Source organism: Phoca vitulina, unplaced genomic scaffold, assembly GCF_004348235.1.
Source record: "Phoca vitulina isolate PV1807 unplaced genomic scaffold, GSC_HSeal_1.0 scaffold80, whole genome shotgun sequence".
Taxonomy (NCBI): domain Eukaryota; kingdom Metazoa; phylum Chordata; class Mammalia; order Carnivora; family Phocidae; genus Phoca; species Phoca vitulina.
In genome coordinates, this window is record NW_022589783.1 from 5,281,530 (window position 1) to 5,425,708 (window position 144,179).

General features: G+C 41.9%; 2 protein-coding genes across 4 annotated transcripts in view; both read right to left on the minus strand.

Moving 5' to 3' along the window:
* Positions 1–10,282: 10,282 nt before the first annotated feature.
* GALNT11 (polypeptide N-acetylgalactosaminyltransferase 11) lies at positions 10,283–65,599 on the minus strand. 3 transcript variants are annotated; one of them, XM_032394278.1, is made up of 13 exons: positions 65,394–65,599; positions 40,677–41,009; positions 33,181–33,304; positions 31,503–31,669; positions 29,216–29,341; positions 25,561–25,810; positions 20,455–20,572; positions 18,764–18,916; positions 15,729–15,947; positions 14,362–14,466; positions 12,320–12,457; positions 11,911–12,064; positions 10,283–10,322 (listed from the first exon to the last, which is right to left on the minus strand). In XM_032394278.1, exons 2-12 carry the CDS (start codon positions 40,969–40,971, stop codon positions 11,933–11,935), a joined length of 1,827 nt encoding a protein of 608 aa, XP_032250169.1. In that variant the 5' UTR covers positions 40,972–41,009; positions 65,394–65,599; the 3' UTR covers positions 10,283–10,322; positions 11,911–11,932. The 3 variants fall into 3 exon arrangements, 2 of the variants coding, with proteins under 2 accessions (XP_032250169.1, XP_032250168.1); XM_032394277.1 differs by lacking the exon at positions 10,283–10,322 and having other exon boundaries at positions 10,855–12,064; XR_004298113.1 differs by lacking the exons at positions 10,283–10,322; positions 11,911–12,064; positions 12,320–12,457; positions 14,362–14,466 and having other exon boundaries at positions 15,812–15,947; positions 18,764–18,872.
* A 3,235-nt stretch (positions 65,600–68,834) lies between these two features.
* Positions 68,835–144,179, minus strand: part of GALNTL5 (polypeptide N-acetylgalactosaminyltransferase like 5) — a 109,873-nt gene continuing 34,528 nt past the window's right edge. Inside the window, exons 5-16 of the mRNA XM_032394375.1 lie at positions 133,053–133,133; positions 132,787–132,861; positions 121,958–122,027; positions 117,178–117,317; positions 112,170–112,470; positions 105,931–106,051; positions 99,152–99,318; positions 95,981–96,103; positions 86,460–86,709; positions 82,460–82,577; positions 72,991–73,140; positions 68,835–69,322 (exon numbers count right to left, since the gene is read on the minus strand). Coding sequence (XP_032250266.1) covers positions 69,167–69,322; positions 72,991–73,140; positions 82,460–82,577; positions 86,460–86,709; positions 95,981–96,103; positions 99,152–99,318; positions 105,931–106,051; positions 112,170–112,431 — 1,347 coding nt within the window. The 5' untranslated portion in view covers positions 112,432–112,470; positions 117,178–117,317; positions 121,958–122,027; positions 132,787–132,861; positions 133,053–133,133 and the 3' untranslated portion in view covers positions 68,835–69,166. The remainder of the gene's footprint in view (positions 69,323–72,990; positions 73,141–82,459; positions 82,578–86,459; positions 86,710–95,980; positions 96,104–99,151; positions 99,319–105,930; positions 106,052–112,169; positions 112,471–117,177; positions 117,318–121,957; positions 122,028–132,786; positions 132,862–133,052; positions 133,134–144,179) is intronic.

A 144,179-nucleotide genomic window follows, 5' to 3' on the forward strand; every position in this document is an offset into this window, starting at 1 on the left:
TACACGGACGGGAGGTGCGGAGCTCCGAGGCTGACCGCGTGGAGGAGGTGCGGGCAGTGTGGCGCCAGGCAGGACACGGAAGCTCGGGAACTTTCCCCACGCCTTGCCCAACGCATCTCTTCCATTGGGATGTTCGTCTACATCCTTTATCATATCCTTTCAGAATAAACCAAAACCTAAGTAGTGTATTCCTGAGTTCTGGGAGTCGCTCTAGCAAATAAATTGACGTGGAGGGTGGGGGGTGTCATGGGAACCTCCAATCTACAGCTGGTGGGTCAGAAGCACAGGTGACCTGGACTAGCGACCAAGCAGGCAAAGGGGGTGGGGCAGTCTTGTGGGACCGAGCCCTTACCAGTGGGTCTGACACTATCTCTGGGTAGTGTCAGAATTGACTTTAATTGTAGGACACCCAGCAGGTGTCGCAGAGAATTGCTCGCTGCCGCCAACCTCCACGTTTGGTGACCGAAGTGTGCAAAGTGTAGCAGGAAAGGGGGCTCACAGGACAGCGTCAGGGAAGAGCTGGTTTTCCCTACACAGGAGGTGGGCCACGAACAGGGTTTTTCCTCTACAGCGTTTTCCCCCCTTTCAGTAACTCTGTACGGGATTTGACAGTGATCCCCTTCCGGTGCTCCTCTGACGAGGGTTTAAGTTTTCCCGGACCTTGTAGGAGGTGTGGCTCAGAAGCTTCTCCACGGAGCGCCGGCTCCTGCAGCTGTGCTCCCACCACGCAGACTGCTCGGACCGGCTTCCCTCCTCCACGTACCCAAGCTTCATCCCTCCCCTCTCTCTATCACCCCTACCCTGCTCAGTCTTTATTCCCTCCCAGCGGTTCCTCCAGAGTCGGGGGCCCTGACCTCAAAGTCCTGGCAGAAGCGTCACGCATCCACAGGGGCTGCAAAGCCACTACGGGGCGGGCCAATCCTGCCAGGCTCCTTGCTGTGCGGATTCCGCCGCCGTGTCCCCGGTGGAAGCCTGCCGCCCGTTCCCGTTCTTACTCTAGGATCCGCTGGCTGCCCTGCTCTTTCCTCCTGCCGCGTCCACCCGGGCGCCGGTAACAGGTCTCACGGCCATCCGCCTTACCACGTTAGAGATCGTGAAGCTGCCTTGCCACTTGATTACTGTGAAAATGCCATCCTTGGGTTTGGTCTCTCATCATACATGGGCTGCGACCATCTTCCCTGTCACTTCCCCAGGCGGTCAGTATCACAGCCATTTTAATGGGTGGGAAGAGGTATCTGTGGTTTATTCTGCATTTCCCTCATGACTGCACTTAATAGCTTTGCATGTGCTGAGCCATTCATACATTTTTGGCCAATGGTCTATTCAAGTATTTTGCCCATTTTAAAAATTGGTTTTTTTTTTTTTTTTTTTAAAGATTTTATTTATTTTTTTGACAGAGAGAGACACAGCGAGAGAGGGAATACAAGCAGGGGGAGTGGGAGAGGGAGAAGCAGGCTTCCCGTGGAGCAGGGAGCCCGATGCGGGACTCGATCCCAGGACCCTGGGATCATGACCTGAGCCGAAGGCAGACGCTTAACGACTGAGCCACCCAGGCGCCCCAAAAATTGGGTTTTTTTAATTGAACTTCAAGCACTATTCATACACTCTGGATACAACTGTTGCTTACCTTTACGTTTTTCAATGTCTTGAGCAGCTTTTAATTTTGATGAAATCCAATGCATTAATCCTTTATGACTAGTTCTTTTAATGAGTTAAGAAATCTTTGCCTACCCTAAAGTCACGAAGATTATCTTCATTTTCCTCTAAAAGCATTATGCTTTTCTGTTTAGATCTATGACTCATTGTCAAGTAATTTTTGTGTATGGTGTAAAGCAGGGGTCATTATTTCATTTTTGTCCATAGGCATATATAATTCTTCCAGCACCATTTGTTGTATTTTTCTTTTTTTTAAAAGATTTTATTTATTTATTTGACAGAGAGATAGAACAAGTAGGCAGAGAGGCAGGCAGAGGGAGAGGGAGAAGCAGGCTCCCCGCCAAGCAGGGAGCCCGATGCGGGGCTCGATCCCAGGACCCTGGGATCATGACCTGAGCCGAAGGCAGCCGCTTAACAGACTGAGCCACCCAGGGGCCCACCATTTGTTGTATTTTTCTTTCCCCAATGAATTGTATGGCTGCTTTACAGAAAATTGCCCATATTCATATGGATCTTTTTTTAAGATTTTATTTTAGAGGACTTGGGGGAGAGACTCTCAAGCAGACTCCACACTGAGTGCGGGGCCCAATAAGGACCCCATCCCACAACCTTGAGATCAGGACCTGAGCTGAAACCGAGTCAGACATTCAACCGACTGAGCCACCCAGCCGCCCCTCACATGGATCTATTTTTGTTCCACCTGTCAACTCATTATCCATAAGCCAACATCACAGCAAGTCTTGAATTTGTGCAAGGCCTCCAATCTTAGTCTTTTCAAATTTATTCTTTCAAATTTATTTTGGCCACTCTTAGGTACATTTCCACGTAAATTTAAAATTAGATTGTGAACTTCTACAAAAAGCCTACTAGGACTGTAGGCATTTTGTAGATCAAACTGGGAGAATTAACGTCCTAATGATATTTTCTACTCCATGAATATAGTATAGCGCTCTAGTTAGGTTTTCTTTCAGCAACGTTTTGTACTTTCCATTGTACAAGTCTTATACTTTCATGTTTTGTTTTTTTTTTTTAAGATTTATTTGAGAGAGAGCAAGCATGAGCAGGGGGGAGGGGCAGAGTGAGAGGGAGAAGCAGACTCCCTGCTGAGCAAGGAGCTCAATGTGGGGCTCGATCCCAGGACCCTGAGACCATTACCTGAGCTGAAGGCAGACGCTTAACTGACTGAGCCACCCAGACGCCCTACTTTCATGTTTTTTATGCTATTGTAAATTGCAATTACAATACCATTATTTTCCATTCTAAACTGCTCATTGTATAGAAGTACAATCGATTTTTATATTTACCTTTTATTTTGTGGTCCTGATAAACTACCTTACTGTGTCTAGTAGTATTTTTGAAAACTCCCTAGGATTTTCTAATCTTGATTGTGGTCTGCAAATACACTTTTACTTTTCCAATGAATATACCTTTTATTTAATTGCCTACTGCACTGGCTGAGGCCTTCACCACAAATGTTGAATGGAAGTCTAAGTATAGGCATCCTTGCCTTGTTCCAAATCGTTTTTTTTTTTTTTTTTAATGAGACTACCTACAGTTTTTTCATAGATGCCCTTTATCAAGCTGAGGACTTTTCCTGCCATTCCTAGTTTGCTGAGTTCTTTTTGTAGATGGGTGTTGAATCCTGTCAAATATTTTTTTTCTGCATGATCATATGCCTTTTCCCCTATATTAACATCATAAACTACACTGATTGTCTAATGTTAAAGTAACCTTGTATTCCTGGGATAAAACCCACTTGTTCATAATGTATCATCCTTTTGTACATATTGCTGGATTTGATTTGCTAGTATTTTATAAGGAAATTTTGCTTCTATATTTATGGAGGATATTGGTCTGAAGTCTTCTGGTGTACTGCTTTTATTTTTTTTTAATTTTTTTAAAAAATATTTTACTTATTTATTCATGAGAGACAGAGAGAGAGGCAGAGGGAGAAGCAGGCTCCCTGCAGAGCAGGGAGCCTGATGTGGGACTCGATCCCAGTACCCTGGGATCATGACCTGAGCCGAAGGCAGACGCATAACTGACTGAGCCACCTAGGCGTCCCTGTACTGCTTTTAAATGAATAGTTAAGCCTTGCTCATAATATAAAAAATTGACACAAGTTTTCCAGAAGAGGTTGTGTATTGGTATAATTTTTTCTCCACTGTTTGATCAAATTCGTTCGTGAAACCATCTGTGCCTGGAGTTGTCTTTGTGGGAAGGTTTTTAAACTACAAATTCAATGTATTTAATAGCTGTAGGGCTATTGAGGTTGTCTATTTCTTCAGAGAAATTGGATAATTTGTTTCTAGTAATCTGTCCATTTTATTTCAGCCCATCAAATTTACTGGCATAAACTTGGTCATAATCATCCCATCTACAAAACTGAGCAGAAAGTACTGAACACACAGCCCACAATCAACCTTCCACATCAGAGTGGTACCTTTGTTACAACTGGTGAACCTATATCGTATCATTATCACCCAAAGTCCAGAGTTTACATTAAGGTTGTGTGTATTGTGTCCTGGTTTTGTGTATTCCATGGGTTTTGACTAACGTATCATGACTTGTATCTACCATTATAGTGTCATACATAATAGTTTTATTGCCCTAAAAATCCTCTGTGCTCTATTCATCTCTCCCTCCCCCAACCTGTGGTAACCACTGATCTTTTACTGTCTCCATAGTTTTGCCTTTTCCAGAATGTCATAGAGTTGGAATCATACAGTATGTAGCTTTTTCACATTAGCTTCTTTCATTGAATAACATGCATTTAAGTTTCTTCCATGCTTTTTTGTGGCTTGTTAGAGTTCATTTCTTTTTTGCAAGAATATACCACGGTTTACTTATCCACTCACCAACTGAAGGACATCTTGATTGCTTCCCTGTTTTGGCAATTAGGACTAAAGCTGCTATAAACATCCATGTGCAGGTTTTTGTATGGACATAAGTTTCAACTCTGTTGGGCAAATATCAAGAAATTTGATTGCTGGATCGTATGGTAAGAGTATGTTTGGTTTTGTAAGAAACTGCCAAACTGTCTTCAGAAGTGGCTGCACCATTTTGCATTCCTACCAGCAATGAATGACAGTTCCTATTGCTTCCTAATCCTTCTTTAACATTTGTAGAATCTCTAGTGAGGTTACCACTCTCATTCCTGATGTGGATAATTCATGTCTCTTTTTGTTGGTTTTTGATTAGAGGCTTGTAAGTTTTAGTGATACTTTTCTTTTTTAAATTGAAGTATAGTTAACACACAATGTTATGTTAGTTACAGGTACATAACACAGTGACAAGTCTATACATTATGCTCACCACACACATAGCTCCCATCTGTCACCATAAAACGCTATTACAATACCACTGGCTATATTCCCTATGCTGTGCCTTTCATCCTTGTGACTCACTCATTCCATAACTGAAAGCGTGTACCTCCCACACCCGTTCATCCATTTTGTCCCCCCCCCCCTCCAACGCCCTCCTCTCTGGCAACCACTGGTTCTATTTTTTTATGGGTCTGTTTCTGCTTTGTTCATTTTGTTTTAGATTCCACATAAAAGTGAAATCATATGGCATTTCTCTGATTTATTTCACTTAGCTTAATACCCTCTAGGACCATTCATGTTGTCACAAATGGAAAGATCTCATTCTTTTTTATGGCTGAATAATATTCTATTGTATATACATACACATCTTTATCCATTCATCTATCAATGGACACTTGGGTTGCTTCCATATCGGCTACTGTAAATAATACTGCAATAAACATAGGGGAGAATATATCTTTTTATTTTTTTTCTTTGGGTAAATACCCAGTAGTGGAATTACCATATCACATGGTATTTTTTTTTTTTTTTAAGATTTTATTTATTTGACAGAGACAGAGTGAGAGACGGAACACAAGCAGGGGGAGGGGAGAGAGAGAAGCAGGCTCCCCGCTAAGCAGGGAACCCGATGTGGGGCTCGATCCCAGGACCCTGGGATCATGACCTGAGCCGAAGGCAGACACTTAACGACTGAGCCACCCAGGCGCCCCTCACATGGTATTTCTAATTTTAATTTTTTGAGGAACCTCCATACTGTTTTCCACAGTGGCTGCACCAATTTACGTTCCCACCAACAGTGCATGAGGGGTCCTTTCTCTCCTTTTTCATCCCTACCAACACTATGTTGCCACAGTTGATGTCTAAGAGATTACTGCTGTGTTCTCTTCTAGGAGTTTTATGGCTTTAGGGCTCACAGTTAGGTCTTTAATCCACTTTGAGTTGATTTTTGTGTATGGTGGAAGTGTTTCATTCTTTGGTATGTAGCTGTCCAGTTTTCCCAGTAGGATTTATTTGAATGTACCATCTTCTCTCCATTGTATATTCTTGTCTTTGTTGTAGATTAATTGGCCACATAAACATGGGTTTATTTACGGGCTCTTTTATTCTGTTCCATTGATCTATATGTTTATTTTTGTGCCATAACCACACTGTTTTGATTATTACAGCTTTGCAATGCGTCTTGAAATCTGGGATTGTGATACCTTCAGTGTTGTTCTTTCTCAAAATTACTTTAGCTTTTTGGGGTCTTTCTGGTTCCATATAAATTTTGATATTCTAGTTCTGTAAAAAGTGCTACTGGTATTTTGATAAGGATTGCACTGAATCTATAGATTGCTTTGAGTAGTATGGACGGTTTAACAATATTCTTCTAATCCACGAGCATGGAGTATCTTTCCATTTGGTTCATTTCAATGATGTTCTTAATCCGGCTTTAATTTTTTTTTCCATTATTTTTGTTTTCTATTTCATTTGTGTTCTGACATTTAATATTTCTTCTGTTTCTTTGCTCTTCTAACTTTAGCTCTTTTTCTGTTTTCTTAAGGTGGAAGCTTAAGTCATTGATTTTAAGCTTTTATCCTTTTCTAATATAGGTGGCTTGTGCTATAAAATTTTCAAGTACTGCATTAGCTGCATCCTTCAGTCTTTGGTAGGTTGTATTTTCATTTTCAGTTCAAAACAGCTTTATAACTTCTTTGACCCACAGGATATTGGGAAGTGTGTTATTGGTAGATTTTCACATATCTGAAGATTTTCCACATATGTTACTTACTTATATTATTGTTGGTTTCTAATATAATTTGCACGAGTTGGATTTGTATAAATTTATTGAGACTTAATATCCCAGGACATGACCTATCTTGGTAGATGTTTCATGTTTAATTGAAAAGAAGGCATATTCTGTCTGGTGTTAGGTAGAATGTTCCATAATTGTTAATTGTGTCAAATTGGTAGATAGTATTATAAAGTCTTCTATATCCTACTGATTTTTTTTCTACTTATTTCCTCAATTATTGAGAGGTATGTTGAAATCTTACTATAGTTGTAGATTATGTCTTTCCTGGCAGTTCAATCGATTTTTGTGGCAAGTACTTTGAAGTTCTGTTATTAGGTATTATCGTAAGGTTGGGATTATTTCCTCTTAATTAACGGACTCCTTTATCACTAGGAAACAACCCTTTCCATCTCTAGTAATGTTCTTTGCTTTGAAATCTTCTTTGTGTAATATTAATACAGCTACCTCAGATGTCTTTCAATTAGTGTCCCACGTGCATATATTTTACTGTACTTATGCGTTCATATTTAAAGTGAGTTTCTTGGGGCACCTGGGTGGCTCAGTTGGTTAAGCATCTGCCTTCAGCTCAGGTCATGATCCCAGGGTCCTGGGATTGAGCCCCACATCAGGCTCAGCAGGGAGTCTGCTTCTCCCTCTACCTCTGTCCCCTCTGCCCCACTGCTTGTGCTCTCTCTCTCAAATAAATAGATAAAATCTTTAAATGCCATCTTGCTGCTTTCTGTATGTACCATCTGGTCTTTGAAGTTGAATGACAAAAAATATATAGAATATATTATTCTCCAACATGTTTCTAATATGGTGCTTTGTGGTTTAAGATAAAATAACTGAAAAGGACTCTATATAGACTGTCTCCCCTCTGAGATGCAACTTTGGTGGAAAAAACCTCCCACTATATTTGGACATCTGCAGTATGAAAAGATGATTCCTAAATTTCTATTTCTTTTTTCTGTTATGGTAAATGTACTCTTTAATCCTCGTCGTCCATCACCTATTTCAGCCATCCCCCCCCACCCACCTTCCCTCTGGTAACCACCAGTGTGTTCTCTGTATTAAGAGTCTGCTGCTTGGTTTGTCCTTTTTTTTTTTGCCTTTGCTCATTTGTTTTGTTTTTAAATTCAACATGAGTTAAGATCATATGGTATTTGTCTGACATTTCACTTAGCATTATATTCTCTGGCTCTGTATGTTGTTGCAAATGGCAAGATTTTCTTTTTTATGGATGAATATTATTTCATTGTGTGTGTGTGTGTACATATAAATTTTGGTATATACATACACACCATATCTTTATTCATCTATTGGTGGACACTTGGGCTGCTTCCATGGTTTGGCAATTGTAAATAATGATGCAATAAACATAGGGGTCCATGTATCCCTTTGAATTAGTGTTTTTACATTTTTCGTCAGTGCAATTACTGGATCACAGGGTAGTTTTATTTTTAATTTTCTGAGGAACCTCCATACAGTTTTCCACAGTTGCTGCACCAGTTTGCATTCCAACCAACAGTTCAAGAGCACATCTTCACCAACATTTGTTGTTTCTTGTGTTTTGGGTATTAGCTATTCTGACAGGTGTGAAGTGATATCTCATTGCAGTTTTGATTTGCATTTCCTTGATGATGAGTGATGTTGAGCATCTTTTCATGTGTCTGTTGGCCATCTAGATGTCTTCTTTGGAAGAATGTCTTCTACCCATTTTTTTTTTTTAAGATTTTATTTATTTGAGAGAGAGAAAGAGAGAGCACAAGAGGAGGAGAGCGGGAGAGGGAGAAGCAGACTCCCCACTGAGCAGGGAGCCTGATGTGGGACTCGATCCCGGGACTCCAGGATCATGAGCCGAAGGCAGTCGCCTAACCAACTGAGCCACCCAGGCACCCCTACCCATTTTTAATTGGATTGTTTTTTGGATGATGTTGAGTTGTGTTCTTTCTTTATATATTTTGGATACTAACCCTTTATCGGATATGTCATTTGCAAATATCTTCTCCCATCAGTAAGTTGCCTTTTAGTTTTATTTCTTTCACTGTGTAGAAACCTTTTGATGTACTCCCAATAATTTATTTTTACTTTTAATTCCCTTGCCTCAGGAGACTGTATCTACAAAAATGTTACTATGACCAGTGTCAGGGAAATTACTGCCTGTGCTTTCTTCCAAGGATTTTTATGGTTTTAGGTCTCACATTTAGGTCTTTAATCCAATATGACTTTATTTTTGTTTTATTGTGAAAGAAAGTGGTCTAGTTTCATTCTTTTGCCTGTAGCTGACCAGTTTTCCCAACCACATTTGTTGAAGAGACTTTTTCCCATTGTTGTATTTATTCCTTCTTTGTTGAAGATTAATTTACCATATAATTGTAGGTTTACGTCTGCATTTTCTATTCTATTCCACTGATCTATTTTTATGTCAGTATCATATTGTTTTAATTACTACCACTTTGTAATAGAACTTGAAATCTGGAATTGTGATACCTCCAGTTTTTTCTTTTTCAAGACTGCCTTGGCTATTTGGGGTCTTTTAGAATTCCATACAAATTTTAGGACTGTTCTAGTTTTGTGAAAAATGCTTTTGTTATTTTGATAGGGATTGCATTAAATCTGTAGATGGCTTTAGATAGTACAGACATTTTAACAATATTTGTTCTTCCAGTCCATAAACATGGGATGTCTTTCCACTTCTTTGGGTCATCTTGAATTTCTTTCTTTCATCAATATTTTATAATTTTCAGAGTACAGGTCTTTCACCTCTTTGGTTAAGTTTGTTACTAAGTAAGTATTTTATTGTTTTGGGTGCATTATAAATGGGATTTTCTTAATTTCACTTTTTGCTGCTTCATTATTAGTGTATAGGAATGCAACAGGTTTCTGTACATGGACTTTGTATCCTGTGACTTTACTGAATTCATTTATCAGTTCTAGTGGTTTTTTGGTGGTCTTTTGGGTGTCCTGTATATAGATAGTATCATGTCATCTGCAAATAGAGTTTTGCTTCTTCCTCACCAATTTGGATGCCTTTTATTTCTTTGTTGCCTAACTGCTGCGGCTAGGACTTCCAGTTGAATAATGTTGAATAGAAGTGGTGAGAGTAGACATCCTTGTCTTATTCCTGACCTTAGGGGAAAAGCTCTGTTTTTCGCCTCTGAATATAAGGTCTTTACTATGTTAAGGTATGTTCCCTCTAGGCTTACTCTGTTGAGGGTTTATATCATGAATGGATGCTGTACTTTGTCATATGCTGTTTTCTGCATCTATTGAAATGATCATATGATTTTTATCCTTTCTCTTACTGATGTGATGTATCATGTTGTTGTTTTGTGAATACTGAACCCCTTGCATCCCAGGAATAAATCCCACTTGATCCTGGTGTATGATTTTTCAGTGTATTGTTGGGTTGGGTTTGCTAATATTTTGTTGAGGAATTTTGCATCTATATTTATCAGAGATATTGGCTTGTAGTTCTCTTCTGTGGTGTCTTTATCTGGTTTTGGTATCACAGTGATACTGGCCTCAAAGAATGAATTTGGTAGTTTTCCTTCCTCTTCTATTTTCTGGAATAAAAGTTTGAGAATAGGTATTAACTCCTCTTTAAATGTTTGGTAGAATTTGCCTGTGAAGCTGTCTCATCTTGGACTTTTGTTTTTTGGGAGTTTTTTTGATTATAGGTTCAATTTCATGGAGGTTAATTCAAATACATGAAGGGTAAATAACATGCTACTAAAGAAATGAATGGGTCAACCAAGAAATCAAAGAATAAATAAAAAATTACATGGAAGCAAATGAACATGAAAACACAACAGTCCAAAATTTTGGGGATGCAGCAAAAGTGCTTCTAAGAGGGAAGTATATAGTAATGCAGGCCTACCTCAAGAGGCAAGAAAAATCTCAAATAAACCACCTAACCTTACACCTAAAGGAAATAGAACAAACAAAACCCAAACCCAGCAAAAGGAAGGAAATAATAAAGATCAGAGCAGAAATAAAGGATATGGAAACTAAAAAAACAACAGAACAGCTCAATGAAACCAGGAACTGGTTCTTTGGAAATATGAATAAAATTATCATTCTCTAGTCACACTCATTAAAAAAAAAAAGGACCCAAATTAACAAAGGCACTAAGGAGAGAGGAGAAATAACCACCAATACCACAGAAATACAACTGTAACAGATTATGAAAACCTCTGATATGCCAACACATTTGACATCTTAGAAGAAAGATAAATTCCTAGAAACATACCATACCAAAACTGAAGCAGGAATAGAAAATTTGAACAGACCAATTACCAGCAGTGAAACCGAATAAGTAATCTAAATTTGTATTTCTGGGATCTATGTTCTGGGATCCTGACCTCTATACCAAATGCCTATTTAACAACTCTACCTGGATGATTCATAGGCAGTAGAAACTATCCAAATTCACAGACTTTCAGCATCAAATTCACAAAGTCCAAGCTAAGGAATGGTGCTGTGACCTAGCTTATTGGCTCATTAGCTGAACCCAGGTATCCTGCTCACCATATGATATACACAGCGCAACAGAGATCAGAGTCCCACGTAAGTCATCAAAAGGACCCTTTATTTTAAATGTCGATAGTACCATAATTCATCAAAATAATTTATAATAGTTAACTGCCTCTTAAATATATAATCTTGTAAATGAGGCCTTCTGAAGTTAAAAGTAATGTGGATTCAGTTTGTTTAAAATTATTTAGGACATGATAATAGAAGTAAAAAAAATTGTTTCCTATGCAGTCCTTCTAAAAAAGGAAATCATGACAAGTTCCTGATCAGATAAATGCCATTCCATTATTAAAAGGATTAAAAAGCATAAATAAGTTTGAACAGAAATGTCAATTTCCTGGGTTTGTCCTTCTGTGCAAACCTGACCCTTTAGAGAGTTAAAATTGTATTCTAGTTTCTCACCATAAGCAAGAAATTCCTTAGCAGCTCAGAAATGATGTTAATGTCTTGGTAAAACAGATTCCCTCACTCTGATGATCACTCTGTGTTCCAGTCTCTAGGATATCTGCTGTCTCATCCTCTCAAAAGTGGTTCTACTTAATCAGGAAATCAGGGATTTTCTTGTACCAGCAACTTCTCAAGCCTCACACCTTACAGAGGCAAACACTGATGAATTACCATGTCAGCCACAGCGTCCACTTTAACCTTCCAGATGCCACTGTTGTGAGGAAGAGCCATCACAGATTGCCATTGCAACATAGCCTTTGTGACTCAGTGGATCGACCACTCTCAGGCACTGTCCAACTGACACCTGGTACAGCCGATTACTCTTCTGGAAAAAAGGTAGCAAGAAAAATACACCACCAGTTAATTGCTTTAACTTAAAAACCTTGCTGCCAGAATGTGGTAGAGAGGATACAGAAATCCAGAAGAGGTGTGGAATATCTCAGATGCTTTACTTACCTAAGGGATACTACAAACTCAGAACTACTTTCTACAAGGTAAACTAGGAGTGCATCTGCCATGCTCCACCCTTAGCCCTGCCTGCCTCCTCACATACTCCCATCCTCACTAGCAAGCTCCTCACCCCGAAGGTCCACTGCTGGGATCCTCCTGACCCGTGGCACTTCATGAGTCGTGGTGGGTCTGACGAGCGAGTTTCTGACATATCCAGGCAAAGGAGGTTATTTAAAACCAACTCGTGTTCTTCATTATAAATCCAAATCTAAGGAAGAAAATCAAAGATCAAAACTCCGAGGTCCGCTTTAGATTTTGGAATTCAGACTGCACCCCCGGTCACGTATCTGTGGAAGAAGAACGGGGTTATTCTAGGTGGCCTCAGAGCAGGGAAAGACCAATGAACCTGAGTCACACGCAGGCAGCATCAGCGCTGTTATCTGAAAATGGAGGGAACTGAACACAGGAAAATGAAGTGTGATCCCAGGAAGAAACCAAATCAGTGAACTTTTGTTCGCTGAATTTAACTTAACTGACTGAAGTAACTGAGCACATGACTGTAGACATTTCCCAATTCTAGGACTTCACAATCGCACAGTGCTCTCCATCCCCGGGGCCCATCCCTGGATGGCACAGCCCCAGAGGTGCCCCGCGGGCCTGCGGACAGAAGCACACAGGCGCTCACTCTCAGAGGTTCCTCTTCTGCTGGGCAGTGCTATGGGGGGGCTGCTATGTCACCTCATCCTGGGGAAAGTTCTACTCTAATCCGAGATCATGACAGCATTTGGGCTGAGATGATGATTTCATCGGAGGGCCCAGAAGCAGGGTTCTCTTTAGATGTGCAGATCTTTGAGGATAGTCTTCTCGATGGTCTCTCAGATTATTTTCAGGAACAAAGGCCTAAAATTGGCTGAACTGGACAAGTGCGAGGAATAACTTATTTTCCAAACTGCACCCTCACTGAATTTACAAGGAATACACTTTTGTCTCCAAATTATTTTACTCCTTAGTATTTCTACCCCCAGGCCCAAAATGTATGTGTGCTGTCTTCATTAACATGAAGAGTTCTATAAACAGAACTTTCTGCAACAATGCTGTTTTACAACCTATGTTGTCCAACATGGGACCCACATGTGGCTAGTATGACTGAGGAAAATAGTTAATTTATTTCATTGTAATTAAATGTAAAGAGCTCCAGGTGGCTGGTGGTTACAGTATTAGTACAAATCTATGTGATCCCAACAAACAGGAGTATAATTCCATCTCCTCAAATTTCTTCCATTTTCTGGAACAAATCTCAGCTATCTCATCCCACTGTGACCGAAACCACCAAAGCATCGCTAGAGTGTCCACGACCCTGATACCTCTCAGACCCAGACACAGCACAAAACCCCTTTTAGATCCTATTTTCTGGTGTGGACAACATCTTCCATCCTTTGCAAGCTGCCCTAGAAATAAAAGGTCTTCTATGAAATTTCAGAGGACACACGCGATCTATCCTTTTTAATCTTGAGTGACACCATCCCCAGCACTCAAGTAGAAATGAAAATCACCTCCTTGTGTATGTGCTGCCGAAGCGAGCACAAAATCGCCTCCTCATGACATGTGTTCAGCACCGCAGAGGCGTGAGGTTCTGCAACTAGGGGATTAGACTGCCATTATCAGATATGAGTCAGTCTGAAGTTACAGTTCCAAACTCACGTAAGTTTTTTGCTTATTTTTAGGTCTACTTTAACACCACTGAAAAGATTCTGTGAATGAAATGAACTGATATTTTGTTGTGGTTTCTTCTGATGGGACTACTAAAACTCAGAGAAGTGTGATTTCAGAGAAAACTCTACAGAAGATATTAATTCCTCTCTCGCAGAGCTAATGTGCTTGCCCAGAAGGATGGGGAACTTCCTCTGCCTCTTCTAACCTTCACGGAGCTTTCAGGCTTTCCGTGCACTTCTAACAAATAGTGAGCAAAGGGAGGAAAAATATACAAAGGAGACAAAAATAGTTGTATTGCATGATCTCTAAAGTCATTCCCAACTTAAACCAGATCATCTAAGGAAAGTCAGATTAAAATCTTCAGGGTCCCCTCCAGTCCCCTCCTCAGGGACTGCCAGCAAGTTCCCTTCACTGAAGGACACCTTCCAAGGACTGGCTGAGTCCAGAGACTTGACTCACCTGACTTGGGTCACTGTAGTCACATGCTTTAAGCACCACCAGGCCTCCTTTCTGACTTGGGCGGCCCTGGGCCACCAGACACTTGTTGGTCTGGAGGTGATAGAGCTGTAAAAGGAGAGATTGCTCTTGTCAGAAGACACCTTAGAATGCTAGATAATGTGAAAATATTACTCCAAAGCTATGAATTTCAAAGGTCATAAAAATATAAGCATTTTTTAATTCCTAAATTCTAGCTTCAGTACATAAGGGTATCACAACAGACTTCAAGGTTATAGGCAACTTTAACAATATATGTAAGCAGCGTCAAGTAGAAATTCTACCTGAAGATCTAGGTTTACTAATTCTACTATAGGGGAGAAAGGAAATTAAAGCATCTCTGCCCTAAAGAACCTTAAAATGAAATCGAGGAAATAATAAAAGGTACAAACCAGACAGTACATAACCGGATGTAATGTACATGCTAAACTGAGATAAACACAGATCAAGAACTGCAGAGGTGAGACACAGAAAAGCAACAGAGTGTATCTAGTTTGGGTAAAGGATTACTGTGAGTGTTAAAGGAGCTTAGATGTACAAGGCAAGAATAATGGAAAGAATTTCCACTATATGGACAAACCCTGATACGCATTTTTCCTTAAAAAGAGAACACCTTGACTTTGTTTTTAATTTCGTAAGAGGAAGGGGAAAGCTCTAGTGAGCAATCACGGAGGGACAGATGGCGCCATGAACGATACTAAGGAGCAACTTCTTAACCCAAAAGAAAACTGGGCAACAATCAGAGTATCTACACTTTCAGAAAGCAAATTCTAAGAAACGATTCAGGAAAAAGGTATGATTTTATGACTAGACTCCTAAAATTTAAACATGATACAGAACTGTGAAGAAACTCCTTCAGAAACAAAAGGGAGCATCTACAGAAACATGAGCGCTCGGCCCAGCGGCTGGAGCCGGAAGGCCATGCCGCCATCTTTCACCTGCTGTCTGGAGCCGGTTCCAGAGCTTCGGCCCAACAGCAGAGAGCGGCCCCATTTCTCCTTTTGTTTTCCTTTTGGGACTGGTCTCTGCCAAACGAGTTTTATACTCACTCACAGTGCCTTTAATGGTCTGCTCACATTTATATCCATCCTCTTGGAAGCTAGCACAATCTTATAGAAGTCATGCGCTCTTTACCACTGCAGGTGAAGGATGTTAATATTAACAGTGAAGATATTAACATTTCTAAGGTCCTGAGTGGAGGAAGGTCCCACCAAAAGAATACAATGGAAGCAAGCTAAAGTCTATCACTAAAAGGATACTTGAAGTCTAAACTGTCATTTACTATACCATACAACTTTTAATCAAACACTCTGATGATATTACTTCCTTACCCTTCCACGCTGAAGGACTTTGGGGCGTTTTGGCCCTCTATTGATAAAAATGGGTTGCTGGGGTTTGGCGTTGGGCCCAGATATCTGCATCTCTGGGTAAATATTATCCAGATACCATTTAAATGATTTACAACCCAACTTCTTCCTCAATTCAACACGCTCACTGATATTTCCATAGCTTTTGGTCCTCAGATCAGGTCTTAAGGAAAAATACTGCTCCTGAATTTTAGAAAGAAAAATGAAAAATAAGAGAATAGCTTTTTTGTTTAAAATGGGTATTACCAATTATACCTGACATTTAAAGAACTGAAAAAAAAAAAGATTATCAGCAAAAATATTTTTCATGACCATGTTTTCTTAATTTTGCCAAAAAATGTCAACATAAAGTTTTCACACAGTTAGGTCCATCACTGACAGTAAGACATCTTAAATTCTAAGATACATCCCAATTTCAGAAACGGCAAACATGTAAAACATGATCTCAGACTCGAGGCAGGTGACGCTGAGGCTGGCGGTTCTCGGACTCCGTCAGGACTCCGGAATCTTAAAAGACGAAGACTCCAAGGAGCTTCTGTTTGTGTGAGTTGTATCTACTGGTATTTACCATATGAAAAGTTAAAACATTTGTTAATTCGTTAAAAATAACTCATTACCTATCAACATAAACGCGCTTTGAACAACAACAAAAAATGTAATGAGAACAGTGACACTGCTTCACAGTTTTACAGCTTTACACGTGCAGAGTCTGGCTAAAAAGAAGTCAGCTGAATTCTCATTTCTGCATTCAACCTGTTACTGTCATGTTGTTTGGTTAAATATATTTTTAAAAATATGAGTGTATGAAAATACATAGTTTAAAATGGAATTTTTTTTGGAAGGAATATTTTAATAGTTTCAGAGAATTACGGCTATTCTTGACATATTTCTTTAATATTTTATTATTTATTTGACAGAGAGAGCACGAGCGGGGGAGCGGCAGGCAGAGGGAGATGCAGACTCCACGCTGAGCAGGGAGCCCAATGCAGGGCTGGATCCCAGGACCCTGGAATCAAGACCTGATCTCGTTTAACCAACTGAGCCACCCAAGCGCCCCTCTTTTTTTGGTATTTTACCAAAACTCTTAACTTTTCATATTCCACATTGTAACTAACCTTTAAATCATATCATTGAGGTTTTTGTACCGTTGCATTAAAATCTACTGCTCTGTCCTGCTCTTTGAATGGATTTTTTACCCATCCAAGATTTGTATACCATCATGCATTAGTCATTTAGAAAACACTGCTCCCTGGGTTGTGAAGTTCCAAATACTGGCAAATGTCATTATATAATATAAAAAGTTTTATTCATAAATATTCCTAATCTCATCAAATAAGCATTTAAGTACTGGAAGCCATCAAGCTCACAGGGATGGATACAAGTTTTCCACTTACAACAAATGCTATCACAGTTGAAGTGAGAGGCTAAGTTATTACTTCATTTTTGAGAATGTCTGCCAAATATCCAAATATAAATAACCATGGTTTGTGAGCCATTCTTTTACATAAAAAGTGTTCCATGGAGAAAAGTGACTAGTTCAGCTCACAACTCAAACAACTGCACACGTCTTCCCCTGAAACGAGCACTGTATTTCGGTCTACAGCAAAAGGTGCTTTCTGGGACGCCTGGGTGGCTCAGTCGTTAAGCGTCTGCCTTCGGCTCAGGTCATGATCCCAGGGTCCTGGGATCGAGTCCCACATCGGGCTCCCTGCTCCTCCCTCTCCCTCTGCTGCTCCCCCCGCTTGTGCTCTCTGACAAATAAATAAATGAAAATCTTTAAAAAAAAAAAAAGGTGCTTTCTGCACACTTAGCGTGCTCACGGCACTTGGAGCACATCGAGATTTAACACAATTAGTACTACTACTCAGCTGCTTTTGCAGCATCAGTGCAAAGTCAACACGGTGAAAATGGCAAATACTGTATTATCCGGCTATGAAAACAGCTTTGCCCTGGCAAACCTCCTGAAAGGGTGGCCAGGATTTACATGGGCCTGTGAACCACTTTCTAAGAGCTGCTGGGAGATAGTGTGACTCAAAGCTGAGGAACACGGAGAACGAACTCGGAGTCTAGAAGAGGGAGAAGGGAGGCGACCTGCAGTGTGCCAGGAGCATGACCAAAGCCTCCACGCAGTGATGTTCTCCCCACAGTACACGGCACCCACCTCCACGCCCAGTACCGCACAATGTGAAGTCACTGCATTCCCTCAGTCGTCTCTGACTCTCCCAAAACCCAACACAGAGCCTGGTATATAGTAGATACTCAAACGCTCGTTTAAAAAAATTAATTGTGCACAAATGTTCACAGCAGCATTTCTCATAACTCATGAATGGATACAAGGTGTATTCACACAATGGAATATTATTTGGCAATAAAAAAGAATGAAGTAACGCTACATGGTACAATATGGATGAACCTGAAAACATCATGCTTACTAAGATGGTCACAGAAGACCATGTGTTGTAGGATTCCGTTCGTAGGAAATGTTCAGAATAGGCAAAAATCTAGAGAGTCAGGAGGCAGACTGGTAGTTGTCTAGGGCTGCAGGAGATTAGGGAGTGATGGTTGAAAGGATATGGAGTTTCTTTTTGGGGTGATAAAATGACTTGTGAATTATACCTCAATAAAGATGTTACAAAGGAAATATCACAGCAGAAGAGAAAGTGGGAAGGAACACTACATGTGCAGATTGAACAGGGGAAGTGGTGAGACTGGGACACAGCAAAGCCTAAGGAGCAAAGAAAAGGAGCCACGTTCTGTGGGAGTCAGAGGAACAAAGACACTGAAAAGAGAATTTCTTCTGATGTTAGCTGTATTTCCTTTTATAGAGTGGTCACTTGGAAAATTAAAAGGGTCACAACAAAAAAATGAGAGGAAAAAGAAATGTAGAAAGGGATGGCCATCCCACAGAAACATGCCAGAGTGAAAAGACAGGTAAGCAGAGCCGTCTGCAAAGAAGCAACAGCCTAGCGACCCCTTCCAACACAGTAACTGAATCTCACCTTATATTCATCCAACCAAACATGTGCCAGCCTCAGGGAGTTGTGGGTCATGGTGTCCTGGCCTTCAGGAGAACCATACGGTCGCCTTTTTCGGAAAATGTGTCCGACTCTAGAGCAAGGGATGATGAAGAGTTTACCTCCACACATCCAAATCTGGTCAGGAGCAAAATATGTATTAATAGTTGCCTCGCATTGCAATGAAATCAATGTATGTGTTTTCTTGAAATTAATCTTTATTAAATAGGTGCTTATGAGACTTTGCAAGATGTTTTATATAACTATCAAATTCAAGAAAGTCAAAGGGTACATTAAAAAAAATTATGTCTTTATGATTAAAAAGAAACTAAATTCTAAAAAAGTGTAATATTCTTTTACTACTCTGTGTCTAAAATTGCACTTACCATGTACTTTGCTGTTTTAACAGATCAAGGAACTTGATCCTCAGGACTTAAGGACAAAGAATGCTTACTGGCTGGTCCTCTAATCTCAGTTTCCTGGTACTTTCTTATAACATGTATATATACAGGAATAATGAAATATACTGAATAATTCTATTAAGATTCAAAAGATCTTAGTTCTCGTCTAAATTTTGCTTTGCCCTTGGCCATCTGGGTTACTTTATATGGTTATTTTAGTTTTTGTGGGACACCATTACCTTATGTCCAAAATAAGACTGAACTAACGATATCTATTATTTCTTTCAACTTTAAAATTCTAAAGATTATGTAGGAAAAACTACCTTTTAAAAACATTGTGGTCAATACACTGCAAAAATACAAAATGACACATGCACAACATACTGTGGTATTGTGGGGGTTCTGCTGCGCAGCCCAGGAGCTGGGAAGTGGAGAGTGAGGACATCTGCTAGTACGCAGAGGTCCGCGTTCTTTCCCTGGCCCTCACTCTGCCCTTGGCAAAGACTGTCCTCCAACTCCCAGTTCCCGGAGTTCCAGACCCCACCTATACCACCATCTTCCCAACGTTTGCAGCTGGAGAAGAGACCCAATTACGAAAGATTAATTCCTTCCTCAGGCTGGACGGACTTGTATATGTAAAGGATTCTGCTAGCTACTCCTGAAAGTGGGATGGGGAATTAATTAATAATTTTCCTGGGAGAACAGGTGTGAACCAGGATGGTCTTGAGCAATCAGGGAAATCCAATCACCCTAAATATATGTGTCTAGGGTTAACAAATAAGATTAATAAACTGACAAAGAACAAAATTAGATTAAATGCACTTTTAGGGGCGCCTGGGTGGCTCAGTCGTTAAGCATCTGCCTTTGGCTCAGGTCATGATCCCAGTGTCCTGGGATCGAGCCCCGCATCGGGCTCCCTGCTCGGCGGGAAGCCTGCTTCTCCCTCTCCCACTCCTCCTGCCTGTGTTCCCTCTCTCGCTGTGTCTCTCTCTGTCAAAAAAATAAAATCTTTAAAAAAAAATAAATGCACATTTAGACAGCTGAAATTATACCCAACCATTCATTACAACCTTCCTTTTTAAATTCTTATAAAATAAAGCTGCTTAAATACTTTCCACACTTTGAATGGATATTATCCACATCACAGATTATGATAAAGTAGCATTCATTAAGGACAATTTGTTAACAAAGATAATCAAAGAGAACGGACAGAAAATATGAGATTGTAGATGAGAATTATATTCTACTACATAGAGTTAAAGATGAAAAAATTACCCGAAATGATATTTCTAAATTTTCTCCTCCCCAGATATCCATGCCATTGTCGTACTGTCCAAGTTCATTGAAATAGTGTCTGTTCATGGCAAACAATCCTCCAGCCATTGTAGGTGACCTAGAAAAGGAAATAATTACTGTACCAATTCTACACAGCCAATTATCTATCATCTTTGTTTTAAAAAAAATTCAGCGCACCTTTGTAACATCACTAATGAAAACCAGATTAACTATTATGAAACATTTTATCTAACATCAGGGAATGAGCTGGGCCACGTAACTGAATTTTCTAGATCGCCAATGATATACTAGATATCTGGCAAATGAAGGCTACTTTTCTAAGCATCAAAAGTACTTTTTAAATTATAACACTGTTCTTAGAAAGAGATATAAATTAATTCCTTTTGACAGTCTCACAAAACAGTGGGATAAAAACTGGACTCCAGAGCCTACCAAGGGGAGACCAGACAAACTTTGACTTAGACCAGTGGCTCTCAAACAGGATGATTTTGTCCCCAAGCAAACATTTCATTAATGTCCGGAAACATTTTTAGTTGTCACAATGGGGGCGGAGGGAGTTCTACCAGCAACTGATGGGCTGCAGCCAAGCATGCTACTGCATATTCTAAAATGCACAAGACAGCGCCCACAACAGAGAAGGATCTGGCCCAAAACGTCAATACTGCTAAGACTGAGACTGTTAATGAGAGAATCTGAAGGAGACTGGCCCTCAAGGAGACACAAGCTCAGCTTCCAGCTGTCTCACTTCCTGAAACTGAGTTAAGGTGATGGTGGATTTCAGCGTCCCAAGCTCCCTGCTAGAAGTGAAGCAAAACTTCTCTGCAGGCAGAAAACACCATCTCAGGTATGAATGTATTTCCATAATTTTTCATGACAGTGTCCGCCACCAAGCAAAAGTAAATAAGCAACTAAACAAATAAATAACCAGGCAATCAGGAAGATAAAGCACATGAAAGAAAAACAAGAGAAACAATCTACAAGAGAAACAGATGTGCAGGGGTTTCAAATAATGTAGTTATCAGGCAGAGACTTTAAAATAACTGCTCAATATATGCAAGGATAAAAGACAAGATGCAAAATTTGGCAGATAGATAGACAGATCAAAAAAGAAACCAAATTTATGTATATCTGAAAAACCCTTCTGACAAAGAGAAGAAATTCAAGCAGCCAATGAGAGGCTGCCTTCAAAAATAAGAGAGTGTTGCTGGCTTCTCACCACAGACAGTGGAAGCCAGTGGTTCTTGAATGATTACCTTCAAAGTCCCAAGAATCTACCCACCAACGTAGAAATGGGTATGAAGTAAAATTATACTTCAAAGTAATCGTGAAAGGAAGACATTTTTACAAAAAGCCAGAGAGAAGTAATCACCAGAAGGTCCAGCCAAAGGAAATACATTTAAAATGTCTTCTTTAGTCAGAATGAAAATAATCCCATATGGAAGTTTGCAGGTGCAGAGAGAATAAAGAGTAAAATAAAAGGGGAAGTATGTGGGTAAACCTAGATGAATAATGGCCACATAAAAAATGTCTTGTAGGGTTAAAACACACACACACACTTCAACAATATAAACTGAGGGGAGATAAACTGGAGAATGAACATTCTCAGAACCCTGCATTGTTTGAAGTACCAAATTATGTTGCAAGAATGTACGCCGTATTCTCTATGGTAATCACTACAAGAATAGTATTAAGAACACATAACATCTAATAATGGGGTGGCAGTTGGGAACAGAATAATAAAAAATCCAAACTCAAGATCAAAAGAAAGCAAGAGAGGAAGGGGAAGAAAAGAACACAGTGCCACTGTAATCATAAGCACAAAATACAAGTAATATTCAATGTAATCAACTGGAGTAAAAGGAAGTTTTTCACACTGGTTTAGCAACAAATCATAATAAAAAGCAACTACATGCTCCTTGCAAGGGACACATCGAAATAGAAGACCACAGAGACTGACAACAAAAGGAAAGTTACACGATGCAAATATTACAACAAAGCTAGAATAGCCATATTAATGTCACTATAATGCAAAAGTTTTACTATTCTGAAAGTCTAGAATAAATGGTTTCATTCACAAGATCTAATAATTTAATAACTCCAAATTTTCAGACATCTATGGAGACAGAAGACAGCCTCAAAACATATGAAGAAAACAGATAAAGAACTACAAGGAGAAACAAATACACAATTGCAGTGAGAAACTTTAATATACCATATTTAATAACTGATACAAGTATAACTACACTTACCACGGTGCACACTGTGTAATGCACAGAACCACTGAACTGCTATGTCGTGCACCTGAAACTAATATAACACTACATTCAACTATGCTTCCATAGTTTTTTAAAGAATTAACAAAAGTATAGAATATCTGAATAATATAATAAACTTGACTGAATTGATATAGAATCCCATTTTTTAACAACCACAGAAAATACAAATTTTCCAGGCACACAAGGAACATTTACAAAAATTACTCATGTGCTTGGCCACAAAGCAAATCTCACCAATTTTCAAAGAATTAAAATCATACAGAATATTTTTTGATCACAGTGAAAAGCTAGGAATACATAATTATAAAATCCTCATATACCTGGGGAATAATAAATGTACTGCTAAATAACCTATGGATCAGAAAAACCGTCACAATGAAACTATTTTAAAATAAATGACAAAAGGGCGCCTGGGTGGCTCAGTTGGTTAAGCGACTGCCTTCGGCTCAGGTCATGATCCTGGAGTCCCGGGATCGAGTCCGCATCAGGCTCTCTGCTCAGCAAGGAGTCTGCTTCTCCCTCGGACCCTCCCCCCTCTCATGCTCTCTCTCTCTCTTTCTCTCTCAAATAAATAAAATCTTTTAAAATTAAAAAAAAAAATCACAAAAAATAGTAATTTGTGGGATACAGCTAAAGCCATGGTTAGAAGAAAGTTTATCACCTTCAATAACTGTATTAGGAAAGGAAAAATGATGAACAATTTAAAAATCTAAACATCCACCTTAAGAAGTTAGCAACCCTGAAATCCTAAAAGTGAGAGAACTCACAGAAGAACTGGGAGAAAAGTGGGGGAAAGCGGCAGGAGGAGGAAGGGGCACTAACGTGCTCGCCATGCGAGGAGGAGGGTCAGATGGTGCTGTCCCAGCCCTCGAGTGCCGCTTTCTCCTGGTACCAACAGAAACATGCACACTACACCACCAGGCCAGAGAGGAGAGAGTGACACAGAGGAACAAAATCTTCACTTTGCCCACAGAAAGGACCTAAAGTCAGTTTGACATTGAAAAGAGGAATAGGTTATTCATCTAGAGTGAAAAAAGCAATAAATGGAAGACCCAAAATAAAAATAGTGATAAGAATTAGCCTCTGGGGAGAAGGACTGAGAACAGGGAGCAAGGAGGGAGCCAGCCACTCCTCATCCAAAGTTCTTCTATACTATTTTGTTACTGAATACATGTTTGTGATTAAAAGTATTAAAAATTAAACGATGACAACCAACGCCCACGAAGATGGTGAAACAGGCAAGAACTGGCAGAGGCACGAACGCAGAGAGCGAGCAGCAGCCGGGGCACCGTCTTCCTGCGCGGTGCGTCTTTACCTTGTCACAGAGAGCACCAGGGACAGCCGGGAGGACAAAATGGAGTCACCGCTGCCTGCCTCCAATCACAGGACGTGCGGCTGTAGAGACCAGAAACACAGACGGACAGTCCCCAGATGCAGCCCTGCTTTCCCGAGTGTCAGGTTCTGACACTGAACTTCGCAGGAGCTGCAGCAGATTCTCGCACAAAGCACGAGAGAGCAGAAGACGGCCCCGCTCGGCCAGCAGACCACATCAGGCCCCAGGAACTGGCCGAGGTCTCCCTCCAAGTCTGGGTCAGATGAAAGGAAGCTGGCAAGTCCCCACAGGCCAACTGCAGAGCCACCTGAAGTGCTGGGAAAACATCATCTCCTAAAGGTAAAAAGAGGCATGCCCCACAACCAGGCAGTTTTCTTCTTAAACTAGAAGGTGGGAATAACGGTGCTGATAACAGCACCATCTGTGACATTAAAGAAAGACAAGTGAAAACCGCCCAACCTGCCCTCCAACAGTAAACTGGGTAAGTTTGGACAGAACATATCATAGAACATGATCCTCTTTCACTGCTGTATAAAGGAGAGCCATACACTGTAATACAGATGAATTTTTTAAAGCAATGTTGAGTAAAAGCAGCAAGACAAAATGAGTCCAATGGCTTCATTTTATACCAAGTCCAAGAACAGGCAAAACTGAACTATATTTAGAGACGCACGCAGAGATGGTAAAACTCCAGGAAGGCGAGGAAATGATCACCAGGTCAGGGTAATGACAGCTCTAGGGGCAGGGGCTGTGACCAGGAACAGGGGTACAGAGGGCATCTGGGTGCTGTGTCCTGACCTGGGTGGTAACTGCACAGATGTTATTATAACCATTTATTAAATTGTGTGCATAATACATACATACCTATGTGTACTTTTTATATATGCTATTTTGTCACAAGTAAAAAAAAAAAAACAAAACTGTAGGTCCAAGAATGTTAAAAAGTAGAAACAGACAAACCTCTCTGAAATCCACATGAGAAATTTAAAACAAAAAATAATAAATAATATATAAGCAGATTATACTGAGAATATGAATGAGAACTAAAAATAATTTCTACCCTGTGACTTTTAACTGTACTAGCAGGAATCCATCCTAAAAATCCTAATTATAGAGAAGGCTCATATAGCAAATGTTCTTCACAACACCACTCATACTAGCAAAGAACTGAAGGTAAGGAGATGACAAAAGCAATAAACCATGATAATCGGCATAAAAAACACCGTATGCTATGCAACCATTATCCCAAGATACTGCTCTTATTTGTCTACCCTTCTAAGTGATACACCCTTGAGGACATGAGTAATTCCGAATTCACCATCTCTCCTTAGGAGTTGGCGCAGCATATAAAATCCAGTGAGCACTCAAGAATTTCTAGCGGACAAATTAAGCCAACACTTCTGCTCCCTGCGAAGCAGGGGTTCTCGTTTGAAGAAGTACTGACAGAACTTTCCACACCCAGAGGAGAAACCTCACTTTATCGGCGCAGTGGCTCCTGCTGGTCCTCCGAGCTCAGACAGGGGCACAAGATCCCACTTGAAGTGCAGACCCCAGTTGAAACCTCCCCGCACGACAGGGGACGAGCTGTAGGCGAGCGTGTCCGCGCTGATGATGTCGATGACAGGGCACACCACGGTCCGCTGGTCCTGCTGGATGGCAGCCAGCAAGGGCTGCAGCCACACCACGTTCACTTCGCAGTGGCTGTCCAGGAACACCAGGACTTCTCCTGAGGAGGCAAACAACAGGGGACCAGCCCTCCCTTGAGGTACGGCCGCCAGTTCCGTCAGACGACGCGTCCACATGGTATGAAATACAATCGCCGCGCCTCCAGCCCAGCGATGACTCCACTACTCCACTGCCCACCAGGAAGAGAGGAGGACTTTTAGCCGGGATTCTGCCTCGACTGCACTGCTCTGACTGAGAAACACGTACACGTAAATTCCGACTCTCCTCAGTGAGAAGATTCAAAGTCTCACAGGAACAATTCTGTTCGTTGGACAGAAAGGTACGGGGTGCGGTGCAGGGACAGTGGCCACTTGTGTGTAGTTATTATTACACTTACCGCAATCAAAATATTTCTAAATTTGGGGGCACCTGGGTAGCGCAGTCGGTTAAGCGTCCGACTCTTGGTTTCGCCTCAGGTCATGATCTTGGGGTTGGGAATCGAGCCCCGAGTTGGGCTCTGCGCTCAGCAGCAGGGAGTCTGCTTGAGATTCTCTCTCTCCCTCTCCCTCTGCCCCTCCCCCTTCTCTAAAAAAAATTCTAAATTTAGGATACATTTCCCTGCCTTAGTGAACAGAGGCTAGAGAACATAACTGTTTTCACTGGTGACTCAGAAACATGACCACATTATCGACCATCGCCACAACACAGCAGTTCTCTCAGGAGTGCGAGAACCATGTACCCCTTCCGCCATGCCAGGGACATGGGCTCCCCTGTCCTCTGAAGTCACCACTCAATGGCCACATGCTCATTTCTTCTTCCATTTGCTGCCTTTCCTTCCTTTCCCCAACCTGGTTGGCTGTAGCGGCTCTCGCGAGCCAATGGGATATCTTTTCTTCTAGCTAGTAAAATAAAAATCATAATGATTTTATCCAACATTTTTAACTCCTTTTGATAAACGTGAGCAGAAGTGCGGGTTTCTTTGATAATTCCAAATTTCTTTGATAACTTTATGGTGATTCTTAGCAACTGAGAAACTTAGAATCTCATCACCAGGTGGCATTCTTCTTCTTCTAAAGGTTTATCCATGAAATGCATCAATATAGATTTTATATGAATTCCTTAAAAGCACCTATTTTAACAAGATGCATCCTACTTCAACTAATGACAGCAGAAATACCTCCGGCAAGAAAGCTCAGCAGATGTCCTTTAATACAGAAAGGCACTCAGCCTGTTCACTATTCAAGGTGAAGTGAAGTCAATTCAATCAAGGTTCCTTTGAGGAGAAAATGTATTCATAGCTTTTCTTAATTCTAAAAATGTTACTTTTTTTGATTTAACTAAAGGAAGTAAGATTATACCTGGTTACGCTGAACCTGAGACTGACTTCCCCAAAACTGGCTTGCTGCTTTTTTCATTTTTTAAAATTTATTTAAATTCGACTAGCCAACATACAGTACATCGTTAGTTTCAGGTGGAGTGTTCAATGATTCATCAGGTGCGTGTAACACACCCGTGCTCATCACATCACATGCCCTCCTTAATGCCCATCACCCAGTTACCCCATCCCCCCACCCCCTCCCCTTCTGCAACCCTGAGTTGCTTCTGACAAACCCTAAACTACATTTGAACGAGGACCAAAAGACCATAAAGAAAAAAACTATTGTTATCTGAAAAATACAAACTTTTAGTAATAATGTAACAGTACATTTTGAATGGCATAATCTTGCCATTCCCCACAATCTTCTCTTTATCTCAACTCACCCAAGTCATTAGGTACTTATTTGACTAGAATTCTAAAGAAAAAATCATAGGCCTTGAATTCATTCTACATATGACTGTAGACTGGATGCCTGTGAATTACTTCAGTTTGTTGTGGCTTTAAGAGAAAGGAGGGAAGAAAGACTAAAACACGAAGTCCCGCCTACACTCAGCAAGTAGGCCAGCGGGTGTGCAGGAGGGTGGTAGACAAAGCAGTGCAGCCACTGTAAACCCCCGTGACTGGTTATCTTGATGCAAGGGGCAGACAGGGAAGGTGGGAGATGTCACTACAAGCCCCCAACTCAAGTTCTGGAATTCTCAAATTACCTTCATGGGTTTTTTTTGCCATAACCATACACTACCTGCACTATTATACACCTAATATTTTAAAACTGATTCATTTAACTTAAATAAAATTTAAAAGGAAAATTTTATCAAGATCATAAATGAAAATCAGGATCACTAACCTTACAGAGGCAACCACAAAAAGAAGTAACAATGGATTCAATGTCAGGTAACGGAGGACTGACCAGATATATTTTCTGCAAAAGACTAAATTTGATACCTGTTTTTTTTTTTAAAGATTTTATTTATTTATTTGAGAGAGAGCAAGAAAGAGAAAGCACAAGGAGGGGTGAGGGGCAGAGGGAGAGGGAGAGGGAGAAGCAGACTCCGTGCTAAGCAGGGAGCCCGATGCCCAGGAGCTGAAGGCAGACGTTTAACCAACTGAGCCACCCAGGCGCCCCCCTGTTCTTTCTTTTTCTAAGGGGAGATGAGTATACGCTGGAAATGTTTTAAAGATATATTTGTAATGGAGACTTTATCTTCGATGGAATCAGAAGGATTGAGAGAGAATTTTAAAGAAAGTACCTTTATAGTTTTATAAATCAATTTTTATTTTTATTTTATTTTTTAAAGATTTTATTTTTTAAGTAATCTCCACACCAGCATGGGGCTTGAACTTATAACCCCAGAGATCAAGAGTCGCACACTCTACTGACTGAGCCAGCCAGGTGCCCCTGTAACTCAATTTTCAACATTATGTCCATTTATCCAACAAAAACCATGATGCATTATCACCAGAGGTATGTATTTGTACTTGAGAATTATTGGCATAACTCAAATCAAACAGTCTAAGTACACATATTTTAAATTTTGTATTTAAAAAAAATTACAGGGGCACCTGGGTGGCTCCGTCTGCTGAAGGGCCATCTGACTCTTGATTTCAGCTCAGGTCATGATCTCAGGGTCATGGGACTGAAACCTGTGTCAGATTCTGCACTCAGTATGGAGTCTGCTGCAGATTCTCTCTCTCCCTTCTCCCTCTGCCCCTTCCCCCTGCATGCTCGCTCACTCTCTCAAATAAATAAATCTTTAAAAAAAATTAAAAGTAAAAAAAATTAAAAATAAAAAAAATTACACAGTTACATTTTGTTTTACTCTTCTCCTTATATAAGTAAGCAAGATACAAACCTACATGAGGAACAATAATTCGCAATAAGGGCCACTATGAAAACAGACCAGCTTGGACTCTAGAGCTCACGTCCTTGGAGTCTGTTTTGGGACAACCGGGGTGGAGTTATAAAGAAACCCTTTCCAAAGTGAACAAGCCTCCTATCACTTTTCACAGATCTCGGCACAATCAGGAAAGACCAAGGACAAAGCCCTTGTTGCCAACACCCACTGAGAAGAGCAGCAGAAGTTATACCTGTAGCGTGGGCTGCTCCAATCATCCTTCCTCGAATCAATCCCTCACGCTTTGGGTTTCTTATTACTTTAATTTTTCCAGGGAGATATTTTTGGACATATTCCTCTAGTTCTCCTTTCAGATCATCTGAAAATAAAGAGTCCCATAATAAAACCACAAGAGACATATACAAAGACTTTTTTTTATAGCTACTCTAAGATTGTATCTGGTGCTTAAATTATCAAATATAGAATCTTCTGCTGCTTTATTTAAAAAAATATTATAACTTATCTTGTAAGGAAGAAAAAGTAAAGAAATGAAGGGTAAGAGTTGAAACACTAGCCAAGAAGAATACTTACCTTGAGTGACTGAATGTTCAGCTGACTGCATTCAATCAGATTTAAAACCAAAAAAATGAGGTATGTCTTTTGTTTCAAAGTAATTTACTGTTACTCCATTTCAGAATAGTTGTAACAACTTCTATTGCCCCTACCAAGAATTATATAATAACAGCAGTAAATATGTCCTTTTATTAATTTAGTACCTTCCAAGGGCACTAAATATTTTTTAAAAATTCTAGCTCATTTACCTTTAAATTTCATAACTTCAAAGAGCATATAAGTAATTCTTTACATTGTTAGTAGATAAACCATTCTAAGTTATCGTGAGTTTTCACTTTGAAAAATAGCTATAAACTGAAAAACAAAATACAGATTAAAAAAAGCTCACCACCGTAAATTCTGTAATTTAGTACTTAGCCAGTCTTCTATCTGATGCCGACGCACAATCTTGGCTTTTTAATTATTCATTTTTGAAATTAAGTTTTGTTTTCTATTAACCTTTCTAAATTTCTCTTGTGCTATTTCAGTATTTGCAAGGTGTAAGCATTTTGTTCCCACTGGGCTCAGTGTACATTTCCTTGCTTTATATATTCAACTGGTAGACCAATTCTGTTGTTGGTAGGAGTTGCTAATAAGCTCTTGAGTAATGAAAAATCTGTAACTGGCATACAATTTATCATGCATACAATTTATTAATGTACTTCTGCAGCTTGCTGTAATGAAAAGAGCAGAAGGCTTAGAACTATGTGGACCAGGGGTCTAATTTCAGCTCTACCACTTAACAGCTATGGGACCTCAAGCAAATTACTTAATATTTCCTCCTCTATGAAATGAGGATACAACCTATCTCTTAAGGTAGCTTAGAGCCAAATGAGTAGCATAAAGAGTCTTCTGTGTGTACATGAAACCATTCTTAAGAAATCTATGTTGAACTGAAGAAAGGTATATAAAATACGAATTTCCAGTTACAAAGTAAGTCGCAGAGATGAAAACATACAGCAGAAGGAATACAGTCAATAATATTGTAGTAACACTGTAGTGGTGACAGATGATGACTATACTTATTGAGGCGAGCACTAAGTAATGTACAGAACTGTTGAATCAATATGTTGTGCAACTAAAACAAATATAAAACGGTGTGTCGATTATATTTCAATAAATTTTTTAAAAGTGTATAAATACTGAATCATAAAACACCGGCATTCAGAGATCATCTAAGAGCTATCACAATGCAATCCACTTTTATCTGGGGATAGTCAGTATAACAGACTCATTAGATAAATATAAGCCCAAGGCATTACACCAAGAGAAAAAAGCCAATGTTGAAAGGCCACATATTGTATGATTCCATTTATGCAACCATTCTTAAAATGACAAAATCAGAGAAAGAAACAAAATCACAGAGATTAAGGCTGTCAGGAATTAGTGGGTCAGGGAGGTGGATGTGAGTACTAGAAGGTAGCGCGAGGGGGATTTTCGCGGTCATGGAGTCGTCTTTATCGTGATCACAATGGTGGTTACAGGAACGTGCACACAGGATAAAATGACACAGAACTGTACACACACACTATACTGACATCAAATTCCTGGTCTTGATGTTGCACTCTAACTACATTAACTACACCAGTGGGGGAAACTAGGTGAGGGGTAACAGGACCTCTTCGTAACCCACTGTTACTAATCTATAGTTATTTTGAAATAAACATTTTTTAAGAATGTAAGCCAAGGGAAAAATTTCAAGGGCCAAACTTAAAATAGCACAGTCTGTAAAAAGATCACAAAGCTAATGCTGTTTCCTCAAAATTATCCTCTAATCAACAAACAGATACTTACTTGTTGCTAACTCTGCTGCAACTGTGTGGCCCAGGGTCCTACCCCCCGTCTGAACTGTCAGCTGATGCTGCTGATGCTAATCCTACCGTGATCAACAGCCCAGATCCCACAGTATCAGCTACAACAGCCCTTACCGAAGTCACTGTCATCGTCCACAAGGATGATTTCATGAAGGAGCTGGGCTGGTGTGCGGTCCAGGACGCTGTGCACAGTACGGAGCAAGGCAGACAAGGCTTCGTTGTAGAAACAGATAACAACACTAGCGACTGGCAGGTCCACAGGGTAAGACTTGTCCTTACATCTGTAAAGACACATATGAGAAAATGTGACATCTTAAAAGGCTCAAATGTTTTAGGTCATTATTCACTAAATATTAACTGCCTCCTGCTCAGCCTCTTTCCTACATTGTAACAAAAGTTTCTTAAAAAGCACTTAAGAATACATTGTGGGGTCGCACTCAACAGTTTTACAGTTTGTTAATAACTTCTCTCTCCAATACCTGCTACTCTGCTTATTTTTAGATTAACATTTAAAAAATGATTTTTTTTTCTTTTTTTGGTACAGAGGTTATATAAAAATGTGTCATTTGTATGAAATCACTACAAGTTTTTAATGCAGTATTCATAAGTTAATGTAATGTTCGCTTCTCCACAACGAACATTCAAAAGGAAACAGAAATATAAAACTTTGTATTTGAAAATTTTATTTCTTACCCAGTAATAGAAAAAGATTTGAGTAAACTAGTATATAAATCAAGATCATGGGGGCGCCTGGGTGGCTCAGTCGGTTAAGCGTCTGCCTTCGGCTCAGGTCATGATCGCAGGGTCCTGGGATCGAGCCCCGCATCGGGCTCCCTGCTCAGCGGAGAGCCTGCTTCTCCCTCTGCCTCTGCCTCTCTGCCCGCTTGTGCTCTTTCTATCTCAAATTAAATATCTTTAAAAATGACAAAAAGGGTTAGGTGGCTTCAAGCAACAATAAAAAAAATCACTAACTTAAAGAATAAAATCCAGAATTCCATGTTCTTTTGCATGGCATACAAAGCATTCCAACATCTGGGCCCTGGCTACCTCCAGTCTCCTGACATTCTTCCACTATGGCCGTAGTGAACGGTTCCAGGGCCTTTCCGAGTACTGTAATGCCTCCATCTGTTCGCACAGGAGCGGTCCCCTGCGCGCTGCTCAGCCAGCACCCTCTAGGAGGCCTTCCCTTACGTCTGGTCTCCGGTTCCCCACTTCATCACCAGTTCCTACCACAGCCCTCATTCTTGTACTACTGCAATTACCCATTCCCTTATCTATCTCCCCTGCTAGACCCTAAGCCCCGTGATCCCAGGGACTATGTCTTCCTCTACTTACTTCCAAGACCTAATACAGTGTCTAGAAAACAAAGATGCTTAAAAAGGTCTGTGGAATGACGGACTGACCAACCATATGAATGAAAGCCTTTGAAACAACAAAAATGACAAAGACAAAAAAGTGAGATGAGTGAAATTCTTCAATTTTTAATTCCTTTGCCAAAAATACAATAAACATTTCAAACAAATTTATGCTCAGAAGGTTATCTAATTACATGGAGTTAATACCTCTTGCCTTTCCCCTCTGATTTAAATTTCAAGAGAGACAGCAAGCTCTAGAACTCTGTTAGTACAATCTCAGGCTTCAGGTGTCATAGGAGTGGAAATCTGTCTTAAGCTTTCCAGTATCCTGAATAACGAAGCCTAAATGCACTGATTAGCACCATCCTCACGACTTACTATAATGCCACTAAAAGCAGTCATTAAAACGCAGCAGCAGCAACTAATGAGAAACGTACGCAGCATTCCTGGTGTCTGGCACGTCCCTGTGGTAGCCCAAGCGGTTACTGATAAGCATGTTGAAGGCATGTTTCTGATAGCCTAAGTCTCTCAACTCCTGATCACGTTCATTAAAAATCATACCTGCAAAAGATTGAAGTTACAGTCAGTATGTTAAATCTGGAAAGGACTGCTGCAGTTATTGTTATATTATGATCCTAAGAAAATCCTGACTTTAACCCCTTGTAACCAAATAGCCACGTTTCTCAAATCTAACTTGTCTCCATTTTCAAAAAAGTAAATTGAAGTTAAGAGTCAAATTTTTGTCAGTCTAGCTCAAAAAGCAGGTATACCTTAATCATAAATACCTGCTCACTAGCCATAATCTTAAGAATATTTTCAAGAAAAATACTTACATATGGACAGAAATAAAAGAATGATTATTTTTCCATAAAAGCAATAGATTATAGAACCCATATGGGCAACAGGTCCCAATGACAGGCAAGTTTTGTTTTTTGTTTTTTGTTTTTTTAAGACTTATTTATTTATTTATTTGACAGAGACAGTGAGAGGGGAACACAAGCAAGGGGAGTGGAAAAGAGAGAAGCAGGCTTCCCGAGGAGCAGGGAGCCCGATGCAGGGCTCGATCCCAGACTCCGGGATCATGACCTGAGCAGAAGGCAAACGTCCAATGACTGAGCCACCCAGGCGCCCCGACAGCCAAGTTTTTATAGGAGCCCTGCCCCTAAAATAGAGATTATTGATAAGCCTTTCTACAAAGTCTCTGATTCCAGACTTTAATCAGCTTCATAGTCAGGAAAGGCAAGAAATTCCCCGGGGAGATCCCATCAAAATCACTACAATTCAACATTCCTGCTCTAACATTCAGAAACCTTACCTTTACGTAGAAGGATAATGTCCCTTTTTGCTCTCTTTCCCATATCAAACCTTTAACCTCTCCTCACAGAATGACTCCCTTGTCCCAGCATTTCCCAAAGTCTGGTCACAGAAATCTAATTCCACTGGACATTAACAGATGTTAAAAAGAAAAAAAGGATTTCATGGTCAAACAATCCAGAGAAATAATGGATTTTGAAAGTCCAATAGGTTTTGTTCTGTTTTATTTGGAATGGAAGGATAGTCCTGATCCTTTAATGATGCTGACTGTTTTACAGATACCCAGGTGTGAGGGGATGGGGTACAGAATGCATTGCTTCCACAATTTATTTGACCACAGATGACTAGAGTCCCCAGATCCACTTTGGGAAACACTACCTCTTAATATGCTTTTTTCTATGAGCTTTTAAAGCTGGAATACATTTTTTTTTTTACAGAATATTTTCATTACTGATAGAACTCTAGAAACTTCATTTTAAAGCAGTATTTAGTGTCCTTGCATACTCTGTTCTTATTGGCTGTATAATAATGAAAACAAAATTCCATGTTTTGCTTCCATTTTACAGTGTTTTTCATGTATTAAGATACCCCTAAACAGGGATTCTCAATCACCTGATTACTTTCAGTCTTTGTCAATAACTGACAGAATTGTGCTGACATTTTAACTGTTACTAGTTAACTTTTCATGGTTTTAGACTGTAATACAGACTTTTACATTTTTTTTTTAAGATTTTATTTGACAGAGAGAGCACAAGTAGGCAGACAGGCAGGCAGAGGGAGAGGGAGAAGCAGGCTCCCTGCTGAGCATGGAGCCCGATGTGGGGCTCGATCCCAGGACTCTAGGATCACGACCTGAGCTGAAGGCAGACGCTTAACAACTGGGCCACCCAGGCGCCCCTGTAATATGGACTTTTAAAAGGAAATTCTAGTACAGTTAACATACAGTGTTGTATTAGTTTCACGTGTATAATATACATACCTTACTCAGTTTTCATCATAATAAATGTACTCTTAATCCCCTGCACCTATTTCACGTAGCCCCACCTACCTCCTCTCTGACAACCACCAGTTTGTTCTCATTAAGAGTCTGTTTCCTGGTTTGTCTTCTTGTTTCTTAAATTCCACACAAGTGAAATCATATGGTATTTGTCTTTCTCTGACTTATTTCACTTAGCATTATACCCTCTAGATCCGTGTTGTTGCAAATGGCAAGATTTTATTCTTTTTTATGGCTGAGTAATACTCCATTGTGTATATATACACCACATCTTTATCTACTCATCTATCAATGAACACTTGGGTTGCTTCTATAATTCGGCTAATAATGCTGCAATAACATATGGGTAACATGTAACCTTTCAATTTAGTGTTTTTGTATTCTTTGGGTATAAACCAAGAAGTGGAATTACTGGATCATATGGTAATTCTACTTTTAGTTTTTTGAGGAACTTCCATACTGTTTTCCAAAGGTGGCTGCACCAGTTTGTATTCTCACCAACAGTGCATGAGGGGTCCTTTTTCTCCACATCCTCACCGACACCTGTTTCTTGTGTTTCTGATTTTCGCCTTCCTGACAGGTGTGGAGTGGTAGATCATTGTGGTTTTGATTTGCATTTCCCTGATGATGAGTGGTGTTGAACATCTTTTCATGTGTCTGTTGGCCATCTGGATGTCTTCTTTGGAGAAAGGTCTGTTTATACCTTCTGCCCATTTTTAAATTGGATTTGGGGTTTTTTGGTGTGGAGTACATCCTTTTTTAAATACAAAAGAACGAAGCTCCATTAACATTTTATAAGAGGATGCAAACTCCACGAGAGCAGAGACTTTGATCATGTTCAAAACATAAAATAAAAACTGCTTGACACCCAGCACCTAGGACAGTGCCTTGCGTAAACTAAATTCTCAATAAATATTCCTTGATTCAATAAATCAAAGAACTAGCTCATACTGGATACTGAAAGGATTATTTTCTAATATATATCTTTTGATGAAAAATTATTCTGGGGTGCCTGGGTGGCTCAGTTGGTTAAGTGACTGCCTTCAGCTCAGGTCATGGTCTCAGGGTCCCTCTCTGCTTGTGTTCCCTCTCTCGCTGTCTCTCTGTCAAATAAATAAAATCTTTAAAAAAAAAAGAAAAATTATTCCATATTAAGAGATTACTTTACGTCCATTGATAGGTGAATGGATAAATAAAATGTGGCACGCCCCCCCCACACACAGAGGAATATTATTCAGCCATGAAAAAAGGGAAAGCCTGCCATTTGTGACAACATAGATGGACCTTGAGGGCATTATGCTTAAGTGAAACAGAGAAAGACAAATACGTAATACTGTATGATCTCACTTTTATGTGGAATCTAAAAAAAGAGAACTACAGACAGAGAACAGATGTGGTTGCTGAGGTGGGGTGGGGGAAGGTGCAGATTGGGTGAAGGTTGGTTAAAAGGTACAAACTTCTAATAAATAAGTTCTGGGGATGTAATGTACAGCACGGTAATGGTGGGTAATAATACTGTATTATATATTTGGAAGTGGCTAAGAGTAGAGCTTACAAGTTCTCATCCCAAGAAAAAAACATTTTTAACTATGTGAGATGATCGATATTAACTAAACTTACTGTAGTAATCATTTCACAATATATATTTATATGAAGTCATTATGTTATATACCTTAAAGTAATACAATGTTTTATATATAAATTTTATCTCAATAAAACTGGGGGGGGGGAATCACTTCAGCTTACCTTTGTCCCTCCCCTGCTCATATAAAATCACAGCCAATTAACTAGCATGCCGGAGGAGCTATCTTTTTTAACTTAAAAATTTTTTTCAGTATGACCACAGCAATTTTAATACTGCATTTGAAAGCAATATAAGCAACATATCAAATAGCAAAATGATTCAATTAAACTAGTACTTGGAAGCTCCTGCAAGCTTAGTATTAGTTCATTGATTTGTATCCACTTTAGAAAATGATAAGCTATGAAAAACTCCCCATACCATCACAGGCATTTACAGGTGTCTGGCTGTGTAAACTACAGATAAAAAGAACATGGTATTATTCAGCCATGCCTCCGAGGAGCTATTTCAGGTTCTTTATAATTAACTGCAAATTAAATTAGAAAATCTATTTTTTTTTTTTTTTTTAAAGATTTTATTTATTTATTTGACAGAGAGAAACACAGCAAGAGAGGGAACACAAGCAGGGGGAGTGGGAGAGGGAGAAGCAGGCTCCCCGCTGAGCGGAGAGCCCGATGTGGGGCTCGATCCCAGGACCCTGGGATCATGACCTGAGCCGAAGGCAGACGCTTAACGACTGAGCCACCCAGGCGCCCCTAGAAAATCTATTTTTAATTTTAAATTTACTGTTGATAATCTTTCTAAAATGTACTTTACAAGTTCTTTCCCCTGACTGTTTAAAGATAAGGCCCTATTCAGCAATCACCATACTTTTAACTATTACTATATTGATTTATATTAATTCCTTCTAAATCAAGTTTTCTTTATAGAAGTTGAGTGGGTTTTTCCATTTTTGTCATTGTGGCAAAAGGTACATAACACACAGTTTACCTTGACACCGAGCACACTTACAGTGTGGTGCCGCCGGCACATCCAGCCGCAGCTACTCACGGCCCCACCCCAAATGAAACTCTATACCCATTAAAGCAAGCCTCTCCCCCTCCTGCCTCCCCAGCCCCCTTAGCCACTAATCTGCTTCTAGTCTCCACACATTTGCCTATTCTAGACATTTCATATAAATGAAATCACGCACTGTTTGACCTTTTGTGTCTGCTTCTTTCACTGATCGTAACATTTTCAGGGTTCCTCCTTGTTACAACAGGTGTTGGAACTTCATTCCTTTCTATGCCTGAACAAATCCCTGTATGGAAAGACATGTTGCTTGTCCTTTCATCAACTGATGGACATTTGGGTTCTCCCCATCTTTGTTCATTGAGAATAGTGCTGCTATGAACATCTGTGTACAAATTTTTGTTTGAACGTCTGCCTGCAATTCTTTTGGGTATATACCCAGGAGTGGAATTGCTGATCATATGGTAACTCTAAGTTTAACTTACTGAGGAACCAGCAATGAACGAAGGTTCCAATTTCTCTGTATCCTGGCCAACACTTGTTATTTTCCTTTTTAAAAAATTATAACCATCCTACCAAATGTAAAATGGTATCTCACTGTGGTTCTGATTTGCATTTCTGTAACTATGCTGAACATCTTTTGTGCTTGTTTGTCTTTGGAAAAGTGTCTATTAAATTCTTTGCCCATTTTTAAATTGGGTTGTCTTTTTATTGTTGTACTGTAAGAGTTCTTTATATATTCTGGATAATGGACCCCCATTAGAGACAGGATGTGAAAACATTTTCTCCCATTCTGTGGATTGTCTTTTTTCTTTCCTGGTTGTCTTCTTTGATGTACAAAAGTTTTTAATTTCAATAAAGTCCAATTTATTTTTTTCTTTTGTTAACTTGTACTTTTGGTGTCATGTAAGAAATCACTACCAAACCCGAGGTCAAGAAGATTTATCTCTAGGGTTTCTTCTAAGGATTTTATAAAGGTTTTGGTTATATATTTAGGTCTTCAATTGATTTTGAGTTAATTTTTACATATAAGGGTTCAACTTTACTCCTCTGTATCTGGATATCTATTTGTCCCAACAGCATTTGTTGAAGAGACTATTTTTCCCCCATTAAACAGTCTTGGCACATTTTTAAAAAATCAAGTGGCCAGAAATGTCATAGGGTTTATTTCTGGACTCTCGGTCTACCCACTGATCTATACATCTGTCCTTAGGCCAATATCACACTGTTTTGATTACTATAGCTTTGTAGAGAGTTTTGAAATTGGGAAGTGTGAGCCCTCCCCTTTGTACTTTGCCTAGATTGTGTTGGTTATTCAGAGCCTCTTGTAATTCCACATTAATTTTAGAATCAGCCTTTCCATCTTATTTTGATAAGGTTTGCACTGAATCTATGGATTGCTTTGGGTAGTACTAGCACCCTAATAGTATTTAGTATTCCAATCCACGAACCTAACATGTCTTTCCATTTATTTAGGTCTACTTTTATTTCTTTCAGCAGTTTTGTAGTATCCAGTGTACAAATCTCACACCTCCTTGGTTAAATTTATTCTTAAGTATTTTATTCCTTTTGATACTATTGTAAATGGAAATCGTTCTTAGTTTTATTTTCAGACTGTTTGTTGCTAATGTACAGAAATACAACTAGTTTTTGTGTGTTGATCTTCTGCCGTGCAACTTAGCTGAATTCATTTATTAGCTATAACGGGTTTTTTTGTATACCTGTTATAAAGCATTTAGTTTTTCAGCTAAGCAATTTGAGTTTGTCACAGATATTTGAAGGCAAATACAAGGTCCATTCAAAACAGTAAACCCAATGTTACTTCTTTATAAAAGTTTTTTACCAGAGTAACTAAGAATAAATAAAGAAGCTAAAAATTTTCCTATTAATGCTTTTAAAGTGTCTAAATCGCAGTCTGAAAAAAGATCAGAAGGTATGTTTTATGAAAATCAAGGTGTTAGTTTCCATTTCCTCATATAATTTTAAATATTTTCAACTCCATGTATTAGAAAATCATTAAGTCCTAGAAACTGATTTTATTTCTTTGAAACTATGATCAAATGAAATGTTTTAACATTTCCTTTATATTTTATGAATCTTTCAATCTCTAAAAATCTTACTTCTAAATTACTTATTATTTGAGATTTCCAGGACAAGATTAAAGACCTTTAAGTTTTAAAGATAACCAAAATGGCTCATTTATCCCTTAAAATAAAATTTGCTAAAACCAGGATTCTAAAATTATAGTATGCAGAAGGCATATACAGTAGATCCTTGCTGCCAAATTGAACAGAATATAATTTTTTTTAAGATTTTATTTATTTATTTGACAGACACAGCGAGAGGGAACACAAGCAGGGGGAGCGGGAGAGGGAGAAGCAGGCTCCCTGCTCAGCAGGGAGCCCGATGCAGGGCTCGATCCCGGACTCTGGGATCATGACCCGAGCCGAAGGCAGATGCTTAATGACTGAGCCACCCAGGCGCCCCCAGAATATAATTTTTGAAGAAAAAAGTTTCCCTTTATACTAAGATTTTATAAACTCCTATATTTAATATACTCCAGCATCTTAACAATTCTTGTAAGTAGAACTCTTATTAGATATAATTTCAGCTTATCTCTAAACCTCATAGTGTATGTTCTGTTTTAATTAACTCTGCTTTCAAAATATGTTATATATAGTCTAGTTACCTTTCGACCATTTCTTTCCCTTATTAAATAATGCTAACAATTAAAATCTTCCCCCATAAGTTCCATTTTCTTTCTTTTTTCTTTCTTTTCTACACTGGATCTTATTACTTTCTCCCAAGTCCTCATAAAATATTAAAGTCAGAAATGGATAAATTAGAATGTAACTCCCCATGAATCTGCAAAATCCTAAAACCTCAGCTGGTTCATTAACAAAATAAATTGGAGGGGGAAAATGACCCATTTCTAATCCCCTGAGCAACACGTGATTTAAAGAATAACTGAATTTAAACTTCCAATGATTAAATACTCTAACATGCTACTAGAAGTCCAATACACTTACCCAATTCAGAAGAGAATTTCATGTTGCCTTTTTCTGGATCTTCAACATGATTATCTATTGTATCATCAATTCTGTTTACTTTGAACTGTGATTCTAACACTCGACTTGGGCCTCGAGTGAAACGGGGATAGAATTTTTTGGGAAATGGTCCATGGGGCCTGGACCCCTTGATGGGCACATTCTTAAGCGGCTGAGTCACTTCACTGAAGTTGAAATAAATAAAAAGCAAAACTGTCCAGGTCGCAGATGTAAAAAGGCATCCATAACAGAAATATCGAACTGTGACACTTCCCATTATAGACCTAGCATAGCTGAAGGGCCATCTTCAATCTCCTGAAAGAGAAGGACAGCTATGTTAGACCCTTCGGTACACTTGTAAATCATCCACCAAGTTCACAGTCAGTTTTCCAACAACCAAGTAGGACTTCTCAACTCTTTACTTAGGACCCCTAGGCATACCGTTAACAGAGACTCAAATAAAACAAGATATGTGGATAGCGCTGAATAAAAAAAAAAAAGATTCAACAATTAAAACGACAGGCCAATGTCTTAGTGCTTGGAAAATCAATGGTAGCAAAATCGTTGACTTCATTTGCCCGTGTTAATGGATATTTTGCCTTTGGTCTGGATTGCTTTCAGTGTGGTAATTTTTTTTTCAGATTCTGCCTTTTCATGAGGAAAATACAAGTACCTTATGTATCATGGCAGTCTATCTAAAGTCTGGATTTCCACTACAAAATTATAGGACTCTTTCAACCCAAGGATCTTAAAATCTATTAAAAATAAGCAACCTGAAGAAAACAGTTCTACTTTCCAAAGATTAAACCTGCCCTAATGCCTACTCTAGATTCAACAGTTATAGTTCAAATTTATAAATGAGAGTAGAGGTAAGGTTAAGGAATCTATAGCTTTGATAATAAGCTTCCTAGTGAACTCTGATGCACAGCCAGATGTGGGAACCAATGGTATAACGAAAAGACAAGACTAAGTTCTTTTTTTTTTTTTTTAAAGATTTTTTAAATTTATTTATTTGAGAGAGAGAGAATGAGAGAGCGAGTACATGAGAGGGGGGAGGGTCAGAGGGAGAAGCAGACTCCCTGCCGAGCAGGGAGCCCGATGCGGGACTCGATCCAGGGACTCCAGGATCATGACCTGAGCCGAAGGCAGTCGCTTAACCAACTGAGCCACCCAGGCGCCCGACAAGACTAAGTTCTAATCCCACTCTGTCACATACTGGCTATGCAACTTTAGACAAATTACCAAATTTTCTTAGCCTCACTTTCATCAACTGTATGCCAAGTTAATAATACTGTCTATCTCACTGGATACTTAGAATTAAATGAAATACTCAGAATTATATAGATTATGTAGACTATCAAGTACAATCATTAACACACAAAACACAGCAATTTGCACTGGATCAAGAGAACCTCCACAAACACTGTGGCTAGCTTTTGTTAAATTTGCTCACTGTATTCCCTCACTTAGCACAATGAATGGCACATAAAAGCTGTTGAACGATATCTACAGAATGAAAGAATACAGCACAAATTCAACGTTAACGTTTTCCTCCTTCTCATTAGGTCTAAATTTAGTATGTAATATGAATGGTATATGTGACCATCTGTTCCTTACAATGACCCACGTGTCCCTACCTTATCTGGAATTACCTCTCTGACCATATTTTCTGTTACTTCCCTCCTCATTCATTTCATTCTAGACACAGGTCTCCTTATGGGTCACCAAATGTGTCATACTCCCACTGAGGGATTATGCATCGGTTCTTCCCTCTGCCTAGAATACTTTTCATCCTAGCTAACTTCACCTCTGTTGACTCTTTGCTCGAATATCACCTTCTCAGTAAGTTTCTACACTACCATATTTAAAACTGCGACTCCACCACCAAACACTAGCACTTCTTATCTTCCCAACTCTGTGAAACTTCCACCTTCCTACATAGGACACAATTACTTACTATTGCTCGTCCATCCCCCTGCTAGAATGTAAGCTTCCTTAGCAAGAGCTGTTGTCTGTTCATTTCCTGTAGTACACCTTGAGCTTACAACAATGCCTGGCATGTAGCAAACACTTAATAAATATTCATGGAAATTAATGAATTACTGTAATACAGTTAACAATGTTTGCAAAATGCTGGGTATTTATAAGCGAATGTACTGCTGTCACATTCGAGCCAAGCAGTACCTTATGCAATACAAAAAGATCATGACTACCTTATTTCAATATGAAACTAGGCAGAACAACAGTCATAGTTAATATTAGAAAAGGTACAAAAAACAACAGGCTCTCATTGTCCAATTTCATAAGTTAAATAAAGGCCTTTGTGATAAAAACAGGAGACCACTTTCCATTTTGTCCACTGCATGCTCTTAGGTTCCCTCTTGGCTGCCAGGACCTATGGGCGAAACGAGAAAGTTCTCAAGACCTCACCCATAGGATTTGGCCAACTCTGTCCAGATTTTTCCCAGAATACCCCTCCCAATCCTAACCACAATAGCCCAAACATCAAGAGTCCTTGCTTCCTGAACTGTAAAATGTATTAACTCTCAACAATTCTCCTCAAGCTATATTATGATAAGTATTTAGAGAACATTTTTCACATAATCAATCCTTATACTAAACTAAGAAACCCATAAAAATGAGAGGAATTTATAAAATCAGATCATTTGTTTTATATAATTAACCATAATAGTCTTCAGAAACAAAGACACTATCAGTTTTTAGACGGGTCAAGAAGTTACTAACAAATATGAATAAAATACAAAGCAATTAGATACCTGTTATTTAATAAAATAACAGGTTCTGAACTACCTCAGAAGTTAAAACATGCACACAAAAACCAAAAGATGAAATTTTAATCTAATCTATGCTAACAAAGACAATAAAGTTTTTCTGCTTTGTGCTGTTTGCTATTCCTTCTATAGGCAATTACTCATGGCTTCAATATCCAAGGCTGAAAGCCTTTAAAAGGAGGGTCAAAGCGAACATTTAAGGTTAGTTAATACAAAACAACTAGTGAACAAATTCTTTCAATCATAAACTTGAGCAGTTAATAAAGCCAAAACTTCAGCACTTAGATGTCAACGTAATACATTTTTCAAAAGTTAAATGAATAAAAGGCTAACCAGCTGTGTACAGGAATTTCCAGTGAGACCAGGCAGTCATGGTCTGGTAGCTGCTGAGGGACAGGTGCCTTGTAAGCAGAGGGTCAGGATTTCACCAGGGAGGTACAGAAGCAGCGGTCCGGGGAGAAGTACATGCAATGTGCTGATCAGGATGACAGACCACAGATGTAAGCCAGGCAAGGAGAAATGTGAGGACGTGGAAGAATGACGCAGGATGAAAACCTGTGCAGGGCCAATGGACCTGAGGTCCTGTGTGGCTGAGTAACTGCTAGAAAGAGTAACAAGGAAAGACTGAATGTGGTGGTTGGAAAATGAGATGCCAACACTCCCACTGTGGAGAGGTACAGTTACTGATAGAGGAGTCCTTTCCAGATGCATGAACTGGAGATATCCCAATAAACACTGTGCCTATTGGGTAAGCATTACTATACATACCATAAGCAACAGGGCTCATTTCTGTCTTTTCAAACCCATTATGTTTACCAAGCACAGTGTCCAGTATTAAAAATTAACAAGTACTTGTCTGTGTAATTAAAAATTACACAAAGTGTATTTCTGTTCCAGAAAAGGTTCAGGACCTTGATTCTGTGCAATGTAAAAATCTTAGAGAAAGTATGATGTGAGATGAGCACAGCCTGGGGAATAAACGTCCACTGTCAAGAGGAGGAGGTGAAGGAGCAGAAGACAGCTAACCAGTTTAAACAGTTTCATTAGACACTGTCTTTATTAAGCAAAATATTCAGTATGCCAGCAGAAGTCCCAATTCTTCCATTCTCAGTCTAAGATTTCTTAATGATAAATTTGAATCACTGCAAATTTTATGAATCAAGAGATAGCTTCATATAATTCCATGCATATGAATTTGAAAACCTAGAGGAGTACATTTTAAGGAAAATACAACTTACTCAAATTAACCCCAGTCCCAACAGAAATGCGAACAGACCAGTCATCACAGAAGAAATAATACTGTAAGAGTTTCTCAAAACATGGGATGCCTGGGGTGGCTCAGTTGGTTAAGTGTCTGCCTTCAGCTCAGGTCATGATCCCAGGGTCCTGAGATCGAGTCCTACACTGATCTGAGCAAGGAGCCTACTTCTCCCTCTGCCTGCCTCTGGGCTCTCTCTTAAAAAAAAAAAAAAAAAAGTGCTATTAAGAGTTTCTCAAAACAACAACAGAAACAAACCACCACGCAGACAGAGTTTCACAGGGGAATTCTACCAATCCTTTAAAGATCTAATAATCCTAGTGCTACCTAAGCCACTCAAGAGCATAAATAATAATAATAAAGAAATCTTCCAAATCTATTTCATAAAATGAGGACACTTATCTCAAAATCTGACAAAAACTGAACCTCCCAAAACACACATCTCATTTATGAATATCAATCTTATGAATATAAAAAATCTTAAGGATAAATACTAATCATAATTTAACAAGCAATGTCTTAAACATGTATGAGGAAAACCTTAAGACACTCCTGAAAGCCCCAAAAGAAGACTTGATCACATGGAAAGATGTACCTTACTCTTGAATAGAGAAACCCCAAATCATAAAAGTCAGCTCTCCTTAAGATAACTTATATATGCTACACATATATACACGTATATGGCAAAATACTAACAGATTTTCTTCTGGAGCTAAACAAGTTGATTATTATAGTTCATTTGGGAAAGAATGAACAAGCAGGGAATAGGCAGGCAAACCCTGAAAAACAAGTACAAGCAGGGGTGAGCCCTACTGGATAATAAACTTCAGGGTTTTTCTACCTAATCGGCACAGCATGACACATGCACAGACTAAAAACCAATGGGGCAGATGAAAAACTGAGAAACAGACCCAATTACATTTAGAAATTTAGCATAAATGATTATAGATAACATCACATGCCAGTGAAAAAATGAATGACTTTTTGCTAACTGGTTTTGGGACAACTGTTTAGCTGTATGTTGAAGGATACACTGGGGTCCACTCCTCACACCATTCACCTAGACACATCTGATATGAACTTGATATTTAAATGTAGATGAAAAAATAAACTATTGGGACCATCAAAATAAAAAGAGTCTGCACAGTGAAGGAAACAGTCAACCAAATAAAAGATGGCCTTCAGAATGGGAAAAGCTATTTGCAAACGACATATCCAATAAAGGGTTAGTATCTAAAATATATAAAGAACTGATATAACTCAACATCCAAAAAAAACCAAATAATCCAATTAAAAAATGGGCAGAAGACATGAACAGACATTTCTCCAAAGACATCCAGATGGCCAACAGACAATGGAAAAGATGCTCAAGATCATGCATCATCAGGGAAATCCAAATCAAAATAACAGTGAGATACCACCTCACATGTGTCAGAAGGGCTAAAATCAAAAACACAAGAAATAACTGTTTTGGAGAAGACGGGCAAGGATGTAGAGAAAAAGGAACCCTCATGCACTGTTGGTGGGAATGCAAACTGGTACAGCCACTGCGGAAAACAGTATGGAGGTTCCTCAAAACGTGACTACCCTACAATCCAGTAATCCCACTACTGGGCATTTACCCCCCCAAAAATACAAAAATACAAATTCAAAGGGATACATGCACCCCTATGTTTACTGCAGCATTATTTACACTAGCCAAATTATGGAAGCAGCCCAAGTATCCATCGAGAGATGAATGGATTAAAAAAAAATGTGGTATATATACAATGGAGTATCCAGCCATAAAATGACATCTTGCCATTTGAAACAACATAGATGGAGCTAGAGAGTATAATGCTAAGTGAAGTCAGTCAGAGAAAGACAAAACCATATGATTTCGCCCCTATGTGGAATTGAAGAAACAAACGAGCAAAGGAAAAAAGGGGGGGAGGGGAGAGAAACCAAGAAAGACTCTTTTTAAAAAAATTTTTTATTTAAATTCGATTTAATTAACATATACTGTACTATTAGTTTCAGAGGTAGAATTTAGTGATTCATCAGTTGCATATAACACCCAGTACTCATTACTTCAAGTGCCCTCTTTAATGCCCATCACCCAATTACCCCATTCCCGCCCCCCCAGCAACCCTGTTTGTTTCTTTTTTTTTTTTTAATTTTATTTTATTTGAGAGAGAGAGAATGAGAGAGAGAGCACATGAGAGGGGGGAGGGTCAGAGGGAGAAGCAGACTCCCCGCCGAGCAGGGAGCCTGATGCGGGACTTGATCCAGGGACTCCAGGATCATGACCTGAGCCGAAGGCAGTCGCCTAACCAACTGAGCCACCCAGGCGCCCTCAGTTTGTTTCTTATAGTGAAGAGTCTCTTATGGTTTGTCTCCCTCTCTGATTTCGTCTTATTTTATTTTTCCCTCCCTTCCCCTATGTTCATCTGTTTTCTTTCTTAAATTCCACATGAGTGAAATCATATGGTATTTGACTTTCTCTGACTTATTTCACTTAGCATAACATCCACTAGTTCCATCCACATCATTGCAAATGGCAAGATTTTGTTCTTTTTGATGGCTGAGTAATATTCCATTGTCTGTATATACCACTCTTCTTTATCCATTCATCTGTCCATGGACATCAGCGGTGTCTCAATATTTTCGCTATTGTGGACATTGCTGCTATAAACATTGGGGTGCACGTGCCCCTTTGAATCACTATGTTTGTATCCTCTGGATAAATACCTAGTAGTGCACTTGCTGGGTCATAGGGTAGTTCTATTTTTAACTTTTTGAGGAACCACCATACTGTTTTCCAGAGTGGCTGCACCAGTTTGCATTCCCACCAACAGCGTAAGAAGGTTCCCCTTTCTCCACATCCTCGCCACCATCTGCTGTTTTCTGTGTTGTTAATTTTAGCCATTCTAACTGGTATGAGATGGTTTCTCATTGTGATTTTGATTTGTATTTCCCTCATGCCAAGTGATGTTGAACATTTTTTCAAGTGTCTGTTGGCCATTTGTATGTCTTCCTCGGAGAAATGTCTGTTCATTTCTTCTGCCCATTTCTTGACTGGATTTTTTGTTTTTTGGGTGTAAAGTTTGGTAAGTTCTTTACAGATTTTGGATACTAGCCCTTTATCTGGTAAGACATTGCAAATATCGTCTTCCACTTCTAGGTTGCTTTTAGTTTTGTTGACTGTTTCCTTTGCTGTGCAAAAGCTTTTTATCTTTAAGTCCCAACAGTTCATTCTTGCTTTTGTTTCCCTTGCATTTGGAGACGTGTCTAGCAAGAAGCTGTTGCGGCCAAGGTGGAAGAGGTTGCTGCCTGTGTTCCCCTCTATGATTTTGGTGGATTCCCATCTCAGATTTAGGTTTTTCATCCATTTTGAGTTTATTTTTATATATGGTGTAAGAAAGTGGTCCAGTTTCATTCTTTTGCATGTGTCTGTCCAATTTTCCCAACACCACTTGTTGAAGAGACTTTTTTCCATTGGATATTCTTTCCTACTTTGTCAAAGATTAGTTGACCATAGAGTTGAGGGTCCATTTCTGGGTTTTCTATTCTTTTCCACTGATTTATCTTTCTGTTTTTGTGCCAATATCATACTGTCTTGATGATTATAGCTTTGTAATATAGCTTGAGGTCCGTTATTGTGATGCCTCCAGCTTTGGTTTTCTTTTTCAACATTCCTGTGGCTATTCACGGTCTTTTCTGGTTCCATACAAATTTTAGGATTATTTGTTCCAGCTCTGTGAAAAATGCTGATGGTACTTTGATAGGGACTGCACTGGATAGCTTAGGGTAGCATAGACATTTTAACAATATTTGTTCTTCTAGTCCATGAACATGGAATGTTTTTCCATTTCTTATGTCTTCCTCACTTTCTTTCATAAGTGTTCTACAGTTTTCAGAGTATAGATCCTTTACCTCTTTGGTTAGGTTTATTCCTAGGTATCTTATGGTTTTTGGTGCAATTATATGATAAGCAGTGAATAATGTATAGAACTGCTGAATCACAATAATGTACACCTAAAACTAATATAACACTGTATGTTAACTATACTGGAATTAAAATAAAAAACTTTAAAAAATACAGAAGATGAAACCATACAAGTAACAGAAGAAAACAAAAGTAAGTTCCTCTATTCTCTGGAAGTAGGCAAAACTTTTCTAGCTGCAACTGAAAATCCAAAAACAATCCTGGAAAAGACAGATAAACTAGATTATACAAGACCAAAAAAACTGGGGGTAGCAAAAGACACTAAAAGAAAAATAAAAAGGCAATGAGAAAAAAAATGCATGCAACTTTTAACAAAAAGATATGTATCATCTTGGTATTAGGTATCTATTGCTATGTAACAAATTACCACAAAAACAACACACATTTATTATCTCACGATTTCTAAGCAGCAAGCCTCTGAGCACAGCTTAACTGGATCCTCTGCTCAGGGTCCAGCAAGTCTTCGAGCTAACTGTCAGCCAAACTCCTTTCTCATCCGGAGGCCTGATTTTTGAAGAACTGCTCCCAAACTCATCAAGTTGTTGGTAGAATTCCTTTCTTCATGGCTCTATGACAAAGGGGCCCTGTCAGTTGGAGGCCACCCTCAGACCCTAGCAGTTATTGGCAGTTCCTTGACATGTGGGCATCACCACAGTCCCTAACTTCATCAAGTCAACAATGAGGAGTCTCCTCCAGTCTGAAGACTGAGTCGTCGTCTTCTTTTTTTTTTAAAGATAAGTATTTATCTATTTATTTAGTGAGAACGCACGTGCATGTGCACGCACAATCATGGGAAGGCAGAGGAAGAAGGAGAGAAAGAATCTCAAGCAGACTCTCTACTGAGCGTGGAGCCCAAAGCAGGGGGCTCAATCCCACAACCCTGAGATCATGACCTGAGCTGAAATCGAGTTAGACGCTCAACCAACTGAGCCACCCAGGTGCCCCAAGATGGAGTCTTATAATCACAAGAATGACATCCCATTATCTTTGCTATATAACCTAAGCTAATCAAGAAACTGACATTCTATCATCTTTGCCATATGTTGTTGGTTAAAAGCAAGGCCCAGGTCCCACGCCCACTCATGGGGAGAGAATTACACAAAGTGAGGGCAGAAGGTGGCAGGAAATCCCTGGGGGATCACCCTTCAGTCTTGTCAGCCGCAATGAAAAAGGACCAACACCCCTTCAGACCATTCACAGAAATAGAAATACAATTGGTTCTTAACCCTGTGAAAAAAAATGCTGAACCTTGCTCATAATAAGGGAAAATAAGCAAAATAAGCCTTCACTGAGATACAATTTCCCACCTGTTGGATTTATAAAAATCCAAAAGCCTGAGGACATAGTCTGATAGTAAGGCTGTGGAGAAGCTCTCATATGTGGTACAGTATCTACCCAGGGCAATTTGGCAACATCTACTAAAATTACATATGCATTTACCCTTTGACCTAGCAATATGACTCCTAGGAATCTATACCACAGAGGGAAAAAGTAGGAAACAATGAATGCACAAGGCTATTCACTACAGGACTATTTGTAATAAGCAAGAGGCTGAAATCAATCCAATTGTCCACTGATAAAAGACTGGTTGAACAAATTAAGGAACAATAAATATGCAGCTGTAAAAAGGAAAGAGAAATGTCTCTACATGTTACTATGGTGTTATTGCTACATATGTTGCCAGGTGAAAAAAGTAAGATGGAGAAGAGCATATATAGAATGCTACATACAAATATATCTATATTCATACACATAACTGCTTATATTATAAAACAAAGGATAGATAAAGCAAAGGAAGGACAAAAGCATAATACTGAGTTGATGTCTAGCATTCTTCCATAAACCATTAAAAAAAAGTTGAAACTCGTTAGGAGACGGAGGAAACAGAATGGAGGGGCAGGACTAAAAGGCTGACTTCATACTCATTGGCGAAAACCTGCCCTGCACTACTATGCAATTCAGGAAACTAGAAAGATATGCATACAAAATATGCAAGTAACAATTTAAGCACATATATGCTTTTTAGTCCACTCAAAAACTGATCATTGCTACTGTTAGCATCTACTGTTGTTATATCAAAAATGCTTTCTGGCAAACTACATAGGACAAAGGCCGAAAATCTCATGAGATCTCACTCAATTTAAACTCCATCGAGGTGCCTGGGTGGCTCAGCTGGTTCAGCGTCCGACTCTTGGTTTCGGCTCAGGTCATGATCTCAGAGTCATTAAGACTGAGCCCTGCGTCAGGCTCTGCGTTTGGGGCAGTCTGCTTAAGATTCTCTCCTTCTCCCTACCCCTCTTCCCTTTGCACACACATGCTCTCAAATAAATAAATCAAAACAAAATAAAAACAAAATTCCAGCATCCTTATCCATTACAATGAGGGGTATTTCTCAACAGCACAACTGTCTGAGCTAAGAAAACCCATTTTGAGATGCTTTCCATAGTCATCCTTAACTTCTACTAACAAAGAACACAGTACACACCAGTTACTAAATTATGTTCCATAGTTAAATTACGTAAAGTTCACTAAGACAATGCCTGTTACACAATGTCACTCTATAGATGATACTTTAAACCATTCACCTTCCAGTCATAGCCTATTAAATGTACTAAATAATACAACATTTTTCTTCTGAAAATCATTAAACAATCCTCTAGAAAAGGCTAACAATGGGAACCTCGTAGAGCTCTGTATGTTAAGACACCATGCTAGGTAGTGGGGATTAATATTTTAAGCTCTGCTACTATGCTTAAAAAAAAAAAAAAATCAGAAAATACAGATAAAAAGTTAAAAAAAAAAAAAACCACCTGAAATTTCACCACTGCTAATGTTTTGCTATATATTCTAGTACTTATTTTTAATCTTTCACACTATCTAAAATGTTACACTGTTATTGGCAATTATGGAAAAATAAACTTAATAGAATCAGCTTAGTGGTATCATAAATAATTTTCTGTTGACTTTCCTTTATTTAAAACATTTTTTATAAAGAATATGTATTTCTTAAATAATCAAGGTAAAAAATTTCTTTTTTAAAAAAAATATTTTATTTATTTATTTATTTATTTGTCAGAGAGAGAGAGAGAGCACAAGCAAGCACAAGCAGGGGGAGTGGCAGGCAGAGGGAGAAGGAGGCTCCCTGCTGAGTGGCACTCGATCCCAAGACCCTGGGATCATGACCTGAGCGGAAGGCAGTGGCTTAACTGAGTCACCCAGGCGTCCCAAGGTAAAAAATTTCTTAACCTAATTTAAAAATATAAGAACAACTCTGGAAAGGGTTAAGTATTTTAAGGCTTTGAAATAAATATAGCCTTTCCTTTTAACTTCAGAAGCAAAGGGGATTTTAGCACATTAAAAGAAAGACTATTTTCTTTTATTCCATTAATTTGTCAAAAACTTGAGAATAAAATCTGAACACTGAACAAGTATTCTAAAAGCACAATCTGAAAAACTTTTTCCTCCACAAATCACTAACTAGTCTGAATTCGTCTGCCCAATATCCAACTTCTGGTACTACAGATGTAATGAGACCACACTACCTAACTCACACACAGTACAGCTTTCATTTTCCTTCAACACAAAATTTTCATAATGTTTAATGAAGTTCAAAATGTCTCTCTTTTTTAAAGATTTTATTTGAGAGAGAGCGTGCCCACAAGCATGAGCAGGGGGAGGGGCAGAGGGACAAGCAGCCTCCCCGCTAAGTGTAGCTCCTCACTCAGGACCCTAAGATCATGACCTAAGCCAAAGCTAGACACTCAACTGACTGAGCCATCCAGGGACCCCTAAAATGTCTATCCTTGAATGATAAGTCTTTACCTTTCAGTAGTTTCTGGCTATTTTCTCGTTGGTCTCTTCTACATTCCAAGTTGTCAAACAGCAAGCATCTGTTAGCTTTTTCCATAAAAGAGACACATTCATATTTTAAGTGAGCTACAGTCATGTGAGTACAAATGCTGATTTACAACAGTGCGCTTCTCACAGACCCCTGTGAAATTACCAGGTGATGACAACACACACACACACAAAATTGTGTTTCTCTTTCCTTATCTACCTGAAAGACTAGAAGAAAACACTGCCTCTAACATATTTCATAACTACAAGTAAGGAGATTACTGAATTAGGAAAGCTTCAGAGCAAATTCCAGACATCATATGCTTTCCCGGGAATAATCCTCTGACATCCCTCAAACATTTATGAATCTCCTCTCTGTAACAAAATCAGAAAGAACATAAACACATGTAGTGTCTATATACTATATCTTAAATGCAGAGGAAAACCACATGGTAACGTTGATGGGAGAAAGCAGCCAATTTAATTAAACACCGAAGAAAAGGAAACTAAAAGGACAGCTAATAGGACAAAGCACGTAAATCAATCTTGGGACACCTGCTTGGTCGAAAGTTCGATCAGCCTCCAGACTGCAACTCCTGCAGGGGTGCATAGAAGGAATATGGAGTAACAATTTACAACCCCCACAATTCTGAAAACTGTTATTTCTTGTTCCCCTTCTGCCCATAAAAAGGAGAACTAAACCCAAAGTACATCAGATGAAGAACAAATAGGTGAATAGGAAAAAGGATGGTTACTAAAAACAAGTGTTCTGATAAAATGGCTTTAAACACACCCAATATAAACAAGCATCTGTATATCCACGATCCACGTGGCCTTCTACAGCCGGCTCTGTCCCAGGACCAAGGGGGTATGAGCAGAGCTGACTCGCCCTAAACCACGGCTGTTGAGTGTGTTACTCTGCTGGCGTGTCAGGAGTTTCCAGGAGTGGACAGAGCTGACAAAGCGCCTTACCTACACAAGTCAAGTATGCAAATCAAAACTAACAAACAAAGAAAATACTAGTCCCAAGTGTAAAACAGAAAAAAAAAAAAAACAAGGCTTATCTTTTTTCCTCTTGATCTTAGAGAAATTAATTTGCTTTAAGGACGTCCTATGCAGCCAGGAAGGAAGGGGAGGAACTGAGATTTGAATCCCAGTCATCTGATGTCAGACCTATGTCCTTAAGGATTTTGTTGTACCACCTGGCAAGGAAGAGGCCAGTGATTTCCTGCTTGCCATCCTTTAAAATATAGAAGTCATCCAGTAACTTTTTTAAACAAAAATTTATGTTTTCCACAAGATTAAAGATATGGGGAACCCCTGCCCTTGGGGTTACCTACAATGACCGTATGTCCAGGTGTCTGTGATAAGTACGAGTTCCCCCTTGTTCTCCAAAAAAAGACCTCGCTGGCAGCCCAAGCACACTTCTGTTCCTGAGGTGAGTATGCCCTTCACCTGTGAGAGGCTTTCTGACTAGCCGTCCAGGGGAGACGGGGTAGGAACTACCTGTCCCAAGAGGGCTGGGCAGAGGCTCTGTCCCCTAAGTGCCCACTCTGCCTGAAATCCCTGCATTACAGAATCATTTCTTTAAGTCTGGAAAGCTTATCTTGTCTTCCATATTTTCTTATCTCAATGGATTTCAATCCAAATAGCAGCTGTATCTTTTTTCTAATCAAAATCTTTGGAACCCCAGCATAAATTATATAAATGTGATAAAAGACCATGTAATTCTTCATGTGAGAAAAGCATTTACCCTCAGCAGAATGCGGAAAACTACTGCTAAAACTGGAAAGAGAGGGAGGATGGAGAGCAGGCAAGCAAACAAACTCACGTGAAGGAAAACGTTAGGATCTGCTATTCCATGGATTGATATGTTTCGTCAGTTTTCAAAGTTCTCAGCCATCTTCTCTTCAAATATTCCCCTACTCCCTTGTCCCCCCTCTCCTCCTAGGATTCCCCCATCAAACACATGTTGCACTTTGTCACTACATCCTATATAGTTTTTTTTTTTAAAGATTTTATTTATTTATTTATTTGACAGAGAGAGACACAGCGAAAGAGGGAACACAAGCAGAGGGAGTGGGAGAGGGAGAAGCAGGCTTCCCGCGGAGCAGGAAGCCCGATGCGGGGCTCGATCCCAGGACCCTGAGATCATGACCTGAGCCGAAGGCAGACGCTTAACGACTGAGCCACTCAGGCGCCCCTACATCCTATATAGTTTTTACGCTCTCTTCAGTGTTTCCCAGACTCTTCTTCTCTCATACTTCATTCAAGGAAGTTTCTTCTGATCTTTCAGTTCATTACTTTCCTAATTTGCTATTAGTCCAATGAATCCTCAATTTTGGTTATTGTATTTAGATCTAGTATTTAGCTGTGTCTTTTTCAAATCTGTTCTGTCCCTTTGCTCTGATTCACTGCTGATATGTTTAAGTTCAGGTTTTATCTCCATAAGCATCCTAAGCAATGTTTCATAGTCCCACTGTCTAAAGTGGCTGCTTCTCTTGCCTATTGCCCGTGTGGGTTCTTGTTCAGGTGGTCTCCTGGTGCACCTGAGTATACTGATTTGATTGTGGACACTATGTGAAAAATCATCTCAGAAACAACTTGAGACCTAAGATGTTATCTTCCTCTGGAGAGCCCTTCATTTGCTTCTGTTAGGTACCTGCCATAGCCAGCAATCTGAGATAGGAGACATACTAAACTCCCTAAATGACACAGCAGAATTTCATTTCAGGCAAGCCCCGTACACTCCCAATCCACCTGTATTCCAGCCTACAGCCTTTCAAGATTCCAACTTTACCCGTGGTCGGCTCAGCAGGATTCTCACCATGGCAAATCCTGGACTGCAACTTCTGTTCCTCCACCCTGTGAGTCTGTGATACACTGCTCAGCTTTTCAAATGCTCTTCCCTAATAGAGCAAATACCAGGGACAAGAGCAGCCCAAGCAAGGTGTTCACCTCTCTGGATTTCTATTATCTCCCAAACCTCAATCCAATAATTCTTTACTACCTTGTGAATTCTGATGCTTTTCAGCACTGACTGATTTCAACTAGGTCCTGCCAGTCTGCCATTACCAGAAGCACAAGGCCAGGGTCATTTTCTAAACTACTGCTTTTTTATTTCAAAGTGAACCGGCTAGGTATCACCAAAAAGAGAATATCAGAAAATCATGTGACAGAATCTTCAGCATTTTTCGGAAAACTCATTTCTGAATGCAATCTACCACCTCAAGATCAAGAGGTTTAGAAAGCTGACAAACTTACTAATCGATTGGACAAATGGCCAATTTCTACCCCAGCTCATCCTGTTGGATCAAGCTGTGGGAAATCAATATAGCAGACACTGTCATTTGCACGTCCTCTTGAGTCTTACCATCCGACACAGGTCTGACTTCCAATGGCCAGCATCTGCATCTCTGGCCCCTGGAGCCCATCTGCCCATGTGCAGTGCAGGCCCAAAAGTATATGGGAATATGTACCTTCCTAAGGGCAGCCTTCAACAACAGACTGGTAAAAATACCCTAGCTCCCTTACACGCTTGCCCTGGACGCTAACTCTAACACCTGTATTCTATGCTGGTTCTCAGAGTTCCCCAGTATGAGTAAGCTTTAGGAGCCTACAGTGGAAAATGGCTTGAAATCCATACCCTTTCCTAGCTTCCTCTCCTATGTCTTTTACTTCTTCATTCTCCTACTGGTGTGTCCTGAGATCACCTCACAAATAAACAAAGTGAACTGAAATTTTTATCTCAGGATTCTGGAGAAACCCAAACTAATAAAATCAGGTTTCAAGAGAAAAGAAATAGCTTGACAAGTTCTTGTATGTACTATTTTTTTACTTTTAAGTAGAAAATTTAATAAAGACAGGGCCTGTATAGCTTTTGTTGCCTATAAAATGCAAAATAATGCATACAAAAAGTTTTTCTGAATAGTTGCAAGGTATTTTTATAGTTGCAAGAAAAGAACTTTGAAAGTGATAAGCTTTTCTAAGGAAAACAAAAGCTATCGTGCAGTATAGCTTGAAATCGTTATTAATCAGGTGATAAATACGAAACATCAAATTTAGCCTGCGTGATCAAATCTAGATACAATACCACAGTCCTGGATCTGTGCATATAGTTCACTGAAGATGGTAACAAGTCATAAACCCTAAGTTAAAAAATGGAGCTTCCAGCTCCAACATGAAAAGAGCTTACAAGCCATCACTCATAACCTTAGAAGAAAAAACTGGACAAACTGAAAATCAATGATGCTTTTGGACCATCAGAGAACCGAGCTCATAGGGCAAACTGCCACTTGAAACCTAGAGACAGACAGCTGCTCTCTTCTTACCTGGAGCAGAAGCTGCTGGAGCGACAAACTGGTGCTGCAGACTGTGTGACCTGGCGTGAGAGAGAGAAACTCTGGGAAAGCAGTCGGCAAGGTGGGGGGCTCCTACACTTCTGTGGGCTTTACCTCCAGGAACCCTACCAGCCAGGTCCTCACCGTGAAGGTGGAGATACAGAAAGATCCCCTCTGACTCTGACCCGGGAAGAAAAGAGTAATCCTTGTGCAACACCCGAGAGCTGCCTCCAAGGCAAAGGGATTTGCATTTGCTCCAGGGGAAAAGACGCTGCCAGAGCTTTCTCCTAGTTGGGAAAGGGCACTCCTCCCACTCCAGCCCCTGCTAGCCTTCCAGTCAAACCTAAGAGGAAAAGATCAACAAAAGGTCACGGCTTCCAGGAAACAGCCTGGGAATTCTGCAGCTAGGGAGGGGAGGAGGTTGCAGGAGGAAAAAGGCTACACCACTGGCAAACACTGGTGACGGTCATATCTGCAGATGACTGAACTCTCACCCTCCCTCATACTTGACCACCACACCAATGGCCTCCATATATAAGAAAGGTGAGTTACAGCTGAAAGAGCTGCAAGACACAGACTCTCTGGAGAAGGGCACTCAGAAAATCCCAAAGTCAAGAGGGCAGATAAAAGCAAGGACACTGGAAGAATTTGAGGCCTCTGGCATCTGTACCTATAGCAAACATTAAACAGCCAAACCCCTAGCTAGATCACCATAAACCCACACACTAAGGGTCTATCACTTCAGTTCCTATTAACTGATAGAACATGTCAGGTTTTCAACAAGGCATACCAAAAAGCAAGCAAAAGTAAGGTCTGAAGAGCCATAAACAATCATCAGAACCAGACTTAGATGACACAGATTTGGAGATCATCAAACAGAATTTTAAAATATCTAGGGGCACCTGGGTGGCTTAGCCTGATAAGCGTCTGACTCTTGATTTTGGCTCAGGTCATGAGCTCAGGGTCGGGAGATCAAGCCCACATCGGGCTCCGCGCTGGGCATGGAGGCTGCTTAGGATTGTCTCCCTCCCTCTCCCTGCACTCCCCCAACCAACAAATAAATAAATAATAAATTATCTATAATATGTTAAGAACGCTAATGGAAAAAAAAAGACAACATGCAAGAACAAGTGAAAAATATAAATAGGGAGATGGAAACTCTAAGACAGAAGCCAAAGGCAGGGCTAAACAATCAAGAACACTGTAGCAGCAATGAAGACCGCCTTCCATGGGCTCATCAGTAGCCTTTACATGGCTGAAGAAAAAAGCAGTGAGCCTGGTCACTTCTCAAACGGAAATGCAAAGAGGAGAAAAATAGTACATCCAAGAACTGTGGGCAATTTCAGAAAGTATAACATATAATGTATCGGATTATCAGAAGGAGAAGAAAGAAAAGAGGAAGCAGAAGAAATATCTGAAGTAACAATGGCCAAGAACTTTCCAAAATTAATGAGAACCCAAAGCAGAATAAATACCCCTCAAACTCTCACCTAGGTATACCATAATCAGAAAATCAAAAGACAAACAAAAATCTTAAAAGAAGCCACAGGGAGGAAAAAACTTTATGTACAGAGGAAAAAAAGGGTAAGAATTACAGTGGGATTTTCCTCAGAAATCATGCAAGCAAGAGATGGACTGAAACAGTTCCTGTACGAAAGAAAAAATCTGCCCACCTTAGAATTCTATGCCCACTGACATTATCCTTCAAAAGTTAGGAAGAAATACCTTCTTGAACAAAAACTGAGGAATTTATCACCAGCAGACCTGCCCTGCAAGAAATGTTAAAAGGAATTCTTCAAGCAGAAGGAAAATGACATAGGTAAGAAACCTGGATCTACATAAAGAACATCAGAGAAGAAAAAAACAAGAATTTTATTTTTCTTATTCTTAATTGATTTAAAAGAAAATGTTCAAAGTAACATAAGTCACAATATACTGAGTGATCACAGCATACTGGTAAGTGAATGACAACAATGTCACAGAAATGGGAGGGAAATATTGGGATGGTCTTTATTAATAAGGTACCCGTACAACATGCTAGCAATATACTGTTACGTGAAGGCAGATTCAAACTAGTTTAAAAATGTATATTGTAAACTCTAGGGCAACCACCAAAAACTTCTTTACAAGAAGTGTAACTGATATGCTATGTGGAGGTAGAATAATGGTCCCCCAGTGATACCCACATCCCAGGAATTAAGGTTGCTAATCACCTGACCTTAAAATAGATTATCTTGGATTATCTGGGTGGACCCAGTGTAATCTCAGGATCCTTAAATGTGCAAAAGGGAGACAAAACAGGAGATCAGAATAATGCAACATAAGAGGAACTCCACTGCTGTTGCAGGCTTTCAAACTGAAGAGGGCCACAAGCCAATGACTGTGTGTGGTGTGCTGAGAAGCAGAGCTGGTGCACTGAATTAGGAATGAGGGGGCATAACCTACCACACGGGGGGAGGGAGGGGCCTGCAGGTCACTTCCTCAGCACTTGAGCTCCCACTTTGGGGACGTGAAACCCCCAGCATCCTTTGGATTGAAGGTGCAATTTCAATATACCCACACAAAGGAAGTAGAGTCACAAGATTTATCACTTAAAGCTCCCAGAACAGGGGGATAGAGTGCAACGAGCTGGGGAAAGGGCAGTCCTACATCCCAGGTTACCAGGGAGCAGGAGATAGAGAGCAGAGTAGCAAGCAGCTATTACTTCTAAGGTGGTTGGGGCAGAGGTCACTAACTTTTCCCAGATTCACTTGAAGTGGTTATTTTAAAAGGTGCCCTGGGAAAGACAAAGCATTAACTTATGGCAGGCATCCTAAACGCAAGTCCCTACCTAAATGTCCAGACTCTGGGTGTGAGTAGCATTATCATAAATGTAAAATGCCTAGGCAGCAACTCAGAAACACAAATTTTTCCCTAAAAGGTGCTTTTCTCAAAAGTTGTTTTTCTCATCACAATTAACCCCGTGATGCCTAGGCATTAATCTTTAGGGAAAATCATAGGTACTATCTGGACAGTGGAGATATTAAAAGCCACTGGAATGGTTTTGGTCACCCAACGCATGAAACATCTAAACAAAGCAAGAATCCCAATCAGCAATATCAACAGACAAAAATTCAAAATCCTGTCCATAACCATTCTCCCCAGTTGCTGGGGTCCAGCCAAGAAAATAAAAGCCCCTGGATAAAGGTTAAATTGGTATTTGATTAAAAACCTTGGGTGAGATTATGGAGTATTTGTACCCGTTCAGCCTTACTGATTTGTTGTTGTACGCCCCGAGCAGTGGCGACTAGCCTAGCCCATGGGAGGGACAGCGGCAGACCTACTCCTAATATCATGGGGATAAATACTACATACACTTTTGACATGAGGGGGCAGAAAGAGAGGCAGATCAGAGGTCCTGTTCAGTAATTAAGGGTAGTCCCAGGGAGATTAAAGTATATTGGTATGAACAGACAGGACTGCCTGGAGGCCGGCATATGTTAGGGGTTGAAGGAAAGAGAAGTGCGAAGATGTGTGAAGGCTCCAAGGCACGGGACCCAGAGCGGACACCAACCGCCTGATCAGGGAAGCTGAAATAAGCTGGGGTTCCCCCTGGATGGCTAGGCCGTGAGGCCCAAAACTGTGGGGATTTTGTTCCTTGGGATGAGGTGTAGGTCATGTTCATCTACGCGGTGGTGTTACCCAGGCAGCTATGGAGGATTACAAAGGGCATGTCGGGGCTCCAGGCAGATGCCACATACTGCATTGCAAAGTGTCCTGCATGGGAGCAGCTGAACATCACGGAGTGGCCGGGTAAGCTGCAGGGGCATGTGAGGTGCCTTCTGCTTGGCAAATGGGACCAGGTCAATAATCAGCCGGTAGGCCACTAACTCCAGAAACAGTCTTCTTTGTTGAGCCTGGTAATGTGCCCAGCAATTACGGTGGCCTAAGAAATGAGCTCCAGTTTCTGCCTACTGTATACAAATATTAAGTTTGTTGGAGGGCTTGCACAGGAAGATTATGGAGCCCTGAGTGGTGACCATGGGAAAGGGTCCTTCTGGGGGCACAGGGAAGCGACGCTGCAGCTGTGGTTCTGGAAGGTGTAGAGGGGATGCCGTGGTGGCGGCACCTGCAGCTGGTAAGGGGTCCCGGCAACAGAAATTAAATTCACTAACTCTCCGTAGGATGCCATGTGGGCCAGTCCAATGAGGAAAGCAAAGGAAAACTACTAAGTGAAGTGTTGAAAGGGGTCCCCCGAAGGTTGTGAGACTCGACACATCCCGAGGCCTTCCGAAGCTCAGAGGTGAGTGGAGAGCAGCTTGGCAGTCAGTACCGCCCGCATTAGAGCAGCGAGCACTGCAGCAAGTAGAGCGTCCTGGGGTACACACATGGTTAGCTCTGTGAAATGGCATGCAGTGGGATCGTCACAAGGAGTCAGTTCGGCATCCAAGTCCCAGGGAGTGCTTGCCCTCATCAGCCACTGCCATCAGTCTCCTCAGGGTCATCTCTGCTCTACTGGAAGGCTGTGCAGGCAGCATTCAATATGAGGCTGGGTCCTGCGATTCATGGGCAGGGGCACTGTCATCGCCAGGACTGGGCACAGGTGGAGGGAGCCATCCCTGAAGGGTGGCTCTCCCGGGTACGGGAACTGAGGGGGAGGGGATCGAACAGGATCGCACAGATTTGGGATGTCCCGATTAAGGTTTGCTTGCACCACTGGGAGCATTTACTGGTATCACAAGTTTTCAATAAATTCTGGGGGGTGGTCCCCAGAGGCACACCTCGCAAATGACTGGGTGGTGCTCTCCTGAGGCGTAGGAGGTATCCACTTGTGAAGAGTAAAGGTTGGGGACACACATGAAGCCTTGTTTTAAAGAAAATTTAGTTGTATGTTCCCAATAATTTAATGTTTGGCCCTGCATCACCAGAGAGGAGTAAGAACTGCATAAGCTTATCAGCCAGTGAGGGTTGAAATTAGGGCAATGTAATGGCCAGTGCCCAGACAACAGGATGTCGGTGGCCAATTGGGCAGGGCTGGGGGTCTTTAAACATTTGTGCCATTGGTCCCATTTAAGATAGAGGTCTTGAATCACCCAGCTAGGACCCACACCTGGTGGCATTTTGGGCACTGTCCTCCCACTCTGGAGTGGAAATGCTATCTAATTATGAGAAAAACATCAGACAAATCCCAAGTGACAGACATTTTACAAGATACCTGACAAGTATTCTCAAAACTGTCAAGGTCATCAAAAACAAGGGAAGTCTGAGAAACTGTCAGAGCCAAGAAGAGCCTAAGGAGACAAGATGACTAAATGCAATGTGGTATCCTGGATGGGACCCTTCGTTTTTACCTAATGTCCTTAGAACAGGGGGAAAAAAAAAGAAAGAAAGAAACTAAGGAAATATGAATAAATCCTGGATGTTAGTTAATAATAATGTATCAGTATTGGTTCATTAATTGTGACAAATATACCATACTAATGCTAAGTTGTTAATAATAGGAGAAACTAGGCATGGGATATCAAAGAACTCTCAGTACTACTTTGCTATTTTCTATAAATCTAAAACTATTCTAAAATAAAATTTATTTTAAAAAGAGACTAGAGGAGTGCCTAGGTGGATCAGTTGGTTAAGCGTCCGACTCTTGGTTTCAGCTCAGGTCATCAGCTCAGGTCATGATCTCAGGGTTGTGAGACTGAGCCCTGTGTAGGGCTCCACACTCAGTGGGGAGGTGGCTTGAGATTCTCTCTCCCCCTCTCTCTGCCCTGCCCCCCGCCCCCCACTCATGCCCATGCACACACACATTCTCTCTAGAATAAATAAAATCTTAAAAAAAAAAACAAGGAAGACTAGAAGTCATTATGAGCTTATTTTATACAGCTAAAATAATCTAATCCCATGATACCTGAGATTTGCTTCAAATTAACCAACAGGAGGTAAGACAAGTGGGGTTACAGATGAAAAAAAGACTGTATGAAAAACTTAAAGAAAATTTCTTTTAGAAGCTGATATTTAAATTTGGTTTTAAAAAATAAGACTTCAATGGCCAAATACTGAAATATTTTGAGGAGAAAGTTCAAGTCTTGGAAAACTGCAACATGTATTTGTTTTCGGTTTTCCAAACAGAATAGCAAGTAGAACGACTGGCTATAATGAATAGATTGGCTGGTTAAGACTAGTGGAAGGTAATTAATTACTTCTGAGGACAGGCTGGGGCTCTGACCCTGAGGATGAGAATTAACTTGTTCTGCATGCAAAAAAAAGAAAGCTAACTAATGTCTTTAAGCAAATATATCTTAAGAGAAAATTCTAGCAGCAGTGTATTTGGGACAAAGGGGGTAAAAATCTAGCTTGAAATTCAAATCTAAGCCTCAGAGCGATGTTAAAAATAAACACCAAAATTTTAGTTCAAGTTCCATGGAAATAATAGCAGAAGAGGGTTTACGTAATGGATTAGGGAGCAAGCACTGAACCTCCGGGGACATGCACATTTAAAAATCTGGTGGAAAAGGAAGTACTAATAAAGGACATGAGAAGGATCACAAAATCGAGACCCTCAAGAGGGTGTACTGACCAGGGACATGAGCTGTCACAAAGATTTAGAGGTCAAGTCAGCAGCAGTTGAGGTGCGGCCATCAGATTTAGCCATAGCAAGGCACGAAGGTCTTAAAAAAGCAGTTTAAAAATGTGAAGGGTTTGTTAGTTCCTCAGAAAGTCGAACAGATATACCATATGATCCAGCAATTCCACTCCTACATATATACCCCAAAGATTCAAAAACAGATATATGTAACCTCATGTTCATAGCAGCACTATGCACAGTGGCCAAAAGGTGGAAACCCCCCAGTATGCCCCAGTGCCCCTCAAGAGATGAACCAATAAACAAACTGATATAGACAAAAAATGAAACTACTATTCAGCCACAAAAAGGAATGAACTCTAACGGATGCTCACCATGTATGAAATTTGGAAACAATACATGAAATAAGCCTGACACAATTAAGACAAATACTGTATGATTCCACTTGCATGAGGTATCTAGAGCAGTCAAACTGAGAGACAGAAAGGGTCTGGGAGAAGGGGGAAATGGGAAGTTACTGCTTAATGGTTCCAGAGTTTCTGCTTGGAGTGATTAAAACGTTTTGGAAATAGTGGGACGGTGACACAATACTGTGAAAGTACTTAATGCAGGTGAACTGTGCACTTAAAAACGGTTAAAATGATAAATTTCATGTTGTATATATTTTACAATTAAAAAAAAGTTTAAAAAAGCAAAAAACTAGAACCCAAATTGCAAGGAACAAACAGCACAGAAATTGTCGAGAAGATGTGAAAACTGTGGGTTACTCTTTCACCACCTTTAACTTGAAAAGCTCAACTGATACATACTGAGAGTGGAGAGAACTTTTATTTTTCTTAAGGCAGAGTAGATTTCGACATACAAATTTCTAGATAAACGGAAAGAAGTGAGTGGAGTAAAACAAACACACTTTAAAGTCCGGTCTAAACCTGTGATTTGGGGTAAGAGAGTGCACAGTAATACTATGAAAAGCACATTCAAAGTCGTAATTTCACTTATATTTGGAAAACCGACCAACCAAACAATTGCTTTCATAATACAAAGTAAAAAAAGAATGCTGACCCAAATCTCTGATGGTAAAAATAAACGAAACTAGTCTATCATGAGCATATTAACAGTCCTCAAAGGATGAAGTCTTTCAGACCTGGAGGACAGGGACTTGGTATTTTCAGATTTATCCAACAGCCACGGAATTTAAGAACGTGGGAAATTATACAAGACAAACAACCCAATTTCTACAACAAGTATATTGCAAACAAAAATAAAAGAGAAACTAGAGGCACATCAACCAAATGCCATGTGTAAATACAAGTTGTTGAGCCTTCCCGGGAAATGCGCGCGGCCTGGATATTGTGGCGGCCGAGGGAGGAGTGGGAGGAGGAGGAGGAGGGGGAGGGGGGGGGGGGGGGGGGGAGTGGGAGGAGGGGGAGGAGGGAGATGAGGGGGAGGAGTGGGAGGAGCGGAGGAGTGGGAGGAGGGCGGAGGGAGGACTGCGGGAGGAGGGCGGAGGGAGGACTGCGGGAGGGCGCATCAGTCACTCCTCTCTAGCGTCGGACATCTTCCGTTACCATTTCTGCCGCACCACTTTCTTCTCTGGGAAGACCGAGCCGCAGGGCTCCGGCCCTCGTTCCCGAAAACACAGACGGGAGACCCGGGCCCACGGCTCCGCGACCTCCGCCGCAGCCCCCGCCCACATGGGCGCGCCGGACCCCGCAGGGGGTTCCTCCGTCAACACCCAGTCCCCGGGGGCCGTGCTCGCGCGGTCTGACACTGCAGCCTGCCGCCGGCAGCACCAGGCTCCGGGCGCAGCCGTCAGCCCTCGGGGTCTCGGGGCCGCGCGCCGGAGCCGCTCGCTGGAGGCACTGAGGGGACGACGGAGGCCGCGCGGGCTCAGACGCCGCCGCGCCAGGCCGCGCGCTACTCACCCCGACGCCGGCAGCGCAGGATCCCGGCCCTCTGGGACTCGGGCCGTGGCATCTTCCCTCCCGCCACAGCCCGGGTCCGAGCCGCATTAGCCACAGCGGGCGGAGCAGCTCGGGAAGGAACGCTGCACCCGGCGCAGTGGCGGCCCCGGGCTCCCCTAGTGCCCGCGCCGCAGTCTCGGACCGAGCGCGCGTGCCCTTAGGGTCACGTGATAGAAGGCCCCCCCCCCCCCCCCGCGCGGGTGACGTCACCGTCCGCGCTTGGCGTGTGCGCCCCGCGGCGCCCGCGAGGTCTTGAGCGCTCGCGAGGCTCCCGGCTTGGCGGTGGCCCTGAAGGTCTGTGACCGGCGGCTTGGATTTTTCCCTCGTATAAAAAAGGCCTCCTTAAGGACAAGCGGGCTTGTACATATTAAAAGATGAGCAACTTCAGCTTTGCTCAAAGAAATGTGGGTTCCAGTGTGGAGGCCTTGCGGTGTACGTCTCAGAAGCCGGGGGAAAACCTCACGCTGGTGGTCAGGTGCAGCAGTGAGGCCTCCTGAGGGACAGCGGCCACCGCAAGCCGCGTCCGTGTCACCTGGGGGCTGGCTGGAACTGCTGAATCGGAGGCCCCTTGCCACACCTACCTAGTAATCGAAATCTGCGTTTTACCAGGAGCTGCGGGAGACTCACACGCAAACTGAAGTTTGAAATCCCTGTGCTAGGGAACAGGTCCGAGCCTGAGCGGCCACTGCTCCACCTGCTCCCGACCCTCCATAGCGTCAGATACTTAGATGTTGGCCTTCTGGAACGGAATCTTTTTCTAGCTGTTACTTTAACCAACTCAGCCACCCAGGCGCCCTCTGGCTGTTATTTTAAAAGAGTTTATATGCTATTCCATCAAATTAATGTATAATGGTATAATTCTAGCCATTGAGGTTTGCGTTCGCTCCAGTTTTACTGTTATGAAGAATGACTAAAATGCTCTTTGCAGCCTAACGTTGTGGTGAAGCCCAGAGTCTGAGACTGGGCTGATTCTGCTACTATATGGGCTGTGGTAGTTTGTCCCCAAAGTTACCAGATGAAATACAGGATGGCCTGAAATTTGAATTTCAGAGAAACAAAGAACAATTTTGTGGTATAAGTATGTTCCGTGGAATATGTGAAATATACTTCTAACAAAACATTGCTTATTTAAAATACAAATTTCAAAGACAGAGCATCCTGTATTTTTGTTTGCTAAAACTGGCAACCCCAACCCGGGGCAAATTCTAACTTTGGTTTTCTCATCTATGAAATGGCAATAACAGTAGGGCCTATTTTATGGTGTGGTTGAACTGAGAGTACTTACCACTGTGCATGAAACATAATGGGAGCTCAGTTTCATGCTGGTGTGTCTTAGGCTACATTCCAAGAAGTATGCTTTAATTAGAGAACTCCCAGGCTTACTTTAAGGCTGGTCTGAACATTTGATCATACCAAAAACTGTGTTTTGAGAATAGCTTTGAGTGGGTTAGCAGCTACTTCTCAACTAGCTCCACGATAGAAATCAGATTTTTAAGTTTCCACATGAAACAGAAAATTGCCACCTATAGGCTAATACGGATTTCCTTTCAATCACACCAATACTTGGATGTTTATTCTGATTTCTATTCCAGAGTCAATATTCAAAAGAAGTTGTTTAAGGAACATACTAGATCATTTCTAAGACTTACTCGCATTGTTATCTGGTACCTGAACCAACATTCACATTAAAAAACTAAGACTAAAGGGGCGCCTGGGTGGCTCAGTCTGTTGAGCGCCTGACCTTTGGATTCAGCTCAGGTCATGATCTCAGGGTCTAGATCGAGCCCTGTGTCGGGCTCCCTGCTCTGCGGGGAGTCTGCTTGAGATTCTCTCCCCCTCCCTCTGCCCGTCTCCTCCAGCCCCTCTACCCCCATGCCCGCACGTGTGCCCGCTATCTCTCTAAGGAGAAAAAAAAAGAAAACGAAGACCTAATATTAGGCTTCATGGCTCTAAAAACATTTGTCTTTTTCTTTTGGCAAAGCTGATACTTACAACATCCTCCTTTATGCTTACCAGAGAAAAAAATTATTCTCAGATTTCAAAACTAGAAAAAAGTTATTTCAAAATCATGGTTTATTTATACTAGAATTCTTTTTTCCTTCTGCTACAGATTTCTATTTTGTATTTTACACTAATTTTAAGATTCATGGGTTTATTATAATCATTTTTTATTACTTTCTAGAAGCAGGTAAGGTATAAATATGGGCCAAGAATATAATCATAATGTGGTGCTTATTTTGTGTTGCCAGATTGACTTTTTAAAGGCTCAATCAAGTTACCCTGGCCACCTGTAATATATGAGCCTGGGTTTTCCCCATGTCGTTCTAACAATAGATTCTATAGAGTATTTTACTAAATACATATGTATAAGGAGATTATATAAACTCCCCATGAAGGGAGGGATGCTTTCCTGTTCCCTCGTCCGCTGCGTCCCAGCACCAAGAAGGATATCTGGCCCTGGAGGACCACTCAATTGTTGACTGAGTGAGCATAATAGATAAGTTGTCTCCTTCTGTAAAAACTAGCTTATGTGCTAGGTTTAGTGATCCTACCCCAAGTCTCCCCCATTCCTTTTATTCCTTTCAATGTGTTATTTCCCTCATTTTCTCTGTGAATTAAATATATGTCCTCTTTCTAGCCACCTTCACCAGGGTGAACACAACAGCCATCCCTCTAACCCAAAAGAAGTACTTTAGACATTTGGAAGTATGTTCACACAGGGTAGATGGGGAACTTAGCTACTTCTTCCCCAGTCCCAGCTAAACAGTTCTTAGCCAGAACATAGATTAGCAACAGAGCACACAATCCAAGAAGTATCAGGAGAGCTACAGGCCAGAGCCACAGGAGGGGAGAAATATGAACAAGGCAAAATCAGAAGCAGGGAAGAAGGACTGTCTCCAAGTGACAAAAGGACTGACAGGCACAAACTGGAAGGCTGGCCTAGAGAACTGGACTGGGACACCACGGCAAGTGGATGGGACATCAGAAACTCAGGAACCCAGGGCGCCTGGGTGGCTCAGTCGTTAAGCGTCTGCCTTCGGCTCAGGTCATGATCCCAGGGTCCTGGGATCGAGCCCCGCATCGGGCTCCCTGCTCCGCGGGAAGCCTGCTTCTCCCTCTCCCGCTCCCCCTGCTTGTATTCCCTCTCTCGCTGTGTCTCTCTCTGTCAAATAAATAAATAAAATCTTTAAAAAAAAAAAAAAAGAAACTCAGGAACCCAACCAAGCAAGGAGTCAGCACCAAAATCTACACTGGCAGCAAGACAGGAGCTCAATAGAGTTGAGCCACAGTTGGTATGTGCCAACCAAGGCTCTCTGTGAACGTCTTACTGAGAGGGCCACCAGGCCAAGTCACCTGCCTGGAGTGCAATGGAGCTGACAAAGGCTCCAAGAGTGGAGCATTCCCTGTGGTCTAATGGGACCAAGTGAGTTTGGCAAATAACGAAGAGAATACACTTTACCTTGCTCAATTGTATGATAGTCTTAACTGTGTGACCGTGTATATTTCTAATGTTCAAGGTTTTGCCACCCCAGAAATTTAGTGGCATGTGTAACAAAGTGTTAAGAACTATTGTTAAAAGAAGACAGAAAGGCACTCTTGTTCTAGAGCACTCTGGTTGTATTTCTTACTGCATGTCACATCATTTCATGATGTTCCAAACTTGCACTCTTCTCTGTGTTGAAGACCTAGGGGGATTTTTAGCCCTTCATTAATGAAAATGATTTGTTTCCTTTTCATTGGCTGCCCTTAGATGTCTCCAGTTCTGGGAAGACATTTTCCAAATACCACTGAAATGATTTGCAACCCAATCGTTTCCTCAATTCAACACGCTCACTAATGTTTCCGTAGGCCACAGATTTCAGACCAGGTCGTCGTAAAAAAAACTGCTCCTAAATGGAAATAGAAAGTCATTTCATTAAACCAGACAAGTCATATCTAACGTAGGAGTATATATTTCTATCACCTGAACTAAGAAAATAAAAACAGAAGACCTTCCGATTCCATCCATGGAGTGAGGGTCTCTGCCACTCACACGTAGTACCTGGGATTCACCTGCCCCACACGTATGCACAGTATGTCCTGTCACAAACTGGCGAGATGATGTAGAGGGGTCCAGGAAGGGAACCAGGGATCCAGGTCCTGCTTCTTAGGAGCCCAAGAATCCCAGACACCTGTTGTGATATATCCCCTTTCTCCTGCTCTTTCAATACTCAAGGACAAAACCCTCACTCCCTGGTCCCAGTCAACACTTCCATGGTTTCAGAAATGGGAGATGGGGTAGGGGCTAACGGCAAATTGACTCTGGGGGAAGACAGCCTGGGTTCACATTCTTGCTCTGTTATTTATTATGTGGCCTCTGCCCCTACCCTCATGAGGTTGTCGTGAGGACTGAACCCGCCATCTAATACCTGCAGAGCACTGGGGAAAAAAGGCTGGCACATGGTGTCATGTCAGCACTGGCCATTATTATCACCACACCTGGTTTGTCTGTTATATGCTCTGATTTAAGACAGTATTAAGTACGGATGTCTAATGGATTCAGTCTGCCCCATATTAAAAAAGATATTCTAAATAGACTGAAGCCTTGTATTTTCATCTGAGTTTTCCAGTGCCCAGAATATAGTACAGTAATATTGTTGAACAAGAGAAGGAACTTGCTTCTCCAAGCTAGTGTATTATGGGCATGTCATGTTGGATTCTCCCTGGGACACTTGACCATTGTAGGTCTTTGCCATCATGTCTTGCCACTCCTAGTTCCCAGGGCAGATCGATGCAGGGGATGGGCCTGAGGATGGGAGGGGGTATTGCCTTTGGGGAGCAAAGGCAGAGAGGACCTTAGACAACATTTTGTGCGAAGCCCTCTCTTGTCTAATGTCACTCACTACAGTTTCCAGTGTTCCGGGTCATACATCCATTGATTTTATGCCAAACATTATATGCTTTTTAGGTTAGATGGACCTTTTTGTCACTATATCCTCTGTGAAATTCAGTAAACTACTCAGTCCTAGATGTGTTCAAGTCAACTGCTTAAGTCTGTGGCCAGAATTCACAGAAAAAAAATCAACAAACATAAAAATAAGCTCAAGATCTCTCATAAATAAATGCAACATAAAATAGTAATAATTTCCAACCTATCAGATTAGAATATAAAGTTTAATTAAAATCAGGGTTGGAAAAGTTGTGGGGAGACAGGCACTTATGTATTTGGTGATAGCGATGGTAGTTTGGACATTATCCATCAGAATATAAAATGCACCTCTCATGGCCCAGCAAGTCCATGTTTTGAGATTTACTCCAGAGATATATCTGCACAAATGTACAAAAAGATAGTGTAAAGGATGCGCATTTCAGCAATGTTAAGGATTAATAAAAAGCTGAGATAATCAGAATGTTTATCTGTAGGGGGCTATTTATTAATGGGATCAATTTTAGAAGATCCATTCAAAGGAAATATTTAAAAGAATGATATGTTTATATGTTCAGATTTTAAAAGACTTTGAAAGTATGTTTTTAAAATATACTAACAGGTAGGGGCACCTGGGTAGCAGTCAAGCTAAGCATCTACCTTCAGCTCAGGTCATAATCCCAGGGTCTGAGGATTGAGTCCCTCATCAGGCTCCCTGCTCAGCAGGGAGTCGGCTCTCCCTCTCTCTCTGCCCCTCCCTCCCCTCCACTCATGCTTTCTCTCTCTCTCTGTCTCTCTCATAAATAAATAAATAAATAAATAAATAAATAAGATTTTTAAAATAAAATATGCTAACAGGTAGAAAAATTGTAGAACAAAATATTGTGTGAATCTAGTTATGTAAAAGGATATATATTTGTTTTTAAATGTGTGTTAACAAGAAACTATTAGTCTTAGTGATTACTAAATTTAGTGATTTAGTGGTTGCTAATTTAATGTTACTTCTGAGGGGTCGAACTATGGTCTGAGAAAGCTTGCTTTTCACTTAGTACTCTTTCAATACTGTATGACTTTCAAACATGAGTATGTTTTACCTTTTAAAAAATAGTTTCTTTTAAAAATCGGGAAATATAATAAGCATACAAAAAGTACATAAAATTAAATGTGCAACTTAATGAATTGCTGAAAAATCAATCCCCGTCGTATTGACTAGGTCAAGAAATAGAACATAAATGGCACCCGAAGTCCCCTGCCTTTCCCGTCCTGAGCATAGGCTTTCCCTTGGTTTTAAATGGTATCTTGATTATGGATTGATTCATCTCTTTGCTTTTCTTTTTAGCTTTGATTATCTAACTGTGCACCCATAAATTACATGGCTTAATTTTACCCATTGTTAACTTAATAGGAAATGGAATAAATCAGTATATGCTCTATTGTGTTTGGCTGCTTTTGTTCACCATTATGTCTTTAAGGTGTACTGTACTGTTGTATGTGTATCTACGGTTGGTTCATTTTCATGGCTGTATAGAATTATATCAATTAAATACGTCACATTCATCCGTTCTACTCTTGAGGAACAGTTGGGTTGTATTTAGTGTTGGCTAACACCAACAATGCTGTTTGTAAACACTCTTGTTCACGTGTTCTTGCTGCACAAAAGCATGCCTTTCTGGGGTGTATGCACAGAACAGAATTGCTGGATCATGGTATATTCATGATCTTTACTTGATTTTGCCAAACTGTCTTCCAAAGTGAGTTTGTAATAATGAATACTCCCACATGCGGTGTCTGAGAATTCCTGTGTTTGCCCATACTTGGTCCTATCAGGCTTGAAACATTTTGGCCAATCTAAGCGGCTATGTAGAAATATCTCATTGAGGTTTTCATTCATATTGCCCTGATTGCTAGAGAAAGAGTATTATTACTTTTATAATTTAAAATAATAAAGAAATATTAGATTAAGACCAGAACATAGAATATCATAGAGAGATTCTTACATATTTCTCCCCATGTATCTGAAATGAGGTCTTGTTGGAGTTACCGCCATATTAGTTCGTGCATGGATCCTGGAGGGACAACTTTCAAATGAGGCCACAGCTACGTGTTCTCTGTCTGTGCACCCTTTTAGGTCTTGGCTAGGGACTGAAGCCTTGGGGAGGTGCACAGGTGAAGGGGCAAGGCTTTGATAGAGAAATCTTTGACTGTCGGTAGAAAAGAGATAGTGGAGATTCTTGCGCGGTCTCCAGATCACAGCAGCATCCCTTGAGAACTTGGTAGTAGAGGAAGAGAATCTAAAGAGTTGCCTGTGGGGAGGGGAGCAGGGAGGTGTTTGCTTCAGAGGGGCAATCCTTAGGGGGAAAAATAGATCTGGGCCAAACAAACAAAACAAACTTCCTATGGTGGTTGATTTACTTCTGAGCAACTTGAGCTTCCCTAGAAATTAAAAAGTAATGCTCCAGTGTAATAGGTTAGAATGAACCAATCGAGAATAGGGTCTGGGGAAGGTAGATGAGTGGCTGAAGGCTAATTTAAGGAAAACAGAGAAAAAAACCCCAAAACTTGTTATCTAGAAAGATAGTAGCAGGTTTCTTTTAGAGCAAGTCCCATTCTGTATTCTTGCTTGTCTTTCCAAATCAGAGACACTTCCTTTACCTTGTATTCATCCAGCCAAACATGCACCAATCTGAGATTGTTATATGTCACGGCTTTTTCAAGCCCAGGTTGATTTGGAAAGTGCGGCTTATTGACGTGTCCCACTCGAGAGCAGGGGAGTATAAAGAGTTGGCCTCCACACATCCAGATCTAGACAAAACCGGAAAACATTAATGTATGTTTGCTAGTACAAGGCAACTGCAGAATTTTTTTTACAAACATAAGAATAGCTAGCATTTCTTAAGTTGTTCATTTAATCCTCACAACAACCCTATAATGGAGGTACTGTGATTATCCCCACTTTACAGATAAAGAAACTAGTATATACGTTGGTTAAGAAACTTGCCCAGTGATAGAGAATGCAGGGTTTAAACTCAGGAAGTTTGGCCTCACAGCCAGCTCTCCAAATACCAAGTGATTCTGTCTCCCTCGTATGTGACCAGTTCTTTGGGGTTTTTTTGTTTGTTTTTTAAAAAGATTTTATGTATTTATTTGACAGAGAGAGCGAGTGAGAGAGAGTGCGTGCACAAGCAAAGGGAGTGGCAGGCAGAGAGGGAGAAGCAGGCTCCCAGCTGAGCAGGGAGCCCGATGCGGGGCTCGATCCCAGGACCCTGGGATCATGACCTACGCCGAAGGCAGACGCTTAACCAACTGAGACACCCACGCGCCCCATATGTGACCAATTCTGATGCTGACTGTGTATGAAAAATGGCAAGATATTTTGTCTTCAAATATTCTCAAACGATATTCTGAGCGTGACTAAGTATTGCTGGATGTCAGCAGGGAACAAGAGAAATACTAATCAGGGCTAAATTCAATGATTCCTCTTTTTTGTACTTAAAACACTTTATAACACTTATTTTTAACAGCTTTTTTACTGCACAAAATATGCCCATTGAAAAATCAACAAATGTGAAAAGTACACAGAAGAAATTAAAAATCACTTCTTGTCCTGATAGTCTGTTAGTCAATATTAATCCAGGTCCGTGTGTATACACACATACGTACACAACATTGGGATAACTTGTGGGTTTTTTTCATTTAATGGTATGTGAAGTTATTTTATAAGTTTTGTATTATTCAGATATTTTGGTAGTTTCCAATTTTTAGTATTATAAATAATAACACAATGTGCTTACAGGATAAGTCTTGTGCACACACTTACATATCTCATAGTATACTTGCCATGACTTTTTTGTTTACTCTAATTCTGTGATTCTTGTATTGTCCCCAAACTAGCAGCATCATACCACTCAGAAACTTCAAAATCCAAAAGCCTTAGGCCCACCCAGACCTACTGCACCAGGGACTGTGAGGCTGGGCCCAGAAATCTGTATTTTTTTTTTTTTTAAAGATTTTTTATTTATTTATTTGAGAGAGAGAGAATGAGAGAGAGCAAGCACATGAGAGGGGGGAGAGTCAGAGGGAGAAGCAGACTCCCTACCGAGCAGGGAGCCCGATGCGGGACTCGATCCAGGGACTCCAGGATCATGACCTGAGCCGAAGGCAGTCGCTTAACCAACTGAGCCACCCAGGCGCCCAGAAATCTGTATTTTAACCCGCTCCTCAGGTGATTCTGATGCTCGCTACAATGAAAATCACTGTTCGGACTGGCCAAGACCATATAGCCCAGTTTTATAGACAATTTCTTATAAAATCCACCTAATCATTTAGGAAACAGTAATAGGAAATAAGGCTTTCACTGAACACAATACTCACATTGTTTGTAAGAACAATACTTAGGGTGAAGTATATCCCCCAGGTAGTCAGAAGGGATGATGTTTAAGAAAATGCATCTCCTGATAACATGAGACCTAATGACCCATGCAACTAACCTCTATATGTCTTTAGAAATAACCAGAAAAAGCCCCTCAGAATGTCTAGAAAAATATCTATGGAATTCCTTTTCCCTTAGAAAAACCGTTAGATCAGAATTCCAAAGCATTAGGTTCTTTTATCAGATCAGCCACATGCTTATGATCAGACACATCCTCTCTGGATCTCACTTTCTTTTTTTTTTTTTTTTTTTAAAGATTTCATTTATTTATTAAAAAAAAAGATTTCATTTATTTATTTGAGAGAGAGAGAGTACACAAGTGGGGGGTGGTGGGGAGAGGAGCAGAGGCAGAGGGAGAAGCAGACTCCCTGCCGAGCAGGGAGCCCGATGCGGGGCTCGATCCCAGGACTCTGAGATCATGACATGAGCCAAAGGCAGACGCTTAACCAACGAAGACACCCAGGCACCCCTGGATCTCATTTTCATCTGAAATTGAGAACTACATAGTTGTTCATTTAAGCTACTGTTTGGGGGTGCTTTGTTATATAGCAAAAGCTAACTGGTACTAGCTATCTATAATGTTTTATTCTCTTTTTTTAAAGTGAGAACTTAAGGAAATTTGGAAGATCATTAATATCTGTTTAATAATTAGACTGGAGAAAATCACTGTTTATTATATGTTTGAAATGTTTCTTGATTAGAAAAGAAATCTGGCATACAGAATAGAAAACAAAAGTAATCAAAGTGATGAAAGAGGTACAAGAGTAAAAATTTTATCAAAAAACTTTCTCGGGGCGCCTGGGTGGCTCAGTCATTAAGTGTCCACCTTCGGCTCAGGTCATGATCCCAGGGTCCTGGGATCGAGCCCCACATCGGGCTCCCTGCTCAGCGGGAAGCTGCTTCTCCCGACACTCCCCCTGCTTGTGTTCCCTCTGTCAAATAAATAAATAAATAAATAATCTTAAAAAAAAAAAAACTTTCTCAAAAATCATGGGGTGCCTGGGTGGCGCAGTCAGTTGAGCACGTCTGACTTTTGGTTTCAGCTCAGGTCATGATCCTGGGGTCATGGAATTGAGTCCTATGTTGAACTCCCTGACTGGAGTCTGCTTGGAATTCTCTCTCTCCCTCTGGCCCTCCCTCCCCACTTCTGGAAGAAAGAAAGAAAGAAATCTTTAAAAAATATATCAAATTGAAGGAAGCTAAAGCAATTTAGCCTAATCTTCATAGGGCTCATGTGTTTGTTCTTTTACTCTTGATTCATTCTCAAGAGGGACATGATCCATCTGAACATACATTTTGCTGGGCTCACTGTCCATGTAGATGATGGTCAGCTTGCTTCCTCAGATATTTTGCTGGAAGTTGTCCATCCAGCTCCTAGATTCTACTATTATTATTATTAGTAGTAGTAGTAGTAATAGCACCAGTACCCCACTGAGAGTTAGGCTAACGCAGTGGGTAAGAGCACAGACTCTGGGGCTGCTCAGTATGGTTCGAGTCCTCCAACGGCTGTATGAACTAAGGCAAGTTACTGCAGTTATTCAACCTATTTGTGCCTCAGTTTCCTCAACTGTAAAGTGGGAATAACAGTACCCACCTCATGGGATTGTTATGAGCATTAGATAATTTGATACTTATAAAATGCTTAGGGTTGGTGTTTGTAAATAAGCGTGTATCTCTGCAGTAGTCAAGTGTGGTAGGTTGCAAGAATGGCCACAGATCCTCTTCATTCCTATATGCACACTTCTGTGTGATGTAACATTGTACCTCATTCCATCACGAGGTAAAGCTTATTTCTCCATCTCTTAAATCTGGCCTTGGCCTCATGATTTGCTTTGGCCAATGCGACCTTAACAAATGTGACACAAACAGATGTTTGCAAAGTGTTTGCTGCATGGGACTTGCCTTCTCTTGCTACTCTTGGGAACCTTGTGACCATTTCACTGGAAATGAGCCTGAGCTAGCCTGACTGATATAAGAGACAAATGGCCAGTCATCTCCACTGCCCCAGGTATCACTATGTCTAGACATGCAAATGATGTCATCCTAAACTTGCCGGCACCAGCTGAGCCTCCGGATGAACACAGATGTAGAGGCAACAACAGTATAAATCAGCCATCCTGTCTATGACCAGAAAAGCCACTCTAGCAACACAGTGAATTATGAGAAATAACAATTGTTTGCTGTTTTAAGCCACTGTGTTTTGGGATAGTTTGCTATACAGCAAAAGCTAACTGATACATGAGGGGACATTTTTCTCTTAACTGCAGTTTTACTCACTAAGTAAAACAGACCTCCATCCACTTGGTTGTTTATTCCAGAAACTTGGTGTGATAGATGGAAATATTGTTCCACAAATATTAGCTCACTCCCCCATCCCTCACCTTTATTTCTCTGACATCCTGACTTTGGGCTTGTCCCTCTGTTGCTTTGGCCAACAGAACAGGAGCAGGCATGATGCATGCTGAGGCTTTAAATATGCTGTGTGGTTTGGCTTGACTTTTGCATCTTTGCCCAACCAAATGAGAAGAATATGCTGAGTTGCTACTAGTTACCACTCGTATACTAGTACTACAAATACCAGTAGAATAGTAATACTAGTAGAACACTAGTAGAATTTTAATACTTAGAATGATGAACAGACCTGAACAAAAGTCAAAGACTAGAGCCAAGCCCAGACCATCTAAATTCAGAGGCAGAGTCACCCTGGCCAGCCCATGAACATATGAAAGAAACAACCTAACGCTTATTGGTCTAAGTGATTCAGTGTTGAGCTGGTTTGTAACATAGCATCGTCACGGCATTAGCCGACTGATAATGGCTCATCTGGGACACCACTTTCTCTTAACATCCATCTTACCTGCTTGGTCTCTAAGTTCCAACCACTCCACTCATAAGATATGCCTGGAATCTGTTTAGTCTTTCCTCCTCCATTACCACCGCTCTAGTTCCATCCAAGGTCACCCTTTGTCCAGATCATCACAAGAAGCTCCTGCTCTCGCTGCTTATCTTCCACTTTGTTCATCTCCATCACTGTCTACTTAAAACCTACCTGCAGCATTCCACCGTGCATAAGATACAATCTAAGTCCTTACAAGGTCCTGTGGCGTCCTGCCCTTGCCCCCTCTCTGGCCTTCCTTATCCTTCTCTCCTTACATCATGGTCCAGCCTCACTGGCCCTTCTCCACTGACATATATGGGTTGGAAGGCTGCCTATTTTCTGAGTCTGCAGGGAGAAATCAGGGCATTACTAAGTATTTTCTTACTTCTGTAATCTGTATTTGTTTTTGTTAGGTGATGTAGGGGCACCTCATGTGACAAAGCCAGAGTCGGATTTTCTCAGGCTGTCCCATTGGCCTCACAGTTATGGGGCTGCCTTCCAGATTCAGGCAGTCCATCAGATTTCTTTTCTAGTGGGATCCCACTTTCTCCAGTCTCCATAAGCATCTCAGCAGAAAGTCAGGAGAGGCTGCTAGCCAGCTACCATTTAGAATGAAAACTCTGAGACAGCTGTCGCATAGAAAGAAAGGAACTCACATTGGCTGAGGGCACATTAGGTGGCAGACCCTGTTTTAAATGCCTGATGCGCATTGCCTCAGTGGATGCACACGATTATTCTGATCATTTAGACATGAGGCTTCTTAGACTCTGAGTGGTTCAACCACTTACAAATATTTCCCAACCACTTTTTACATGGTCAACATACCAGGTGCTGAGGGACCCAGCTGTGAGCAAGTCAGATCGTGTCCCTGCCCCAACAGGGCTCACGGTCTGGTGAGTACACAGATCGATGGGGCCCAGCACAAAATAAAAATAGAGTCTCTGATTCAAAAATTATAACGAGTTTCAGGAGTATTCCACTAAGTGTGGGGTCCCTCCAAACGTGGCCCCCTGCAACCACACAGGTTGTATGCCACAGAGCCTGCCCTGAACACACAGACAAGTGACAACTAGGGTACAGCAGAACAGGTGCTGTAATGGGTAAAGTACACGCTGTGATGTGTGAGCACACACAGGAGAAGAGACCCCAGACTTGGATGTGCGTGTGTGTGCGTGTGCGCGCGCACATGTGTGTGGGCATGCAGGGGGAGTGAGGATAAGGTCAAGAAAGCCTTCCTGAAGAGATTACACCAAAGCTATAACTATGGACTGTGGTAGTGGGAAAGAGCAAAGTGGACAGAGGTGAGTGATGACTTAGACCTAGATCTAACCGTACATGGTGATGGGAAGTGGGGCATGAAAGGGAGAGTGGAGACCAAGAAGGTCCTCTGGGGGAAAGGGGGATGGATGGTTGCAGGCAGGTGGAGGGCAGCATATCATCCACCCAAAGAGGAAAGGAACACGGGAGGAGGAATGGGTTCAAGGGGGTAGAAAGAGCTCCGTTTTTGAAATGTTGGGTTTAGGATACCCATGGGATATTCATCCTACAGGAGAGTAACCTGTAGGCAATTAGATGCACAAGCTGATGGCACAGAAAGACCTGGGAAGGAGCTAGAACTGTGTCATTGGCATGTAGTCATTGAAGTGTGGTGTGGATAAGATTACTGAGAGGGTAGAGGGAGAAGAGAAAGAGGGCCTTGGGGCAACCCATGAGAGGTGGAATTTCTGAGGACATGGAAGTAACCCATGGCGAGCTGTGGTCAGAGAGCAGGGGGCTGCTGAGGAGCATGCTCAATCCCCCCTTATGTAGACTCTAATAATTTGGTCTACCATACCTCTATTGCGAGTGCATGGTTTGCTTTCAAATCACAGCATCCAAAGAGGTTTGGCCACCTTGGGCTGAATCTAAGCTGGCTTCAACATTAGATGTTGGTCTCACCCCGTCCCACAGTGAGGCCGGTGATCCTCAGAGTACATGGCAGGGCTCTGGGTCTGGAGCAGTGCACCTTGCCCGTATCTGGGGCCACCAGGATGGAGCAGCAGGCCATGCGGGCTGTTGGGGACTGCTGGAGGCCAGCCTCCACTCCACCAGGACACCGAAGTGTGGATCTGCAGCCCAGTTAGGAAAACCATCCTGAGGCTTGGAGTGAAGCTGCAGCTCCGTGGGCACCCAGCCCATCCCCACTTTCCAGAGTGACCGTAACAGGACAACTAAAACAAATTCAGAGCTTTGGAGGCTTCCAGAGAGAAATGACTTAGGGAGAATAGAACGGAGCTGGCGAGGTCTCCAGACCTCAAGCTGAGTAGATAGTACAAAGCAGGACACAATAGGTTTGGAGAATATACCCTCAGGTTCCGTGAATCGAGGCAAGTTATTCCACCACTTTGTGTCCCAGCTTCTCCACTGTAAGTAGGAGATCATGCACCTAGGTCACAGACTTATCAGGAAGATTAAATAAGTTAGTATCTGTTAGATTCCAGAGCAGTGCATGTCACATACATAAGACCTTGTCAAATAAATGAAATACATCTTTATCCTTTACCCCATAACTTAAAAATGCCATTTCTGCAGGGAAGCCATCTAAGACACACACCTCCCCCAGCACAAGGCTAGATTCCCCTTTTATCTGATCTCGTAGTGCTCTGTATTTCTCCTTCATTGCATTTATCAAAAACAAATAACTAATCACCTCTCTCCACTTCAGTGCACGGAGCTTCATGCCAGCAGGAGCCACGTTTGCTCTGTGTGCCGCTGTATTTAGCACTAACACAGCACTTTGCACACAACAGGTTCTCAGTATTGCTGAGTGAGGGAACGGACGGATGAGGGCTGTGCCTTCTCAGGAATGCCCAGCGCGTGGTCCGGCCCAACACAGCAGGTGCTCCTGTATGACCTAATTAGAACTCCTGAGAGAGTCCTAACCTTAAACAGATGTAGACCTGGGCACTGTCACTACGCAGGTGTTAGTGAGAACCATGGGAGTTGATGCACGTGTGCCCTGAAAAATATTAGCAAGGGATGACACAGACCCAGGCCGCTCAGAACAGAGGTGCGACAACAGGTCGCGTGCCCCTGCCCTGCCGGCGCTGTCCCTTTAGTTGCTGGTCATGGAAAGCTCATGGATCCACGGGGTTGGTGGGCTGCCTGTGGGCAGTATTCAGTTGGCTCAGAGTCGAAGTTCTTTCCCACCAGGTAAGGAAATATTGCACTATATTAACAACCAATGTGGCTTCATGGGTACAAAACAGCTGAGGTCAGCCCTGAGCCCTGAGGAGCACATGGGCCAAGAAGGGACAGCGGACAAGAACACCAGTCTCGGGAACACGCATGCTTCTGGGATGCACAGAAGAAACTCCTGCGGACACCGAGAACAGAGCTATGGAAGAGGAACCGGGGTCGTTGTTCTAAACTCCAAGAAAACGTCTGGAAAAAACTGGTCTACATTTGTCAAATATTGCAGTGACCGTGGGTCACTGAGAGAGGGTGGGGGATGGGGGAAACAGGTGATGGGGATTAAGGAGTGCACTTGTTCTGATGAGCACCAGGTGATGCATGGAATTGCTGAATCCCTATATTGTACATCTGAAACCAATATAACACTATGTTAACTATCCTGGAATTTAAATAAAATTTTAAAAAACCACAAAAACACAAAAATCTTCACAAAATTCTGAGAATGGCATTTATATTTATTCCTATTTACCAGGTGAGGAAATAGGGAATTAGAAAAACTAATGGCTGACCCAGCAAGTTAGCAACAGAGCAAGGACCCATTCTGATGCCTAATGTCTAGTGATCTAATATCACGGGAATATTTAAAAGTCAAATCTACTTTTAGATTTGAGATGTAATTCACATTCTACAAGAAATTCACCCTTTCACAGTATACAATTCAGTGACTCTGGGTATTTTCACGAGGTTGTCCAACCAACACCTCTATCTCATTCTGGAACATTCTCACCACCCCCAAAAAGAGCCCTGGGACCCATCAGCATTCATTCTTCTTCCTCAAACCCCTGGCAGCCGCTGATCTACCTTCTGTTTCTATGGATTTGTTTAGTCTGCACATTTCCTAGGAGTGGACTCATTCATATAAATATGTGGCCTTTGGTGTCTGGCTTCTTTCACTCACCATAATGTTTTCAAAGTTCCACCCACGTTGTAGCAGGTATCCCGGGATTCAGGAGTTGAGAGACAACCTAGACACCCCCTACCGAGTCTTCTCAATTTGCAGACGGGGACCTGAGGCCTGACATAGCCTGTCTAGTTAGTGTACCCAAGTCCCCCACTGCCTCATCCTGTTATTTCCACCGTATCACAACCACCAAGACAATCAGTATAATAAAGAAGAGCTTTCACAAATAAATAAAAACATTACATTAGTTCAATATGCCATACATTAGAAATAATAAAACAGGGGCGCCTGGGTGGCTCAGTCGTTAAGTGTCTGCCTTCGGCTAAGGTCATGGTCCCAGGGTCCTGGGATCGAGCCCCACATCGGGCTCCCTGCTCGGCGGGAAGCCTGCTTCTCCCTCTCCCACTCCCCCTGCTTGTGTTCCTTCTCTCGCTTTGTCTCTCTCTGTCAAATAAATTAAAAAATCTTAAAAAAAAGAAAAGAAATAAAACATACAGTAATAAAAGCTGGTATTTTACTAACTATTGTCACATCTTGCGAGGAGTCCCATAGATCATTTATTTCACGTGATATGGGAACGGTACCAGATGCGCAGGCAGGAAAACCGAGCAAAAGTTTGAAGTCAGCGTTCGCTCTCTCGGTACAAAGGTAACTATTTAAAAAGCCAAGTCTGAATTACCCTTAGTGAAAGTTCCAAATTTTCTGTTCCCCAGAGTTCCATGTCCCTGTCGTACTGTCCAATCTCATTAAAATAATGCCTATTTATAGCAAAAATTCCTCCAGCCATTGCAGGTGACCTAAAAAGGACACATAAATATTAAATTACAGATTCGGTCATTCTGGATTTTTTGCCAAAATTATATTGAATATTAGCAATAACATAAAAACTAGAAACTAGCAATACTGATACCAAAATTGTTTATATTTAGGTATGTAAAATTAGCAAATCGAAACCATAACTACCTAACAGTACACAGTAACTTTTCTTTTTTAAGATTTATTTATTTATTTTAGAGAGAGAGAGAGAGAGAGCACGCGGGGGTGGGGAGGGGCAGAAGGAGGGGGAGAGAGAAACTCAAGCAGACTCCTCATGGAATGAAGAGCCCACATTTAACCAACTACGCCACCCAGGCACCCCCTCAGTAACTTTCACTTAGCTCTCACCGAATTGTATAATGGTATCTTCTAAATGTTGTCTTTTCCTTGAAAGGGAACATTATCTTTAGAATGTGAGTTACCCCTGGGGACAAATACTGACTTGGGTATTAGAGTTTACAAATCTCCCTTTCTAAGCACATTAAGTGAATTATAATATTTACTTTTGGGAAAAACATAATGTTACAAAGCATCTTTTTTTTTTTGTCCACCAATAGCAGGGCCCGATAACACTAAAGTAAGTAGTTTGCAAATGATCACATGTTCATCTACTCATTCATTTTTTTAAAAGTATGTATTAAACACCTATGATGTGTTAGAGATACATTAGTGAGTCAACAGGCCAAGGTCCCAGCTCTTGTCGGGGCAAAAGGGTGGAAACAGGGATACCAGTCGCAGCAGTGGTCCCGGAGGAAGAGGATAGGATGGTGGATAAGGGTCCAGCAATGAGGGCAATGAGATGCAGTCCAACTCCTGATGTAGTTTGAAGCTGGAACCAGCAGATTTGCTTATGAGTGGGATGTGGGTATAGGAGGAAGAGAAGAGTGAAGGCTGACCCCAGCATTTTGGCCTGGGTACCCGGAAGGTGGAGTTGCCATGCACTGAGGTGGGGATGCTGGGGGGTAATCAACTGTTTATGTTCTCAGTAAGGCTTTCAGTCAACAGTGGGCTCTTAGCAGTTAAGTTTTTGGGGAGTCAAAAGCTACATTCAGCGTTTTACTGCACAGGGTGGTCAGCGTGCCCAACTCCCACGTTGTTCAAGGTGAACTGTAGGTTATAACACAGATCACATGTATAATATATAGTCTATAAGTAATTGGTATCATGCTAACTTTTTTTATGGCTTGATTTTTTAATTAGCATATTGTGAGAATTTGCCTTTTATAGTAATTAGCTTTCAAAAAATTTTATATAATATTCTACAAAATATGAATATAGTTTTTAACCATTTCACTATTGAACATAAATGTTCATTTATGTTGTTTTTATTTTTAACCAATATAAATGCCACTGCAATAGATGTCTTTGTACTTACTTCTCATTAACTCCTTAGGGAAATATTTCAAGAAGTGGAATTATTGCATTAAAGAATAACATTTGTAAGATTGTCAAATTGTTTTCAAAAGCATGTGTGACTACATCTATACTAACAGTGTCTTGGAGTTCCAAAAATGTTACTACTCAGCAAGTATCAGGAATGGTTTCCCTATTGAAATTTTTAGAGCCTAAAGCATGTCTGATATGTGATATATGGAAACATTATAAAATTATGTCAATTTTTTTTGTAAATGGAATACTGCAACTACTTCTTACTAAAAGTAACTTTATTTTATTTTATTTATTTATTTTTTTAAAGATTTTATTTATTTATTTGAGAGAGAGAGAATGAGAGAGAGCACATGAAAGGAGGGAGGGTCAGAGGGAGAAGCAGATCCCCTGCGAGCAGGGAGCCCGATGTAGGACTCGATCCAGGGACTCCAGGATCATGACCTGAGCCGAAGGCAGTCGCTTAACCAACTGAGCCACCCAGGCACCCCAAAAGTAACTTTATTTTAAATTAAATAAGTTCATTTTGAGATGAACTCCAAAGATTGATGCTTTATTTTTTTATTTTTGAGTAAATCAAGATTTTTACATATTAAATTTTACTTAAATGAAGTGTTATCTTTATTCTTTTTCATTCTGAAGTCTATAACAGTAACAAGAGCAACCATTTATATTGATCACTTCCCCTGTGTCAGGCCTTAGGCTATGTTCTTTACAAGCATTGGCTTATTTAATGTCCTCGATAATCCAGAGAGGTATGTATTTTATTATCATCGTCATTTTATAGATGAAGACAGTGAAGCTGAGAGAGGTAACCGGCCCAGCAGAGGGCTGCCTTATTGCACAACTCCAGGGATGCCAATCACCTATGATCTGTATGAACAATGCCTCGTGGGGATGTGCAGTACACAACCTATACAGCTGTACATAGCAGTCCTAAACAGCTAACAAATGATGCTGGAACAAAGCAAAGATCAGAGTCACACACAGTGGAAGGTGCATGAAGGGATCTATTATCCTAAAAGCAAAGGAAAGACATTTGGTGACATGTGCAAAGTAGGGTTTTAAGAAAATTACTATAACAACAGAGAGATTGGCATGAGGGAGAGGAGCCTGCAGGCCAGACTGTCCCTTACAGCATAGAGTCTAAGCCTGGGACAGTGTGGGCCTGGACCACGGGGACAGGCAGAGAGATGGACAGATGTCATGTGAGAGTCATCACAAAGGCTGAGTCCCCTGGAGCTGGTTAATCACTGGGTCAGAGTAGGCAGCGGAAGCCTGCAGGTGTAGTCATGCTTCACGGCTACATAGTATCCCATTATGGTTCCAGCATAAAGTACTAAATAATTTCCCAGTTATTCTTCCCGATTCTTAGTCTTTATTTCTTCTCCCTCTGTCGCTCCCCCTGCTTGTGCTCTCTCGCTCTCCCTCTCAAATAAAATCTTAAAAAAAGAGAGAGAGAAGAAAGAAACCATGAGGGGTAAAAACAGAAATCAGAGAACTGGAGATCCCGATGATGTCCAGGGGTAGTTGTGGGTGGAGCATAGCAGGAAAAAATTAGGAACATCTTAGGCTGTGGCCAAAGAAACAGATATCTGGTAATTTAGAAGATGAAAGGCCCAGGATATGGCTATAGGAATAATAATAGCTAACAATGATAAACACTGATATAGTACTCATCATGGACAGATATTGTTCTAAGCTTTGATATACTAAGTCATTTTCCTAACAACCCTGTGAAGTATCATTAACCTCCAGACTTCACATACAAGAAAATAAGGTGCAGAGAGGTTAAGTAATTTGCACAAGGTCACAGAGCTCTAGTTAAATTAAAATAGAGACGGAGATCAAGGACTTGCTAGGCTGCAGTGTTAGAAGATTCACTCGTGTGATTTGTAAAACAAAGAGCTTAGTAGTAGAGGAAGAGGAGGAGCCAGGCATCGGTTATCAGTAAATGTGGGGAGTGACCTGGAGGAAGTCTCTTCAGAAATTAGCCTCATCGATGCAGTTAAAAGTCACAACATCAAATTGTTCTCCTTTAGAAATATATTTTCCAAGACTCATAATCTAGGAAAATCGTATTCATCTCTATAAAATTATAGATGAAAGCACTTAGATAAATGTTTTATATATGAATTTAGCAAAGACATCTACTTTTTCTGGGCTATCCACAGTGCTAGCATTTCGTTCATTGACCACATGCAATTAGCTCCTGAGAACCAAGCCCACATTCTAAAGACAGACACCTGAAACCAGAGGGACACTATCCATGGCAGTGTTCTTAACTGGGGTGAGATGCTCATTTCTAATCAAAGAAATTAAAAACCTACCAATCCTATAATCATAGACTTTTAGAAACAAGATAAATAACAAAATATTTCTCTTCATTAAGCCCAAGAAATGCAAAGAATCATCTCTAACATCTTTTTCTCCCCAGGTCCCAATACATATTCCCATAACCTGAAGAAATCTCCTACCGGATGGGTCTAGTGGGTCCTTCTGGTCCATCCATCTCATAAGAGAAAACATTATCCCATTTAAATTCTAGATGCCAGTTGAAAGCACCCCTTGTGACCGGAGAGGGCCGGTATTCTAGGGTCTCATAGTCAATGGGATCTATCAGAGGACACACCACCATTTTGGGGTCCTTGGCAATGGCGTGCAGCAAGGGCTGTAGCCACACATGATTCACCTCGCAGTGGCTATCCAGGAACACCAGAACATCCCCTGGGGAGGCAAGAATAGGCTAGTGTTAGCACACATGGATAAGACAGCTGACAACCCAAATCAAAGTTCAGTGCAAGGAGTATTTGTTAAGCATTTACTATGTGTTAGGCTTTTACAGTGCTTCCAGATTCACCAGGGGTGGATGGGGACTAGAAACATATACTTTATTCTGTACTACATCATGTACCATGATGTGCCATAGATGTTCAGAAGAAGCTGGTGAACTGTGGGTTAGAGAGTGGTTTGGGTAAGATTTTAAAGAAGCAGGTGGAACTGAATTGGGCTTTAATTAAAAAAATATTATTTTAGTGTGGCCTTGATTGATTGACTCAATTTAGCCAATGTTTAATGCAAGGATAACTTGTATATTTTTTGGTGCTTGGGATACAAAAATGCATAATTATTTTTGCTCTTGAGTTCAAGCTTTAATGAGCATCTGCTTAGAGAACATGGGAAAAATTGGCATGGCCAAAATGAAGAATGCATGTTGTTAAAGTACCTTAATGGGCTCAAATTGGAAGGGACCCCAAAATTTAGGTGCAGAGTTTGGATAAAATCATAGGAAGGTATGAGAAACATTCCATGGTTGATCAGAAGACTTAATATTGTTGAAGTGGTAATACTGTCCAAACTGATCTCTAGATTCAGTATAATTCTTATCAAAATCACACCTGGTTCTTTTGCAGAAACTGACCCTAAAATTCATATGGAAAGGCAAGGAACCCACATTAGCTAAAAAGATCTTGAAAAAGAAAAAAATTGAAGGACTTCTGGATTTCAAAACTTACTACAAAGCTATAATAATAAAACAGTATGATACTGGCATAGGGATAACAAAGAGACCAAAGGGATAGAATTGATTGCATAGAAATAAACCAAACATCTGTGGTTAGTTGATTTTTGACAAGGGTGCCCAGCCAATTCAATGGGGGAAAGAATAGTCTCTTCAATGAATGGTTCCAACACAGCTGGGTATCCACATGAAAAAGAGGGGCACCTGGGTGGCTCAGTGGGTTAAGCGTCTGACTCTTGATTTCAGCTCAGGTCCTTATCTCAGGGTCTCATGCCCTCTACACTGGGCATGGAGCCTACTTAAGAAAAAAAAAAAAGAAGAAGAAGAAAAAGAATGAAGCTGGATTCCCTCACAGCAAACACAAAAACTAAGTCAAATGACTCACAGACCTAAAAAGGTCAGAGGTAAAACTATAAAACTCTTAGAAGAAAACAGAGGCATCCATTTCTGACCTCAGGTTAGATGATTTCTTAGATATGACACCAAAAATACAAGTGACAAAAGAAAAAATATATAGGACTTTATCAAAATTAAAAACTTTTGTGCTTAAACTGACACCATAAAGTTGAAAAAAAAATCCACGAAATGGGAGAAATTATTTGAAAATCACACATCTGATAAAGGACTTGGATCCAGAATATATAAGGAACTCTTACAACTCAATAATAAAAAAAAGACAACTTAATTTAAAAAATGGGCAAAGGAGGGACACCTGGGTGGCTCAGTCAGTTAAGCATCCTACTCTTGATCTTGGCTCAAGTCTTGATCTTGGCTCAATTCTTGATCTCAGGGTTGTGAGTTCAAGCCCCATGTTGGGCTCCATGCTAGGTGTGGAGCCTACTTAAAAAAAAAATGGGCAAAGGATTTGAACAGACATTTCTCCAAAGATATACAAATGGCTGATAAGCATATGAAAAGTGCTCAGCATCTTTAATCGTTAGAAAAAGCTAACCAAAAATCACAGTGAGATAATACTTCATATCCACTAGGATGGCTGTAATCAGAAAGGCAGACAATCACAAGTGTTGATGAGATTGTGGAGGAATTCGAACCCTTGTCCACTGCTGATAGCAACGTAAAATGTTGCGGTCTCTTCTGAAAATTATGTGGCAGTTGCTCAAAAGTTACACATACAGTTGTCATATAGCCCAACAATTCCACACCAAGGTACACAAATACCCAAGAGAAAGAAAACTTAGGTTTATACAAAGTCTTGTACATGAGTGCTCATAGCAACATTCTTCCTAAGAGTAAGAGTCATAACTCAAATGCCCATCAATGGATGAATGGATAAACAAAATGGGATATATCCACATAATGGGAATATTATTTGGCAATAAAAAGGAATGAAATACTGACCCATGCTACAACATGGACGAACCTTGAAAACATCATGGGAAATGAAAGGAACCAGTTACAAGAGACCACATATTATATAATTCCATTAAATGAAATGCCTAGAATAGGTAAAAATCTGTATGTGTAGAAGGTAGATTAGTGGCTGTGGAGGGAATGGGATGAGAGGTGATGGCAAGTGACTGCTAATGTGTATGGAGTTTCTTTGGAGTAGGAAAAAATTTTTTCTAAAACTGTTATGGTGATGGTTGCATAACCCCAGGAATATACTAAAAAATACTGTATTGCATACGTTAATGGGTGAATTACATGTGAATTATATCTCAAAAAACCCCCACTAACATCTTTAGGAAAGAAAGAGTACATCCTCTACATCTTAACCAAAGTGCAATTATTCTTATGTGCAATTCACATGGCATTGTAAATCATTAAAAGTGATAGAAACTTGATCCCTCAGCTCAGCTCACTGGTTTCTTATCTACCCATCCAAAATGGCATCTACGTGTTCATGTTTATTCTACCGAGTTCTTGAATAAGCAGGACTCTTCGGAAGAGCCACTTTATTTTGTTCCTTTCAATCCCCAGGGAGGACTGGTCCTTTCCCTGCCCTTGGTTACAAACCAGAGCAGGTCCAAGACTTCCCAGGTTACTCTTTGGTTAACTGAAGGTCTCACAGTTACTTGAAGTTGGAAACACTCTCTCCGTTCAGCAATTAGGATTTCCAGTCCCATGTTAGAATCCAAACTTCTGTGACTGCCTGACTGTCTCTTCCCCCCCAACTAGGGGGATACATGAAGAGGTGCTCAACATCACTCATCATCAAAGAAACGCAAATCAAAACCACAATAAGATATTACTTCACACCTGTTAGAATGTCTATTATTAAAAGGACAAGAAATAAGAAATGTTGGCAAGGATATGGAGAAAAGAGAATCCTTGTGCACTGTTGGTGGGGATGTAAATTGGTGCAACCACTACAGAAAATAGTATGGAGTTTCCTCAAAAAATTATAAAATAGAACTACCATATAATCTAGCAATTGCACTTCTGGGTATACATCAGAAGGAAATGAAATCACTATCTTGAAGAGTTATCTGTCCTCCCATGTTCATTGCAGCATTATTTACAAGAGCCAAGACATAGAAACAACCCTAAGTGTCCATCAACAGATGAAGGGATAAAGAAGTTGTAGTATGTACACAACGGGATATTATTATCATATCAGCTCTAAAAAAGAAGGAAATCCTGCCATTTGTGACATGGATGGACCTTGAGGGCATTATGCTAAGTGAAATAAGTCAGAGAAAGACAAATACTGTATGATCTTACTTACATGTGGAATCTAAAAAGACCCTGAACTCTTAGATTCAGAGAACAGATTGGTGGTTGCCAGAAGGAGAGAGTGGCTGAGATAGGTGAAGGTGGTCAACAGGTTCAAATTTCTTGTTATAAGATAAATAAGTCCGGGGATGTAATGTACAGCATGGGGACTATAGTTAACAATACTGCATTGTATATTTGAAAATGGCTAAGAGAATAAATCTTAAAAGTTCTCACATCACAAGAAAAAAAAAGTAACTATGTGAGGTAATGAATGTTAACTAGGTTTATTGTGATGATTCCATAATACATACATGTATCACATCATTATGTCGTACACCTGACATGAATACAATGTTGTATGTCAATTGTAGCTCAATTAAAAAATCCCATCTTTTTAAAATTATCATTAGTGAGGTTGAATATTTTTCAGGTCATTAGCCATTAGTAAATGAAATGTTTATGTCCTTTGTGCATTTAGGTGTTGGAGCCCTGGGGTTTTTTTTCTTTTTTTAATGGCTTTGTAGATACATTTTACATACTGAGGATATTAATTTTTTTTCTATGGAAGTTGTACTAATTCCCCTAGTCTACTGTTACTTAATTTTATCATTTTTTTGTTCACAATAGGTTTACTGTTTTGGGAATCAGCTCTCTCCTTTCCCTCAGGTTTAAGCTTCGAAATTTCTTCATTATTCATTGAACAGGTGAGTATTGATCTAGGTTTTCTTTTTGTAATTTAAAAATTCTTATAATAATTTAATGATTTAGTTTTTAAAAACTAAAATTAATGATATAGTTGGAATTTATTCAGATTATGGTATGAGATGAAGATTAAAAATTTTCCCAAATAACTAATTGTCTCCCAAATAACCGAACCACCACCATGACAGCAACAACAAAGAGGCCCTTCTTCCCATACTGACTTGTGTCTTATTTATTGTATGTAGTGTATGCACCCTTAGCATTTAAAGATTTTAATATTTCAACTTCCGACAATTTAATGACCTAGAAAGACCACAAGTATAGTATCAAGTTGCAAAAGAAATTAAAATTATTCTAGGTGCAATATCAAGCTTTTCCTAATTCTAATTTAAACTATGAAGCCTATGGGCACAAGCTACCTGGCACCTCCATTCCAATGAACTGTACTGTTTTTACACTCATCCTAAAGCATTTTATGGGGGTAATTTACACACCATAACGAGCACAGAGTGGCATGGGATTCCTCTTGGAGGAGTCCTACACTCACAGGAAGATTCCGTGGGAATCTCAAGTTTATTGCCAGGAAATGGAGCATTTGTTCTGCATCCATTGGCCTCGGTTATAGGAAGAATAATGCTCTTTCGTGTTCACAGAGATAGGCTTTAGAGGTAATTCATCTGAATCCCATTTAATCCCAGATTGGCATCTTCCCCGATTAAGCCAGCTTCTCCATAGGGCCTACAGTGAGTGAGGGGCATGAGGTCAAATCCAGCTGCTGAGGACCCTTCCCTGCCCTTCTCCCAGAGAGTGTGTGTGGGATGTGCCAAACCCCTGACTGCTCACTTCACCTTCCCTGCAGAGAGACCCGCTTTGTCGCCTGCACTCCAGGGGCACTTTCTCTCTCTGGTCGTGGCTGGTTTTAGAAAACAACACATGCCTCGTCAGCCTCACACAGGCTCCTCCTCCTTCATTTTCTTTTCTTTTCTGCCTGTCTTTAGTTTCTACATTTTTTTTACATTTAAACGTAGCTCGTTACATTTAGTTTATTTTAAATAACGTTAAAATATTCTTGATTTGGTCTCTGAAGCAATCATTTTTAGGATGTTAAAATGTTTTCTTTTTTCCTTGGGGGGGCAGGGGAGGGGCAGAGGGCGAGAAATATTAGGCAGGCTCCATGCCCAGCACAGAGCCCATGTCAGGGCTTGATATCACGACCCTGGGATCACGACCTGAGCTGAAGGCAGATGCTTCACCGACTGAGCCACCCAGGTGTCCCAATTTTAATATTTTCGTATTTTTTATTTCATACTTTTATTTCACAACTTTTAGTTGTAAAAAACATGTATATTAAAAAAAGAGATAAAAAATAAATGTAGAGCTCCATGACGTATCAGAAAGTAAACACAAATAGAACTACCACTCAATCAAAACTTAGAACATGGTTAGCATCCTAGGATTTTGTGTTCCCCAATTCCTACCACCTCCCATTCTACACTCTGATTTAACCAAAGGTTTATGGCAATAAGTTACTGGTTGTTGTGGGGTTTTTTTGTTGTTGTTGTTTTAGTTTTTCCTCTAATTATGCATCCATAAAAATACTGTAAGCTTAGTCTTGCTGATTTTCCAACTTTATTCTTTTGCATTTAGCTTCTTTTGCTCCCTCAAAATGATATGTATTCATCCGTGAAGTTGGGTATAGTGTAGGCCATTCATTGTTACTAAAGTATTCTATCATTTGATTATCACTAGTCTGTCGTCACCTAGTAAATCAGGACATCTGCATACTCCCTAACCAAGCAATTCCACTTCTAGACATACGCACTATGGAAATGCTGCGTGTATCTGCCAAGAGTCAGGGACTCAAGGATTTGTATATTTGGTAAGAGCCCCAAATAGAAATAATCTAAATGTGATTCAGCAGTAGAATGGAAGAATAATTTAGCATAATCAAATAACAGAACACTTTAAGGCCTTTAATTTTAATCACATGTGCCACATAAGGTACATTAGCTGGTTCTGGGGATCAGGAAACCTCCTCGGGGGAGGGCATTATTCTGTCTATCACACTAGACAACAAAAGTCTCTCATTCTGTGTCAATGTCAAGCAACAGTGCGCGCTCTCAGCGCCAGGCTAGATTTGAACCTTCTGCTTGTAGGACAGCAGCTGAAATCAACACCTCATCTCTGCCTTCTTGGCTGCTTGCTGACCATCCAAACCAATTCAGTGAAAGATGCTCCTCTTGTGTTCTCACCCCCAAGGCTGCCCTGTATTCCCCCAAAAACCTTTTCTTCCACTGTGGGCCACCCTTTTACCCTTTCCAAAGGTCCCTCATGTAAAGTAAGTTTCTCTACACTAATTTTTTCCACAAAATTCTCTTACAGCCTTCTTGCCTTATATAAACCCTGACCCTCCCTAGAAGATGCTGCTGGCCCCCGTTGACGTTCTGGATAGGAAGCTCCTCCTTCTCCCCCCAGATGGCAAAAATCCTTGGGTCCAGGGAAACACTGGCATTTCCTACTTACCCATGGCTCCCTCCAAACCATATCGACTCTGCTCCCATGCAGAAAGAAAAAAAAAAAAAACCTTCCCTTTAGATTCATACCATCTGATGATAGCTCTCTCCTCATTTGTAAAATGCCTGCCTTCTGATTCTCCCAATGGAGTGCTCTCCCCAAACCTGCTCATTTCCCTTCATTCCCAGGGGCACAACACAGAGTTCACAGCGCTCTGTCTCAGCTCCGGTGGTTTACAGGCAACTTCCATCATCCTGTGGGCAGCACCGCCAACCCAGACAAATGACAGGCAGGAACAAATACCGGAAAGAAAAACCACTCAGAGTAAGAATGATGGAGAGAGATAGAGGTTTGCTATTTCACACAGGGTGGTTTGGAAAGGCCTCTCTGATAAAGTAGCATTTGAACAGAGAACTGAGCAAAGTGATGCGGCAGGTCACGAAGACACGCGAAGAAAATTCCAGGGGCAGAACATCATGCGCCAAGGCTCTGAGATAGGAGTATGCTCAGTGTCTCTGAGGAGCAGCAAGAAGGTCAGTGCATCCGGAGTAGAGTGAGGGGAGTTGGGTAAGTGACAAAGTCTGAGCGACAGCTGGGGACAGATCTGCAGGCCTCCACGGCAGACAGTCACTTCATGATGACGCAAATACTAACTCCTCTGGAAGGTAACGGTTCTATACATGCACACACACACACACACACACGTTAATGTCACATGAAAACCCATCTCCGTGTTCAGTGGGTAGAATTTATATAAAGTGTATCTCAACAGAGTTGATACAAATGAAGAAAAAAAGAACAAATATACATCGATAGCACATAGTAGGCGCTAGATAAATCCTTGACTGGATGAGTGAACATGTGACTAAATCAATGAGGGCTCACAAGCTGCTGCCCACCTGCCCACCCCACAGGACCCCCCCTCCCCTACCGCTTTGAAGCTGGGAGCATGCCTACGTCATGGGGGGCGCGGCAGGCAAATACGGATAGATGGGTGCACAGCAAGCACCGACGAAACTGCAAGGAGACAGATGGACAGATCTAGAACCGCAGCTGAAGACTGCAGCATAACTATGGATCAAGTCAAATGAGATGGATGAGAATACAGAATATTTGAAAAACAAAATTAGACATAGATGGAAGCTACAACCAAGAAGATAAAATGTATTCTTTTTAAAAACACACAGAAGTTTTGAAAAATTGACCTAGCTTTAAGACGCAAGGGAAATCTCAACAGAACAGGCCACACATTCCAACCACAATAGGAATTAAGCTAGTAATCAAGAATTTACTTATGTTTGAACACTTTAAAATTCACTCCTCAAAAAATACCTGGATTAGAGAGGAAACCAAAAAAAGATACCAGTGCTTTGACAGTTTATAGGACAATTTTATGTAATTTTCCAAACACAGATAATCTGTTTAACATAGATATTCACCCCATACAATTCATTCTGTAAGTCTAGTAAAGCAAAGTATAAGAAAACAGTTCAAAAAAAGAAAAGTATAAGCCAATCTTACTTTTGGACATAGATGCAGTGTGTGTGTGTGTGTGTGTGTGTGTGTGTGTGTGTGTAGTGGGTATTGTAAGATATTAGCATCTAGTGAATCTAGGGGAAGGTTTATGTAAGTGTTCTGTGGGTTTGAACATTTCAAAGTAAAAAATGAGTAAGACTTTCTCCTTAAAAAACAAAACAAAGACACCCAAAACTCTATGGTAGTATTATGTGTTGAATTGTGTCCCCCCCCCCAAAAAGATATATGCACGTCCTGACCCCCAGTACCTGAGAAGGTGACTGTATTTGGAAATAGGGTTGTTGCAGATGAAATTCATTAGGATGAGGTCCTGCTCGAGTAGGTGGGCCCTTAATCCAAGGGAGATGTGGACACAGGCGGACACAGGGAGGAGGCCATGTGACCACAGAGACAGGGATGGGAGTGATGCTGCTGCCTCTCAGCTCAGACTCCCTTCAAGGGAACCTGCTGGTGAACCGGTTTGACAGCTTCCCAGGCTTTGGGATCTGCTGCAGTATTCACACCAAGGCCCCCCAGCCTCCCAGGGACTCGCAGCCAATGACTAAGGAGTGTGTGTGTGTGTGTGTGTTTTGGGGGGTGGAAAGCCAGAGCTGGACTCCTCTCCTGGGCCATCCGTGCTCTGGAGCTCCCCACTAGCCCACCTGACCTTTGGAGAGCCACACAGCCCACTGGAGCTCCTTGGCTTTGGGGTTTCCCATGCACGGGCCACTGCACCGCAGCCCCCCACTGTCCCCATAAAGTTTTGCTCTCCTGGCTGCATGTACAGCTCCATCTCAGTCTGTATCTGGGGGAACTCATCCTATAACGGGGGCTGACACTATGGCCCCTGCAATAAAATACCTTCTTCCATTTGAAATAAGGAATCTACATTTTGAAGCAGAATGCGTACTTTCAGGGTCCAAAGATTCATCAGGCTAAAAGGCATTTCCACTCTTTTGTTTATGCTGGTGGAGACTTGGAGGGGGCCCCATGAAGATTATTTCTGCACTGGCAGGAAGGTCTCCGGGACACAGATATTGGGTCAAGTCCTGAAGGAAAGGCTCATACCTGAAGCACGAGAGGCTCCAATCAGCCTTGATCGGATCAGTCCCTCTTTCTTTTTGTTTCTTATTAATTTAATCTTGCCCCGAAAAATTTCCAGGCGATGGTCTAGTTTCTCTTTCAAATCATCTGGGAAAAAACAAAACAAAACAAAACCCAACACGTGACAATGTATAAACTAGAACTACAGAAAATAAAACAATTCATCACAATTTTGACTGATTCCTAAAAACCATGTTCTTCCACAGAAGTTCTAACTTTAAAAACTTCACCCTACAGGAGGAAGAGAAAGAAACATGATTCAGCATTGAGATCAACTGCACATATTCTGTGTTTCTAGTGAAATACCTCTATTTTGATAAATCGCTGTTGTAATTTTAATAGAAAAAACATGATTTGTGGCGCTCTGGAGAAATCCAACTTTCTCGCTCTCAGCTGTTCCTTCTGACTCGGCAACAACTCAGGCAAGGCGTCCTACCCGTGGAGTCTCAGCTCTGTCCCGTGAGGAGGGCTATCCACCAATGCCTTGCAGGACCATGGAGAGAGGGACAGATATGTCACGCAGCACAGGGCCTGGTACTCACTGGCCCCTCAGTATTTGGAGGGAGATATGATGATGGTCAAGGGGGCTGGGCTCGGGCTCCTCAGGGTTCTTAGGATCTGCGTCAAGAGGTTGAGGATCCATGGAAGCAGGTTTATTATAATCTTGGCAGAACGAGGGATCTCCTGCTTGTCTTTAAAAAGAGTGCCAGGGCCCCCCTTCCCCCCACTCAGAGGCAGAACACAGGCTGCAGGGCTGCAGGGCTGCACCTGCAGGGTGGGGGGCAGGGGGCTTGCGGCCCAGAAGTCTGCAAACACTTCTCCCACATGCAGAACGCAGAGGAACTCTGTGAGCCATAGCTCAGGGGAAGTAAGGGCGGTTCTGGCCGCAGTGATCGCTGACATGACGTGGAGGGCTTGGCTTCTTCAGGAGATGGTCATGTTGTTGGCTTGTGCTCAAGAGGGCCCAGGACCATGAGAAAGATGCATGGCAGCAGGTCAGCTCTGGACGTGCCTCTCGCATAACTCAGTGGGCCCCCCGTCCACTGCTGCCCAGGCTGAGGGGGTCCAGCGGAAGTGCCTACTGGTATCAGCTGGGAAAGACAAGCTGAAGTTCGCATCGTTCTCCTAGAGCCCGTGTGAAACCACTGTGAACTAAAGCAGGAATGTGAGTATCCTGAGCCCCATCAGAGTACAGAACACCCTGTTTCCTGTGTGTGTTTGAGCTTCTGCAAGGGGCAAACAGTAGCCTCCTTGGTGGAGCAGGTGAAATCACAAACTAGGTGAACATGGATCGAGGAGGAGAAGTCACGGTATCTGGTCTGGCAGCACACCCAGATGTTGGGCATCAGTGGTGATTCCCCTGGTGCCTAGAGAACTTATGAGCGGTCACAGGGTGTGTCTCTGAACTCATGGCGTGGTTCTGAAAGGCTTGGGGAGGTGTCCCATGGCCATCCTGGAACTGTATGTCCGTAGCAGGACCCTTGTCCTTGTAGGTGAGCAGTTAGAACTCCACAGTCTAGCAGAAGATCCCCTCCACCCCGTCCCCTGCCCAGCATGTGGCCAAATCTGCTGCTCAGTGCTACTGATCCCATTAGGAATCTGACCATCTCCACACAGCCCCTCCTGTGCACAATCGTAGAAACAGCGGCTCCTGGAGAAATAATGTCATAAACAGTAGTGCCTGGCCAATGTGTGAAATCCCTAAATGTAGCCGACATTAGCTTGAGCTATTTTCCACCTTCCACTTGACACACCTAAAGTCCCTTCCCCTCAGGTGAATCTCCTGGGATGTCCTGTTTTCTACCCCTGCCTGTTCATCTTCCTTCTGTCTCTCCTCATTTCCTTTCCCAGCCCGCAGTGGGTCAGATTCACAGAGGAATAGGTTAACTTTTAGGCAGGAAACCTATCCAATACTGAAAATATTGCTTCCACGGGAAATGGACCCCACAGGGACCTGCAGACTCCAAGAAGCTTTTCATTAATCTGGGTCCCCTTGGCTTGCCTCGGGTTTATAATTCGGTTGTAAAAAGGACAACTCATTTCAAATGCCAAGTGCATTTAATCAGATTTTGTGCTAGTATCACAACTCTTTAAAACCACTGAGCAGGGAGGAACATGCACTTGACTGCAGTTAGTGTGATTAGAATTCATTCATGGGGGGCGCCTGGGTGGTGCAGTAGGTTGAGCTTCTGACTCTTGGTTTCGGCTCAGGCCTGATCTTAGTTTAGGGTCATGGGATCAGGCCCTACGTTGGTCTCCGCACTCGGTGCGGAGTCTGCTTGGGTCTCTCTCTCCCTCTCCCTTGCCTCTCCCCGCATTCTCTCTCTCAAATAAACAAATCTTTTTTTTTTTTTTTTAAAGATTTTATTTATTTATTTGAGAGAGAATGAGAGACAGAGAGCATGAGAGGGAGGAGGGTCAGAGGGAGAAGCAGACTCCCCGCCAAGCAGGGAGCCCGATGCGGGACTTGATCCCGGGACTCCAGGATCATGACCTGAGCCGAAGGCAGTCGCTTAACCAACTGAGCCACCCAGGCCCCCTCAAATAAACAAATCTTTAAAAAAATTTCAAAAAAAAAAAAGAATTATTTCCTGAGGAGGACTTGGGTCATGTCACTCCCCTGCATTAAGCCTGTAATAGCACTCCATTTCTCCAGAGAAAATTCCAACACAAGCCGTGTGGCCTTTTCATAGCTGTGGTTTTCTGTCCACCCCTCCCCCAATGCTATACTCATACATATACTGCATAAAGTACAGGACTATTCCCACCTCACCACGTTACCTCTGGCCTCTGGGCCTTTACGGTGCTGTCACCTCTGCCTAAAACTTTCCTCCTCCTCTCCATCTGGATAACTCAGACCTCAGTTTAGATGTCGCTTCTTCCTGAATGTCATCCGTGATCTCTGAAGACCAGGTTGGTGCCCCTACATTCAGCCACCTCACGGAAGCGCTAACCACCCGTGAGCCCAACACCACAGGACAGGGACCGGCGTTTACACCCCCACCGCTGTACCAACAGCGCCTGCCTCGACACCCGCCGAATGTAAAACGTCTAGAAAGTGTAAAATCACGCGCGTGCCGTCAGAGGTCGCACTGCCTCCAAAGCAGATGACAGGTGGATGGCATTCTGTCTTACCAAAGTTGCTCATGTCATCTACCAGAATAATTTCTTCAAGGATGTGTTGTGGCGTGAGGTTTATGACACTAGACATGGTCCGAAACAAGGCGTTAAATTCCTCATTGTGGAAGCAAATAACCACGCTGGCAGTGGGTAGGTTGGCTGGGTAATGTTTTTGAAGACACCTGCAGGCATAAATAAAAGGAAAGAAAAAATGATTTGGGGTCTCGTTGAAGCACTTTTCTTTATTTGCATTTTTTCTCTTTATTCCCATTTTTTCTCTTTATTCCCTTAATTGATCATTATAATAAGGTGACACTACAGTTGAAAATACCAAAATTAAAATACAAAAGCTTCTTTAACTGCTTATGCTATTCTAGTATTTTCTAAATCACTCCCTTCTTAATGTCAGCAATAATTGCTCTTCCCTGGAGACTCTGTTTTGGCCATCATAAGTCTATGTTGAACATAGTATAAACATGAATTATACCTATATTTTGGTTTCTATTATAAAAGTGTATTAATACATTTATACACATTGAAAGGTTCAAGTTAACTTCATTGTACTATCTTCAAAGAAAATCTTGTGCTTTAGTTTGCTGTGGCAAAGAAATGCAGTGGATATGGTGTAATTGGATTTCTTCCAAGGATTTGACAAAAATGTGTTATTATTTTTGTGCACATGAGAAAAAAAAACAAGAGCTGAATTCTAATAATATTAGTTATTAGCTATTAATTATTGTTTGAATTGCTACATGAGTTGGTTGTATTTTGAAATACTTTGGTTGTAAATGACAGGCCCACTGGAGCTAGCTTAAGCATAAGAAAGGGAAGTATATTGGAAAGGGACCCAAATGTCCCACAGGACGTAGTGACAGTTGTTCCAATGGAAACTTCAAGAATGACTGGAGCTAGAGGCTTGAAAGTCACCTGGACACTTGGTCCATTTCTGTTCTTGCCTTTACATCTGGGAATAATAGTAACTGTAACAACATCAGCCTACTTCATAGGTTGGGAGGGTTCAATGAATTAAAACGTCAGATGTTCAGAACAATGCCTGGCAGATAGAAAGAATCACACCAGGCTCATTATACAATTCTTATCCTCTCTCTGCAGCCTGGCTCGTTTCCACTTCTTTATTCCACAGAGTGGGAAATGTGGCCAACATCAGCATATCTTATGGTCCAGCACCCAAGGAGAAACTGGTAAGACTTGCTTTTTCTCAAAAAGTCAGAGGTGAGGATTCACTGGCCCAGCCTGGCTCAGGTGCCCGTCGCTGGGCTAATGGACTGTGGCCAGCGAGTGGGGTCAAAATCGAAGTCACTATTCCCACTGCAACTTTGTGGAAAGAGAAGTGGGGCAGGAAATGCCAGTAAAGGAGGCGCTGGGTGGGGGCAAGCCTACAGGTATCCCACACAGACCCACAGCGTATGCATGGGCAGGTGTCACCATGGAAGAAGAGGGACTTCCCTAGTGAACACTTTTACCCAAGACTAGATGAAGATGTGCCTACCACGTAGATGCTGCCATCGTGCTGCAGGGAGTGGGACCAGGGAGAGGGCTGAGCGGCTGGGAAGGGGGCGGGGGGAGCACATCTTACACGTGGCTTCACAGAGACAAGCAGGAGAACGACCCACAGGCTTAAATTCCGGGAAGATCATGGAGTTCTCCAAGAGGAAGGAGATGAGAGAGACGGGGTGGGGGACAATGAAAGGACAGCACAAGAATGAGGGACATGATGGTCCAGGGTGAACGGGTGCTACTTAGGTCACATCTCTAGCATTATATCCAGTCCTGGGCATCTTTTTAAGAAAACTGTAGATAAACAGAGTCCCTTCGGAGGAATGAGACAATGATAGTGAAGGGGCCTGAGACTATGTCACACCAGGTCTCTTTAGGCCCCTGGGTGTATGAGTCTCTCCAAAATTAATTGATAAATGTTGCTGTGGTCTTTTCTGACCTAAACTTTTCTCACCTAAGTAAGCAGTTTTTCAGGGTAAAAGAAATTTGGACAAGGCCCAAGTTTGGTGGTCCTTGGTTAGCTGCTCTATTCTTTGCTGATCATACAGATCAACAAGAGTACAGTATAAAGCTGGACTATTGTGGGCTGAATTGTGTCTCCCCCAAATTCATATGTTGAAGTCTGAACCCCCAGTACCTCAGGATGTGGCCTTATTTGGAAATGGGATTGTTGCAGAAACGATGAGGGAAATGTCATTATGGTGACCTAGTCCAATAGACTGGTGTCCTGGCAAAAAGGGAAAATTAGGGCACAGAGACAGACACAGAGTGTACTGAGTAGGGAGGGAGGTTATTGGCTTACACACCTTGTGCACTAACACAGGAGAAAAAGCAATAGGACTGGGGGTATGTTGACTTGCCCCTTTTTGTGTTTTTTTTTAAATATATAAATGCCAGGTTTTCTGTGATTAACATTTAAAAGAAATCTGCATACTTATTAATTACAAAAGGCTAAATAATCATTTTACAGTGCAGCAATTTGACAGCTTCTGTTTCAGTCAAGTGATTGAAAATAATTTCACCCACAGTCACTTCACTGGTAATGGGACAAATGGACATCAAGTGCCTCCTGATGCAGTGCTCTGAGGATGACACACGATCACTTCTATGGTATTCCTGCCAAAAAGCATGACCCGGATTTGATCGCAAGGTAACATCAAACTCAAACTGAAGAACATTCTAGAAAATAACTGGTTAGACCTCATGAAAGATAAAGACTTAGGAATGGTTTCAGATGAAAGAAAACCAAGGGCTTGGGAACACCACATGCAATCTGGGGTCTTGGGTTGGGTCCTTCCAGAAAAAGGACGCCAGCGGGGCAACTGTAAACATTTGAATCATGTCTGTAGATTAGCTAATGGTATTGTATCAATGTTAATTTCCTGGTTTTGTTCATTGTTCTGGTTCTGAGGGTATGGAAGATGTTAACATTTGGGGAATCTAAGAAAAGGCTATATAGGAATTCTTTGAGGTATTTTTGCAACCATTTTGTAAGTCTGAAATTATTTCAAAATTGAAAAGTTAAAAGATAAAAAATTAAATCAGAAGACCAAGCAACATAAAAAATGTACTCTTCAAATATCTGTACCAAATATTTCCATGGCTAGTGAAAACAATCATGTGAATTTTAAGGCACAGCTGAAATGGAAATCCCACTTAATGGAATAATAGGATTAGTATAACAATGGCTGAAAATCTGCTTGGACTCCAACAGTAGTTGAAATTTATTTTAAACACAAGTGTACCCTGTACATAATTGAATTTCCTATTAAATAAGTTAATATTCTGAATACTCAAACTTCCAAGTTCACTTCTCTCTTTGGACTGCCTCTCTCTAAAGTTTCTGGTTTTCCTAACAATCATGTGCATGGGGGAAAGGAAGTAAAGGTAGCTGCACTATTTTAGGAGATGAGATTTAGGGAGAAGAGTTGATGGTGTGGCAAGAAATTCATAGCTTACAGACATTCAAAAATATTGGCTTTCCTTTGTGGTAGTTCACTATCCAGTTAAGAAAAAAGTTGTCCCCAGGGGTACCTGGGTGGTGTTGTCAGTTAAGCCTTTGACTCTTGATTTTGGCTCAGGTCATGATCTCAGGGTCATGAGGTGGAGGTCTGGCGTCGCTCTCCACGCTCAGCGGGGAGTGTGCTTAGGATTCTCTCTTCCTCTCCATCTGCCCCTCCCTCCCCCTAAAATAAATAAATAAATCTTTAAAAAAAAAAAAAAGTTGTCCTCTAAATTAAATTCATATCATGTTCTATGGCTTGAATAAATTTAAATTCTTTTCCTTTGTGTCATCACGTGTAAACACAACGTCTCTCGAGTGTGCCTCATCTTAAGTGGTATTTAGCTACCTAGATGCTTTATTGATTCGTATATTTGTGGTTTGCAATCAAATGCTCTACCACTGAGCTATACCCCCAATATATTTGTGGTCTGAAGTGTTCGTGTTACACACAAGTTGCAACAAGACACAGTGGGCCCCACTTTCTCCTGTTTCCTGGAGCTTGGATTTTGTCCCGTGTTACTGGAAGATGCCTACATTCCTTAAGTGCTTCTCATTTAGTTAAGAGAGAGTGCCAACCCTCTTGAGCTGGAGCCCTCAGAACCACTGAGGCACACGCTACAACGTGAACGAAACTTGGGGACATTACGCTACGTGGAATAAGTCAGGCAAATACCGTATGATTCCATTTCTACGAGGTACCTAGAGTAGTTAATATTCACAGAGATAGAAAGTACAGGGGACCAGAGGGAGGAAAGAATGGCGAGTCCATGTTTAATGAAAAAGTTCTGGAGATGGATGGTGATGATAGTTCTAAAACGATGTGAATGTACTCAATGCCACTGAATTGTACAGTTAAAAATGGTGAAAATGGTACATTTTACTTTATGTCCAGTTTACCACAAGTTTAAAAAAAGGCACCAACACAAATGAGAACAATGAGAAAAAGCAGATTTTGAATAAAAAAATACGTAGCTGTCTGAAGCATTTTGTATAAGAAATATCCCTTTGGCCAAATTTAATAAAAAGATCTTGTGGGCAATGCAATTCTTGTAAATCCCTAGAACACATCTGGTGCAACTGGGGAAGGTGTTCTCCACACTATAAACTCTAGAATTTTGAAATAGGCTCTTGAATTATCTGACTCCAAGTCCTAAAAACAGGAAAACTTCTAATATGCCAAAATTAAAATATGGTTAGTAACTGTTTATTTAAAAAATTAATATGTATTCACTGATAGACTTGTACACTGGAAAACTATAAGACATTAGTGAAAAGAAATTAAAGAAGACACAAACAAATGGAAAGATATTCTGTGCTCATAGATTGGAAGAACTTGACATTGTTAAGATGTCCATACCCAAAGCAATCTACAGATTCAGTGCAATCCATATCAAAATTCCAATGGTATTTTTCCTAGAAATAAAACAAAGAATCCTAAAATTTGTATGAAACCACAGAAAATGCTGACGAGGCAAAGCAATTTCGAGAAAACAAGAACAAAGCTGGAGGCATATCACACTCTCTGATTTCAAACTCTATTACAAAGCTATGGTAATTAAAACAGTTTGGTATTGGCATAAAAACAGACATATAGATCAATAGAACAGAATAGAGAGTCCAGAAATAAAATCATACATATATGATTAATTAATTATGACAAAGGAGCCAAGAATATACAATGGGGAAAGGACAGTCTCCTCAATAAATGGTGATGGGAAAACTGGACAGCCACATGCAAAAGAATGAAACTGGATCACTATCTTACACCATACACAAAAATTAACTTGAAATAGATTAAAGACTTGAATGTAAAACCTGAAACCATAAAAATCCTAGAAAAAAACAGAGGCTGTAAGCTTCTTGACATCAGTCTTGGTGATGATTTTTTGGATCTGGTACCAAAAGCAAAGGCAAGAAAAGTATAAATAAATAAGTGGGACTCCATCAAGCTAAAAAGCCCCCACAGAGCAAAGGAAATCATCAACAAAATGAAAAGGCATCCTACTGAATGCGAGAAAATCATATATCTGACAAGGGGTTTATATCTAAAATGTATAAAGAATTCATAAAACTCAATAGCAAACAAACAATTCAATTAAAAAATGGGCAGAAGATCTGAATAGATATTTTTCCAAAGAAGGCAGACAGATGGCCAACAGGTACATGAAAAGGTGCTCAACATCACTAATGATCAGGGAAATGCAAATCAAACCACAATGAGATATCCTCTCACACCTGTTAGGATGGCATTACCAAAAAGACAAGAAATAACAAGTGTTGAAGAGGATGTGAAGAAAAGCGAACCCTCGTGCACTGCTGGTGGGAATGCAAACTGGTGCAGCCACTGTGGAAAACAGCATGGAGGGTCCTCAAAAAATTAAAAATAGGGGTGCCTGGGTAGTTCAGTTGGTTAAGCATCTGCCTTCGGCTCAGGTCATGATCCCAGGGTCCTGGGATCGAGTCCCCCATTGGTCTCCCTGCTCAGCGGGGAGGCTGCTTCTCCCTCTCCCTCTGCCTGTCGCTCTGCCTATCTGTGCTATGTCTCTGTCAAGTAAATAAATAAAATCTTTAAAAAAAATTTAGAAAGGGGCTAAGATAAGATCCAACGCTTTCAATTCTGGGTATTTATTTAAGAAAATGAAAACACTAACTCAAAAAGATACATGCACCCCTATGTTCACAGCAGCATTATTTATAATAGCAAGACATGGAAACAACCTAACTGTCCATCAGTGGATGAATGGATAAAGAAAAATGTGCTATTATATACACAACGGAATACTTTTCAGCATAAAAAAGAATGACATCTTTCCTGAGGGCATTACACTAAATGAAATAAGTCAGAGAAAGATAAATACCGTATGATCTCACTTACATGTAGAATCTAAAAACAACCAACCAACCAAACCTCCAAAACCCAACCTCATAAATACAGAGGACAGACTGGTGGTTGCCAGAGGAAGGCGGTGGGCAAAACAAAGCTCTATTATAAAATAAGTAAGTCATGGGGGATATAATGTCCACAGGGTGACTATGGTTAATATTACTATACTGCTTATTTGAAAGTGGCAAAGAGAGTAGATCTTAAAAGTTCTCATCACACACACACAAATACCTTTTGTAACTATGCATGGTAGCCAATGTTATCTAGACTTATTGTGGTGATCATTTGGCAATATATATAAATATCAAATCATTATGTTGTACACTGGAAACTAATATAATCTTATATGACAATTATACCTCAATAAAAAAATGAGGATTAACATACATTTTATTCCTGGTATCTGGCACATCTCTCTCACTGCCCAAGCTTTCACTGAGAATGGCATTAAATCCATATTTTAAAAATCCAGCAATATATTCTGGTTTTGAATAGTTAGAATCCTTACCTGCAAGAAAAGGTAATTACAGTTACCTAAGTACAGATTTACTCCCATCACTTTGATAAAGGATAATAAGAACAACCATTTCCTGAATTCACTCCTTTTATAATGAGCCAGTCATTTTCCTGGAACCTACACTACCTCCAGATGATAAGGCTAAAATCGAAGCAGATTCCTTAGCAAAGTATGAAAAACAAGCTAGCCTTTGGACATTCAGTCTCTTTAGGGAAGGAAGTGCTTGGCCTCCTTGGTTCCATCATGATTCACAACTGTCGTGTGAAATAACTGTAACTGAGGGATTTAGGAAAGGTGGGAAAGGAGAGCTAAAACCCCTCTCCTGAAATTCCATTGCAGAGAATAAAACAAGATGCCAGAGGCCAACCCAAACACACCAGTCATAACAATTAATGAAGATGGAGTAAATTTCCTATTAAAAGATAAAAACTCTTAGATGTCAATGAAGAAACAAAATATAATCAGGAAAGATAAACAGCATGAACTAAAATGCTTAAAAGAATGGTCTAAGAACACAGGAGTCAAAATATCATTTAAAAAAGTACAGAATTCACTGGAAGGAGCATCCGGAAAGTCATTTTATACTCACAGTAAGAATAAGTCACAATAAAGACTAAATAAGAATTACCTTGCAGGGGCACCTGGGTGGCTCAGTCGGTTAAGCGGCTGCCTTCGGTCATGATCCCAGGGTCCTGGGATCGAGCCCCGCATTGGGCTCCCTGCTCAGCTGGGAGTCTGCTTCTCCCTCTCCCTCTGCCTGCCTCTCTGCCTACTTGTTCTCTCTCTCTATCTCTCTGTCAAATAAATAAATAAAATCTTAAAAAAACCCAAAAAAACAAACAAACAAAAAAAAAAAGAATTAGCTTGCAGACATCAAATATTGCTGCAGTAAAATACATTAAAATCATTAGAAATATCAATATATATTGCCACAAATAAACAGTAATGGAATATTTTAAGAACAACTCTAAATCAGAGAGAGAGAAAGAATTTGATTAATGTAATTCATTATATTTCCTTAGTGGATTTATATTTTGCTTTGTTTTTGAAGAATAAACTTTCTTTTCCAATGCTTATGAAGTGCTTTCCAAAACAGATATAAAAGGCTAGATTATATATAAAAGGGATTCTCTTCAAGATGCAGTAACCCCATTTCCATTAGGCCCTCTTTCTTGCACCTGAGAAATCCTGGACATGACACAACAGATAAGGATAGGAGGTTCTCTGAAAGGTCGAAACGAACAGGCAGATTCCTGAGGCAGACCTCAGGAAGGGAGGAAGGACACGGTGAGCTCCTGATTTCCCTGTTGCCTCCCATAAATCCCAGACAGAGGTCTGTAGAAGCCTCCAAGTAGAACCACCAATAGGCACACACACACAAAAAAACTCCAAGATAAGCCTGGTCCCTTTAGCCACACGGCCATGGCCGGACCTATTCTAGTCAAGTCAAGCAGCAGTGGGAGAACCACACCAACCCCTGTGGCTTCAGTGCAGTGGGCAGGGAGTGGGCGTTTCACCACACCCAAGGGAGCAGCAGGCAGTGATGTGGGGGGTCCTGAGCAGAACCTACCCTTTTCGTCCCCCTTCCTGGCAGAAGCAGGCAGAGCTCTGATTACCTACATGGGTGGTGTGGGCAAGCTGAGCAGGGAGCTGATCCTCCATAAGCTGGTCTGGGGGAAGCAGGTGGAGCTCTGATTCTCCCCAAGATAGTGCCATGTCAATGGCATGCTGAGCCTCTAAGCCCACATGGCAGCAACAAGGCTCATCCAGGGGGTGCAAGGTGGGACTAGTCACACTCCACATACCCTCTGCCCCTCATGTCAGCAGAGCCCAGTGGAGAGCTAAACCTCTATCCCACCTGGTGGCAACAAGAGAGAAGCAGTTTACGCAAGGCTGGGTAGTGACACTGCTTCCTGTCTCCTAACCCTGGTGTCCATGAGGCCTACTGGGGAGCCAACTCAGAGACAACAATTTCATGCAAGTCTATGCCCCATGTTACCAAAGGGGGAGCTGAACTTCCCCCCACACTCAGGGAGGCAGTGCACCTGCTCCCTGGTTGGTGGGGTGGTGTCCACAGGCCCAGCAGGAAGCCTAGAATACCCACCCACCCAACCCTTGACCCTTGTGCTGCATCTCAGTAGGGGATGGCCTGCTAATAAAGAAGCTTAATTAGGACCCAGAGTTTCATAATATTCAAAACACCCAGAATACAACAGAGAATCCTTTGTCATACTAAGAACCAGAGATCTCAAACTGAATGAAAAGACAATCAAGAGGTGCCAACACCAAGATGAACCAGAGGTCGAATGATCTGACCAGGATGTTAAAGCAGCCTTCATAAACGTGCTCAGAAACAAATGGAAAAGGGAAGATCTCAGCAAAGAAATAGAAGTTATAAAAAAAAAAAAAAAAAGGAAAGTATAGAACTAAAAAATACAATAGTCTAAATAAAAAATTCGCTGGGCAGGCTTAATAGCAGAGTGATGGCTGATCAATGGAATCCACCCAATCCGAACAACAGAGAAAACAAGAAAAAAAACAGTCTCAGGAACTTGTGTACCGACAACAAAAGAGCTGATCTTTGTATTAGCAGAGCCCTGGAAAGAGAGGAGTCATAGTGGGACTGAAAAAGTACTCTCGGAAATGAGGCTGGAAACTTCCCAAATTCAATGAAAGCTGGACATCTATAGACTCAGGAGGCTGAGCAAACCCCCAAGTAGGATAAACCAAAGAAATCCATGGCAGGACACATCATAATTGAACTTCTGAAAACTGAAGACAAAGGACAACTCTTGAAAGCAGCCAGAGAGAAAAAACGCAGGACTCACAGAGGAACAATCTGAATGACTGGATTTCTCATTTGAAATCATGGAGGAGAGAAGGAAGTGACAACATTTTTGAATGCTGAAAGGAAAGAACTGTCAACATCAAATTCTATACCCAGCAAAAATATCCTTTGGGAATTATGAGAAAACGAAGACACTCCCAAGTGAAGAAAAACTAAGAATTTGTGACTAGCAAACCCACCCTTAAAGAGCAGCAAAAGAAAGTTCTCTAAACAAGGAAATGGTAACAGAGGAGGGTTGGAACTTCAGAAAAGAAAAAAGAACATCAAAATGGATAAAAATAGGGGTAAATATGATAGACTCATTAAGAAACTCTCATGAGTTTCCTAAATCATATTTGACTTTTGAAGCCACAATTATAACACCATCTGATGTGGTGCTCAATACCAAAGACAATCATATTTTTAAATTGAGGAGGCTAAGGAACTGTTTACACTTTACTTGAAGAGGCAAAACATTGATTCAAGGAGACTGTGGTAAGTTATAGATGTATCGAGTAACACCTACAGCAACCACTAATAAAACCATACAAAGCAATCTTTTAAAAAACACTTTACATAAATCAAGATGGAATTTTGAAAATGTTCAAGTAACTCACAGAAAGATAAGAGAAACAGAAGATTGAGAAACAGAGGAAATAAACAAAAAATAAATAAAATGGCTGAGAAACTCTGACATCAATAATTGTCTTAAATGCAAATGATCTAAATATACCAGTTAAAAGCATAGATTAATAGAGTGGATTTAAAAAGTGTTCCAACAATATGCTATCTACAAGAAACTTACTTCAGTGAAACATAGGTAGATTGATAATAAAAGGACAGCAAAGGATGTATTTGCAAATATTAATCAAAAAAGCAGCTGCGGTGCCTGCATGGCTCGATCGATAGAGCATGTGACTCTTGATCTCAGGGTTGTGAGTTCAAGCCCCACTTTGGGCGTGGAGCCTACTTAAAAAAAAGTAGGAGTGGCTATATTAATATTAGATAAAATAGATTTCAGAGCAGAGAAAATTAGTAGAGACAGAGACATTACCTTATGATAAAGATTCAGTGCACCAGTGAGACATAATGATTTCAAACAGAAACACGTCAAAAAACAGTCTCAAAATACATGAAGCAAAAACTAATAGAGATAAAGTAGAACCTGACAAATCCACAATTATAGTTGGGGTCTTCAACACCCTCTCCTAGCAACTGACAGAACTACCAGCCAAAACCTCGGCAAGGACATAGAAGAGCTGAACAGTACAGTCAACCAACAGGATCTAGTTGATGTGTACGTAAAGACTACTGCACCCACAATAGCGAATACACTGTTTTTCCAAGTGTGCATGGAGCAGTCACCAGAGACGGACCATATTCTGGATCATAAAGCAAACCTCAAAAAACCTAGAAGAATTGAAATCATACAGAGTGTATTTTCTGACTATAATGGAATCAAATTGGATGTCAGTAGTAGACAGTAGAAAATTACTCAGATTCTGAAATTAAACAATCTACTTCCAAATAATCCAAAGAGAAAGTCTCAAAGGGAATATAAAAATATAGAGAACTGAATGAAAATGAAAATTCAACATATCAAAATATGTGCCATATAGCTGAAGCCATATTATAAGATGTCAATTCTCCCCAAATTGATCTATAGAGCCAATGCAATTAAAAATACCAGCAGTCTCTTTTGAAGAAATTGACAAACTGTTTCTAAAACCCATCTGAACAATCTAACGACCTAGAATAACCAAAAAAATTTTGGAAAGAGTGAGAATAGAGTTCAGAAAGAGACCCAACAAAAACAGTCAGCTGATTTTTGAAAGGTGCCAAGATGAAAAAAGGGAGATTTTTTTCAAGAAATGATGCTGGACAAAATGGATATCCACACAGGAAAAAATGAACATTGATCCTTACCTCCCATCACAGAAATTCACTCAAAATGGACCATGGCCCTAATGTAAAATGTAAAGTAAAACCTAAAATCTAAAATTTCTAAAAGAAAACATAGAAAGGAATCTTTGTGAACTTGAGGTAGGCAAAGGTTACTTCAATAAAACATAAAAAAACATGAACCATACAAGAAATTGGGATGAAATGAACATCAAAATTTAAAATTTTTCTTATTGAATGACATCATTCAAAAGAGAATAAAAAATGTACAGCATGGAGACGATGGTTAACAATACGATATTGCATATTGAAAGTTGCCAACACAGAACTCATCACAAGAAAAAACAATTGTAACTGTGTGTGATGGATGTTAACTAAACTCACTGTGGTGATCATTTTGCGATATAGACATGCATCAAATCATTCTGCTGTACTTCTAAAATTAATAAGGTGTTATATGTTAATTATGTCTCAATTTTAAAAAGGAATAAAAAGACAAGGCACAGACTTGTACAAAATATTTGCAAGTCACATATCAAAGGACTTGAATCCAAAATACATTTGAAAAAATCTTAAAAATCAAAAGACAAACATCCCGATTTAAAAATGGACAAAGGACTTGAAGAGACACTTTACAAAAGAAGATATATGGGTGGCCATTAAGCACATGAAAAGGTGCTCAAAATCATTAGTCATCAGGGAAATGCAAATTAAGGCCACAATGGTACCATTACTTACCCATTAGAATAGCTAAAATCTAAAAAGCTGACCTTGTCAAATGTTAGTGAAGATTTGGAGCAAAGGGATTCTCATACACTGCCAGAGGGGATATTAAATGGCATAGCTATCTTGAAAACATGTTGTCATTTTCTTTAAAGTTAAGCATATACCTACAGTACATTCCATCTGTCCCAAACCTAAGAGAAACAAAATATGTCCATACAAAGACTTATAATCCATATTCACGGCAGCATTGCAATTCATTAGGAGTATCTACAAACACATTAAAAATACATAATAGTGTATTTTGCTAGGGATCATACATAAAGGAAGGGAAGAAAAATATCTATCAACTCAGATTAACTACCACCTCTGAGGGTAAAGGGAGTAGAAGGAAGGGGGTAAAGTCTTTAATGGTACCTATTAACATTTATTTCTGTGAAAAAAACAACACTTTCTGAAATAAATATAGCAAACTATATTAAAAATTGTTAAATTTAGGTGATACATGCCTGTTTCACTATTTTCTGTATATATGTAAAATATTTTATAATTTAAAAACTGAATTGCTCTAAGACATTCTTTGCCTCTTCCAAATATTAAATGTATGGTATATTTCCCCCTTAAAATAAGGCTAATAGAGAAAATCAAAATACTTACCCGATTTTAAAAAGGTTTGGTATTCTGCAGTTTCATCTTCGTCAGGCCTTTCAAATCTTATACGTGATCTTGGGATTAGCTTGTCGTCATGGGTAATTTGCTGTTGCAATTTTTTTCCAAGGGACCAAATTAATGCAGGCCCCTGGGGTTTCTTCTCCAAGTTGCTTACATGGTTATGGTGAATATATATATACAACAGAGCTGTCCAGATCCCAAATGTCAAGGATCCATAGAATAAACATTGAAATATGACACCTCTCATTGTACACCTAGCATTTTTGAAGGTCCATTTTTAAATTTCCTAAGTCAGAAGAATTTAAGAGAAACTATATTAGATATCTCAATGATTTATAGATCATCTACTTGGCTTAAATGCAATTTTCAGTGTCTTAAGAACAGGATCATTTTGATATGTATTTACCCATATACTTGGATGAGATAAAGTATATCTTGTTTTTTATTAGTGAAAACTCTTAAAACTGATATTCAGAAGATCACTTAACATCAAAATGTGTAACATGCTTATAAAACATACACTCATTTAAAGTAATTGCCACACACTCCTGAGCCTACAACTAAAGGAAACACAGTGAAAGCAGGTTTACTCATCCCTTATTCATGCTCAACCCATCTTGAAGTGTTAACCTAAATCTCTATTTTTAAAAATCTGATTAGACACCAATTCAAAAACATAAAAAAACACAGTTCACATGCTGGAAGGAAAGTGGGCAATGATAACTGGTCCAGCACTGATGGGACTACGAAATGGTACCACCATTTTAGCAGTTATCTAGTTCAGGGGAATTTAAGCAAATGGTATGCTGATGCATTTCTATGCCTAGGAACATGCCCTGAAGAGACTCTCACATGGATCATGAGATCTGTGCAAGAATGTTTACTGCACAGGGGCGCCTGGCTGGCTCACCCGGTTAAGCTTCTGCCTTCAGCTCAGGTCATGATCTCAGGGTCCTGGGATGGAGTCCTGCCTGGGGCTCCTTGCTCAGCGGGGAGCCTGCTTCTCCCTCTGCCTCTGCCCCTCCCCCTGCTCATGCTCTCTCTCTCTCTGACAAATAAACAAATAAATCTTAAAAAAAAAAAAAAAGAATTTACTGCAGTAATGTTTGTAGTCGAAACTACATGCAACTCAAGTTTCCCTCAATAGAAGAATTAATAAAGTGAACTATTCCTTCAACACAGGAAACAGATCAACTGGAGCTACATGGATCAATATTGTAAACACAATAACGTCGCACAAAAAACCAATCAGGGTGTGATGCATGTTTTCCATGCATATGGAAAACATGAAAAGCAGCGCAACTGTTTATGGATACACCTGTATGCAGCAAATGTTGGGGAAAACCCACGCAGGCAAATGGTCCACCAAATTTAGGATGTGATTACTCCCAGGGGGGAGGGCACTGGGAAGAGGGAAGGGCTCCTACTGGGTTCTTAACACTTATTTTTTTTTTAATCTCTTAAGTAAATATGGCAAAATTATAAGGTTTGATAAAGCTTGATGATGTGTCCACAAGTGTTCATATTTTTCTCTATATTTCCCTTTTGTTGGAAATATTTCCTAATTTATCAAAAAGGAAAAGTCTTGAGAAGCTTCCTTTAGAGATGACAGATTGAAAATGTGTGTCTGTGCCTCTCCCCTTGACTCAATTGTGAATAAAAACAAATCTAAAAACTCCCCTGGGAAAAGAGTGGTACAGGGAAGCTCAGCGCACTTGAGATTTCAACACAGGTTTGGAAGACTGGACGCTGCTGGACATGAGGTAACAAGCAGGAAGCCGGAGGAAGCCAGCACCCCACGCACACAGGGAAGGGACTCTGAGGTGGAACCCCAGGGCAGCCGGGGCCCTGGAGGTGCAGGCAGGTCAGATGCAGAGTGGGGAGGCTTCGGGAAGACCACATGTTTATACGCACAGCAGTCAGCTCTCTTCACCCCTCCCTGTGCCTTAAAGTCAAGATGGGAGTGTGGCAATTTCTTCTCTGGAGACATGGGACTGAGGAGGCTCAGCCTCTACAGAGGGAAGATCAGGGCTGAAGTCAAGGGGGTCCCTTGGATCCAGAGGGTTTGATCACCCTGCCCACTTCCCCATCTCACACACAGGCTCCTGGCAGCCAGGTCGCTACACCTGAGGTAGGAGACAGGAGAATTGTTCTATGGTGAGAAGACAGGTCCCCCACATTGAAATGGAGTGCCCAACAAAGCAGCCAGCCCCGTGTGTCACTTGAAGATAGCGCACCTGTGGCCGTGGTCAGAGATTCCCATCAGTGGGTTAGTGTCTCATTTTTCAACTGGAAGAGAATGCTGTTATGCTCTGAGTTGTGTCCTTCCTAAAATCATATGTTGAAGTACTGGCTCCTAAAAAGACCCTATTTGGAGATAGGGTCTTTAAAGAGGTAACTGAGTTTAAATGAGGCCACAAGGGTGGGCTGTAATCCAATTGGACCAGTGTCCCTGTAAGAGGAGGAAGAGACACCTGGGGTGCATGCCCACAGGAAAGGCCATCTGCAAGCCAAGGAGAGAAGCCTCAGAGGAAACCAGCCCTGCTGGCACCTTGATGTTGAACTTCCAGCCTCCAGAATGGAGGGAAATAAATTCAGTTGTTTAAGCGCCGCCTGTCCCCCACCCCCAGTCTGTGGCATTTTGTTATAAGAGCCCTAGCAAACTGATACAAATGCCAAGGATCGACCTAGGCATTTGAAGAAAGCCTCCAGAAAGAGGGAAAATACACAGAACCAGGAAAGGGGAACAAATAAATGAGAACTTTAAAAAAATCAAAACACTGGTTTTGATTGCTCACAGAGAGTCAAGAAGATACTACACCCATAAAACCAGGGAAGCAGGCTATGATATAGAAAACATTACAGAACAAAAAAAGGTTGCTGAAACCTAAAACATGATTGGGAAAACTAAAAAAAAAATTATTAGAAGGTTGGAAAATAGTGTGAAAGGAATATTCTGGAAGGCATAACAAAATGACATAAGGGAAAACATAAGAAAAAATGGAGAGATGTGGTATTTCATTCTAGGAGGTATAACATCTAACTAGTAAAAAGAGTTCCAAAAGGTGATCAGAGAAAAATGGAGGACAGGAAATTATTAAATAAGTAATATGAATATTTTCCCCAGAACTAAAAGGGCTCACAAAATGCCCAATGCAATGAACGTAAAAGTATCCTAAAAGCTTCCAGGTGCAGAAGAAACGGTTGACATACAGGAGGAGTTTCAGAAGGATATCAAACTTCTCAACAAAAACACTGGGTTCTTATTTCTTTTAAAGATTTATTTATTTATTTTAGAGAGAGAGAGCGCACAAGCTGGAGGGAGAGAAAATCTCAAGCAGACTTCCTGCTGAGTGCAGAGCCCAATGCAGGGCTCAATCTCACAACCCTGAGGATCACGACCTGAGCCCAAACCAAGACTCAGAGGCTTAACCGACTGAGCCACAGAGGTGCCCCGACACTGGGTTCTTAAAGACTATAGAGAAATGGCTTCACAATCCTAAGTTAAATGGTATTTCACCTAGAATTCTTTAGTCAAATTTTAATTAAGCTTGAGAGAGGAATAAAGATATTTTCAGATCTGTAAAGGACTCAGAAAGAATTACACTCCATGTATTCTTTTTTGGGAGACTACATGTGGATTGCAAATGCCAACAAAACAAAGAGTAAACAAAGAAGACATGGCCCAGGGTGGTGGATCCAACCCAGGAGAGAGGCAGAGATGGCCCCAGAGGGTGGCTGTGCTGGGGGGGCCCCGGAAGGCGGCTGTCCACATTGGAAGAGGCTATAGTGAACTCTGGCACTCCACCCCTCCCCAAAAATGAGATGGGTCAAAAGAATATCAGATTTGATAGATGATATGGGGTGGGGAAATGCAAGTAGATGACTTATCTGATGCTAAAAATTAAGGAATGATATTTGTAGAGTGATGTAACACACTGGCTACAGATTCATAAGGAAAATAAGATTCTAAAAAATGGAAGTCATGTAAGAAAAATGAAGTTGATATGTGAAATAAGCCAAGAAGTAGAAGCCTAAAAATATTATTTAAAATATGAAGGCAACTGTCCTACAAAATATATTAAAAGAGTTGAAAGTCATTGCCTTTGGGGAGTTGTACTGAGGATTAGGGTGGAAACTGGGCAGGGGCCTGCTGACTCCGTAAGATTTTGTTTTTATTTTAGGCTTTATTTTTTAATGTATGCATTACTTTAACAAAAAATTAAAAATGGAGATTACACACAGTACCTATCAAATGGCACCCATGCTTGTAAACACACGCATAGAGCAGCCCCTTCTCTCCCACCCCAACCCTTTAAACAACGTGACAGCCTGGCGGGGGAAGAGGGAATCAAGGATATGAGCCTCCCGAGCTCTCCAGTATCACCCTCTTTCTAGGAGCCTCTGGTGTGGGTCCTCTTCACGCTCTGATTCTTCCAAGTGTCTTCCTGCATCTGACCATTTTGTATTGTCTCCCATTTTTATCCGATTTCTCTGACTGGAGGAAAGAGTCTGGCTTCCAGTTTTGACCTTAGGCATGCACTAGGAACAAGCCTGCATACGCGCTCTAGCTCTTATTGCCCTTTTTTTTTTAGAGTGAGAGAGAGCCCCAGAGCGGGGTGAGGGGCAGAGGGGCAGAGGGAGAAGCAGACTCCTTGCTGAGCAGGGAGCCCGATGTGGGGCTCATCCCAGGATCCTGGGATCATGACCTGAGCCGAAGGCAGACGCTCAACCACTGAGCCCCCGGCTCTTACTGCTCTTGTTCACAGAAGAGACCATTCCTGCCCCACAGAACCCAGTACTCTCAACAAGTGCATGGCGTCAAACCACCAGGGCAGCACCTTGCCCCCCAGAGACCCGAACACACCTGGATACAATGTCTCATGCAGTGGTGCTGTGTGGTGCCACTAGATCATACCTTGGGGCTGGGGCGCCCATGCCACCCTACTGCCCCGAGTACGGGCTCGCGGCCGCGTCCCTTCCCCAGGCTTACCTTTGGTGGGGCAAGCTGCTTTGCCCCAGGTTCCGCCTCCCCGAGAGAACTCGTGTTTAAAGACTGCCTTGTTTCAACTTGGGATGACTCTGAAGACCCATCCAGCCCAGAGCTGCCCATGGGACTGACAGAGGTCCCTCCTGCAAGCACATCACAGTCTAGCCTCTTTCTCTTGTGAAAATAAAAGAAAATCTCCTTTAGAAGGGAGTCAGGAGGCCGCAGGGGTAGCTCTCCTGCCCAGCACTCCCTGTCGACTGCAGACCCAACAGGAAAAGAGGCACTTTGTAGGGATAGTATTTCACATATCCCAGCAAGAGGAAGGAAAGTTTCCTCCTCCCCTGGCCCAGCCAATGAGGTTCTGTGACTACAGCCCAGCCAATGAGGGACAGTCACAGCTCAGCCAATGAGGAACTGTAACTACAGCCCAGCCAATGAGGGACAGTCACAGCTCAGCCAATGAGAGACTGACTACAGCCCAGCCAATGAGGGACAGTCACAGCTCAGCCAATTAGGGACTGTGACTACAGCCCAGCCAATGAGGGACAGTCACAGCTCAGCCAATGAGGGACTGTGACTACAGCCCAGCCAATGAAGGACAGTCACTGCTCAGCCAATGAGGGACTGTGATACGGCCCAAATGAACTTTTTATTACCGCCTTCTCAACTTCCCCTTTACTCTGTAAAAGACCATTCTTCTGTTTGTTCTGCAGACTTGCCTAAGATTATGCTATAGCTTTCTTGTCCCGGGTTGCAAGTCTCTGCTATTCCTCAAACCCATTTTTGCTGGCAAAATAACTGGTGGTCTTAGTTTTAAGGTTAACACTCTGCTTGACCCAGTTCCTCCACTTGCAGGTGTTGGCTCCCAAACCCATGCCAATAAAGGACCTGCACGCAAATCTCCGTCTCTGAGCCTGTTTCCTAAGCAACTGGAGCTACAACAGTTGGTAGTGGGGGTGGTCCTGGGAAACAGACACCAAAATGGGATTTGGGGGCTGGATCACCCCTAGCCAGCTGGCCCTTAAGACCCCATTGCTGGTGGGAAGGCGGTGCTCTGACAGCCGCTGGTGGGCTGAAGCGGTGCGCTTTGTCCAACTTCACTGGTGGGGAACTGGAATGGAATACTGGTGGAAAGGAACGTTCTGGTTGGGCCATTTGAGAGATGGGGCAGGGAGTAGCAAATATAAAAACCGTGGAATCGGGGGCCTGGGTGGCTCAGTCGGTTAAGTGTCTGCATTTGGCTGGAGTCATGATCTCTGGGTCCTGGGATCCTGCCTGTGTAGGGCTCCCTGCTCAGCGGGGAGTCTGCTTCTCCCTCTCCCTCTGCCCCTGCTCGTGCGCTCTCTCTCTCCCAAATAAATAAAATTAAAACACACACACACACACACCAAAAAAACCTGTGGAATCAAAATGGCTGCTGTTGGATGCTACAGATGCATTTGAGAAAGGCAATGAAAGGCTGAGGGTGATTAGTCCCCACTTGAAGGCGAACTTTCAATCTGGCCTCCTTAGCGACACATAAAGAGACACTCACCTACGTGGGAAGGGCAGAGAAAGCTGAGAACCGAGTGCAGGGCTTGGTGGTAAGGGAAGGTGGCTTCTCAGATCTGGCTCTTCTGTCCAGGGAGAGAGGGAGGCGCTGAGACTCGGGATGGGGGTGTATGGGTGGAGGGCCACGGGGCCCCACCCTCTGGGCCTATAGGAATGGCCCACTCACCCCTGTTAAAGGCCAGCTCTGCTCCTTTGCTTGAGGATACTTCACAAGCAACACATGCCCTCCCTCCGGACCACCCCTCCCCCTACCCAGGCCCCTCCTGGCCACCTGATCAATAACTAGGGTCAAGTTACAGCATAGCCTGGCTGGGAAGGTGCTGGGCCCAGCTCAGGGAGGAAAGAAAGTGTCCCCAAGGAACTGCAGAACCCCCCCTCCCCCCAGGCATCAGGACTGAATGGAATCAGGGGCCTGTGCATGGGCTTAGTCCTGAGGATCCTAGATCAAGGGAGGGGGTATAAAACTGGATTGGGTGTTTATTCATATTGGAGCATTCCAAGACATAGGCTTTTACACCCTGACGAAATCCTCATTGCACAGTGAAGTCTCCTTGATTGGACAAATTACACTTTAAAAAAGAAATCTTTGGGGTGCCTGGGGGACTCAGTTAAGTGTCTGCTTTTAGCTCAGGTCATGATCCCAGGGTCCTGGGATTGAGCCCCTCATCGGGCTCCCTGCTCAGCGGGGAGCCTGCTTCTCCCTCTCCCTCTGCCTGCCGCTCCCCCTGCTTGTGCTCTCTCTCAAATAAATAAATAAAATCTTTAAAAAATAAAAACGAAATCTTTGATTATGCAAAGAAAAAGTGTCAAATGTTTAAGAGGAGAAGGTAGCCTCTAACTGGGGGAAATGGATGGATTAAAATGAGTGGGAAGAGAATGAAGCTGGTTAACTTCTATTACCACCACTACTTCTGATAAATGTCACCTGCTGAGACTGTTTTAACTTCCACCAAACACCAAAAGCAATTAGAAACTAAGGAAGAAAGTAAGCGAGGGGAGGCACCCAAATTGAATGGACAACATATGCATGTGGGTTCATGATAGGGTTAGTGCTGGAGAAGGAAATAAATCCATATTCTCTAGGAGGATTCTATATTAAGAAAATTAAGGAAATTCTCTACATGTGAACACTTAGGAAAATTACCCTCATCCAATTTTTTTTATTTTTACGAATGTAAGTTTTCTTATAACAGTTTCTTAAAGCAGAGCTCCCCCTGGTTCTCTGGACTATGCGCCTCATCTCTCCCCCATCCCCTCCCCCCATCCCCACCCCCACTCCCACCAAATGCACAAACGCGCACATACAGGTACACACTGAAAAACCGAAACCCTAAACTAAATCTGGATTCAGTTATTGGGTTTGTTTTAAAGTGTCTTTTCAGAGTCAGAAAAACAGACTCTGCTTTAGATGATGTCACAACTAAATTTTCTATAAATAATTAGATTTTCGAGAACTGAAGTCATTATAAATGCCCAGCCTGCCTCTAGAGTGGCATAATCCAGCCTGGAAGCCATAACCTCTTTTTTAAAACTCAGATCTTCTTTTTTTTTTTTTTTTAAAGATTTTATTTTATTTATTTATTTGACAGAGAGAGACACAGCGAGAGAGGGAACACAAGCAGGGGGAGTGGGAGAGGGAGAAGCAGGCTTCCCGCAGAGCAGGGAGCCCGATGCGGGGCTCGATCCCAGGACCCTGGGATCATGACCTGAGCCGAAGGCAGATGCTTAATGACTGAGCCACCCAGGCGCCCCAAAACTCATATCTTCTTAATCCTAATCCCCAGAGCCAGCATTCCATTCAAGATTCAGTGATTTGATGTGCGGCTTCCACTGATTCCAGATGGAAGGAGCCCCCCCACGTTGTTCCCACTTTTCAGCACACCGAGCTCCCCCACCTACCATTAAGACATTGACTGCTCTGTAGTTGATAAACTGTCTAAGCTGAGTCACAGGTGAAATTAGGCAGGAGTCTAGGTTGAATGATCTGAAAGACGAGATATTTTTCTGAATGGCTGACTTTATAGTGCCCGGATTCTGAGCAAATAGCTGAGTGTGCGGAGCTGCCCTGCCTGCGTGGTATTACACTAGATGCAGCGTCGGGTGTGTCACAAAGCCCTTGTGATGTCACATGGGGCATCGCCAGCAGCCGGGGGCCCCTGCCTGGAAGCTCCGAGCAGCAGGTAGAATCCGGAACTTCCAGAGTTCAAAGGGTCCTTCCAGAGAGTCTTAGAATCCTCATTCCTCAGCCATGGAAATAGGAAAAGCCTCGTCTTGGGCAAAATCTAGGCTAGATCTCATTTTTAGCTTTTTTTTTTTTTTAAATCAACATGAAAAAAAGAAGCTTTCAGAACACCTCAAGGGACTCAAAGATGAGCCAAAGGGTTGTTTGGCTGTCTTTTAATTTTTTACTCTATATTACTCAATATTTAGATATTAGTACATGAGTTCAGCCAAACGCTTGTGAAATGTCTTCTTAACATGTCTGAGCAGATTTGACCTTCCCCCCACTGAGGAGGCTGACTCTGTTCAGCCTGGGACCAGACATCTGCTTCAAAGTATGTAGGAGGCAGGGGTGGGGGTGGGGAGGGTGGGGGGTGGGGGGGGTGGGGGAGGATGAGTTGGGTTCTTCCTGGAGGACCAGGAATGAGAGAACAGAGAACATGCTAGACGTCCAGTATTTTTCTGTAGGTATAAGGGACATAGAAGTCATGGTGCTACCCAGGGGTTGCTTAAGGGAGACAGAATAATCATGTGAGAAATTAGGGGGAGATACAAGGTAAGAAGTGTATTGAGTTGCTGCAGGCTGGTGTCCCGAAGAACCAAGAGTCAGGGGGCACAGTTATCAGAACCAATTCATAAGGGGGAAAGGATAATGCAACCAAAAAACCCACAAAAGGCATAGAACAAAGTTATGACCCTAGGCAGGTAGCTGGTAGGAGCTGAAGAGAGGAGGTTCGGAGGAGGAAGATGAAAATTGCAGAGGGGAAGGAATGTGGGGGAGAGAGTAAGGTGCATTTGTGACAATGACGGTCAATTCCATGGGAGTGACCAGAAAGCCTGGAACCTTCCCTATGGGTAAAAAGAAAGTAGGAGGCTGAAACAGTGCATGTTTTATCTCAAATTAGCAGGCAAGTTTTATCCTAGTTGATCTTAATTAAACAAGTATAAGGAGAAACAAAACAGCCCTGAGTTTTACTTTCAGTTTGAGAAGGAAAAGGGAAACATATCCTACCTTTCTTATGAGAGGTTAAAACTTCAAACTGAGAGCCAGGAAAACCATCTTCTTTCTGGGCTTGTGTCTTCTGAGGGATAAAAGCAATGCTTAAAACAAAGGGTAGCAAAAAACCCCACAACAGAACAAAAAACAAAGGGCAGAGAAACAGAAATAGGGAATGCAAATCAAAAGAAAACAGGCAAAAACATTTCAGTATAAAACTTGCCAATTATTGCATACCATCCCAAGCATTTTGGGAGACTGTAAGCACTTGGAGGAGAAGGTCCCAGACTAGTCCATCTCTGCGCTCCATGACCCTGTACCTTACATGGGATATGTGCTGGTCGACATTCACTAAATAAATCCTCAAGTAACCGTGACTCGTAAGACAAAGGAATTGGCAAGCAATGCCAAAATGTGAATATCTTTGGGGGTAAAAAGGAAACAGAAGAAGGAAAAAGGGAATCAAAAATTAATGAAATAACCTTAGTCTCAGCCCTGCCTGGCTCCCTCCCACCAGCCCAATTGGGCTCATTCATCTAAAAACTCTCTTCTGACTGATTCTTTGCTCCAGTGACAAAGGCCTACAAACCCTCCCACACACTGCTCTCACCTCGAAATTCCTCCATATCCTATTGGTCAAACTCACCAACCTATGTTCTTTGTCCTAAGAACCCTTCAGAAGAATCCAGTCCCCATCCACTCTGGTTCCCAGCCATTCAGAGCACCAACTGCAACCATCCTTTGGATCTCTGTCCATCTCAGGGTCCAAATAGCATTTCCCTCAATAACCATGTAGTAAGCTTTTCCATGGAAGTGCGCAGTTATCTTAGGCAACTCACAAGAGGGGTTGTGACTTGAGAGGTTCCCTCTAGAAATTAATGGTGCGCTGTCTTAGAGTGTGGGGGATTATTGTGGGCCCAGGGCTGGGGCTGTGGAGTTGGGGAGAAGGGAGAATCTGGTAATAAATGCCAGACAGAGAATTTCCTTTGGCTAATATCCAAGGAGGTCCATCTTATTTGGTAGATCATGTGCTGATTGCTTCTGTCACAAACCAATGTTTTGTTTATTTGATTCAAGGTTATAACACTTAGTACAAGACAAAGGAACGTGTAAGCAAGGACAAGATGTGAATACTTGGGTGTGGGGGAAGATGCTTTTTATCTTTAGGTACCTACCTCCTGGTTAAAGTAGCTAAAGGCACTGTGTCCTGAGACCTGTGGTAGTCTATACCAGGGACACAAAGAAAGCATCTGTAATCCCTATCCTAGAGTGGCTCACATCTCCAATAGGGAAGAAGACATTGTTCAAGACATTGGTTCAAATTCTATGAATAGATTTGGCCAAATGAGACCAGTTCCCCTGGATAAATAATACCAAAATTGCTTTTGGTAGATGTCTATCAATGGCCTCTTGAGTGAACAATCAGTTTCGTCTTCAATTAATTAAAAAAAACCCAAATCATAATCTTTTGTTCTGAGAGGCCAAGAATATCTGCCAAAGATGCTCTAAAGATGAGAATTACATAAATTCTAGGGCCCTAGGTTAGTTATTCAAAATATTAATAATTTAATGAGAAATAGCCTATTTGGAGACTCTGATGTGGGTAGCTCCGTTCACATGGAAAATAAGAATCTTTTTATACAGGATTATTCAGAATAGCTGAAACATGGAAGTAACCCAAGTGTCCATCAGTGGATGAATGAGTAGGCAAAAGGTGCTATCCACATATGATGGAATCTTATTCAGCCTTAAAAAGGAATAACGTGGGGCACCTGGGCGGCTCAGTCATTAAGTGTCTGCCTTCGGCTCAGGTCATGATCCCAGGGTCCTGGGATCGAGCCCTGCATCGGGCTCCCTGCTCGGCAGGAAGCCCGCTTCTCCCTCTCCCACTTCCCCCGCTTGTGTTCCTGTTCTCGCTGTGTCTCTCTCTCTCTGTCAAATAAATAAATAAAATCTTTAAAAAAAAAAAAAAAAGGAAGGACGTTCTGACACCTGCTACAATACGGATGAATTTTGAGGATGTTATATTAAGTGAAATAAACCAGACATAAAAAGACAAGTACTGTATGATTTCACTTACATGTTGAGAGTAGTCAAAATCATAAAGAAAGTAGAAAGGTGGTTGCCAGGGGCTGGGGGAGGGACGGGGAGGGGTGCGGGGAGTTCTTGTTTAGTTTTACAAGATGACGAGAGTTCTGGAGATGGATGGCAGAGATGGAGATACATAATGCATTTTATACCCCTGAACTGTATACTTAAAAGTGGCTAAGATGATAAATTTTATGTCATATGTATTTTACCACACATAAAAAACTGAGGAAAAGAAGTACATGAAGTGATTTATATTCTTTGACTTACACTAAGAAAACTACCCCCCTCACCAGCTATGCTCTTGATGTGTTTTTTGAAAAGTTTTTCATTTCCATACCCACACTTTTGGCTTCCTGTCGACTTCCTGTAATGCTTGTTAACATTCACTTCTGGTTTGCTTCGACTGCTCTGTTTCGGGTGTCATTTTCTTTTTAACTAAAGCAAACATTAAAACCTCGAATACACAATGGACATATTTTTGTAAAATATATAGGCTAAAACCAAAACAAAAGCAGACAAGCACCCTAGCGTTTTTCTCCTGTAAGTAGATGTCCAACCTTCGATGAAATATCAGGCTCCGTTGATTTCTGGAATACTTAAGTCCTTCTCTTACTTAAAATAAAAGGGGGAAGTTTCTTTAGAAACTGTGCAAAACCAAGAGACAAAACACGATGCACAGCTCCACTGGGGGCTGAGCAGAGAGCAGCTGTAGAGTATAGAATACGTTTCCCTTGTCTCCTCTTTCACCCGACTCTCATTTCTGTTTTTCTCTTTGTTTCCAGGCAGCTACCCAGGCTGTCACCTCTGGTAATATGGTCCTCGCCCCCTCTGCAGAATATATTGTGGTATTCATACGATCACCACACTGGATTGAAGTCAGCTCGGCCAAGCACAGGGGAAAGCAGGTTTCCGTCATAAAACGATCACTGATTCCTAGTAATTGAAGGGAAAGCTAATATATAATTTAAAAAAACCAGTTTTTCCAATATAATTTTCTTTTTCTTTTCTTTTTTTTTTTTAAAGATTTTATTTATTTATTTGAGAGAGAGGATGAGAGGAGAGAGAGAGCACATGAGAAGGGGGAGGGTCAGAGGGAGAAGCAGACTCCCTGCTGAGTGGGGAGCCCGATGCGGGACTTGATCCCGGGACTCCAGGATCATGACCTGAGCCGAAGGCAGTTGCTCAACCAACTGAGCCACCCAGGCGCCCCCCAATATAATTTTCTAACAGGGATGTGTTTTCCCCCCGTAGGTATCTGGATGCCTTAATTTCTGTTTTTCTCCCTTCTTACCCCCGGTTCATTTTATTGCTTTTCCTTACTAATACATTCGTGTTACATATGCTCTTGTGTATGTATGCTGACTTTCATAATTTAAAAAATTAAATGCAAATATCTTTTCCCATTCTGTGGGTTCTCTTTGCTTTGTTGACTGTTTCCTTTGCTGTGCAGAAGATTTTTATCTTGATGAAGTCCCAGTAGTTCATTTTTGCTTTTGTTCCACTAGCCTTTGGAGATGAATCTTGAAAGAAGTTGCTGTGGCCGATGTCAAAGAGGTTACTGCCTATATTCTCCTCTAGGATTTTGATAGATTCCTGTCTCACATTGAGGTCTTTGATCCATTTCGAGTTTATCTTTGTGTATGGTGTTAGGGAATGGTCAGGTTTCATTCTTCTGTATATAGCTGTCCAATTTTCACAGCACCATTTATTGAAGAGACTACAGATAAAGGGCTGGTATCCAAGATCTATAAAGAACTTCTCAAACTCAATACCCAAAAAACAAATAATCAAGTCAAAAAATGGGCAGAACACATGAACAGACACTTCTCCAAAGAAGACATACAAATGGCTAACAGACACATGAAAAAATGTTCATCATCATTAGCCATCAGGGAAATTCAAATCAAAACCACATTGAGATACCACCTTACACCAGTTAGAATGGCAAAAATTGACAAGGCAAGAAACAACAAATGTTGGAGAGGTTGTGGAGAAAGGGGAACCCTCTTACACTGTTGGTGGGAATGCAAGTTGGTACAGCCACTTTGAAAAACAGTGTGGAGGTTCCTCAAAAATTTAAAAATACAACTACCCTATGACCCAGCAATTGCACTACTGGGTATTTATCCCAAAGACACAGATGTAGTGAAAAGAAGGGCCATATGCACCCCAATGTTCATAGCAGCAATGTCTGCAATAGCCAAACTGTGGAAAGAGCCGAGATGCCCCTCAACAGATGAATGGATAAAGAAGATGTGGTCCATATATACAATGGAATGTTACTCAGCCATCAGAAAGGATGAATATCCAACTTTGATATCAACATGAATGGGACTGGAGGAGATTATGCTAAGAGAAATAAGTCAAGCAGAGAAAGTCAATTATATGGTTTCACTTATTTGTGGAACATAAGGAATAGCATGGAGGACATTAGGAGAAGGAAGGGAAAAATGAGGTGGGGGGGAATTGGAGGGAGAGACGAACCATGAGAGACTATGGACTCCGAGAAACAAACTGAGGGTTCTAGAGGGGAGGGGGGTGGGGGGATGGGTTAGCCTGGTGATGGGTATTAAGGAGGGCACGTACTGCATGGAGCACTGGGTGTTATATGAAAACAATGAATCATGGATCACTACATCAAAAACTAATGATGTATTGTATGGTGAATAACATAACATAATAAAATAAAAAAAAGAATTTCCATCAAATTTTATCAAATGCTAAAAAAAAAAAATTAAATGGTGGATCCTTTCTTCTCTCTCTCAGCTCTCAGCAACCAGACAGACAGGCTGCTGTGGGAGGGGCGTCTCCCCTCCATCCCTCTCTACCCTGCGGGGTGGAGGGGGCGGGGGGGGGGGGGGGGGGGACTCTTTACAGGTGTTTGCACACAGCTCTGGGTCAGGTTTAGTGCCGCTTTGCTGCTTGTTATCTTGTGGCCTCGGGCAGATTCCTGGACTGCTCTGGCTTCTTGTAAACAGGCCAATGCCTGCCTCAGAAGACTGTTGTCATCACTAAAAGAGAACGTTCTCGCTAAGGCGGCTAATATGACTAACACGGTGCTCAGTTAATGGTGGGGATTGCTCCTGCCACCTGGCTGCCCTCTGGCAGATGAGAGAGAGACAGGAAGGTAGGGGGCTGTAAATAGTGTGATCCTTTCGAGAGCTACTTGGCAATATGGAGAAAAGTTGCACATGTGCACCAAACATGATGACCCAGCAATCCGCCCTTAGGATGTACCCTAGAGAAATACACAGGAGGCGAGTTAAGAATGCTGGGTTTGACCTTGCTTGTTGTGGGGAAAATTCAAAACAACCTAATAAACCAGATAAAGGAATCGGTAAATATACTGTGGTATTCATACGATCAGCAATATACAGGAGAGGGGCGCCTGGGGGCCTCAGTCGGTTCAGCATCTGCCTTTGGCTCAGGTCAGGATCCCAGGGTCCTGGGATCGAGCCCCGCATTGGGCTCCCTGCTCCATGGGAAGCCTGCTTCTCCCTCTCCCACTCCCCCCTGCTGTGCTCTCTCTCACGCGCACTCTCTCTCTCAAATAAATAAATAAAATCTTAAAAAAATATATACAGGGGAGGAAAATGAGAGAAAAGGAATAACAAGGATACACTTTACCTGTATTACACTGAAGGGGAAGAGCAAATTGTAAAGAACACACCCAGTGTGATAGCATCCCTCATGAAGTTGAGAAGGTGAAAAACAATAGTTGGTACCGTCTTGACACACATGTATGTAGGGAAATATAAAAATATGTGTGGGAGTAATGAATACCAATTCAGAGTAACTGTTACCTGAGGGAGGAGGCATGTGCAGAAAGGGAGGGTACACAGGGGCCCTCAACTTTTCTATTTTAGTTTAAAAAAAAAAAGATTTACAGTACATATGCAGCAAAATAAGATTTCATAAAGCTGGTGTGGGTGTGCATGGGTATTTTCATATTCTCTACATACTTTTTATAGATTTATCACATTTCATAATAAAAACAATGAAAGGTCCCAATCAACTCACAGGATTCACAGAAATTGATTCCTTATCATCTATGAGATTCTTCATCCCATTTCTTAGATATAATTGGTGTGTTTTATTCGTCGATGGCCCACAAGAGGGAGATCTAGAACAATTCAGCAACCAGATGTGTAGCTATATAAACTTCTATGAGGACGCACAGCATCTTGGGCAGCTTTGCTGGAGCTCCTCTGGCTGAGGCAGGGCACTTTTAACATGCTCAGAAATCTACACAGCAACCACTCGTGGTAAAGAAGACACATCGCAGGATGCGGCGGTAAACCAGTGTTTAAAACATGCGGTTTCATGAGATGGTTGCAGAGAACAAAGCACAGGGCAGCAAGAGGAAAATAGATCAGTGGGGTGCAGAAGCAGGGGGGACACACGGTGTCCTTGGGAGCCTGTGGCCAGGCGCTCGGGGGCTGCTACCCTGGGACAGCATGGGAAACCAGAAACTCCTGCTGTTGATTCATGGAACACCGAGAAATACCGACATAGCTATTCTTGTCAGTGTAGCTACGTAAGTCCAAGTGGTGATAAGCACATCCGTCTTATGGCTGTGATTGAAACTTTCCGTTAGGAGCACCCCCTCAAAGATGTAAAGTGCATATAGTGACTTGCAAGCTTTTCTATTAATATTTCTGTTACTTATTCATTTTTTAAAAAGATTTATTTATTTATTTATTTTAGAGGGGGAGGGGCAGAGGGGGAGAGAGAGAGGGAAAGAATCTCAAGCAGACTCCCTGCTGAGCGTGGAGCCCAATGTGGGGCTCGATCCCAGGACCCTGAGACCTGAGTCGAAATCAAGACTTGGATGCTTAACTGACTGAGCCACCCAGGCACCCCTCTGCTACTTATTCATTTTTTATTTTTATTTTTATTTTTAAAGATTTTATTTATTTTGACAGAGAGAGACACAGCGAGAGAAGGAACATAAGCAGGGGGAGTGGGAGAGGGAGAAGCAGGCTCCCCGCTGAGCAGGGAGCCCGACGTGGGGCTTGATCCCAGGACCTTGGGACCATGACCTGAGCCGAAGGCAGACGCTTAACGACTGAGCCACCCAGGCGCTCCTACTTATTCATTTTTTAAATCAGGTGCCAAAGGTTTTATTAAAAATTGTGGAGGATACATAAATTAGGAATAGTCATTGGTGTCTCTGTGAACTTGAAAGAAACTGCCATTACTTTTGGTCATTATTATTAATGCTTCTTCACCTCTGGGTGGGACCTCCTAGTCTACCTCAATAGCAATCTTATCTCCAGGAGCAAGCACCGTGCCTGATACCTCACTGGCACTCAGAAAATGTTTGTTGAATTAATTCTATAGCCAAGTGTTCGTTGGCAGACGAATGGAGAAGCAAAGTGCGGTCTATACACACATGCAATAGTATCCAGCCTTCGAAAGGAAGGTGCCAGAACATGGATGAAGCTCAAGGACGTGCTGCTATGTGCAATAAGCCAGTCACAAATGCTGTGTGATTGCACTCATATGAGGTACCTAGAGACAGAAAATTCTTAGAGACAGAGAGTAGAAGGGTGGCTGCCGGGGATGGGGAAGGGGAATGGGGCATTAGTGTTTCATGGGGACAGAGTTATAGTTTGGGAAGATGAAAAGTTTCTGGAGAAGGATGGTGGTGATGGTTGCACAACAGTGTGAATGTACTTAACACTACCAAACTGCACAGTTAAAAGTGGTTAAAATGGTAATTTCATGTATATTTTATTATAATTTAAAAATAAATATGGAAAGATGAATGCTATGGAGAGAAACAACTGGGGAGAGTCAAATTCTTCTGTTCAGGTAAAACACGCCGTGTTCCATCCAGGAAAGGCTCTGGATGGTTCTAAACTAGGGAAATGGGTCATCCTGGCCCACCAGAGGATGGAGCTGAGCTGCAAAGCAGTGTGATTTGGACCTTGTCGAGCTGTCTCCTCAATGGGCCCTTCCGGGGGGAGGTGGGGACAGGCTGAAGCTGCGCTCCCCTCTAAACTCAGGAAGCTGAGTCTGGCTCCGGGTCCAATCACGTGTGGTCCTGCCTCCCCCCAAACATGGCCCCTTCGGGGTTATCACCAAGAGACGCTGTGACCAACAGAAACCAAAGAGGAAACGTGAGAAACCGCCCAGTGATTCAAAGTGTCCCAGGTAAGTGGGGTCACAGAAGCCACCGAGCGGCCCGAGGCGCAGTGAGGGAAGAACAGTGAGGTCTTTGTGCTGAGGTCCCGGAGTGCGGCTTCCTTCCTTGCCGCCCAAACTCAGCAGGGCACAAGTTTGAAGGTGCACAGAACACTGCTCCCACCTGAGAAACAGTGGGTAAAAGGGAAGAAAAAGCAAGGAGAAAGAAAACCACCACAGGAAGAGTGAAAATCGAGCATCTCTGAATTTGCAAAAACAGAAGGTGGATTCTGCAGCCCATACGTGAGTGACTTGGATGTTGGCCCCAAGCAAGCTCTTAGATCGAGGGTCTAGGAGAGTAAACAAAGGGCCTCTTCAAAGGAAGATTTATCATGGGGAGAGATCCTGCTCCTCCAGAATTTCTCAGAAAAAGGCTCCCAACTGCCCAATTCATCAGTAAAGGGTTTTGTTACACAATCATATAGTAACTATGATCTGAGAGCTGACTTTTGTCCCACAAGTCAGGCTAACGCCCCATGAGATAACAGAATGTGTATATATTGGTCTCTGCCTCAGGTTCCTGGCACAGAGCTCCTTAAACCCTTGTAACTTCCTAAGTGATAAGAACACCAGCAGCATCTTTTGTTATAATATTTGGTCTTTGGCCCTGGCTTCTGACACAGAACTCCTAAATTCCTTGGAATTCCCTGGGTGATGGCAGTCGTTGGAAGCTTGGAATTTTCAGCCCTGCCTCCCACTCTCCTGAGAGGGACGAGGGGCTGGAAATGGACTTAGTGATCTATCACACTTCTGTGATGAAGCCTCCATAAAACCCCCAGAGTATGGGGTTCAGAGAGCTCCTGGGGTGGTGAACACATGCAGATTTGGGGAGAGCGTTCAGAAGCTAAAATATTTCTAAAACACACCCAGATAGGGACGCCTGGGTGGCTCAGTCAGTAAGAAGTCTGCCTTCGGCTCAGGTTAGGATCCCAGGGTCCTGGGATCGAGCCCCGCATCGGGCTCCTTGCTCAGCGGGAAGCCTGCCTCTCTCTCTGCTTGTGATCTCTCTCTCTGACAAACAAACAAGTAAATAATTATCTTTTTAAAATAAATAAAACACACTAGACAGAGAAGAGGGACAGTGGCTGCCTTTAGAGGATGGGCTTCCTACTGGGGGTGGGGCATCTCCACCAAGACATTAGCTACCGGAAACCAGGAGTGAGCCTCAGAAAGCAGTCAGCCCCACCCCTCTCCGTGCGCCTAGCTGGCTCGCTCTCTGCAATGTAGTTCACGGTACAGGAAGAAAGCACAGACTCTCAACTGAGACAGGCTGTGCCTGTGAATTCGGGTGCCAGCACTTACTAATTACATGGCCTTGGGAAAGTTAATTACCCCCACTAAGCCTCCGTTCCCTTCCTTTGTAAAACTGGGATGATGTTACTTTCATCATGTGGCTGGGGCTCCAAGAATGAAGTAGGTCTTAGTAGAAGGTTTTCATTCATTGACTGGTGTTTAAGAACCCACAGTGTACCAGGTCAGCGATTGGCTTCACAGATGTTTCTTTTTCTCTTCGTCTAAGCCAGGGAGAAAGGGATTTGCTCAGCACTATCCTGTAGGAGGATGATAAAAGTCTTTTGCTCCGATATTGGTTCTATTGCATTGATACTGATATTTATATGTGTGTGTGTGCGCATAAGTACATATACCAATATATGTGTGTATATATACACGTATACACTTGTATATCCCATGGTATTATACTATAATCTGGTTTCCATCAAGGATTTGTATCGTTCCAGAAAAAACAACAACGGGATAGTAAAAAATGGTGCATTCATTTAAATACCCTTATGGTCTGCTGGTGGCAATGCCAATTAGTAAAATGGTCCTGAAATGCACTTTATTATATCAGGAGTCTTAAAATCTTTAAGTATTTTGGCCACTTCTAGAAATTGATCTTAAGGAAATATTGAAATTTTTAAAAAAGATTGCTTTAAAAAGAGTTTATTTTTTAATTTTTTAAAAGATTTTATTTATTTACTTGAGAGAGAGGGAGAGCAAGAGAGAGAGCATGAGGTGGGGGGTGTAGGGGTAAAGGGAAAGGGAGAAGCAGACTCCCCGTTGAGCAGGGAATCCAACCTGGAGCTCGATCCCAGGACCCCGGGATCAGGACCTGAGCCAAAGGCAGATGCTTAATCAACTGAGCCACCCAGGCGCCCGTTAAAAAGAGTTTATTAAAGCCATTATTTATAATGGCAAAATCTGGAAAATGCCCACATTTATAACCATGAAGAGAGAAGATAAGTAAATAATAGGAAATGATATTAAGTGAAAACTCAGGACACAAACTGTGTCTACAGTATGACTGCACGTATGTAATGATATTAGCTGTACGCTTGTCGGAAAAAAGACTGGAAATACATGCATCCAAATGTTACCAATCATGGTGGAATTATAGGTGAATATTATTTTCAAATTCTGCAAGTTTACTCTTATCAAAGAAAATATAAACATAAAGCTAAAACAACAGAAAACAGTTTCTGTAAGAGAGGTAAGAAACTTCCAATGCCTTCCTGCATGCCAACCCCCCAGCCGTTTTTGGTCTACATCCTGTTTGATCTTACCGAGTAAGCATTTGACTGTGTTGACCAGCCTATCTTCTAGAAATCCTTTTCCTTTGACTTCCGCAGCACTGGGCTCTGCAAGAGAGGGTGCTGTGATCGCTCAGCAAGGCCTGCTACAGGCAGGGGAAGGGAGCTGGGGACACGCATGCTACACATCTGCTGTCTTTGCTTTAGCTACTTTCCCCTTAATCTCCTATCCTCACATCACTCACCATATCTACGCTAATGAATCCAGCCCCAAATCCCAGTATCTTTCATTCCCTCACCTTCCATGCCCATCTCTTCAACTTCCCATGTTCTTGACATCAGGCATCTTGAACTTAACAAACTGAATTGGTTTTCTTCTCCTATAAACAAAGTAAATAATGTCACTCACCTGCTTCCAACCTCGTTGCCTCCCTCGGACTGCAGGATAAAGATCTAAAGTTTTAGAATCACCCAGGAAGACCTCTGCAGCCTGCTCCGACCTCACATGCCATCCCAGCTCCTGGCCCACATGCCCCCTTGTTCTAGCCATTGCAGTGAATATCCCACAGCCGACACCCCGTTTGGGGCCCTAAACTCCAGTGGTATTTGCTCATTGGAATCTCCTTGTGAAACATCTGCTCCCCCAGCTCCCAGGTCACTAAGAAAGGACATTCCAGGAAGTGTGGGTGCCTATGACAAGCATAACAACCTTGGTCTTTGTGTCTGAGCTGCTCTTTTCTTGTGAGCTCGTGGAAAAGGAAACAGCCCATTCCTCCACCAGCATGCATCAAAGTCTCAATGTACTTACACCTTAAAAAAAAGTGACACCTTGTGTATGAAAATGGCTTTCAACTGCAGACTATCATTGCGAAGGAAGAGTTTTAGCTTATTAATTATAAAATAATTGAATATGACTACAGCATGACTTATCCTGACCCCTGTGTGTCAGGGGACAAGTCCAGGGTCATCGCTGCATAGAGATCAGCACCCCAATGTCCTCGTTGGGGTGTGCTACACACTGAATATTTGTGTCCCTCCAAAATTTATATGTTGAAACTGAGTCGGCAATATTAAATTAGATGCCTCTTGAATGTAGATTTCAGTATTTCTCTGGCACTAACTTTATCCCAATGTGATGGTATATGGACATAGGGCGTTTGGGAATGATTAGGTCATGAGGGTGGACCCCTCATGAATGGGATTAGTGCCCTTCTAAAACAAACCCCAGAGAGCTCCCTCTGCCTTTCTACCGTGGGAGGACACACCAGGCAATGGGCATGCACCAGACACCGAATGGGCTGGTGCCTTGATTTTGGACTTCTAGCCTCCAGAACTATGAGAAAGAAATTTCTGTTGTTTATAAGCCACTCAGTCTATAATATTCTGTTATAGCAGCTCAAGTGGACTAAGACAGGGCAAGTTTTCACCTGTCATTACTCCTTGAGCAGCCTAAGCTGAATTAGGCACCCCAGTTCCACCCTCTCTCTTGTCCAGACCTGTAGGATATGGAAAAATTAACCAATGGAAGTAGGAATGCTGTATGAGACAAAGAGACTGGCTGAAGAGTGTAGACCCTCCACCCTATTTGCCCTGTACATCAAAGCAAACCGCATCTTCCCAGGTCCTCCAGAGAAGGACTGCCTGTCTCACAAGGGAAGGTCACCTTCCTAGTGGCCCAGAGCCTACAAGAAGCTCTTGTCTCCAGGACACCAAGCCAGGGTAGCCTTAGCAGGGACTGAGTAAAGGCAACAGAGATTTCAAAAACCAAGACACCATCATGGCAGTGGGTTCAGCCCCTGATCTGCCTTTACCCCCCTGGCTGCCAATTTATTATCTCCAGGTAGAGAGTGAATGGAGGGTAATTCTACCTGGTTGTGGTGCTGATGGCTCAGATTACTGTATCTTCAATGATTCAGATAGCTCCTCAAGATCTATTTGTCAGAAGCATGTGTTCAAGAGGTTAGTCTCAAAGGAGCTCTCAAACCACCTGGGGCTTTGACAAAGTCAAATAAGAGTTGCTCTCATCTATTAAGCTCTTGTGTGCTAGGCAACGTGCTAAGCACTGTATTAATTAATACTTCACAATTAGTGTGGACAATTAATGTCTCAAGAATCATCCCAACGTTCAGTGGCTTAAAACAATGGCTATTCAATCAGGTGTCATAATTCTGTGGGTTGACTAGACTCAGCTGGGCATTCTGTCCCACCTGGGGGCTGGCCTGGCTGGCCCATCGGGGCTGGGGCCCCGGCATGCACAGCTGGAAGGCCAGGCTGAGCTGGGATTCTGGGGTGGTGGGGCCTCTTTCTCTTCTCCCTGCCTCTCCATGTAGATTCTTCTCATGGGCTTGCTAGTAGGCAACCTGACCTCTTCCATGATGGCTCAGAGCTCCCCAAAGCATAAAAGAGGAGGCCACCAGGTCTTCCTCTGGCTTAGAGTTGGAACAGCACAGCACCACTCCTGCTGTTTTCTGCTCCTAAGTGGGTCCCTGAAGTGGAGTGGGAGGACCACACAGGGCATGGGAAATGGGAAGACGGTGGCCACCCAAGGAACCAGGTACAGATGGATGTGGTCACTTGAGTTCACGCAGCTCCTGCCAAGATTCAGGATTCAAACTCAGGTCAGCCTAACTTCAAACCTACATTCCCGATTCCCGCTAGACTGGTCATGAAGGAGGGGCAGAGGCAAAACCGTCAAGAAAGCAACCAGCCACCGAGCACTAAGGTTCCCAGGCGATGTTGGGTCACCTTTCAAAACAGATTTTAGTTATGCTCAGAGAAACAAGAAAGAGCCCCCCTCTCCCCGAGACAGATGGTGAAATTTAACAGATGAAAACACAGAGCTGCTGAACTCATTTGGTCTCTATTCTATCGGGGATCATGGTCTCCAAAGCATGGAGGGCAGAACCAACAGTGGCCAGAGAGAGGCTGCACTATGCATTAGACTTTGGGTCAGGAGACCTGAGGTTTGCCCTGCCCAGCTGCTGTAATGGGAGGGAACCACACACACCCTCTGAGCTTGTGTCCTCGTCTCTAAGAGGGGATGACAAAAACGAGCACACAGGTTGCTCAGAAGGTTAAACATGATATCATGAGGATTAATAGGTGGCACGGATCTAGCACTGCACTGTTAAGTTTTATGGGAGGGATCACGGGACTTTGAACATACTAAATTCTGGAGGGCTAGAAAAGTATATGGAAGACATTGGTGAATGTCTGATGTGCTTGAAAGAATGTGGGAAACAGCAGAAGCAACTATAGTCCTGAGCTCCGAAAAGTAGAAGCTACTTCCAGAAAATAGAGGCCAGTACATTTGATTTTGACCCTGGACAAGATTCTAGAAGAAACTTTCAAAAAACATAAATCATGATACAGCCCTAAAATGAAAACTATGCAATTGTTAAAAATTATGTTGTAAAAGCATCTTTAATGACAAGGAAGAATATTCTCAAAACAGCAAATTGTAAAAGTGATGGCAGAACAGTATGTATCTACAATTGCCTTAATTTGGTTGAAAAAGTTCTAAGCACATCTCTGATGAACACTACCGAGGAGGTCTTCCTTCGATGCTCCAGGAGCTCCTTCTACAGGGTCCTTTGCTGGCCCCCCTCCTCATCTCCCTAACGTGACCACTTGGCTCACTCAGGGCCCAGCTTGAGCCTTCTCTCTCCTTGGGCGGCCTCATCTTTCCCATGATTTTAAACACGTCCAGATGCCAAGAACATTGTGTACATGGATACCCACGCTCTTTTCTGCTTTCCAGGCTGGCACACCCAGCTGCCTGCCCTTACGCTACATCTCCACTTGGCTGTCTTTCAATATTCCAAAACACTGGAGATAAAATGGAATTCTAAAGAAGTACAAGTAACCCACAAGAAGATCCAAAAAGAGAAACAGGAATGAGGAACTGGATCTCTCATCCATTGCTGGTGGGAATGCCAAATGGTAGCCACGAATTACCAGTACCAAATGGCCAGTCTGGAAAATAGTTTAACAGTTTCTGACCAAACATGCACTTACCATATGACCTTAGGCATTCATCCATGAGACATTAAAATTTATGTTCACACCAGAACTTATATGTGAAGGTTCATAGCAGCTTAATTCATAATAGCAAAATACTGGAAACAACCCAATGTTCTTTTACGGGTGAGTGGTTGGATAAGCTCTGGGACATTTGCATAGTGGAATATTCCTCCGTAATAAGGATTGAACTACTGGTAGGCACAGTAAGTTGGACGGACCAGAAAGGCATTATGCTTAGCAAAAAGAAGTCAATCTCCACAAAGAATTACCAATACTATGTAATTTCATTATACAACATTCTCAAACTAAAAGTATAGACATGGAGAAGAGATCAGTGGTTTCCAGGGAGTGGCCCTAAGGAGTGAGTGCAATACAAAAAGACAGCTTAAGGGGGTTCTGTTTTGATGACAGGACAGTTCTCTATCTCGATGATGGTGGTGGACGTATGAGTCTGTTCTTGGGATAAAACTGCATAGAACTGCACATACATCCATACAGGCAGGTGCAGATTTTAACATGCTGAGAACTGATGTCTGCAGTCAGGTTACCAACCATGCAGCAGCATCCATCTCCTGGTTTCTATATTGTCCTAGAGCCATAGAGGATCCACCATGGCAGGATGCTGGGTGTGGAGCATATGTGAGCCTTTGGGTACTATTCTTGCTACTTCCTGTGAGTCTATAATTATTTCAAAGTAAAAAGTTTAAAAAAATAAAAATATATCTCTTATATTTTCTAATTGTGAGAGTAATTCACAGGTGTATTACTCAGGAGTCATTTGGTTGAGTTAATTCAAGCTGATTTATGTTAAAAGGTGGGGGGGCGGTTATTACAAGGCCTTAGGGCTGAGTATCACGGGTGTCAAGATGCCGTGATGCCAGGACTTAGGAAGGGGCTAGAACTGGGGTCTGTACAGACTTCCAGGGTCAAGGGCCATTTCTTGTCCTATTTCTTTCTTTAACTCCTCTTTCTGTGTTCATAGGATATCTCTCCACCAAGATGGGGCAGGCTTTCTCCAGCCCCGACTGGACCTTCCAGGAAAGAGCATCTGGCTGGCCCAGCTGGTCTCTGGTCTCTACTCCAGACTAACCAGTTATGGGTCCACCCTTGTGATTGGGTAGACGATTCTCAGAGGAAATGAGGAGTCATGAGTTCACTAGATGCCCCAAAAGGTGACTATTATAGAAAACGAGCAAATCACACGAGAGAACAACACAATGGCCCACAATCCCACAAATGGGTTGGCACCACAACTTAGGTCATTTGGGAAGAGATTAAACACGGGCCCATCTATAAGGGTGTGGGCAGGATGTAGGGAAGCCCCCAAGATGGTGCAGAACCCTGGAGTTGCTAACAGCAAGGCCCCTTTCCTCCCTAGGCCTGAGGAGGTACAGGGCACTAGTTACTAGAACCTGCTGGAACCTTGGTGGGGGCAGGAGACCAGCCAGACTAAGGCGAGCGGCAGCGAAGGAGCAGGAGGAGCAGATTCCCGACTTCGCTCTCCTCCCTCCATCCAGAGCCTCCCTCTGGTCAAAGCCAACCGGAAGCCAGAGGCCACACAGGTCAGTAGCCAGGGCGCAGAGCAGGTGGAGAAAGGTGGAGAGTGGATCTTGGGGTGGCAAACAGAAGGTAGTCAGCTAACCTCCGGAAGGATTTTGGTTTATAAAACAATATCATGGGTATCAGACCTCAGATTCAGTTTTGAAGCCTGCCTTTTTCACTGGGCCTCGTGTTGTGAACATTTTTCTCAGGCCTCCAGAAACGGTATTTTAAATGGCCGATGAGCATCCTATTACCTGGCCATGGCATTGAGCCCTTATTTAGCCTTTGGGCTCTTTCCAGCACTTCACCCAGATGCCCAGAGGTTTGGTTATAGGTCTGTTGTGGAGCGGCTTGCCATCACCACTCTGTGGGTGACTGTTTGCTGTCTGTCTGCCTCTGTCCTAGCCTGTGACCTCCTTGGGTGTCTCATCTTCGAAGCGTCAGCTCCGAGCACAGAGTATTCCTCAATAAATATTTGCTGGACCGAAAAAAAAAAAAAGAAAGAATGACAAGCCAGCAAAGTGAAGGCTGAGTACAGGCACCATGTCAGAATCCCTCTCATCTTTGATGACCGCCAGGGGTGCTGATGAATGCAACAGCCCGGGCCACCCCAGCATGGGGAGGAGGCAGCCGGATACACAGGCGAGGGCTGGGCTTCGACTCTCGGCTCCCATACTTCCCTGGTTTTAAGAGCAAGTCAGGTAATATATCTCTGTAATATATCGGTGTCTCTCAGTTCCTGCTGCAAGATGGGAACACTAGGGTCCTTACAGGGGTCACCCCCATTTCTAATCCTTGCAACCTTGTCAGTATTAACATCTCCCCTTTCTCAGGAGCCACGATTACCAGAGATCTTGTCCGCCAGTTGCATAGAGGGAGGAAAAAAGAGAGGCATGCACACACAAAAAGATTGTCAATCTGAGTTCTCGATCAAGGGAAGTCTAAGATTACGATGGAAAGACACAAAAGACGAGTCACCAGAAGGAGACGGGAGTGGAGTTGTGACTGAAGATGCCCCTTTGCCAAGACAAACACATCTGTCACGTTCACCTCTAATTTCTACAAATACTTCATTGTTCAATGTTTAGTAAATCCATCTTTTGGAAAACCCTGATTCACTTGAGGAAATCTTATCCAGTGAACTGTTTTTATATTGCGAGATTAATGATCAGGTAAAACAAGTGAAAATTTGTTCCCAGGGCCTCAGAAATATTAAGCTGGGAGCAAATTCTCATTGGCTTTATTTTGAGGGGACCCCTTTTACTGGGACCCCTGTTCTGTTAACTGTTTCCCTCTGTTAACGTCTGGTTCCTTCCTTCCCAATGCCATTTCCACCTCAAACTGCATTTCGGGCTTTCATGTTAGTCCATTTCCGGTGTTTCAATTCTCCAAGTAAGCTGAGGTGCTTCCTGGGCCCTCCTCCCTGGCCGGCACAGAACTCTGGCTTTATGTCCCCCAGTTGTGCGAGACCACTAGCAAGTCTGCCCCGCCTCTGTGTGGCCGCTCTCCACTTGGTTTCTGGGCCTCACCCCCGTGCAGTTAGGATTTACAAATGCCCTGAAGCCTGGAGGTGGGAAAGACTGCTTGCTTCCCTAGAGACCCCTTTTCTCTGGGTTTTTGGCCCCTCAGTTCCTGGCACTGAATATTGACTTTCTTTCCTTTGCCTTTTATTTCCCATCATGGAGGGGAAAAAAATCAAATAAGCCATATTTTTTTCTTGCATTAGCACATTCCTATTGGATCCCTACACTCTGGCTCGCCTCCTGGTTCCCTGCCTCCTCAGCTCTATCCACACATATGGCCAAACACTAGACTCTGTCACAACCAAACACTGTACCACTTCCAAAAGCTCAATCTCAAACACAACTTTTTTCTTAAAGATTTATTTATTTGAGAGAGAGGGAGAGGGAGAATCCCAAGCCCACATCCCCCTGCGTGCGGAGCCTGACGAGGGGCTCGATCCCAGAACCCTGAGATCACGATCTGAGCCGAAATCAAGACTTGGACGCTCAACCAACTGTGCCGCCCAGGGGCCCCTCAAACACACCTTTTTCGTCACAGCTCACTTGCTCTGTGCCCCTGTGACCACAGCTCTCCTCCCCAAATGGACTTCCAATCCACAGCCCTACATCTGTCCACTTGCCAGAATCTCCCAGGCTCCCACTCCTGCCTCGCCAAGCCCACATCTCACCGTAACTGCTCCTTCAGGGGCACCCTAATCTCCCTTTCTCATTTTTCCTCTGACAGCACCCTAACTATGACCAAACTCAACCATGGCCTCACCCTACATCTGTCCGAGTTGCTGCTCATCACTGAAGAGTCTACAGAATACACTCCGATTCTGAATGGGCCCCGACACAGCCTGACCACCTACTGAGGGTCACTGGTGCGCCCACTTCCTTCTCTCTAAGTCCTGGACTTCACGACCACGCTCTGCTCAAACCCAACATCCTTTCCCCAATTCCCAACTGTCACCAATATGGACAGGTGATATACGTGCGATCCAATGAGAGCTCACTGTCTTCCCGACACTGGGCCCACTGATGTCCCTGAATGGGTACCGAGAAACGTTGCCCTCCCTCCTATTACTATGATTGGCCCATCTCTGTGTGCGAAACTGCAGTCCCTCACAAGGTCAAGGACTTCACTTCAGATGGAACCCCTTCTCTCCTGCGTGGTCAGCTTCTCCCCCACTGCTAGACCCTGCTGGACAGCACCTGTCTGCCAGCAAGCCGCCATTCCACACGGCTTTTCAACTGTCCCTCGCCCCATGTCTGTGCTCTCTTTTTCTCACAGAAAAAGATGTCTCTACTTACCGTTTTTATAGTTTCAGCATCCTCACTCTGTCTTCAACCCAATATAATCATGCCTTGGCCCTACCGTTTCACGGAAGAGTCTTTTTAAAAGTTGCCCACTATTTCCACATCCCCAAAGCCAAAAGTCAATCTGCCCTCCATCCCCAAGCTAGTTAACCAGGTGCAACTGGTTAGTCTCCATAACCACCAGCAGGGTGCCACGTGGTTGATACCTCGTGGTATGCCTCTCTCGACAGGAGACACAGCTTGCACCCGTGTTCTCTCCTCTCTCGGGGCCCCGAAGTTCTGTCCTCGGCAGCCTTCTTGTCCATCTACACTCTTTTTCTAGGTAACTGCACTGGGTTGCCTAGTGTCCCCCCATGTCTATCTGGAACCCGGAAAGGTGGCCTTATTCGGAAATAGGGTCTTGGCAGATGCAATCCTGTGAAGATGAGGTCATACGGAAGGAGGGTGGGCCCCAGTCCGATGTCTGGGGTCCATGCAAGGAGAGGGAGACTGGGACACAGCCTCGAGGAAGAACGCCCTCTGGCAGCACTAGGAATTGCCATTGGTCATGCAGCTAGCTGCAAGCCAAGGACGCCGGTGACACAAAAAATCGGCCTGAAGCTGGAAGAGGCCAGGAAGGATTCCGCAGTAGGCCTTTCAGAGGAAGCACAGCTCTGCTGACACCTCGATTCAGCCTTCGGGCCTCCAGAACGGTCAGGGAATAAATTTCTGTTGTCTGAAGCTGCCCAGTTTGTGGCACTTGGTTATAGCAGCCCTAGGAGACGAATACCGCCATCCTAGCCCGTCCCATGACTCCATCTACCATCTCTGCCTGCATGGCTCTGCACTAGCTACCTCCAGTCCTGGCCTGGGATCTGAGGCCCATGAGGACTACCTGACTGTCTGCTCCGAGTCACCTCTTGGATGTCAAAAGGTGTCTCAAACGTAACATGGCCAAGAGAGAGCTATGGAATGCCCGCAGATCTGCTCCCCACAAGCCTTCTCCCTACTCAGTAAATGAAACCCATGCAATTTCTCAGCCAAAACTTACTAAGTTCTCTCATATCTTAGCTCTGCCACCTTTGATGCTAAAACCTGAATCCAGGTTTATGAAAATTATCCCTCACGTGAACCATCTCTTCCATGTTAACCATCATCCTTCACCTGGACCATCACCCCTCACCTGGACCATCATCCCTGACCTTGACCATTTTCTGCGTCTCAGCTACTGCCCTTACCCTGCATATATAGGGCACCCACATATAGCTGTTGGGGCAATTGATTTACAGAATTTTGCTGTTCCCAATATTCTTATGGTAAAAGGCACACTCTTTTTATTTTATTTTATTTTTTTTTAATTTTAATTTTTTGTTTTTAAGATTTTATTTATTTATTTGGGAGAGAGAGAGAGAGAAAGCACAGAGGGAGAGTGTGAGGGAGAAGCAGGCTCCCCGCTGAGCAGAGAGCCCGATGCGGGACTCGATCCCAGGACCCTGGGATCATGACCTGAGCTGAAGGCAGACGTTTAACCGACTGAGCCACCCAGACGCCCTAAAAGGCACACTCTTGATGAAGGATGTCAGGCCACGTACTGCTACTTCCTGCCCTCCCCACTATCATATTGCCTCTTGGCCAGACTAAGCTGGCTCCAATGTTGTTCTGCTTTGAAAGCTTCCCCCAGGTCATTGCTGGATCCCTCCTCCTCATTGGAGGCTCTGCCTGAGCTCCGCAGCTGAAGCAGCCATTCTGTGCCACGTTGCTGTTTTGTCTTCCTCGTAGCCCCTGGCTGCACCTGAAATGATCATCTTTTCTTGTCTACTTCCTTCGGTCACCCTCCCTCTACTGGAATGATGCTTCTTGAGGACAGAGACTGAGCTTTGTTTCTGTGACATCTTTGCTCCCTTGACCAGGGCCTGAGCTCTGTTAGATGGAAGGTTCTCCACATTTATTTGTTCACCAAGGGACAGAGTCCATAGAACAGATACTATGGGACTGGACTTACTCTCTGAACATACAGTTGTATTTGAAGAACAAGAAGGAAAAAGAGTCTACTTATACAGGGTTTTCCCTGGACCTTGGCCTTCAAAAAGAAATGTTTCCCCTGAGGGCCTCCAACACCAGTGAGATAAAATCTAGGATCTGTATGCAGTCAAGGGCATCCCTGACACATCTGGTGGCCAGGTCTGCCCACAGCACATCCAGTCCATCCCTTGCCCACAGCATTAGGGACGGACATAGAAGCCCTCCACAGGGTTAATTCTCACTCTGCGAATAGACTCTCTCCCCTGCGTTACTACCTAGAATTTACAGGGTGCTTAATGTTTACACAGTGCTCTGTTCTGTTTTACTGAAGGTAGAGCAAACATACATGTGTAGATAAAAATATTGCATCAGGAAACCTTGGATTTATTCCCAGGGTTGTTTCTGGCTTATGCGGTTTCTATAAAGGTCATCTGATTTTTCGATGCACATAGAGTAAAACTTGCCCTTGCTTTACTACACAGGCGGGTCATAAAATCATATGAGACTGTGAAATGTCTCAGGTGCTTACAATGACAGGATGTACTCTCACTTCCCTGATTGTCTCACCAAAGATGTATCACTAGAATCACTTTATAGAAAACTATGGCAACCATAATTTGATTTCAGCCTGGAGTGCCCATGGGCACTTCACCTGGTATGTGTGGGGCTTACTTTTGTGTTGACCAGGAAGGCTTGTGGAGGTAAATAGGGCCTGAGGAGTCCCCCACTCTGGCAATGCACTGTTAGCTGTCCACACACCAATACTGAGATACAGTCTTGATGCACCCCTCTTCCTAAACAAGTCCTGCTTGTTTATTTTTCTGCACAAGTTTCCCTTTGTCCCTTCCTTTTCATTTCACACCACTATTCTCTTTGCTGCTACCTGGACCTCTGAGGTCATCTCTTAAACAGGTCCCCTAACTGCCTTCTATATATTCTGCCTGTTACCAGATTAATAATCCCCAAACATTGCTTGGCGTGCTCCTCTCTGCTCCAAAACTTTCTATGGCTCCCCATTGCTTAAAGAATAAAATCCAA

Coding starts and splice junctions, on each gene's coding strand:
- GALNT11 (XM_032394278.1), bottom strand. CDS start 40,971: ATGGGAAGTGTCACAGTTCGATATTTCTGTTATGGATGCCTTTTTACA. Junction 31,670..33,180: donor CCAGACACCAGGAATGCTGC/GTACGTTTCTCA, acceptor GTGTCTTTACAG/ATGTAAGGACAAGTCTTACC. Junction 29,342..31,502: donor GGACGATGACAGTGACTTCG/GTAAGGGCTGTT, acceptor CTTTATTTTCAG/ATGATCTGAAAGGAGAACTA.